This window comes from Prionailurus bengalensis, chromosome B1 (assembly GCF_016509475.1).
Source record: "Prionailurus bengalensis isolate Pbe53 chromosome B1, Fcat_Pben_1.1_paternal_pri, whole genome shotgun sequence".
Taxonomy (NCBI): Eukaryota; Metazoa; Chordata; class Mammalia; order Carnivora; family Felidae; genus Prionailurus; species Prionailurus bengalensis.
The window spans coordinates 100179202-100323380 of record NC_057344.1 but is presented as its reverse complement, the minus strand read 5'-3'; positions in this window follow the sequence as shown (position 1 = coordinate 100323380).

Below are 144179 nucleotides of genomic sequence, written 5' to 3'. Positions count from 1 at the left end.
TACCATCCAAGGTCTGAAGGGACAAGTGCAGAGAGTAATTACTGGAAGCTGGAGGGAGTAGCACAAAAAGAGGGCTGCCTGAAGCTGGCCTTCAGTTATAGGGCAGAGCCAACCTGTGGTGAACCCTCTGGGAAAGAACTAGAAGAACATCATGACTTCCCATCCCTCCCTTCTCTCATCTCTTCTCCCCACCTCTCAGTTGCCTAAGTTTCACTTGAAACCATGGCAAGGTTTGGAACCTTGCCAGGGCAAGGGTGGAATCCACACAGATTTGCCTCTGGGCACAAGGCTAGTGAATAGCAGAGAGCAGATCTCAAAGGGCCAAAAGAAGACATCCAGGGACCCAAATTAGCCTTGGAAGGTATTTTACACCTCCTTCATTAAACCCATAATTCAAGCATTCGAATTTTGCCTTCCTAATTTACCTGAACATTTTTTGTATTTGATTCCTCTCATCATCATCACACTGTTTCTGTTCAGGATTTCCTCCGTTCTTACCTGGGCATGTAATTGTCTGTTTTTCATTTAGCTAGGCTTCTCCAATCCATCTTCCATATTACCATCATAATGCTCATTTCAATACATTATCTAACCATAATACTAAGTTGTTCAAACATGTTAATGTTTTAATTATTGAATTATGAGAGAGACAGAGCCAGCATGGGTGGGGGAGGGGCAGAAAGAGAGATGGAGAAAGAGCAGGCTTTGTGCCCACAGTGCAGAGCCTGAGGCAGGGCTTAAATGGGTAAAACAGTGAGATCATGACCTGAGCAGAAACCAAGAGTCAGATGCTTAACCAACTGAGCCACCCAGGCTCCCCTACACATGTGAATGTTTTATTGAGTCCATATTACCATTAGGTAAAACTTAACATCCTTGTTGAGGTATAAAGATCCCTCCATGATTCTACTCCTACATATCTGATGCTGATGATTCTCAACTCCTACTTTTCCTACCTTTTCCTCATATGTTTTTTTAATTTTGTAAATATTTTTTAATGTTTATTTATTTTTGAGAGAGAGACAGAGCATGAGTGGGTTAGGAGGCAGAGAGAGAGGGGGACACAGAATCTGAAGCAGGCTCCAGGCTCTGAGCTCTCAGCACAGAGCTTCATGCGGGGCTCAAACCCAGGAACCACAAGATCATGACCTGAGCTGAAGACGCTTAGCCCACTGAGCCACCCGGTGTCCCTCATCATATGTTCTAATCAAAGGCAACCATCTTACCTGAATGCTTTCATTCCTATGTCTATTTACATATTCTCCTACCACCTTGACACTCTCTTTCCCTTCTCGTATCCTGTTGAACTCCTACACAATTTGGTTTGTTTTTCTTCCTTCCTCCCTTCCTCTCTTCCTTCCTTCCTCTCTTCCTTCCTTCCTCTCTTTCTTCTCCTTTTTTCATGAAGCTGATAAACTCATTTTCATTGTTTTAAAATGTATTTAATTTATTTGAATAGATAATATATATACAAAATTATATCGTGTGGAAATCCTTTTCATCTTTCATAATTCAGCTCAACAGAATATCCTCTCTAAAGCCTTTGTGCGGCTTTGCTCTATCCTCCCTCTCCACCCACCCAACTCTGGTGGCATAACTCCCTCTCTTAGCATTTCCTGAAGTCTGTATATATATCAAGGTAGGATTCATTTTGATTATCAATGGATGTGTCTTCTGTTCCTAGTAATTCCTTTTATCCATATAGCCTATTTTCTATTAATATAGACAGTGAGAATCCATTGCCTCAAGGGAGAGATGATCCCACAACAAAAAGGAAGAAAAATGTCACTTTCATTTCTGAAGCAAAGCTTTTGATTTATAACATCTTAGGTATTTGAGTTTCCAAAACCTAACCTTTGGAAGATGAAGAGTGCACATTTTATGCTAATAAATCATAGACTTAGAAGAATTGCATGATGATATAAAAGCAAAATTTTCTCATTCTAGGGGAAAAAATATCCCATGAGTTGGGGAGAAATGGGAGAATCAGAATGGAGGTAAAGAGAAGGAGATAGTGGTGGCTTCCTGAGAATGGCCCATAAGCCCCATGTCCTCAGCTTCATCTCATAGAAAATACAACGGAAAGCTTAGATAGCTTCAGAAGGTGGAGCATGAGAGCAGAGAGGACACGTGCCGTATTTCCAGAGTGGAACTCTGCAGTTCGAGTACCAGAGAATTGGTAAACAGAGTGTCTAAGCAGAGGTGCCTGAGACAGATTCCAGAGTTTTCTCATACCCAGTGTGAGGTGAGTGAAAATCAATTGTTTGTTATATGTCTCAGAAGGGCTCACAAGTATCTTAGAGAGCTGGTCTTCCAGATTAGGGTTTAAGTATAACTAAAAAGGAAAACAAAAACAAAAACCAGAGGCTTGCATGGGTAAAAAACTAGAGAACCAATGGGAATATGAACATTTTAGGAGAGACCAGAGCAGTTGGAGGATAACAACCATTAATCAGACTGCCCCCTTTCTAGTCCCCACTGCTTCTTCCTCCACGTATCTGGGAGCTCTGATATCCCTTAGAACATTGAGATAATTCTCAGGATCAGGGGTTAGGGTGAACTATGAAAAGTGACCAAGGAAACTCCGAATTGACCAAGGGAATTAAGAGTTTCCTGAGGCCATTCTAAATTGACTGATTCTGAGATGGAATTTCTGTTATCAAGTAGAATGGGAGTCACAATAGAAATATGTTGAATTACAGAAAAAACAAAATCACATTTCAGGCACATTTGTGTTTGAAGAATAAGATTTTTTTACATGCTGAACTCCTAATATGGCACTTAATGACACTTCATTTCATTTATTTGTTTGCAAGTCTGTCTTCCACACCTAGATACTAAACATTTGAAAGACAGGAACTTGCTTTTATTCCTTTAAGTATTACCAGTGTCTGCACAATACTTGCCCGCGATGGTTCTTCAAGGTGTGCAGAAGTATCACAAGATCTTTGCTTCTTTCATAAGTAAAAGGAGCTATTACAGAGTGGTCAGTATAATGGTTTAAAAATATAATGTTTATATCTACTGGAAGTAGACAGTGAAGCTGGCTTTCTTTATGAGTGGGCTATTAACCTTTGAGAGTTAATTAACAGAAACATAAATCGACTCTACATAAGTGAACAAGAAAAAAGATAATTACAAATTAAGTTAGATCCTTAAAATGTTATCATGAATGACTCAGCAGAAAAGTCTGAAGGATCTTGCTCTCACTTCCATTATTCATATGTCTTCATATTTTTTTAAGTATAAAAGAATAAATGCCAAATAGTAAGAGATAGAAAAGTGCGATTACATATATGCACTTGATTAGAAAATTTCCCTAGAGCAATTCCCTTATCTTTTAAGTGGACTGAGGAGTAAAAGACATGAGTTATAAGGTGCAGGCATTTAATAATGTGTGCGTGTGTGTGCGTGCAAGTGCACATGCGTGGGTGTGTGTGTGGGTATGCATGCATGTGCATGTCCATATACACACAAATAACAAACCTCTTAAACTTTACATTTCAAACTTTTTTAAAATTGACAAGTATGAATTTATAGAACCTGAATTCAACTGGTTATCTAACAACATTCCTTTAATTGTTTACTCTCAATTCTATGAAACTTTGTGGAGAATACAATATCAGTTGAAAACATGCTGCTTGATTTTTTTTTTAATGCTTTTTTATTTTTGAGAGAGAGACAGAGCAAGTGTGCACATGAGCAAGGGAAGGGCAGAGAGGGCGGTAACAGATCCCAAGCAGGCTTTGCATTGACAGCAGAAAACCCAACGTCGGGCTCGAACTCATGAGCCACAAGATCATGGTCTGAGCCAAAGTCGCTTAAGTGACTGAGTCACCCAGGTGTCCCACATACTGCTTGATTTAAAGTAGTTTATCCTGTAACTTTTTTGAAAAAGAAAACATATACTGATAAGATAATAAAAGAATATTGATGGAATATGCCATGAAATAAAGCCACCCCCCCATAGAATAAAGCCTATTCTATGATTTGCAAGTTGAAATCAAACAAAATGCCTTACCATCAGTCATGTCCAATTTAACTTTATAAATTTAATATGATCATAGAAGCTTATTAAGAATAAACAGTAAATCTCTGAAGTGTTTCAAATGTACACAATGAAGAACTTTTTTACGTTAATGAATACATTTATTTTTCATAGCACTTAGAATTCGAATCCTATTCCTACATTACTTTAAAAAAAATTTTTTTTTCTTATTACATTTCTTTATTTTTGAGACACAGAGAGAGACAGAGCACCAGTGGGGGAGGGGCAGGGAGAGAGGGAGACAGAATCCGAAGCAGGCTCCAGGCTCTGAGCTGTTAGCACAGAGCTGGACGCGGGGCTTGAACTCACGGACCATGAGATCATGACCTGAGCCGAAGTCTGACACTTAATGACTGAGCCACCCAGGCACCCCTACATTACTTTTAGTGAAATAATATTTATACAATAAATCATTTTGAATTAAACACATACAGTATTAACAACTTACCTCTAATGGGAAAAATTGTGTTTATACTAAACTCCTCAATGACACTCATAGTAGTAAGTGGATGTATTTTTTGTCATGAACCACCCCTGCTCTCCACCCATAAGACTTCAGCTGATTGGACCAGGAATGAGCAGCTAACCCTAGTAAGAAACTTTATAGATTGGCCAGAAAGCCTAAAAGGTGAATAAGCCTGAAAAGCTCCACAAAACCTGGGATGAATTGGACCAACAGTGCTGTATGTTATGGAGCAGATATTACAATCCACAGAGAAAATCAGGCAAATACAGCAGGAGGTATAAATGAAAGGAGGCAGAGAGACCATGAATTCCAATAAGAATCATGTTAATGCGGAAGAATCAGAATGCGGATATTATCAATAATCATAAAGTAGAGAAAAAAAGAGTTATTAAATCCATTTGTAGTTGGAACAAGGAGAAAAGACTCAAAAAGAAGGAATGGGAAAGAAAGTAGTGGTGTTATGTTCATTGCCTGTCTCTAAAGGGAAAAACCAGCAATTCTTGCTTCTGAGGTCCCTATTCCCGCCATGAATCTGGTTCCAATCCCCACAGATTCTATTCTGGATCTTTCTCCTATATGTCTATGTAAGCTGCGTCTCTCTTACTGAGTCTTATATTAAACGTCCATCATGGGATCTTGTGTAAGTGACTGCTCCTTGCAACCAAAAACACCCAAACAAACATTCAACAATGAGTCCCTATTATGTCCTAGGTGCTTGGGATGCAGACATACCTCTGCACCTACAGAGTTCAGTCACCAGAAGTAGGACAAACATTACATATATATGATTCAGAATATATCTGAAGGACTGAATCTTCATATTTGCAATGAAGATCCTATATTACTGATTTTCATCAGCCTGCAAATCTATAAATCCAGGTCTAACCTCTTTCTTGACTTTTAGTCTTTTGTTTGCAAAAGACTGCTAGGCAACATCATTTGAATGTCTTATAGCATTCCTCCATAGCCTTTCATTATTTTCTCCTAAAATAAGAATTCTTTTGTTTTCCCAATGTTAATGTCACTATGATACATCCAGTAGTATTGATCTAAAACTTCAAGGTCATCATTTATTTCAGTTCTGTTAATCCCAACAATTGGACAAATTCCATGGATTGGTTTTATGTTGTCTTTTTTTCCCCATATCAGTTGATCTTTTTCTAGGTAGGCCCTGATAGCCCTTTAAATGGTTTTCCCACTAAACCAACTTGATAATTAATCTTAGTAAGAATAGCTCTGAGAGGTCATTCATTTCCCTTCTCAGAAACTCTCAGTAGATTCCCATTACTGCTAAGTCAAATCATGATTCCCTGGCTTCTTCTGAGGTAAAATGATAGTTTTCCAACATTATTGCTCATTACTATTGTAAATATAATTCCCGTATCAAACTAGGTAGCCACATGGTGTTTCTATATGGTTTGCCCTCTCTGCCCACTCTCTTCTCTCCTCTTAAAATGCCCTCCCGACATTTTCCATGAAAATCCTTTTCTTTCTTTCAGCCATAATTTAAATGTCATCTTTTTTAAAGAAGTATATTTACTGAGACTTGCCACTACATATAACTGGCTTCCTATCTGAATTCTCATAGTGATATTTTATGATACAAACTAACTCTTTCTGGAATTTACTGCCACTCTGCCACTCTATTATAAGCTCCTGAAGGTCAGGGACCATGCACATCCGTTACTAGTCACTACCGTCCACCCTCACACATTACCCTACCTTGGCATTGTTATTCCCCAACAAGAATGTTGAATAAATAAATGTACTATGACTAATACAGAGAACCACAGAGCTGCTTTTATAAAAAGCAACTTCACTTAATATTCCCACAACATGATATTTTCATTTTAATTCAAATGAACATATCTTCCCATCCCACACAAATCTGTTCCTCCTCCTGGATTCCCTCTTACTGTTTGGTTACATTATATACTTAGTTGCTCAAGTCAAAAACCTAGGAACCACCTCACACTTCTTCCTTTTCTTTATTCTTCATATTAAATTCTATTTTTTCCTAAATATTTTTTATATCTGTCTTGTTTTAAGCATTACTATTTAGTTCAGATTCTCACCTCTCTCTTCTAGTCTTCCTACTTCTAGTCTCAACTTTCTGTCATTCATCTTCTCTCCTATTGCAAAAGTGATATTTTGAATACAAAAAAAACCCTGGTCATCATTGTCCTTTGTTATTTTTTTTTCCCTATTGGCTGCTCTGAAGCTATGTGGGAGCTAAACTCCTTTGTATAGCTCTTCATCCTATGGTATCTAACTAGCAGTCCAAATTATCTCTTGACTTTTTCCCCTGTATACATTTTGTGCATACTAAATTGCTTGATCTCCTGTATGCTTCCATGCTTTTGGAAACATTCTATTTAGAATACTTCCTTCTCACAAACTTCCTTACACAAGAAAAACTCCCCTATTTAACCATTAGCTTTAGGTTTCTTTATGGAAACTTTCTTTTAATTTTTTTTTTTAACATTTATTCATTTTTGAGAGGCAGAGAGAACAGAGAGTGAGCAGGGGAGGGGCAGGGAAAGAGAGGGGGACACAGAATCCAAAGCAGGCTCCAGGCTCTGAGCTGTCAGCACAGCACCCAAGCTGGGCTCGAACTCAGTGACTGCAAGATCATGACCTGAGCTGAAGTTGGACACTCAACCGACTGAGTCACCCAGGCACCCCATTTATGGAAACTTTCTTGATTTCTTCTAGGAACCATTTTACCTAATCCTTCTTCTGTTTCCACAGTTACACCTATTCTATTAAAGCAGTCGCATTGTGTTTGTCTATGTCGCCATTGGATTCTCTGGGGATACAGATTTTTTTTTAATGTGTACTTTTTAAAACCAAGAGGAATGTATTTTACAAAGTCACTCATTAGGCACAGGATAAGTTCTTGTGAAAAAGAATTGAGGAATAAATGAATATGAATTATAGGAAAGGAAACCTCTCAATTTTTAAAATTTTAAATCATATATTCCATTGTCAGTTATTGTCAAATCATCTCTTCAAGTGTAAAAGGGGCATTAAACAGTATCTTTGTTCATTACAAAGAGCCATGAATACAAATTATGACATGAATTAATAATAATATAGCCAGATTTTTTATCTCCATAGTAATAAAAAGTAAAAGTAGTAACCAACACTAAACGTAGAATGCTAGATTATACCTGCATGTATTGTTTCATGAAATTAAAAACACACACATTCGGTACTTTCCAAATGTGATGCTTTAAATAGGTTTATGTCCATTTTCAATGATGAAGGTAATTAAGTTGGCTTTTTCAATAATGATTATCATCATTTTTGTTATCCTGATGTTCTTTTTTTATTTTTTTAAATGTTATTTATTTTTGAGAGAGAGAGAGACAGAGATAGAGCGTGAGCAGGAGAGGAGCAGAGAGGAAGAGAAACAACAGAATCTGAAGCAGGTTCCAGGCTCCAAGTTGTCAGTATAGAGCCTGACGCGGGACTTGAACTCACGAACCTCAAGATCATGACCTGATGCAAAGTTGATCACTTAACTGACTGAGTCACCCAGACACCCCTATCCCAATGTTCTTAAAATTTATATCTGTTAAAGAAAAAGATGAAGGAGTGTGTATCCTTGGAATGATATATAAATTTTTATGCACTTAACAAAAATTATGTTATAGTATTAAGAAGTATTATACTTCAATAAAAAGTGAATATATTTTATGCCACAATAGCTGAATTAGGCAGCATTATATCTGTGGCTCCCACCTTATGCACCAGAAATGCTCTTAAGTAAATTTACAAGATTAATAAACTCTATAAATCTTACTATTATCAAGTCATAAATTTTATTTCTCCATGATAGCTAAATTTATATTCCTTTCACATTCTATTTTGGAGATATAAGTAAGAATTTTAAATATAATTAATACAATTAACTTTTAAGGATATATTGATGTGTGAATTATCGAAATTAAGACAGTTTCTTTGGCCTCCAAATATACCCTAGTGTCAAAATTTTTTGTCAAGGTCACTGGAACAAAAATATAAGAAATCTTATTTTTCTTTTTTTTTTTTTTCAATGTTTTTTTTTTTTTTTTTTTATTTTTGGGACAGAGAGAGACAGAGCATGAACGGGGGAGGGGCAGAGAGAGAGGGAGACACAGAATCGGAAGTAGGCTCCAGGCTCTGAGCCATCAGCCCAGAGCCCAACGCGGGGCTCGAACTCACGGACCGCGAGATCGTGACCTGGCTGAAGTCGGACGCTCAACCGACTGCGCCACCCAGGCGCCCCTAAGAAATCTTATTTTTCATGGAAGAAAGTACCTTGGTTTTAGTCTCTTAAAATAATGGCTCTTAGAGAGAACATTGTAAAATATTCACTTTATCCTAAAATAATTATGTAATAATATGATGCTAAAATGATTCAGATGTGTTAGGTTTTTACAAGTCAAACTCCATCATTTATTAATATAAAAATCTAATTCTTGAGCTTTTCCTGCTAGGAATTGTACTACATTCTTAAAGTACATTATTTTAGTTAACCATTGTAACTCTCTGATGTGCGTACAATTTTCACTATTTTACCAACAAGAAGAGGGAGGCATGGATAAGTTAAGAAACCTTCCCATGATTATGCAAGGTGATAGTGGATCTGAAACCAAATAGTCTGAATCCAGTCTGGGTACTTTATTGCTCAATTATAATCACCTACATATAATTTTATTTTAGATCAACATTGGAAGGTGTTTAAGAGGAGAAGTACATAGCAACCTGGTGGTGATTTCTAGAGGAGATTAAACATTAGATTGGAAGGGCAACTGAACAAAGTTTAAGGCTGATTCTCTCCTAGGGATTTCATGAGGCTATTTCTACCTTTGCTGTTACCATATTCTCTCAGCTGCACAATTGCTCCAACTGCTTACCTGCTCTCCCTGATTTCACTCGGTACGACCTCTGCTCTGTTCTCCACACTACAGTTAGAATGAGCTTTCTAAATCTGTGTGACTTCACAATTTAAAATTCTGAAATCAACAGTAATACTTCAAATGATTATAAATTCCATTTTGGTTAACTCCTACCATTCCAACCTCTCGCTGCACTAGGGTCATTCTTTTTAGTCCCGCTTGCAAGACCCTCATCAGCAGTCATGAAAGGCGGCCAATGAGTCACTCCCAGGGTACCATTCATAGAGGCTAGAAAGGAGCTGTGAGCACCAATTTAGGTGAACACCATAATTCATTCTATTAAGGGATCTTTGCAAAGAATTTTTCCTCTGTATAGATAATTATCTTTTTGTCTCTTGCCCTCCCCTTATATCCCAGTTTACTTGTTATTTTCCATGGTCAGCCTTCCTTGAAACAAGTTTAGGCACTATTTTTACTTGAGATTAACTACAGAAACCAATCAAATCAAGTCTGGGATTCCCTGCTCTAGAAAAGATATGATGGGCAAGTCCTTCTGGTGAAATATTTTAGTGTGGAATTGTAACTTATAAGATTGTGGGGGAAAGGTTCTAAGCAAAAGCCTGATGTTCCTTCACTTGTATGTGAGCCAGCTCCTCTCTGCTAAGAAGGAAGAGGTTTTAAATAATAACCCAAAATACCTTAAAAAGAGATGCCTGCAATGACTATACTTTTATAGGGTGAGTGTGACTAATGAGGTCCTTTGTGGTGCTTTAAAAACATGTTTGAATAAACTAGTTTTGAAAGAAATCATGTTAAAGTCCCTGCTTTAAACAGTCTATCACTGTTTGTGTATATTGTAAAGAGAAATGTATTCATTTGTTTTACAAGGGCATGGTTTATAGAATTTCGTCCTTTGTTTTTCACAATTAATATGATTTGAAGAAAAATAGTTTTGATATGCACAAGGAGGCAATGTTTTTTGTTCTTTTCGGTGAAACTTAAAATTGGATCTCTGATTACTTAGTTTGTATTTACTGCTACATAAAGGATGCATCCTACTACACCTCACCCTGCAGGAAATGGTGGCACACCATAGGTCAGGACTGGCCTGTTCAGGGCAGAGAATTCTTGGGCACATCGCTAAGTTAATTGTTACGGGTAAAGATTTTTTTTAATGAAGGACTATCAATCTTTTCAAAAAATCCCATTTAGCTAATAAAAATGCTGGGGTCAGTAAACTGTGATGACTCAGAAAAAATTAAAATCTAGTAATTCTACTGGACTGAAGACACCAAGGACATCTTGTAAGAACTGTTTCAGTGACCTGTTTCGTATGGTGCTAAGCTTTGTTGTCACAGTTTGGACACAGCCCATGCCAAAAGAATATGCTATTACATATTTGCTTATGAAATGTGTGTTTGTATTGTGTAAGAAGAAAAGATAATTTCTCAGTAAGACTTTAGAAGATGAATCACCCAGATGTAGTTTCTTTTCATAAGCCCACCATGTGGGGGAAATGGCAGAATATGCTTGATGAGCAAGTAGATTTTTCAGCATTCTGTGTATTTATACTTTTAAAGTTCCCTTTAGCTTGGCAGATGCATTTAATGAAATCAGTGGATTAAAAAATAAGACAATGAATGCTGCTCTTCACAGGGAAGGCTCTGGCTAAGAAAATGTATGGAAGTCCCAGTTTGCTTTCAGTTACAATCACATTTGAAACATCTCGTGGCTTAGTCCATGTTACCTCTTCTTGACTCCTTTGGAAAGTCTCTGACTTCTGTTTTCTTTTCTTTCTTTCTTTTTTTTAGGTTTATTTATTATTTTGAGAAAGAGAGAGAGAGACCGAAAGAGCAGGGGAGGGAGAGAAGGGGTGGGAACCCCAAGTAGGCTCCATGGTGTCAACACAGAGCCACATGTGGGGCTCAGTCTCACAAACGGTGAGATCATGACCCGAGCCTGAGATGATATCAAGAGTCTGATGCTTACCCAACTGAGCCACCCAGGCACCCCAGACTTTTGTTTTCCTAATAAGAAGATTAAAAAAAAAATCATTGTTTTCCTTTCATTTGGAAACTCTCTTTTCTATGTAGTCAATAAGGGTTCTTTTGTTTCCTAAGAAAAAAATCAAGTTAAATACGGTCCAAACACTGTAAACACACGAAAATTCAAAAACACATTTCAAGTGATGTCATCCATAAACCCTTAGCACAGCAACTCAGAGATAAAACATGACGTGGTTCCATTTGGACTTAGTGAGTCTCCTTCCTCTTGGCTCAAGCAACTTCCTAGTGTGCTCTGATGTCTACAATCTTATCTTCTTATTCTAGGCCAGACTAGACCAGATGTACTTTTAAGCTAGTGTTGTAAACTATTTGATTTACAATTAATTTCTTTAGGGTCTGGGTGTCAAACGGTAAGAATAACATTGAAACTGCTAAATATGTTGCTGCCAATGTGCTAAAAAGTGAGGGCCATACAATTATCTCCAGGGTTAACATACTATATTTCTCTCTACCCCAGTAAAATGTGTCCATTCATTTGGAGTGTTTTTTTTTGAAACAAAAGATGAAAATGAAAGTTATTTTGAAGTTCTGTGTCAACCTTCATTCAAATACATCAATATTGGCAATCCAATACAAGGACTTTTCATATATCTAGGTTGTTCGGAGAAGCCAGGAAAGATGATGGGGAAAATATTTAGCGGTTGGTGGGAACTATCAAATATTATAATGTGGATTCCCATCCACTTTTCCAGAAGAACAATTGAGTTTATTTTGTGTTATAAAACACAAAAGATCTGTGTTATATAACACAGATATATCTGTGTTATATATCTGTGTTATAAAACATCGGTTTACATCCCAAACTTATCAGTGCTCAATTCCTGGTTTCCAATAGCTTTTTTACTTTTTTAGAAGAGATATGCCATTGAGATATTTTTTTTTTTTTTTTGCTCTCTATTCTGGTTGACTTGAACTCATAGTAGAAACTAAAACCGTGGTTTGTGTTCTCTTATTTTTCTCTAGCTACCATTTCGCTGCATACAATTTCTATGCTATCAGGAAAATGCCTTAATATAAGGATGATCCTGTTGTGTAAAATAATGCTTACATTTGTGTCACCGTATTTTAGAACTTCATTGAAATTACTTTAATTATGCCATGTTAAAGACCTTGTATTCACTTGATTAGAAAAGAGAAACCAAAGTCCTTTGTGCCTCACATCAAGCAAAACTTTAAATAGTATTTAAGCCCTTTCCCCTACATGTGCATGTTCCCCATTATCAACATCCCCCACCACTGTGACTGATTTGTTACAATTGGTAGAATCTCCCCTCGAAACATTATAATCACCTAAAGTCATAGTTTACATTAGAGTTCACTCTTGGTGTGTGGTACATTCTATGGATTTGAAAAACATTTAAGGAGATGCAGCCATCATTATAATAACATATAGAACAGGTTTACTCTCCTAAAACTCCACTGTGACCTGCCTGTTCATCCTCCCCACCCTACCCCAGGGCAGTCACTAATTTTTTTTATTATCTCCATAGTTTTGTCTTTTAAAGAATCAGATAGCCTTGTATATTAGCTTAATATGCCTTTAAGTTTCCTCTGGTCTTTTCATGGCTTGATGGCACACTTCTTTTTAGCATTGAATAATATTCTATTATCTGGATGTGCCACAGTTCATCTATTTACTTACCTAAAGACCTGTAGTTTCTTCCGAGTTTTGGCAATTATGAACACAGTTGCTACAAACATCTGTGTGCAGGTTTTTATGTGGTTATAAGCTTTCAACTAATTCAAATCAATATCTAGGAACATGATTGTTGGGTTATGTGGTAAGAATATGCTTAGTTTTGTAAGAAACCTCGAAATTGTATTCCAAAATGGCTGAACTACTTTGCACTCCTGGAAGCAACCAATAAGTATTCTTGTTTCTCCACATTCTTGTCAGCATTTGATGTCAATATTTCATATTTTGGCCATTCTAATAGGTATAGTGGTGTCTCACTTTAATTTACAATTCCCTGATGGTGTATGACGTGGAGCATCTTTTCACATGTTTATTTGCTATCTGTATATTTTCTTTCTGTCAGATCTTTAGCCCATCTTTTATGTTTTATTTGTGTGTTTGTTTTTTCAGCCAGAAAGAGCACAAGCAGGGGAGGGGCAGAGAGAGAGAGAGGGAGACACGGAATCTGAAGCAGGATCCAGGCTCTGAGCTGTCAGCACAGAGCCCAAAGTGGGCCTCAAAGTCGTGAACCATGAGATCTGACCTGAGCAGAAGCCAGACATTTAATCGACGGAGTCACGCAGGCGCCCCAACATTAGCCCATCTTTAAATTGGGTTGCTAGTTTTTTAACTGTTGAATTTTGTTTATTACTATTTTAGAGAGAGAGCAAGTGAGTAGGGGAGATGGACAAAGGGAGAAAGAGAATCCCAAGCAGGCTCCATGTTCAGTGCAGAGCCCGATGCAGGGCTGGATCCCAGAACCCTGGGATCATGACCTGAGCTGAAATCAAGAGTTGGATGCTCAACCTACTGAGCCACCCAGTCACCGCTTTTATTGTTGACTTTTAAGAGTTCTTTGTATATTTTGTTTAACAGTCTTTCATTAGGTGTGTCCTTTGCAAATATTTTCTCCCAGCATGTGATTTATCTTCTCATTCTCTTGACATTTTCCTTTGCAGAGCCAAGTTTTTAATTAATTCCTTTGAATGAAATAAAGTTTATCATTTGAGAATCATGCCTTGGTGTTGAATCTTAGAAGTCATTGCCATACCCAAAATCATCAAGGTTTTCTCCTATGTTATCTCCTAGGAATTCTATAGTTTTATATTTTACATTTAGGTCTGTGACCCATTTTGAATTAATTTTCATGAAGGGTGTATAATCTGTGTCTAGATCCTTTTTTTTTTTTTTTTTGGCATGTGATGTCCAGTTATTCCAGAATCATTTGTTGAAAAAAAACTATCTTTTCCCCCTTTAATCATTCATCAAAGATCAATTGACTATACTTATGGAGGTCTGTTTCTGGGTTCTCTGTTCTATTCTATTTTTCTTTCCTTCTCTTTTGCTAATATTGCACAGTCGTGATTTCTGTAGTTTTATAGTAAATCTGGGTAATCTCAGTCTTCCAGTTTTGCTCTTCTCTGTCCATATTGTGTTGGCTCTTCTGGGTCTTTTTCTTCCTGACAGAAACTTTAGAATCATTTTGTTGGTATTCATAAAACAACTTGCTGGAATTTTTATTGTGATCACGTTCTTTCTAGTACAATCTTGAATAGAAGTGATGAGGGGTGCCTGGGTGGCGCAGTCGGTTAAGCGTCCGACTTCAGCCAGGTCACGATCTCGCGGTCCGTGAGTTCGAGCCCCGCGTCTGGCTCTGGGCTGATGGCTCAGAGCCTGGAGCCTGTTTCCGATTCTGTGTCTCCCTCTCTCTCTGCCCCTCCCCCGTTCATGCTCTGTCTCTCTCTGTCCCCAAAATAAATAAACGTTGAAAAAAAAAATTAAAAAAAAAAAAAAGAATATTTTGTTCTTGAGGGATATTTGCAATTTTTTAGTCTTGTAATGTGTTTGTCTGGTTTTGGTATTAGGATAATCCAGGTTTTATAAAATTATTTTGAAAATGTTTCCTTCTCTATTTTCTGAAACAATTTGTATAAGATTGACTCACTGGTTTTGGAGTTTTCATTACAGGAGAAGTTCAGATTATTAATTAATTTTTAAGATTAGATATAAAACTGGGACGTCTGGGTGGCTCAGTTGGTTAAGTGTCCAGCACTTGGTTTTGGCTCAGTTCATGATCTCACAGTTTGTGAGTTTGAGCTCTGTATCGGGCTCTGTGTTGACAGCATGAAGCCTGCTTTGGATCCTCTGTCTCCCTCTGTCTCCCTGCCCTTCACCTGCTAGTCTCTCTCCCTCTCTCTCTCTCTCTCAAAATAAATACACTTTAAAAAAAAGATTATATATAAAACTATTCAGATTTTCTATTTTTTCTTGATTCAACTATGATAAAAGCAGTAGGAATACAAAAACTCAACTGTGTTCATCATCCAAAATTTTACTGAAAAAAATAGATGAGGAAAAGACTCTTATTTTCTTAAAGCTACAAATTACACTATAAAAAATATATTGTGGTTAGGTTAAAATAGTCAAAATGTGATAAGGTAAGTTTTCAATTGTACTAAGGTTTTTAAAAAATAAGTTTTAAAAAATATTTACTATGTACTTACTTTCTGAAACTACTTTGTTCTATTAAGGTAAAAGATGATTATTTAACTTATTTCTTGTTTTATACTCAGTATTATATGCAGATCTTTGGTGTAAATATTTTGTTGTTTTAATACACAGTTCCATTAGTTTGAAGTAGAAAATGCTGCTGTTTCACACGTTTTCATGACTATAATCACAAATCTGTAACAAAGACCCTACCTAATGGTATTTTATCATAATTATAGGCAAAAAGTACAAAGGAAAACAAATGCCAGACTTGCAAAATCACATATATATAGATATATATCCATATACACCTCCACAGTAAATATTATGGTTATTGCCAGTTAAAATGTAAAAATATAATGTAAGTATGTTTAAAATTCAGATGACAGTATGAAGTAACAAAAATTATATATCTTTTTAAAGAGTAGTTGCCTTATATTTGCAACACTGGTTCAAGAATTCTGGAATTAAAATACATATTTATTAAATTTTTTTGCTAATGAAAGTCTCTGTGAAAGAATTAATGGCAAATGTTTGCATTTAGAATCACATACTATTATATCTTTCAAATATTTTATTAGGGTTACTATGAAGTATTTTTAAGCCTTTTTACTTTTATACACTATATTTTTTTTAAGTTTTTATTTAAATTCAAGTTAGTTAACATACAGTGGAATGTTAGTTTCAGTTGTGCCTTTCATGCAACACCCAGTGCTCATCACCACAAATGCACTCCTTTATCCTCATCACCTATTTAACCCCTCCCCCTACTCACCTCCACTCTGGTAACCTTCAGTCTGTTCTTTGTAGTTAAGAGTCTGTTTCTTGTTGCCTCTCTCTCTCTCTCTCTCTCTCTTTTTTAGCTTTGCTGGTTTGTTTCTTAAATTCTACATATGAGTGAAATTATATGGTATTTGTCTTTCTCTGACTGACTTATTTCACTTAGCATACTCTCCAGCTCCATCCATGTTGTTGCAAATGGCAAGATTCCATTCCTTTTTTTTATGGCTGAGTGATATTCCATTGTCTATACACCATAATTTTAAAAATTCATTTTAGGGGCACCTGGGTGGCTCAGTCGGTTGAGCATCTGACTCTTGATTTCAGCTCAGGTCATGATCCCAGGGTTGTGGTTTCAAGCCTCATATCAGGCTCTGTGCTGAGCATGGAGACTGCTTAAGATTTTCTCTCTCTCTCCCTCCCTCTTCCCCTCTCCCCAACCTGCGTGCTATCTCTCTTTCTAAAATAAAATAAAATAAAATAAAATAAAATAAAATAAAATAAATAATAAATTAAAAAAATCATTTTAAAAATGAATCAAGTTGGAAACCTCAGGTTAATTAATTTCCTTTAAGAACATCCAGAAAATTAGCAAAGAAATGAGAAACGATTCACCCTAGTGACATATACCACTCCGGAAATTCCGAAACTTTTTATCAGAGTTTTAAAAACACCTTCTAAGCACTATAGTAAACTGCAACATCAGCCACAACTTCAGAACTTAACAAGGAATGATGTATACAAGGTTTGTGCCTTCCAATGAAGTATGGTAATTTTTATCTGTCATCAAAAGTAGAGGAAGATATGGGTATTAGTTGAAGATTTGCCACAAAGTAACTGTGAGTCACTCCTTGGCAGTCACTTCATTTTTCTATGCTTTGATCTGATAAAGTGAGACATTGAACCAAATCATCTTTATGGTCCCTTCTATCATGTTTCTGCCTTTTGGATAGGAACTATGGAGAGCAAACCCATCTGTCCCTGGGGGAACTGGCCGGTGCCACTGCTCAGCCGTCTGTCATTGAAGTGGACGGAAGGGGTTGCCCAGATCTGTGGGTGAGCAGAAAAGCGGATGACTTCCCAACTGATCTGGGAAGACCCTCTATAGGCTTTCATTTTTATAACCCTTTTGTGAAAGTTTTTCTTTCTGCAAAAGACGGTGCTTCACTTTCTTCCTTTCTGACCTTTCCCTTTAGGCTACAATTTGTCAGTGAATGTGATTTCTATCTTTCCTTCTTCGAACTTGGTTTCACTCACAGCACAGTGCTGCCTATCCACTCCCCGGCGCTGCTGGGAAAAGATCACGCAAGATGACCTAGAAGTTTTGGAAAACATATTGGCCTGAAGGATCAAAATGTTTAAAAATATTTATAACCTTTTATCTTATAATCCTGCTTCCAGAAATCTATCTTAAGAAACTAATTCTAAATGTCACTGATGACTCAGACATAAAGATGTTCATCATCAAGTTGTATAATTTATAATTGCAAAAAACTGGAAGCCATCTAAGTGTCCAGAAGAGAGGAATGACTAAATCATAATTTACTGAGATGATGAAATATTATGTTAACAAATGGTATTAAAGAGTTTGAAACAAAAACTTAAGAGACTGCTTATTTGTAAAACAGTGAGTGGACAAAGGAAGATACAAAGTTGATTGTACAGTGTGATTCTATCACTGTAAACAAAAATGAATAGAAAAATATTTGAAAAAGAATACACCAAACTGTTAACAGTGGTATTTCTGATTCTGAGATTCTTTCTTGTTCACATTCATCTATTTTTTTTTTACATGCAAGACAGTATTATGATCAGAATAAAATATGATTCAAATATATTAAAAAATCAAGATCTTATTCATCTCCATCTTCATGGTGAAGTTCCTGCAAAAGCCACTCATGATGATGGTTTGTTGAGCTATACTAATATGCTTTTCAAGTTCCTTGCCAAAGATTTCTTAAGATTCATCAGTTTCCTTCTTCTCAAGACAATGGAGCTAACTAGAGCTTTCCCTATAGTAACTAAAAACAGCCATCAGCTCTTGAAACTTTAATTAATTCTAACAATTTGCAGCTATTACATACAGCTCTTTTAAACATCTATGTATCCAATAAATTCAGAGTAAACTCTAAGAAAAACTGTGATTTGAGTGGTTTGTCTTCTTCAACCCCCTACCTCTTTCTTATGACTCTTACCCAATTTTTACTGGCAACTTCTTTCTCTGTTTATTTCTCTGCCTGTCTAGCTATTGTTGGCTTCTTTCTGAACTAACTGCTCTTCTCTAAGAGTAATTTGTCTTCTAGCTCTTGTGCATTTACACATATGGATAAGGTGCTACCTACTCCATCTTGGTAACACATGTATTTATTGAGGCACTTGCAATATAGTAGAGAAAGTAACAGATTTATAATTTAATATATAATTTGTATAGTTTTAAATGAGGTAACACATATAAAAGCACTACATAAGTTTTTCTATTTATAAGAATTCTGTTTCTAAAAACTAATTATTAAGGGGGGAAAAGCCTCAGTCAAGGGGCGTAGGGGTGGCTCAGTCAGTGAAGTGTCTGACTTCGGCTCAGGTCCTGATCTCATGGTTCTTGGGTTCGAGCCTGCGTCGGGCTCTGTGCTGACAGCTCAGAGCCTGGAGCCTGCTTTGGATTCTGTGTCTCCCTCTCTCTGCCCCTCTTCCACTTGTGCTCTGTCTTTGTCTCTCCGTCTCAAAAACAAATAAGCATTATCTTTTTTTTAAGCCTCAGTAAACACTTTGCTGTCTTATGCCACTGTTCATTTTTGTTTTTGTTTTTGGTTTTTTTTTCATTTTGCTGCTGTGCTGTATAGCAGAGTTCAGCAAATTTTTTTCTGTGAAGAGTCTGGTAATCAATATTTTAGGATTTGCTGCCCATGTGAACTCTGTCACAACTACTTGCCTTGCTGCAGAGTGAAGCTGGCATGGACAAATACTTAAGACAAGTAGTTGTGGCTACGTTCCTGTAAAGCCTTACTTACAAAAGCAGGAGGCAAGTCAGATTTGGTCCATAAGAGAAAGTTTACTAACCTTAGTCTGAAGATAAAGACTAATTAATGTGTCTAATGGCCTGTCCTCATCTGGCTATAACGTACTTCTCCTGGACATGTTCATTAACTCATTTGTTTTGTTGTAGTTCAAGCTGTTCTTTAATTTTCCAAAGTACCCTCCACCTTCTCCCTTTCTGTCCTTTCTGACATCTAGCTATCAAATACTTAAGTTCTAGACAACATATTACATTCTCGGTGGCCATCTCTACTCTCTCCTATGTTTCTTTAAGACTTGATCCATGCCTATTCATGCCTATATCACAATACCTTTTTTTATAGTTATTATCGCTTTATTCTTTCATATGTTTTCCAGCTTTATTGAGGTATAATTGGCAAATAAAATTCTGTATATATACACATATACATAGTATACAATGTGATGATTTGATACACATATACTTTGTGAAATGATTACCACGATGAGATTAACTAACACATCCGTCACCTCAAAAGGTTGCCGTGTGTGTGTGTGTGTGTGTGTGTGTAAGAACAATTAAGATTTACTTTCTTTTAAATTTTAAGTACATAATATTGTGTTATTAACTGTAGTCTCCATGTTATACATTAGATTCCCAGAACATACTCATCTTATAACTTAAGACTTCCATCGACCAGCATCTCCTCAATTATTCTACTCTTGAGCTCCTAGTAACTACCATTTACTCTCTGTTTGTATGATTCCACATATAAAAGATATCGTACAGTATTTGTCTTTCTCCAATTTCTATCACTTAGCATAATAACCTCCAGATTCATCCATGCTTTTGCAAATGGGAAGGTTTTCTTCTTTCTTAAGTCTGGTAAATATATATATATATATATATACATATATATATATAATGAAATATTTACACACACATATATATGTATATGTATATATATATACACATATATACATATATACATATACATATATACATATATATACATATATATGTGCATATAAATACGTGCATATATATATATATATATATACCTTACCCCACTTAGGTTATTTCCATCTCATAGCTACTATGAGTAATGCTGCAATGAACATGGGAATAGAGATATTTCTTAAATATTGTAATATCATTTCCTTTGGATACATAGCCAGAAGCAGGATTGCTGGATCATACAGTATTTCTATTTTTAATTTTTTGAGACACCTTCACACCATTTTCCATAGTGTCTGTACCAATTTACAATCTCACCAATAGTATACAGAAGTGCCCTTTCTTCACATCGTCACCAGCACTTATTATCACTTGCTTTTGATCATAGACATCCTCCTAGATGTGAGGTGATGCCTCATTGTGGTTTGGATTTGCATTTTCCCAATGATTAGTGATGCTGAGGGTGCACTCCCAGGTTGTTCCTGACTCTCAGTCATGTAAGATCACCTCAGTATTCTGAATGGTGTGAGAAAGAAGTAGGTCTCTTTGTCAGTATTCCACACAGCTGAGGAAGCCAGCTGCTCACACATTCTCACTTTCCCCTGTGGAAGGAGTTGTGGACCTAGGGAATCTTTCTTGGCACTGAGTTGTGCTGCCTTGGAGGAAGGTTGACATGATAAAGTAAAACTTTCTTCGCCCTTGGAGCAACCAGTCTCACAGTGTTTTGCTCCAGCAGAGTACTAGAACTTCTTAGCTGGACTCCTGGACTCATAAAAAGCATTCTTTCCTGTCCGTGGACAATCTCAAAATTGGTATTCATGGTGGTATTCATGAATCATTGCAAAATCTCAAACTCTCATGCATCAGTAAAAACTTTTTTGAAAGCTTCTCTTATTTTGAACTGCATGAGCAAAAGATAACACATTGTAGCTAATACAGAGTGGGAAAACTAACTTCTTTGCCCATCAGATATATAGGTCAATATTTCAAATGTTTGGTTCCATAAAAAATCTAGTGTAATAATTTAGAACTATTAAAAAGAGAAGGGACTACTGAACAATTTGATTTTGAATATGAATAGAGTGTTGCTTGATTTATTCTTCACTTAAAAAAGACAAATAATCAATTTATTTATTTTGCATTTTTGTCCAGACTTGTAAGCACTTTAAAGAGGTGAAAAATAATTAATTCTTCCTCATAAAATGATTTTAGGAAGGTAATTCTGGTTGTCTAGTCAAAAAATGGGCATAAGAAATTCCAACGTCTGACTTAATCTGCTGCGGAAAGAGCAAAGTTATTTCTTGATACTCTTGGGATGTTAGATAACATGTCTAACATATCTTTTGGCCAACTGATGAAAGTAACATATATGATTAACTGGACTCTTATGTGCTTGAATCAGAGTTCGAGGGAGTTGAGACTAACCATTGTCAACATAATTAAACGATTTTACAAATGAATATCAAAGAATAATAGTGTTATGCACTATTTTAAATACTTAACATCTATTAACTCATTTAATCCTCAAATAATGCCATTTGAAAGTTAAGGAAAAAGGTGCAGAAAGTGTAAGTAAGTAGCCCAAGATCACACAAGTCCAAGAGGCACAGCCAAGACAGAAACTGGGACATCTGGCTCTGGAGTCTATGCTGTCAACCAGTATACTTTGTTCTTCAAGTAGGGTTACCATCAGTGAGGTAACATGAGGATAGGCCCACTTGCATATGCTGTCTACATTTAGAATATAATCCTAATTAAATATAGTAAATTATTTTATACTTGCTGAAATATTCTCTTCCTGCCCTCATACTTCATTAACAAGTTAATAGAAATTTAACATTCTAGGGGCGCCTGGGTGGCGCAGTTGGTTAAGCGTCCGACTTCAGCCAGGTCACGATCTTGCGGTCCGTGAGTTCAAGCCCCGCGTTGGGCTGTGGGCTGATGGCTCAGAGCCTGGAGCCTGTTTCCGATTCTGTGTCTCCCTCTCTCTCTGCCCCTCCCCCGTTCATGCTCTGTCTCTCTCTCTGTCCCAAAAATAAATAAACATTGAAAAAAAAATTTAAAAAAAAAAGAAATTTAACATTCTATGATATCACTTAGTAGTTTTTAGTAGTTCTGCCTGTTTGTTTGTTTTTTTTAAATGATACTATGGAAGTTGCAAATTCAGTGAAAGTTCTTATTCAAGTTCTAATTCTTTTGGTTTTCAAAACTTTTTGCACAGTGCTTAGAATTTAGTAGATGTTCAACAGAATGCTTGTTGAAAAGATGGATACATTATAAAATGCAAGGCACAATAAGATGTTTGAGAGGACTCAGTAACTAGACTCAAACTTTCCTGCTCACGTTTTGAAGTAATGACAACAAAAGAGAAAAGATTTAGTGTTTGGGAGGTAAAATTTCACCTCTGATATTTCCAGCTGATACTGGAGAATGTAGTTTATATGTGTTAACAGATGTAAGGTTTAAGAGCTGTTAGTCTCTTATACTAATTATCTATTGCTGTGTAAGAATTATCTCAAGATTTAGAAGCTTAAACAAAAATAACTTATTATATCACATTTTCTACAGATGAAAAATTCAGAAGTGGCTTAGCTGGATGGTCCTGGCTATGAGGTTGCCATCAAGATGTTGGCTTGGGCTATGGTTGGAAGCTTGACTGGGGTTAGAGGGTCTGCTTCCAAGACAGCTCCATCATATCACTGACAAGTTGATCCCCGCTGTTGGCAGGAGGTCTTGGGTTTCTTTCCACTGGGTTGTTTGAATGTCTTCATGACATTGGCAGCTGGCTTCCTCAGAGGGAGTAACCCAAGAAAGAGCAAGTGAGAAGCCACACTTTCTTTTACGGCTTTACCTCAGAAGTTATACACTGTTGTTTCTGCATTATATTATTGGTTTTATATGTCAGCCAGACTCACCGTGGGAGGGGACTACACAACGGCAAGAATACTAGGAGGCATTGTTGGTGGCCGTGTTGGATGCTGGCTATCCAGCTTCCTGTCACTATCTCACTAGCAGTTTTAAATTGGGTGAGGACTCCTTTATCAGTTGCTGAACTCATCCCTGGGAGAACATAGTGGAGGAAATACAGGACTTTTATAGTGCTGACTACCAAAAAAAAAAAAAAAAAAAAAGAAGAAGAAGAAGGATGTGCTAAACCATGCGGACCAAGTTTCTTTCTTCAAATTCAACAATCTCATTGGTAGGCCAGATTCACCTGAAGCAGAGAGTGAGAGGTGGCAAGAGGCCAGTAGTGTCATGATAGAAAGAAACATTAAAAGTGGAAAATAGCTAGTAGTCAGGGGGAGGAGTCAAGATGGTGGAGAAGTAGAGGGACTGGAATTTCCCTTGTCCCTCAAACACAGCAGTATTGAGGTCAGAACACTTGGAATACCAGCAATACAGGCTGCAGAATGACAGAAAAATCAACACAGGTGGAAAAAGACAGCTTGGAGGAACAGAGGTACGTGTATGCAAATTGGGAGAGATAAAACAGGCAGTGTAGACACTGCAGGGGTGGTGGGGCTTTCATTTCTCCACCAAAGGAGAAATGAAAGGAAGAGAGAGGCTGTGGAAATGTGGGATCGTATTTTGGACAAAAGAAAAACCTCTGAGGACCACAGACTGGGGAATGGGAAGTACAGAGAGAGGTAGTTTCTACTTTGCAAACAGTCTTAGGGGTTAAAGATCAGAGTTTTCAGGGTTGCACAACTTTCATCTGACCAGAGCTGGCCGTGTGCACGTGCCTGTGGGGGGAGAAGAGCCAGCCGCAGGCTCAGTAGCTATTCTCAGGGAGAACTGGGAGAGAGTCATCTCCTCCCTCAAGTACTGTGGTAGGAGTGTGTATTGCTTCCTGCCCAAGGACAAAAGACCCCGCAGGCACCAGCCAGAGGCCCTTTGTTGACCCAGAACTGGGTCCACATGGTGTTGGATCCATTAAGGCAAGAGTTTTGAATCCCAGACGAGCACCTAGGAGTTGCAGGAGGCTGTGGAACAGAACACAGTGACTGCCCGTGCTGTTCCGTGAGGGTCACCTGAACAGCGTGGGTTGGGACACCGGGTCCAGGAAGGAGAGGTTGGGGTGTTGCCATTTTTCTCCCCATCACCAACAGGGTGGGAGTTCAAAGAACAGGACGGAGGCCCCCAGCGAAGGCAGGACAGGCTTATACGAACCCCACCCTTTCATGTTTGGTAACCGCTTATCTACCAGAATCATATTGACACTGATTGAACCAGACAGTCCCGCCTCCAGACCAGCATAGCCACTGGACCCAAGCACAAACAGAAAACTATCCTCTGGTTTTGTGTGTTAGTTTTTTAATTTTATTATTATTACTGTTATTGTTATTATTATTTTCTCTTTTCTTTCCTTCTCTTCTCTGAGGAAAGAATAGCTGAAATGAAGATAAAATTGTGGAAAATGATGAAGCTGCGAAATGGAGGGAAAGAGAATTACTAGACCATGAAGGGAAAATTAGAAACCTAAGTGATTCAATGAAACAAAATAATATCTGTATCATAGGAGTTCCAGAAAAAGAAGAGAAAGAGGTTTATTTGAACAAATTATAGCTGAGAACTTCATTAATCTGGGGAAGGAACAGACATCCAAGTCCAAGAGGCACAGAAAACTCCCTTCAAAAGCAACAAAAACAAGTCAATATCATGACATATCCTAGTGAAACTGGCAAAATACAAAGATAAAGAGAGAATTTGAAAGCAGCTAGGAACAAATGGTCTGTAACCCACAAAAGTAGACACATGAGGGTCATAGTAGAGCTGTTCACTGACACCTGACAGGGAGCGACAGGAAATATTCAATGTGCTAAATAGGAAAAACATACAGTCAAGAATCCTTTATTCAGCAAGGCTGTCATTCAGAATAAAAAGAGAGATAAATGTTTTCTCAGACAAACAAAAACTAACGGAGTTCATGCCCACTAAACCAGCCCTGCAGGAGATCCTAAGGGGGATGCCATGAATAGAAAGCAGCAGAGACTACAAAGGACCAGAGACATCACCACAGGCATGATATCTACAAATAACACAATGACACTAAATCCCTTTCTTTCAATAATCACTCCGAATGCAAATGGTCTAAATGCTCCAACCAAAAGACATAGGGTATCAGAATGGATAAAAAAACAAGAGCCATCTATTTGCTGTCTACAAGAGACTCATTTTAGACCTGAGGATACCTACAGATTGAAAGTGAAGGGATGGAGAACAATCTATCATGCTACTGGAAGTCAAAAGAAAGCTGGAGTAGCCATACTTATATTGACAAACTAGATTTTAAAACAAAGTCTGTAACAAGAAGTGAAGAAGGGCATTATATTATAATTAAGGGTTCTATCTATAAAGAAGAGCTAACCATTGTAAATGTTTATGCCCCCAATGTGAAAGAACCCAAATATATAAATCAATTAATCACAAACATAAATAAATGTATAGATAACAATACCATGACTGTAGGACCTTAACACTCTACTTAAGCAATGGATGGATTGTCTAGGCAGAAAATCAATAAGGAAACAGTGACTCTGAATGATACATTGGACCAGACAGACCTAACAGATATATTCAGAACTTTGCATCCAAAAGCAGCAGAATATACATTCTTCTTGAGTGCACATAGAACATTCTCCAAAATAAACAACATACTGGGTCACAAAACAGCCCTCAATAGGTATAAAAGGATTGAGATCATACCATGCCTATTTTCAGACCACAATGTTATGAAACTTTAAATCAACCACAAGAAAAAAATTTGGAAAACTTCTGAATATGTGGACATTAAAGAACATCCTACTAAAGAATGAATGGGTCAACCAGGAAATAAAAAAGAAGAAAATTAAAAATACATGGAAGCAAATGAGCATGAAAACACAACAGTCTAAATCCTTTGGGATGCAACAAAGGCAGTCCTAAGAGGAAAATACATTGCAATCCAGGCCTATATCAAGAACCAAGAAAGATCCCAAACACGGAACCTAACCTGACACCTAAAGGAGCTAGAAACACAGCAGCAAAGAAAGCCCAAAGCCAGCAGAAGAGAAATAAAGATTTGAGCATGAACCCTATAGAATCAAAAAAAAAAAAAAAGTAGAACAGATCAATGAAACTAAGCTGGTTTTTTTTTGAGCAAATAAACAAAATTGATAACCTCTTAGTGAGACTTCTCAAAAAGAAAAGAGACAGAACACAAATAGACAAAATCATGAATCAAAGAGGAGAGATCACAACCAACACCACAGAAATACAACAATTATTAAAGAATATTATGAAAACTTATATGCCAACAAACTGGACAATCTGGAAGAAATGGATAAATTCCTAGACACTGACACACTACCAAAACTAAAACAGGAAGAATAGAAAATTTGGACAGGCCCATATCCAGTGAAGAAATTGAATCGGTTATCAAAAATCTCCCAACAAATAAGAGTCCTGGGCCAGATGGCTTCCCAGGGGAATTCTATCAGACATTTAAAGCAAAGTTAATACCTATTTTTCTCAAACTGTTCCAAAAAATGGAAGGAAAGCTTCCAGACTCATTCTATGAAGCCAGCATTACTTTGATTCCCAAACCAGACAAAATGTCACTAAAAAAGAAAATTACAGGCCAATATCACTGAAGAATGAATGCAAAAATTCTCAGCAAGATACTAGCAAATCACACTCAACAGTGTATTAAAAGAATTATTCACCATGATCAAATGGGATTCATCCCTGGGCTGCAGGGCTGGTTCAATACTCACAAATCAATCAACATGATACAGCACACTAACAGGAGAGAGGATAAGATCCTGTCAGTTGATGCAGAAAAAGTATTTGACAAAAATACAGCATCCTTTCTTAATAAAATCCTTCAAGAAAGTCAGGATAGAGGGAACATACCTTAACATCATAAAATCCATATATGAAAGGCCCACACCTAATATCATCTTCAGTGGGGAAAAACTTTCTCCCTGAGATCAGGAACACGACAGGGATTTCCACTCTCACCACTGTTGTTTAACATAGCATTGGAAGTCCTAGCCTCAGCAATCAGACAACAAAATGAAATAAAGGCATCCAAATTTGCAAAGAAGAAATCAAACTTTCACTTTTTGCAGATGGCATGATACTCTAAGTGGAAAACCCATAAGACTCCACCAAAAACTGCTAGAGCTAATACAGGAATTCAGCAAAGTCACAGGACGTAAAATCAACGTACAAAAATCGGTCACATTTCTATACACCAATAATGAAGCAACAAAAAGATATATGAAGGAATCTATCCTATTTAGAATTGCACAGGAACCATAAAATACCTAGGAATAATCCTAACCAGAGGCAAAAGATCTATACACTGAAAACTGTAGAAAGCTTATGAAAGAAATTGAAGAAGACACAAAGAAATAGAAAGACATTCCATGCTTATGGATTGGAAGAACAAATATTGTTAAAATGCTGATTCTACCCAAAGCAATCTACACATTTAATGCAATTCCAAGAAAAATAATACCAGCATTCTTCACAAAGCTAGAACAAACTATCCTAAAATTTCTATGGAACTACAAAAGACCCCGAATCGCCAAAGTAATGTTGAAAAAGAAAACCAAAGCTGGAGGCATCACAATCCCGGACTTTAGCCTGTACTACCAAGGTATAATCATCAAAAGAGTATGGTTTTGGCACAAAAACAGACACATAGATCAATGAAATAGAATAGAGGACCCAGAAATGGACCCTCAAATGTAGGGCCAAGTAATGTTCAACAAAGCAGGAAAGAATATCCAATGGAAAAAAGTCTTTTTAGCAAATGGTGCTGGGGGAGCTGGACATTGTATATATATATATATATATATATATATATATATACATACAATGGAATACTACTCAGCAATGTAAAAATGAAATCTTGTCATTTGCAACAATGTGGATGGAACTGGATGGTATTATGCTGAGTGAAATAAGTCAGTCAGAGAAAGACAGATATCCTATGTTTTCACTCACATGTGGAATTTGAGAAACAACAGAAGATCATAGGGGAAGGGAAGGAAAAATAACTTACAAACGGAGAGGGAGGCAAATCATAGGTCACTCTTAAATACAGAGAACTGAGGGTTGATGGGTATCGGGGGTTCAGAGGGTTGATGGGTATCGGGGGTTCAGGGGGGCAGGGAAAATCATTGATGGGCATTGAGGAGGGCACTTGTTGGGATGAGCACTGGGTGTTGTATGTAAGGGGCGAATCATTGGAATCTACTCCCAAAGCCAAGACAACACTATATATGCTGTATGTTAGCTACCTTGACAATAAATTATTAAAAAAAAAAAAAAAGACCCAGTGGTCAGGTGAGGCCTTCTGCATGCGTCTTCACCTGCAGATGTCTAGGCTCACGACAGTGTGCAAGTGAGGATGCATCCTCAACATGTGAGAAGGATAGTAAAGAAATCAGGGATACTGAGGCACAATGAGAAAGACTGGAGATGGTAGATGAATATGGAGGAGTAGCCCGGGTCAAATCTGACAGTCGAGGGAAGGAGTTTGGATTTTTTTGAGTGAGACAGGCAAACACTGAAAGATTTTGGGTAGGATAATGATGTGGTCAGATTTATGTTTTAAAAGAATCAGTCCGGGGCACCTAGGTGCCTCGTTTGGTTAAGCGTCCAACTCCTAATTTCTGCTCAGTCCCTGAGTTGGGACTCTTTCTGCCTCTAGCTCTCTGCCCCTCCCCCACTTCTTCTCTCTCTTTCTCTCTCTATCTCTCAAAATGAATAAACTTAAAATTGAAAGAAAAAAAGTGGAAAATAAAAGTTCTACCACTAATGCATCATACAAATTTATGAGCAGAAATCCTTTAAGCCAGTGCTTTAATTTATGGAGTTTTGATGAAGATGAGCACAAAAATGCCTAATTTTATAGAAAATGTTTGCAGTTAAAAAGCTTTTAATGTTGGGGCGCCTGGGTGGCGCAGTCGGTTAAGCGTCCGACTTCAGCCAGGTCACGATCTCGCGGTCCGTGAGTTCGAGCCCCGCGTCGGGCTCTGGGCTGATGGCTCAGAGCCTGGAGCCTGTTTCTGATTCTGTGTCTCCCTCTCTCTCTGCCCCTCCCCCGTTCATGCTCTGTCTCTCTCTGTCCCAAAAATAAATAAACGTTGAAAAAAAAATAAAAATAAAATAACAGAGCTAGTTTATTTACAACATTAGTCTACTAATGTCCATGGTAATACCAAAGACAAAATTCATGTCAGTTAAACTTAGTTATTGTTGTCATTATATCTGAATGTCTCTCAATCTTGGAAGTAGACATTCCTGTCAGCATAAATAATGCATGCTGTCTGAGATAAATGTGGGGGAAAGAAGGAGATTTGAATTTATTGGTGGAACTAAATAAAAGTTCACTGTTAAACTTCAAAACACATTAGATTGAAATTTTAGAGTAGAACGGAGAGAAAGTGGCCACTACAATGTTTCATTAAGCCAGTACTGGATATAATCAATGCCACAAATCCCTCTCTTCAGATGAGGCTTAGATCGTTCCTCCATTCTGTGGTGAAACAACTGAGAAAATTAGAGGGTTTATTTTTATTGACATATTAGTTTAATCAGTACAGTTAATTTTCCGTGTTCCTCTTTACAAAAATTATTTTGAGATTTTTAAAACACGACTTTCTGTCCTTCAATTGGAGATGTATTTTATCAGCTACTGTTTCTTAGTCTTCACTTCTTTTTGTTCAGAACATCTTTCACCTGAAAAAGATTTAAGTTGGACATTAATAAGGATGACATTATAAAATAATCCCCCACAGGAATCGCTGTGAATTATTAATTGGCAGTAATTTGCATTATATTGTTTTACAAGGTTTAAATGGGGAAGATTGATGTTTGCATAGAACTGTGCTGGAATATAAGTCCTGAAGGTCCTGAAGAGAATACTTTGCATCAACAGATGGATTTCAAAAATTTTTGTGTCAAGATCAGATCATGACCACATTCATTTGTTCATTCAAGATTCAGCTAGAATGTGTTGTGCCAGGTACTATGCTGAGCTCTGGACATTCGCTGGTGCCCACAGCAAGTACATCCCTCATCTCTACAGTTTTTAACTGAGTTTATACAGCTTATAATTTGGGGAAGAAGCCATCAAATAAGTAAACGAGCTATTAAGTGATGAAATATTGTAGTAGGTGCTTGTTATGGACTGAATGGGTGCCCCCACCCCCTACATGACTATATTGGAGACAGAGCATCTAAGGAGTTGATTAAATGTGGTAATGAGGGTGACAGACAGAACTGGTGACCTTATAAGAAGAGAAAGAGACACCAGAGCTCTTTCTTCACTGTGAGAGGGCACAGTGAGAAGACAGGTATCTGTGAGCCAGGAGGAGAGCCCTCACCCGAACTAGACCATACTGGCACTCTGATTTCAGACTTCCAGCCTCCAAGACTGTGAGAAAATAAATTTCTGTTAAGCCATCCAAACTATGGTATTTTGTTATGGCAGCCTGAGCTAACTAATACAGTACCCTACAAGAAAAGTATAGATTGATTTGAAAGAATGCAACAGGCCTACTTTAGACTGGGTGATCAGGGAAGGCCTTTCCAAAGAGATTTTAAGGCTGGATCTGAAGAATGAGTAATAACCAGCTGTGAGCAGGGTAGACTGAGGTCATGGGGTTAATAAAGATTTTCCTCCATTAGGTTTGACTTTGTATGTGTGGATGTATGGACAGAATAACATGTTTGTTATCTTTGTTTTGAAAGCCTTTCTAGTTCTTACCATGACATCACTACATCATTCCTGTTTTAGAGATGTTGTTATACTGAAGAATCATCTGGGAGTTTAAATAGGCACAAAATCACAACATAAATCTATCAGAAGCGTCCAAAAAATGCATTGTTTCCAATGTATTTTCTAGGCCTAAAATTGGATGGTTTCCCATAGAATTTTCATTTGAATTAATTGTTCAAATGTATTAACTTGGTTACTGAAGTTGTTTTACAAATGTCTTTAACCTGACCTTGGCAAGCAATGTAACTCTATGAGTCCTTTTTATTTTCATTTATACAAAACTTTAAAGACAGTTTCTATGTGTCTGTGTCTTTACTTAAAATAAAACCTTATGATCATTTTATTACTTAAAAAATGTCTTAAATTAGGCTCTGCATCTGATACTTTCAACACAAATAACTTTTAACAAAAAGTAAATCTTGGGGGCACCTGCGCGGCTCAGTCAGTTAAGCATCTGACTCTTGGTTTTGGCTTAGGTCCTGATCTCGCGGTTCATGAGTTTGAGCCCTGCACTGGGCTCTGCACTGACAGCATGGAGCCTGCTTGGGATTCTCTCTCTCTCCCTTTCTCTCTGCCCCTCCCCCACTTGTATTGTCTTTATCTTTCTCAAAGTAAATAAGGAAACTTTAAAAAATAAAAAATAAACCTTGTTTTACCTTGCCCATAGCATTTACACCAGGTATTATTTTTTTCCCAGCTCTTGACGACTCAGTCTTTCCACTGTTTCTCTTTTTATTATTCTGAAATTATTTATAAACTGTTAATTACTTTTCACAGTTTCATATTGTACGGTGGTTACAAATGGGAGTCCTGGAGTAGGACATCCTGAAAGCACATCCAGGTTCCACCATTTCCTAATTTTGGTCTAGATACTTCATTTTCACATTCCTTGACTTTGTCATCTTTACAAAGGCGGAAGAAGGGGTACGTTCAAAGTGGGCAGAAGGGGAACTGGCAGTCTCTGCTTCTCGACACCTACAAATACAGAATGAACACATGTCAGTGATTTCACCTCCATTATGTAGGGTCCCGGACCATGGAAAACACCCAGTGCCAGCGACAATGAGCAGCACACTGAAGGAGCGCACATAGTTGTTTAAATGAAAGGTATATATACCTCAGAGACTAAATATCACCTTGTTCTCAGAATTTGTAATTCCTAGCATGGTAATGGACGTATGATGAGTGTTTCATAAAGGTTTATTGACCTGTTCTTGTTAACTTAACAAAGTAAATGGTATGTGATTGTTTTTTTCTCTTTTTTTGAGTAAACTGCATTGATGGTGGAAAGGTGACTTTTTAGTCTTAATACAAAATAATTGAATAGTGAATAAGCTTTGATGCCATGATTATTAGATTTGGCTCAATTTTCCCTGAGATGAAATTTGAAAAAGTGCTTTTAATTTATGCTACAATATTTTCTTGTTCTGTTATGGTATTTGTGGTTCAAAAGAGTGTGAGTGATCATGGCAATTAGAAAAAGAGTCAGGGAAGTGTGGGATAGAGAAGTTTGCCCAATTTGCTCTGTATAGTCCATGAAAGACATTTGGGAGATTGTTGGAAGAAAACTTCTTAATTGGGGAAGTGAAGAGAGACACATCATATGACCTGAATATTTGTAGAGTGGTATCTGTCTTATTCACAGAGTAAGCTTTTCCTGTTACATGCACAATAGTAACTGCTACTCAAGCTGACTGAAAACTATTAAAGGCCTGTTGTGTTTGAGACCTTTAGCTAGAAACATGTCAGAGCCACTGACGACTCTGTAGCTAGACTGCCAGGGTCAGGATTCCCCCTTTGGCATTGATAAGCTGTGTAGTCTTGGGGAAGTTACTTGCCTTCTCTGGAACTCAATTTCATCACTTATAAATTGAAGATAATACTAGTGCCTGCTTATTAGAGTTTATTGAGGATTCAAGCCCTTTATAAAATACTAAGAATAGTACCCTGCATATAGCTAGCTCTATAAATGGTGTTTGTTCAGTAAATAACAATGAATATTCATATTAAAACACAAGTGTATTACTATAAGTTATAGAGAAGGAAATTGAAGAATCTTTATCAAGTGCTTCAAATCATTGAGTTGAGTTCACGGGAGAATGGTTCCAATCCAAAGCTTCTGATTTTCAAGCCTGTCAGCCATATGTGTGCCTGCTTGTTTCTAATTAAGCCGCTCAAATTTAGAAATTCTCTGCCTCACAGGGCTGGAGTGTAAAAAGAATTATATATAGCTTTACAAAGGATAAATTCAAAGATCTTTGAAAAGAGCTGATCTGTATGTGTAACATAAGGGATACTCCCAAGACTGTGATGTGCTGCCTCACTGTGATCCACATAGAAACGCATGTGACCTTTTCTCTAAGAAGGAGCAAAACGCATTAGGGACAAAAAATGTCCAGCTCATAGGAAAAAGACATAAAATTAGATACGTCATTGAAATAAAAAGCGATAAACTATTTGCCACTTAAAATTCCTTTTGGAATAAGCAAGATATAAATCAATGACAAATGAATTAAATTATTTATTACAAAATATTTCAAAGAATACTTTTCAAATGTATAAATTAATAACGACTTTGCAAAGGTCAGAACAAAGCAAACAAAGAATTCCTTGGGCAATCTTGACGTCTGTGAATTAGTAGTCTGTGCTGCTGTTTAGCCCCTGTATCAAGAAGCTTGGAGAACCAGAGCTGACGTTCAGAGCCTGCTGAGCCAGATGGAGCTGCTGAGGCTGAAACCTCACGCTGAGAGGCTCATCTGATGCAAAAGAACAGCTTCCTAACTGCTTGCCCTGACTCGCGTTTCCCATTGATGATATTGTGAAAAGTATACCTCTAGATCCCAGAGATGTATTAAAATAAGCGAGAAACCTAACAGACCTTGAGGTACTATTATCTATCACCCAAAGAGTGAAATACACAAGCAAACTATTACGATTCTTGACAGAAGACATAAATATGTTACCTTTATGTGAAAAGTAACACGGAATTGGAATTGAAATTAGACTCACATCTATGTCACTTTAACCAGTTCTCAGTTTAATAAATTTGGATAATATTCTCTTTCTCATTCCTGGCCTCACTTTAAAAAAATTATTTGAGTATAGCTGGTACAATGTGACTCTAGTTTCAGGTGTACAAGAGAGTGATTCAACTTCTGTTTATGTTATGCTCTGATCACCGTAAGTGCAGCTACCATCTGTCACCGTACGATGCTCTTATAATATCATTGACTATATTCCCAATGTTGTGTCTTTTATTCCTGTGACACATTCATTCCATAACAGGAAGACTTGCTTCCTTGATATCCTTATTCTTCTAATATGTTTTGGTGCATGTCCTCTACAATTTTATGGGCTGGTAGAGGCTAGCCAGACAAAAAAAAGAAAGAAAGAAAGAAAGAAAGAAAGAAAGAAAGAAAGAACAAAGGTACAAGTCACTTTAAGTGTTGAGAAATTGTTTCAGTAAAGGCATCTGACACATTATTATACTGAAAGCATTCGAAAGCTGAATAATGCCAAGTGCTGGCAGAGCCATGTGGATATGGGAACTCTCAGCCATTCTAGAGAACAGTCTGGCACTATTTGGAAGAATTAAGTATAAACATGTCTTATAACTTAGCAGTTCTACTCCAGGGTCCACATTCCAAAGTTCTTGCATGTTTATGATGGGGCATTGAGGAGCATTGTCCTCGTAGCATTTGAACGTGTGTGAGGTGAGTGTGTATGCGTGACAGTGTGTGTGAAAGTACTTGTGTATGTGTATGTGTGTAGGTATCTGTGTGGGTGTGAATGTACACAAGTGTGGGTACAAGTGTGTGTGTGTGTGTGACCACAAGTTCTATAGGCATCCCAAATGGCCAGCACTGGGAGAGTGGACACACCCCAGACTATATATAACCATTAGCTATAATGGATTACCCAAAGTGGGAGTAAGTAACCTAGATGGATCTTAAATACAGAATATTTAGTGAAAAGTTAAGAAATGAGACTTTAAAATAATATATTTGCATATATTTGAAAGCACATGTGCTCACGCTATACACATTGGGTAAAAATATACAAATAAAAACAATTCCCATTAAACAGGATGAAGAGTTGCCATAATTGCATATGGTAGCAGTAGGGACATGAGTGACTGAGAAGCTAACAGTTAATGAATAAATACCTACAACAAGAGAGGAACTTTGTTTGGACCCATGATGATAATGTGGCATGAAATAAGGTCCAAGAAATAAAAGCATTTGACAGAGGGAAAGTTTTAAGATATGGTCTGCATCACAAAAGCATGACTTCAAAGTGAAGTCCTGGGAAGGTGAAGGGTCAGAGAGGCAGACAGAGCCTGGATGACGCAGGACGTGATCTGTGTTTTCATGTTTGCACAGGATTCTGAGGTTTAGGGGGAGGATTTTCAGCCAGAGAGTAATATGATACTTTTTTGTGCTTTAAACTATCCTCTCTCTAACTGGGGGGAATCCATCTATATTTAAGGCCAGTTCAAATCTCATTTCATCTGCAAAGTCTTTTCTTAGTCCAATTCTAAATGAATTGCATATAACCTTTTCTGTAAACCTCTGTAGCATTTAGTATTTCCCTATGCATTTAGCTTGTTTGTTTGTTTATTTATTTTGAGAGAGAGAGATAGGGAAAGGAGGAGGAGTGAGAGAGGGAGAGAGAGAATCCCAAGCAGGGTCCACACAGAGCACGGAGCTTGACATGGGCTTGGTCTCATGACCCTGAGATCATGACCTGAGCTGAAATCAAGAGTCAGATGCTTAACCGACTAAGCCACGGAGGTGCCCCTAGCTTATTCTTTCTTATAATTACAGGTCCTTTCCTTACCTTTCCTTTTGATTCTTAGTAAAGTAGATCATACATTTATAGATGGCGGAAAATGCCAAATCATCTGGCATTTAGTAGAGATGAAAATAAGTTGAGTCACACGGGATATAGTTTAAAGGTGGGAGAGGAAGTTCTGAAGTAGAATGGCTCAGATTTAGGCAACAAACCACATAGGGAAGTACAGGGGTCTCCCTGGGGCATGTGATCAAAGAAGAAAGCAATTCAGTGAGCGTTAGAGGGGCAGAGAGTAAATATAAAGGGGAATTTTGTTTTCAAGGTGTGACTTTTGATTTCATAAAGAAACTCCTAGTCTTCTGAGAATTATCTTGGGCTCATGAGCACAGTCTCCAACCCCTTGGGTTTTCATTTTATGTTAACAGTTCTGATAATCTGGATTGAAAAATGTAGCTACTACTGAATTAGTCAACTACGATGCTAAGACAACGTCTCCAGTTATCTTTGGACAGATGATACAGCCTTCAAAAATATGGAATGCACATTCCAGGCATACACCGAGTCCCTTAATTATTTAAAATATAAGGTTAATACTCATGACTAGTTAAAAATATTAAAGGAAAAGTTTCATTATTTGTTTGAATTTCATTGATTAGATCACATATTTTGAAAATTCCTAGATCCATAACTTTAAAGCACATTTTTGCTGAAGTCTTTTATAAATAAAATGAATGTTTGGTAAATCGATTTCTTAGTGGAATCTTTTCCTGCCAGCTCAACCACAGAATTCAGAAATAAATATGAATTTCATGTAAAAACTTTCCAAAAGGTTTTGTTAGTGCAGTAGTAAGTCCCAAATGCTTTGGCAACAGGCCCATGAAAATGTTTATTAGTTATCTCCCCATGTCCCAAAGTTCCCACCGTCTCTTCCTGCCCCACCTCTTTCTCCTCTAAACCTTCCTATCAGCTAGGAATTCTCATGGGTTTTCAGTGGCTTTCTACTGAAAATGTTTATAAAAACTTTTGTGTAGTTTAGTGATATGTGCATTTTCGCAAATCTGTGTTTGGTCATGTATCCCTAGCAGTGATATGCGTCTGCACAAGTATTTGAGGGAGTAGCCCCTTTGCACTGTGCGCTATTTCCCAGTACAAAGGCAGCCTTTGCCAGATTTAGTTCCAGCAAAGTGGAGGGCTGCCCAAGCATTTGCTTCATTTGGAATATTCTGGTAGTCAAATATTTACATGGAGCCCCCAATTCCTCTGGCTTGAATCTTTCATATTATTTCCAGTGGACTGTCTATTTACAAAACCATTTAGTTTGGATGGTGGGACCCAGTTTCTGAGAGGAGGCAGTGAAAGCACCATTATTGGTCTCTGTTAAAACAAGATTGGCCAACACGCTGGGAGCTGTACAAACAGAAGAAATCTTGCCCATTCTAAAGTGTTCTTATTTCTTCATAAATTTCTCTTCGCAACACACTACAACACGCTGCTTTTTCAAATCAGCTCTTGGAATGGGTTTCCGAAAGCTTCCTGAAGTTGGGACTGATAAGGGCTACTTGGAACTGTGTTGAGTAATTTTAATAGAAAGACAAAAATTAGCTGTTTAGGCGGCTATGACCATGATGTTAAAATATTTGAACACCTAGTATGAATTCAGAGGATCACATTTTAATTAAGGACCTATTGCTTCAAATGCAATTATCTCACTGACACCGCAAAGCCAATATTCATAGGCATTCTGTAGACGAGGATTTACTATGTGGAAGAAAGAACAACATGTTTTGTGCAATATCTTCTTTCATATTCTGGGTTAATATAATAGACAAGTGCTAAGTACATTATCTGCCAAATGCAAGTATAATTCACACAGATGAACTGCAAATCTCTGATTAGGTTAATGAACTGATTTAGGTAGTGTTGCTGCATGAGAGATTTACAGACTAAAGAAAGTTCTGCTCTGAGGACAGAAGATCATGTCCAACTGCATTAAAGATACTCAATTACGCACACATTTAAAAATAGCAGGGAGCATACCGACGTTTATCTACAAGCATTAAATAATACATTGTCCATATTATGTAGTTCATTCTGATGCCCTGTCCTTTACCCTGACAACAAAGTTTGCTAAGTAAGTAATTTAACGATTGCTGCTTGGTCAGAACAAAGTGCCACTAAGAGATACTGTCTCTGTAATGGAGAGACATTTGTCTGCATAAGAGAAATAATAACGTTGGCCCTATGATTTTATATTTTTCTTTAGAAACGATACTCAAATATACCAATAGATTTAATGAATTTGCAAATTAAAAAAAAACTATGGATATAGATTTTTAAATTAAACTCAGCTTCTTTTTATCTTAAATCATCTTCTAAGTGCAGTCATGTCTTTGATCTAAATTCTTTCAATAATCCTGTAGTACTTTGCGTATGTTTCCACGGCAGCGTATTATCATCTTATATTATAATTTTCTTAACTAAATCTGCTACCAGATTAGAGAGTTGAGCTTTCCGTGGCAGGAAACTATAAACTCACTCTTTACTTTCAATTCAATACAGGATCTGGTACATCGTAGGAATGATACATGTTTCATAAATGTTGAATACATACTGCCTTGCAGAACACAGTTACTTCCTGCTCAAATATGCATATAGTGAGAAAAAAACTTCATTAATTGCTTCGCTGATTTAAATGTGGTGCTCCATCACCCACTAATTTGTGTCAAAGAAAGTAAAATAAATAAAGGAAATACTGATACCAGTTTGACCCGCTCTCTCTTGAACTTTCTAATAAATGTCACTCTCAAAGTTTAGACAAAGCAGGTCCTTGAAGCAGGAGTTATGCAGTCTTTAAGTATTAGACCCAGGAAAACTTACATTTCTTGCAGAACAGTAAACTTGCTTCACCGATGACCTTAGGACGGCACATAAATATTATTCTTGGTTTCTTTGATAGCAGTGGAGTGCACAATTCATGCCTTGCTGTTCTTTAAAGCATTTTAACAGATATTTCCATGGATAATGTTGGCTTTTTCCTTTTCTGCTTTATAAAAAGAATAACTTGGCACTTTTGAAAATTAAGCTTCCTGGGCTATCCCTTAAAGACTTTTTTAGAGGACCAGAAATTTGGATTTTTACAAGCCCCCTAGCTGATTCTTACTTAGGCAAGTTTAATAAATGCCGGACAAATTGATTTAAAACTGTTTCTCTTTTTTAACTTCTTAGGAGGTAATTGGCATCTGTTGATGGGGAAGAGAGTGGAGGAAGAGAGAGAGAGAGAGAGAGAGAAAGAGAGACTAAGAACATACCCATTCTTATGAGGGTGAAGGAAGACATCCCCAAGCACCAGGACAGTTGGTCATCTGCTATCTGCTGTCACTTGGCATAACCTTTCTGGAGGATTTATAAAAACAAATAAGAATCCTTAAAATGGCACATATATTTTGACCCTTCTACTAATTTATTTTAAATCAGTCATTGTGACATTGTGCAAAGATTCAGCTAGAAAGATGTACACTGGTGTGGTTTTTAATAATAAATGAAACATTGGTAATGATGTGAATGTTCGAGTATTTGTTTAAAGGAAATATGGTACAACACTAGACTTCTCTTTCCTGACCTTGAAGTAGGTTACGTTCTCTACACTCCCAGCACTATGTGCTTCCTAGTACGCAGCATGCATATTCCTTTGCTTATATTTGTGTTTTTTTCCATTACACTACAAACCCCAGAGTGACAGAGACTGAGTTATTATAGCTGTAATACTTAGAGTTTGAAAAACAGGTAACTTGACAAAAAATACGTTGAATGATAAAGAGGACCCATATGGTCAGAAACTGTTATAGAAAAAAATATTTATTTTCTCAGAAAGTTAATGATGTGTTCAGTTGTTCAAGAACAATTATAAACCAACACTTCCAGTGTGCTCCTGCCTTAGGTGAAAAGATATGTGCATAAAGATTTGCAAGTTGAATTACCAGAAAGATAACATTGGTTACATTGTAGGCTTGCATTTATTGTTAAATTTTGTGTGTTTTTTTTTCAAATTTTCCTACCTCTAATCATTAAATTGTCTTTAATAAGAACATATCAGCTTTGTAGTAATATAAAAAAACACTATAATATTTTATTTTTTTAGCACCATAACATTTTAATTGATAGATACTTCTGCTTGAAATTGGGTATTTAAAGAAAGACAAAGAAGATTATCATACTAGGTCTCAGTCCTTTAAATGAGGGGAGTTCCGGGGATGTGGCATATGATAGTGGTGAGCAGGTCTGAGGGTAGGAGAGCCGAATGCTATGGACCACATGTGGGAACAATTTTTACAACAAGAGAGCAGAGTAACTCATGGTCTTGACTATGGGAAGCAAGAGGATGTGACTTCAGCTTCCTATTCAGAAGTATGTAGTATGTAAGAGAATAAATAGTGACCATTTGATAAAAGTATTTGGAATTTCTTTTAAAGCTGAGATATCACACAGACACATGCACACTTATATTACCCTGTGTATGTATATGTTGGCACTTTCTATCAACTGTCCTCTTTCTATCAAGGATATGTGATCATAGAAGGACTGAGTGTTAGCTTATGTTCTACCAGAAGCAAAGCCTGAAACAAAGGCTTCCACGCAGTGATGTTTTTGGGAAGTGATACTGGGGAGCAGGATCAAGGGATGGGAAGGGGAAGGAGTGATGTGATGAGTTGGCCACCATTGTAGAAACTAGTGCCCAGTGTCAAAGGACCCTCTATGATGGCCTATGGGACCCATCTCAGAAATAAATATCTGCCCATCAGTTCTTTCTTTCATTGGCAAGGGGTGATCTACATGCACATGAATTTCCTTACTCATACTGGGGTTGTGAGTCCATGAGAGGTGATTCATAACATGCCATGTTCGAGAAACTCAGGACAGAAAGCAAAAGGTATGTGGCACAGTTTTAAGGTTGCGCCTGCAAAGAGATGCCTGGAGTCTGTTGAAGTTTGCATGGGCCTGGTTGCTGCAGCAGGGGCTGGAATGAGGTGGGGCTGTGAGGGTGTAAGGAGGTACATGAGGTATCCAATTTACAGGCACTTAGCAAAACACAAACTGAAATTACAATGTAATTCTAGGTTTCCACTCTCCATCCTGTTGCCTTACAAGACATACCCTTATATTTAGCTGGATTACTTAGACAAATAGTCACATGACATAATTAGGGCGCTTCTTGCACATGCGGTGTTTTTCTTTTTTTATTATTAAAAACAATTTTTTTTTCAACGTTTATTTATTTTTGGGACAGAGAGAGACAGAGCATGAACGGGGGAGGGGCAGAGAGAGAGGGAGACACAGAATCTGAAGCAGGCTCCAGGCTCTGAGCCATCAGCCCAGAGCCCGACGCGGGGCTTGAACTCACGGACCGCGAGATCGTGACCCGGCTGAAGTCGGACGCTTAACCGACGGCGCCACCCAGGCGCCCCACGTGTGGTGTTTTTCAATGCATTACAGAAAGTGCTCTTGTCAGGTGGATGAATGACAAAAAGGTGTCCTGTTCTACAGGCACCTCAGTCCCATCCCAAGAAGTAGTTTTTGTCATGTTCACCAAACGCACCACTTGAACAACATGTCGAATAGTGAAGGATAAGGCAAATAGTGTTAAACTAAACAAATGGTGTGAAAAGTGCAGTGTCTATATTAAATGGATAACGCTTCATTATGAATACATAAACTAAATGGATTCAAATTTGATTGCTTAACTTTTATTAGAATATTGGTAAAATTTTTTCTTAGAATTTTTAAGTTAGGTTGTTTTAAATTAGTTCGTGTGCATCAGTTTTTTTTTTCTTTCACTAGGTGATAATGGATTGATAAAAAAATCTTTCCCTGAATGAAGCAAAAACATGTGATTCTCTCTTGAAGTGTCACATCAGTCAAGCTCCTCCGGTTCAGGCTCAGAGAGTTTTGCAGGGAGAGGTGATGTTTTAACCAATTGACTACAAACAGCCTCTACACTCTTAAAAGGCTTGATGTTTTGTTTGTTTATATCTGTATTCAGAAACATACATCATCAAGCACTCTCATCAACACATATGCCTGTAGATTTTGGTAATTTAATTTTTGATTGTTGAATTCAGTTAGGAAATAATGAATAAACCACTATATTTGGGGCTAAAAGCCTCTTCATTATAATTTTAGAAAAGTATTCTCTTATTAATAGTTGGCACTCTAAGCAAAAATACTCACTGTTCCACTGAATATTTAAATGATGCCTGTTACCAATAACTCTGTGTATACAATGGATCCAAAAATTTTAAATATCCCAGTACTTACTTGCCTTCTTTCTCTTTCTTTTTCATTCTCTCTCTCCCCCTCTTTCAACCTGTGTAAATACACTCTGTGTGTATTTGTATGGTCATCTACAAACATACACTTTGAAAACTGAACTTAATGACTTAACAAAAGATTTAGCTACTATCGACCCTCTAGAAAGTACTACCGCCACCACTACATTAACTTACCAGCTGCTGATGTGATGTGAAACATGAATATTTAGTGGGATACACAGAACAAGTCCTCCAACTTTTTCTTACATGAGAAACAAAAAGCAATCCCAGAGACTACTGAGTTACCTCCTCTGTGTGCGTGTATGCGTTCTTTTCAGGCATTTTTACTAGGTACAATTATCTTAATATTGGAAAGTCATTTTCAATATCTATGTATTAAAATATACCAGGTTTTAAAAAGCAATGTTAAAAATAAGCACAAAGATTATGTAGGTTCTATCATACATGTGAATCAAAGGGATATGACAGTTTGTATTATTAAAATCCATAAAACTTTCACAAACTAAACCATTCAAATACTTGAAAAAACAGAGTCCCTTAATCTTTTACAATATTTACTGTTGTTCACTTAATTCTTTGCAATAAAATATTAATTGGCATATGGTTTTTGAAATTAAGATTTTTTGAGATAATTGCTTGCATATCCCTGCCAGGAATGACAATGTCATGCAATGGAAGGAATGATGGCTTAAAGATTCATAAAAACTGAAATGCAGTCCTCACTCTGCTTCAAGACCACTGTGTGCATTGCCAAGTCACTGAATCTCTCTGAGTCATTTTCCTGATCTGTGAATGTGTCAGACTGATAAATTCCAACACTTCATTCAGCTCTACTCTTCTTCATATTTACTTGGTTCTGATAGGTGCCTAAAGTTGGGAGTAGCTAAAGAATAAGGAAATACGTTTCGTCACTCTATTTTGTTCCCTTTCTCTTGGACTTCATGCCTTGCCCTGACACCAATGATATTATTATATTACTACTACTAGTAGTAATAGTAATTATTATTATAGCAATTGTCAACCGGATGCTCAATTTGTGCCAAGTTCTGAGCTGAGTCCTTTGTTTACATCAACTCATTTACTACCCCAGCACCGTCTGAGTGAGATCCTATTATGCTATTACAAAACTAAGTAAACTGAAGCACAGAGTTCAGCATTCCTCTGAAGCTTACACAATCAGTGTTAGAGCAGAGCTGTGCTTGACATCTGGTTCCCGAGCCCATTCTCTTAACTGTTAACTAGTGGGCACTTTGCCAGCCTGGGGGGCAGGTGGGGCAAGGGCTGCAATGGCCAGAAGAGCCTCTATCCTTCTTAGATTTCAGCCAGAGATCCCTAAGTCTGCCACACCCAACACATGGCTATGTGTAATGGGCAAAGTTTTAAGAGGTCAAAAAAAGTTGAGGAGAGTGCCTTGTAGACAGTTTCTGCTTTCGTTTTTGCTTTCATGACTGTAGACTTGGTTGCCCTTGGGCTCTGGGTTGGCCTTAGAACAATTGTGCAATAATCCTGTACCTAAGTTGGGAAAGACATGAATGGGAGCCGAAACTAAATATTTACAATTTTCCTCTAGGCCGTTTTCTAACTCTAATACTTTTGAAACTCCAGGACATTGACCTACTAATAGATTTTAAAGGAATTTAGTGGCCTGCAACCAGCATTTAAAAAAAATAGAATAGAATTAAAAGTTTCAGAGTTCATTATAAATAGTAAAGATAAATACTTTTTTTTTTTTGAAACGTTTGTTTCAGGAGTGAGTGTGTGTGTGTGTGTGTGTGTGTGTGTCTTTCCTGGATTATAAAATGAAAGATATTTCTCATTGTAGATAACATTCAGAAAGGTTTGGAAACTATCTGTTTATCATAAGGTAAAAAGGTGAAAAGTGTGAAAATTAACCCACTGTGTTTTACAAGATGATCAGGAATGTTCTGTTTATACATCATGAAAGTTTAAATGTGAAACAATTATACCTTCTCCACCTAGATATAAATTCTTCCTTAAATGAAGTCATTTCAGTGATCTTCGCCAAGAGGAAACAAAACATTATTGTTCTCCTACCAAGTGGATCTGTAGGAAGATCTAAAAATGTCAATTTCCTTCTAATCTATTTACCTTTGAAGAGAGTTTATTGTTTGGGTATCTTCCTCTTTTAATTTTTGTTTCGTCAAGTTTTTGCTGTCATTTCTTCCCCCAAATGTACTAACAGAATGCACAACTTCCCCCAAACATCATCAACCATCACATTTCTTGTACAATAGTAATTTTACTAATTATTTATTTTAAAACAAGAAAACAATACACAGAAATAGCGAGAGTATTGGGAGTCCGGGATGATTTGTTTCTGAATATCTATTCCACTTACCAGCTATGTCACCTTGTGTAATTCTCTGAAGATCCCCAAGCCCATTTTCCTCATCCAGGAAAGGAAGTGTGTAACAACAACCCTCCCACGGCTATCTTTACAACCCCCCATCTCTGCACCACTGCACTAGCCCCCTGGTGGCCTCCCGGCTTCCACCCTTGCCCCCTTCCCAGGCTGGCTCCACTCAAGGAACAGAGTGCGCTTTTAGAACCCTTTATCAGGTCGCGCCAATTTCCTATTCAAAACTCCAGTGAGCGTATTCGTGTATGATTTAGTTCGGGTTATGTGTCCCATCATCTCCTGACTTGGTCGCCTTGACTCATTCCGTTCTAGTAATTCTTGGCCCTCTTCACGTTCTTTTTTCATGTTCCGTGACTGCTTTGAGCTCATTCTCACTTTGGGGCCCCTCCACCTCCCCTCTCCGCATGTTCCATTTTCTTCCAGATATTTGCATAGCTCACTCCCTTGTGTCGTTTCTGTAGCTGGTAAAATGCTGCTTCCTTAAAATACATCACTGCTTCCTTCATCCTTTATTCCATACCTGCTTTAATTTCTTCTTAGCACTTACCGCCAACATTATGTCACATAATTGTTTGTTTATTGGTCTGTTGTTTCTCCTATCTCATTACAATATAAATTTCACGAGGGCAGGGATTTTCTCTTATTTACTGCTTTGTGCATAACTGCCAAGCCTTGCCTTTTACATTACAAGTGTTAAATAGTTGTTAAATAAATATTTAAAAAAATTCAGTCCCTTAAAAGATTGATATGTCGAGTAAATAATAATTGATGAAAGTGTCTGTCATGATGCTTGGCATAAAATCAGCATTTAATAAATGACAATTATTTTTGTCGTTAAAGCTAAATTTTATTTTCCCATGTACTGTGTAGGTATCACCAGGATGAAGCGTATGAGATATATTTTTTTCTGTATCAGGATGCTGTGATGATTAATTTTATGTATCAACTTGTCTGGGAATTGGTGCTCAGATATTTGGTCAAACATTGTTTTTAGATGTTTTTGTGAGGGCGTTTTGGATGAGATTTGCATTTAAATGGATAAACTTTGAGTAAAGCAGATTGCCGTCATAATGTGGGTGGATTTCATCTACTCAGTTGAAAGCCTGAAACCAAAAGGATAACATCCACTGAACAAAAGAGAATTCCCCAGCAGGTTGCCTTTGGACTTCAGCTGCAACTTTGGCTCTTCCTAGTCCTACAACAGACTGCCTTTGGACTCAAACTGCGACTCTTCCCTGAGTCTCCAGCCGGCCTGCTTCCCGCATCAGATTCTGGATTCACCAAAAGTACACAAGTACATCTGCCAATTTCTTAAAATAAATCCCCTTCTGTATATACACACATATCCTATTGGTTCTGTTTTTCTGGAGAACCTTGGCTTCCAGCTGCAAGTACACTTCACCGTCTAGTGTCTCCTATGTCTATTATCATCAGAAGTAACACCGTGGGGATTTGTTTTCTCATAATGCAATGTATTGCCTGGCAGCTCAGGGATGGCAGGGCTGTGGATGAGCCTTTCTGCCAGTCTTGATTTTCCCTGCCAGTGACAGTTTGGCAGTGCACTTCCAAACAATTGGGTCTTCACACAACCACATTAAAGGTAGGGAGATGCGAATGGTGCTTTGAACAGTTTTTGCTTTTGTCAAGGAGGAAGATCTTTGTCAGGACCCTCCCCGGTTCCTTCTTTTTATGTCTTATTTCCTTGAATTTATTCACATTTCTATATCTTATCTGCAAGGGAAGCCGGGAAATGCTACGATAGCAAGAAAGAGTGGTGGGAAAAGAGCTGTTGGTAGGCAGCTACAGCACTGGCCATGTGTGATAAGAAAATACATCACAACACGATGAAAAAAGTGTGGGATTGATTCTACATGAGTCAGACTTGGGATATAAGATTTGATTGGTGCATAGCCACAAATTTGATGGTTTACGCAAGAGAGATTTATTGTCTCATAATTTATGTGGATCAGAAGTGTGAGCACAGCTTAGCCAGTCTCCCCTACTTAGGTTTCAGGAGGCTGAAGTCAAAGTGTGGACCAGGGCTGCAAGCTCATCCTCAGTGCAAGGTCTTATTCCGAGCTCCTGAGATTTTGGCAGAACTCGTGTGTGTGTGTGTGTGTGTGTGTGCGCGCGCGTGTGTGTGTGTTTTGTGGTTGTGGTTGTTAAGACTGAAGTTCCCTGTAACATGGCCCCGTCCACACATGGCATTGGCCTCTTGAAGGCTGACAAGAGTGCACCCGTTGCCGTTGCTGCATCTTCCAGGGTCTTACTTCTAGACCCTCTTTAAAGACTTCTCCTGATTGGGTCCGGGGTTATCTCCCTTATAATTAACTTAAAGTCAAGTGATTGGGCCTTTAGTTATGTCTGTCCAATTTTTTCACCTTTGCTATATAACGTAGGAAAATCACAGGAGTGACTTACTGTCACCTTTTCCACATTCCTTTGGTTAAAAACCAGTTATAGAGCCCTCTCTCACTTAAGAAGAAGATGGGATTCTTCTTAAGATGTGGATCCATGGAGGTCATCTCAGAATTATCCCCACTGGACCAGGCTTCACACTTCAGTTCCACTGCTTATATCTGTATAACCTTTACGTAGTTACTTCCCCAAGGTTCATATTTTTCACACATAAAATGGGGTCAATTAACTAAAGGGATTGCTTAAGCATTAACTGCTACAAGTATTCAAATACGTTGGGGGGAGTGAGGGTGGGGCTGACAGTTGCAACCCTCTAATTATGTGGGTGGTTCCCTTGGCACCTAGCCCCCATCCTTAGAGGTTTTCCAAAAGTCACCTCATTAACATAAACACTAGTGTGGTTAAAGGGGGCCTGTTATGAACAACAAAAAGACACTCATTTCACCTTTGTGTTCTGGAGCTATTTCAGGAATTGGAAAGGAAACTAAATATTATAACAAGAGATGCCTTCATGCTTCTTATATAGAAAATTACAAGGGTTATAGATAAGAGTTATGTGCCAGGAATAGTAGAAGACCAAATATATATTTCCGATTATAAATCATGACATAAATGCATAGCTTAGTAGTTGGCATGTGGAATGCAAATGTTACTCTCCTGTCTAACCATCTACAGAGTTGTTAAATAAGATGAAATATGTAGAATGCTCAACTCAGTATCTGGTCTATAGAAACAATACAATAAATGTCAATTTACTCTCCCTTTCATTTTTACATGATGCCATTTTAGAGACATGCTGCTTTTTCTTATGAAAAAGAAAAAATGATTTGTAGTATATTTCTGAGCCAGTTATCTAATTTTTACAAGGTTTATAATCCTAATTGTATCATAAAAAATCAACATTAATCTGTTTGGTCTTCTGATACTATTTAAATTGAAAAGTTTTTTATTGTAAGATTTCTTTAAAAACTACAAAATTGTCTGCATTTTTATAGCAAGGGCTTCATTCTATATGATAATATTTCTGAATGTTTTCAATGCTTAAAAATATTTTGCTAAACAATTTGGAAAGAAAATACTATTATAAATATGAACTATTTCAAATGTTTAGTTACTTTTTAAAAAATGTCACCTACTTGCAAAAAAATTAAAATAGCTCACAGTAAGAATAAACGGTAAAAACATTTTTTGAAAAAAATTGAAAAAGGAAAATCAGAGACTATTTATTTAGAGAAAAAAATGACATAAATGCCTCACAAAAGTTGTTACTGAGAGAGAATACAATTTTTAATTCTGTGTTTCTTAGCAATTAAAGGGACGTGAGGAGCAATGAGTCAGATCATTAATATTCTCTTAATAGTCTTATAAAAAGAAATATATATATATGCATATATATATGTGTATATATATATGTGTGTATATATACATATATATATATATATATACATTTAAACTCTTCTAGGATGGAGAATTAATTATTTTTTCAGGTTAGTATGCCTCTGGCCTGACCTAGTGTCTTGACTTTCAGGCTGTAAATACATGTTTATTGAACTGAACTGACCTGCCACCACAACTATATTTCATTTGACAATTAACAGAGAAAGCTATTGTGTTGGTACTGATATAAAGGACACCAATAAATGTGACAAGTAAGATATTTTGATGTAGATTTGAGAAAATGCAAAAATGTTTTTCATAGAGTAGTTTCTCATGTATAGTATATAGAATTTCACCTTGAGAAAGCCATTTCTTTAAGGAGCTAAGCATGGTCTTCGAAATTTTTACTCAAATACAGTATTTTAATTGAATACTTATTTATAGTTAGAATTGGTTAAAGCATTGAAGATTTAAATGTTTTAGATCTGGCCCTTGCATTCTAGGAATTTACAAGGCAACTAATTTGGGATTGGCTTCTCTGATATGAGAAGCTATGATATGTTGACATTCTCGAGAAGTTTGACTAAGGATGAGGGAATATAGTTTGTATTTGTTATTTTGTTAACCAAACCTAATACATATTTCAACCTGACTAAAAGTGCTTTCAAATTCTGCACAGAAGGGTATGCCTGTAAGTGAATCCAAAATTGCCCACAAAGAAATGAAACTGCTTGAATTCTTGATTTTGATCCCAAGGTCTGTTCCATAGAAAAAAGAGAAGTCGGCCTAGCTAATACAGCAGGTGTTGTCACCTGGCCATTCCAATCATTAAAGATCCTCAATCTGGCTCCCAAAGTGATTTGCTTTTGAATAGCATATAGTAATGATCTTGCCAAACTAAGTTAGTAGGAGCATATACACCCACACTTGACTTCATTGACTGGATTAGTGTTACTGTTGGTACTTGAAATTTGGACACTATACAGCCAAAGTCAGTAATTTTTGTTGCTGTCCCTTTTACAGCAAATAGTCAACAGATTTGACTTCTCCTGAAGGATTATTGGATTCTAATAGTAAGCTATTGTCAACAGCATTGAAAAAATAAGTGGGCATGTGTGGTAGACAAATTCTAAATAGGTTCCTAAGATTATTGGTGTTTCTATACCTTCTCCTAGTTACTCAGTGAACACTAAGCAGGTACTGCTATGAACTGATTTTGTAGATATAATTTAGGTCTCAAATCAGCTGATATTATTCTAGGGAGATCATTCATGTAGGCCTGATCTAATCACATGAGGTCTTTAAAATCAGGAAGTTTTCTCTAGCTGGTTGCATTAGAAAAAGTCAGACACATTTAGCTGGCCTAGAAGATAAAGCAAGCATCCAGATTGCGATGGGCATCTTGCAAGAAACCGGAAGAGGCATCTAGGAGAAGGGAGTGGTCCATGGCCAATAGCTAAAGGAAAAAAATATGGCCTTCATTTCTACAACCACAAAGTAATGTGTGAGGAGATCTAGAACTTCAGATGACAGCCATAGCCCCCACCAACATCTTGATTTTAGCCTGGTGACACCCTGAGCAGAGAATCCATCCACGGTGTTCTAGATTCTGACTTACAGAAACTGTGAGGTAATGAATTTGTGCTGTTTCATGTTGGTAAGTGTGTAGTCATGTGTTACACAGCATGCCTTTTAATACAAACTCATAAAACATGGGTATAATTAATCTAACAAAGAATCAAATTATTAGCTACATTAAGAGGGGATAATAAGTTTCAGCTACTTTACAGTTTTTAGAATTTGTGCCTAAAACGTACAAGGTAGTTTCTTCCAATTTTAGCTCTATGCATTGGACTTTAATCCCTTATGAGGGAATGCACAGAGATAGAAAAGCATGGAACATATTTAAAGTTCACCAAGTGGTCTCCTTAAGTTGTTATGGAGGTATTTGAAAGATAGTGGTTGTAAGCAATAATGGAAATTAAAAAAAAACAGTTTATGACCATGTCAGAGATGAGCAACAATGCAGTTTGTACATTACTCAGTGTGATGTAAGCCACTGAACATTTTTGTGTTGTTGGGGAGGCTGGTTAGAGTGGGCAGGAAGAAGATTGCTCCTCTATCAGTTTTAGACTGAGACTGGGAGTGGACCATGAAGATGTTGTAATAGAACATGTCACATTTTGTGCCATGAGGCTTTATAAAGATAATAGAATGGATATTTGGTTTTGTGGTCTAACCTTGTAGTTTCAAGCCTGGATGTGACCGTGGTGATTGTAGTGCCATTGACAAAAGTATGTAAATCACATTGTAACAAGTTTTAGGGTGAAGATGATAAATTTAGTCTGGATACATAAAATTTGAGATACTGGAAGAGCATCCAAGTGATAGGATGGACAATCAATGGGAAACAGACAAAGATTCCAATGGTAGATGGTTGTTGCAGAAATAGATCTGCTAGAGTTTTCGGGCTATAAGATTATGGCAAGTGCCTTTCCAGGGAAAGAACGTAAAAAGTGGGGGAGATAAAAACACATGAGTGAGAAAATGTTACATCCAGGAGACAGAAAGTCCAGAGGGAAAAAAAAATTGCAAATTCTATAAATCTTATAAAGCAATGTGAGAACAGGTATCATGACTGGGGGACAACAGTTTCTAAGGAAGATAGTGGTAAATTATTCTACCAATCCTAGGGGGTACAGTGTGATGAATAATGATAAAATACATTTGAATCTGGCAACTAGAATGTGGATAGTGAATGAAAAAATTTCAGCACAATAATGAGAGAACAAAATGTGCCTAGAGCTAGAAGGTATTTAGTGCATATAAACTTTCTATAAATGTGAAGTTGAAGGGAAAGAAAGATGTTAACCAGAAGGGTCATTTATTCCTTCATCTATTTTTCTGCCAATAAATCCCATGAATAGTGCTGGGCATAAGTCTGATATAAGAATAGAACCAATTTACATATATGTTATATATTATGCATATATATATTACATATATATTATATTTGTATATGTATATATAAAATGGTTAAATCGCTATTTCTGGTGGGCTTCTTGTCAAGTTGCAATTCAGTGCATCCTCTTCAATATTACACATACATAAACACACACATATATATACATACATATTATGCATATGTTTATGATATTATATGTATGTATATAATTAATAAGCCTACATATGATATTTGATCTAGTAATTTGATTTTTGAAATATTCAATTAAATTATGTTTTAATATTTTTCCTGAAGACTCAGAATACTTGGCAAATTATCAATTCATTAACCCTTGCTGTGATTTCTTCAAAAAATGGTAATTTATTATCATTAGTAATAATTTTACTCTGTGTAGAAATAGGCTTAACCTCATGTCTACCTCTTCTATTTTTATGAAATCAGTAAATGAATACATTTTTTAAAAATCCCTAGCATATTCTATTTCCATTTAAATAGTTAAAATCCTAGATATTTTGTTTTTAATCAAATCAAAGTTATAACCAGCCCAGATTGCACTGCAGAAGCATTTAAATGATTGACAATAATCAGGGTAAACTCTAAATGGTTTAAAGGACAGACACTCATATTCAAGTTCTCTTTAATATATTCACATAAATCAAATAAATTTCCATTTTCCTTAACAGAATAGGAAGCTCTTTCTGATGCTGTGTTTGAAGAAAGACTATTCATAGTGTCAATGAGTGAAGACTGCACTCATTGAGGAGTATCTATAGAGAGAGAACGAGAAACATCCTTCTGCTAAATATAGCACAAAAAACTGTATTCAGGAGACAATTTTTTAGGTTCATAATATAGTACAACAAAAAATGATGGCTGAAAGCTTAAGAATCTCGAGAAAAAAATGGGGCATTGTATATAAAGGTTAATTCCAGGCCAAAATGGTGATTTTTAGAATTCTAAATCTTAATGATTTAACAAATGCCTATGATCAGAAAACCTTACAACTTATTACTGTTCTGAAGTAACTCTGCTGAGACAGACTTCCATTTCTTAGCAATGCAGGGTAGAATCTTGCATTTAATCCCAGAACTCATCAGCCCATTAGTGTCAGGATTCATATCCCCAAGCATGCTTGCGAAACAAGTAGAGCTGTGTACAACGTGCACTATGGCAGGGTCTCAAACTCCTATGGGTATCACATCATTTGTCCTCAGGTTGCTTTATGCTTTATAATAGGTATTTAGACTACTAGTGACACATCCCCTTCCACCCTACTGAGAAACTCTGTAGGCTGTCCCATGTTCTCTTTATTTTCCAAGATGATATCCAGAAATTTATATCAGTGCTATGGTATTCACTGGGAAGGTTGTAATTATGTAAACTTTCAAAAGGAGTCTAGTGGTTTTTCAGTACCAATGTATAAAAATTCCTTTTGAAATCTAAACCTTTAAAATGCCCTCATAGATGAGTACTTGTATTTCTAGTATACAATGAATGTACTTGACTGCAGACATTCATATGTACATATGGACTCAGGAATCCCTTATAATAACTCATAGTCCCTGAGATTTAAAACCTCAAAGATCAAAAATCATCAAACTAATCTAGCCTTCTCATTTTGTCTATAAAAACTGAGGCTTAGAGAGGTTTGGTAACTTATCCAGCTAACTCTTTGGGCTAGAACCTATGTCTTTTTGACTCCTAGCAATGTGCCAACACTGCTGTTAACACTCTACATTCTCTCTTTCATGATGGAGTCAAAAAGTGTAATGTGCTGTCAAGGACCACCAAGAATACACCTGTAGTCAAGGAAGTTTCTATAGCAGGAGAGAAAGAACGTCACAGGGACTGAGGAATGTCATGGTCAGAGGCAGTAGGAAGGCATTTATTATGGATGGGGGTTATGCTGCAGATTCTAAAGTGGGGTAAAAAAAGTTGTGTTTATTCTGTGTTGGGTGCTGCCTGGAAGTAAGGACATCTTTTACCAAAGATAGCTTTGGTAAATTTTATCTAGAAGGGGGGAAGATACCAAAGTGCAGTAACAGTTATCTTTGATAAAGGAGCAGTAATCACTTGTGTTAGTAAGAAGAAGGGTATGTTTAGTTAGTCTTGTGTGGTTACAGATTCTTTCTCTCTATCTTTTTTTTTTTGCCTCTGTCTTATGTCAGACATGTTCCCTGAGTGGCATTATCTCTGTCTTGTTCCATCATAGTTACAGCATACACTGTTTGGTCATTGTTTATGTTGTTTATATCCTGCGATCATGTTTATATTCAGTTGGGAACATCATGGTTTAGCTGTCAGCTTCCAGAGCCGTTTTTCATTTTCTAAGTCATATATGAGACAGACTATGCAGATTCAGAAAGCATATTTGAACCCTCAGATGAAGTTGTAAAAAGGAACATTGTAGTTCAATACAGAACAAATTTGGCACCTGAGAATGAAGTGAATTGTCTCTCAAAACTGCATTTCCAGCTACTGAACTGATCTGCAAATCAAGATCTTTTGGTAAGAGGAAGACTAGCATAAATGTGATCTCCAGCGTCAAGATTTTATGCTTCTGGATAGAACCCTACAAAGTTAGTTGCCATAATCATAAAGATGTAAGGCTCAGTTAGAAGAGACAGACATGGCTGAAAGAATGTTTAACATGTTGTAAGTCAGACATTACCTTTCATTTCACACTTCCCAGGTAAATTATTTTGCCTTCTTTGGGCTTACACTGTAGCTCAGATATTGGCATTAAGTCACATCTGATTTTGTCTCTCACTGTCTTACACTCCACATTTCATGAAAAGGAGATCTTTGTATCAGCAGCACATCTACTGAAGTTAGAAGAATGCACAGAATGTTACCAGGGTCCCTTGCACAAGGAAAAAATGTACTTTCATTAAAAAATTAACTTCCTTGAACATCTCCATCCCTTTCTACTTTCCATGCATTTGCTTAAGGTAGTTTCTTATTTTCTCCCAGCTCTACCTGTTGAATTACCAGCCATCCACCAAGGTCTAACTTAAGAATTCAAATGTAACCCCCTGAATGCAGCCTCCATTGATTCTACCCCCTAGATTGTTATGCATGGCCTAAAATTAAGGCCCAATATCATGTGCTGGCTTAACATCTGGTGACATCGAAAGAGCCTCAAATGGCTTAACTACAAGTTTCCCTCCACACTCTGCTTCTGCAGATAAGGTCCTCTAGCCAAACAACCTTTCTTATCAGTGCTACCAGGCATAATCCCTGCTTATTCCTGAGTAGCTGGTTTCAGTTACCTGCCAGCTCATGGGATTCTTCAAACAAGCCAATCACATCTTCCCATGGGAACCATGGAGCATCTTGCCCTCTTGATACTATAAAGCTTGCCTCCCACAGCTCCTTATTGTTTGCTGTCCCTGAGTACCACTCCTGTATGACCCATTCTGTTGTGCAGTCTCCTCCTCCCCGAGTCTGTGAGTATATGTGACTAATCGATGGCTATCTATCTTATCTGTAGGGGTTATGTGTTTGGCCATCTCCATAACCCTAGGGTGGGAATCCCTCCCTTACCAACAGGGTGAAGAGAAGGCAATTAACACGTGGACATCTCCACTGTTCCTAAAGCAAGAATGGATACTTACCCATTGCTTCTCTTTAACATTTTTTATCACCCAGTACTAACTGTTTATCGTATTGTGGCTTAAATTATAATTATAATTTTACAATTGTGACTCCTTACTGAAATGTGGACTGAGATCTGAGTCTTGATCAGCTTTGTATTTTCTCTAAGGCCCACCATGTCATCTTACAGATAGTAATGATTTTAATTCACATTACAGGAGTACATTTTTGCACCCTTTCTAATTTTAGATCTATTTGTACCTAGTTTTTCATCATGAGAAACATTTTTCTTTGTATGATTGAAAAAGTTTTCACTGTGAAAAAGTAGAAGCACATTAGAAAGAGATCTTTCACTGGATCAGCCCTGAGGCTGGCAATAAAGCCGTGATGGAGAGCTGCCTCAGCAAATGTCATTAGTTCTGTGTCCAGAAATATTGATGCTAAGTTACTTGTCCCTTATTTCCCCTGCCAACCCTACTGGGATGGCACATTTCTTATTAAGTTTCCTTCTTTATTTTAATGCTACTGGATACCATACACCACTGATAAGGCCAAGAGTGTAATTAACAGTCATGTCATTGTTAGAAATGGAACTGTTTTTGTAAGTTTAGGCCATCCCCCAAAATTGTGGTTTGGGTGTTGGTAGTTTTGCTTTGGTGGGAAAGAGTAATTTAGATGCACACATAGCTAGGAGATCAGGCTTTTAAGCAGAGAAATCTTGAGAAGAAATTCAAGCTTTTTGGACATCATGACAAATTTTATAGGACAAAAGGAAAGTAATAATTAATGTAATAATCTAGAATAGAAGGAATTCAGGCCTGTGGTGAGATGAGATTAAAAAATAAAGTTGTCCCTCAAAGTGTCTAGCCAACATTGACTTAGAATTTCCTAGCAACTTCCAGTTTATTCTGCTTTTTTTCCCCGATTACTGGTGTTCATATATTTCCTCACTATACCTGTTGAATTTAAAAATGTTAATGGTGCTATATGGTGTTCTTTAAACATTTCATGCATGTATGCATTGCTTCCTCAATAATAGTGGAAAGTTGAGGACATCACTAATATTTCTTTTCCATCCTTATAATACTTAGAATAATATGAATAGGAACCTCATAAATTCTTACTGTGTTTAGAAAGGTAATATGGATTTGGAGGCGTTTGAAAAATGTGTCTCTTCTACAATAGAGGAAACAGGCTTAGAGACTTTGACCACGGTGTTATATGTGGTGAAATCCAGAATAAACCCAAGCCAGGCTGACTTAATCATGTTCTCCTCAACAGACTAATGGTAGACTTTACTATCTTCATGTTAGACTATTCTTAAGCTAAGTCAGTATTGTCTTTTCTTCCAAAAGATATGATAATGATTTTTATATTGGCAATTTAGGTAGATGAAAGTTTGGGTTACCTTTTATTAAGACAATGAGAGAGTTAGGTCTGAAAAAAATTCATAGGCTATTTTAGTTTATTGTTTAACATAAAAAAAAAGTTATAATCACAGACATATAATAATTACACAGCCAGGCCATGAAATAATTCAGGTTTTAGAAGTTAAAGATTCTCCAAAATAGAGCCTATGAAGAAGTCACAAAGTCTTTTCACTTGTTTGAAGTTCTATAGTTTTCTGCACAGACAACTATTTCTTACAGGTGCACATTGGCTATGTGAGAATGGAGGGAAGAAAGATATATAGAGTTGACCCTTGAACAAAATGGGTTTGAACTGTACAAGTCCACTTATATGCAGACTGTTTTTCAATAAATACAGTATGGTATTACAAGTGTATTTTTTCTATAACATTTTCTTTTCTCTAGCTTACTTTATTATAAGAATGCAGTATATAATACATATAACATACAAAATATATGTTAATTGAATATTTATATTATTGGTAAGGCTTTTGGTCAACAGCAGGCTTTTAGTAGTAAGTTTTAAAGGAGTCAAAAGTTGTACATTAATTTTTGACTACTCAGGGGTTTAGTGCCCCTAATCCCTGCATTGTTGAAGGGTCAACTGTAAATACACACACACACACACACACACACACACACACACACACACATACTTTCTCTCCCTCTCTCTTTATATATACATATTTATAATGTATATATTTATGTATACAATATATGTACATATAGGAATGATGTATATATGTATATACATGTGTGTGTGTTTATATATATATGCACATATATATGTGTGTGTGTGTGTGTGTGTATATATATATATATATATATATGTCACATTTGCTATGTCAAATACAGGATTCAGAGCTTGACATTCCAGAAACATGTTGAATTGAATTACAATGAATTAAATGTGAACTCTGATCAAATGTGAGCTCTAACTAGGGGGTATTGCATATTTCCCAAAAGAATTCTATTATCTACCTATAGTTTTCACCTTCCAAATTATAGCATACATTTTCCAAATATAAACTTATACCCTCTAGCAAACCAGAAGTTTTTTGTTTGTTTGTTTGTTAGAAAACGACATACTGAACACTTTTAAGAGTCCTCACATTTTAGTGATTCCAGTTGACTTCTGAAATAACATATACACCTTCTGGCACAACATTTAATGTATTTGTGCACATTAGCTCACTTATTATAAAATAAGAGCTGGTGTATACCTGCCATGTAAGGCTATTTTCAAATTTGACTCATTTAATTTAACATTTAAAGATTTTAGGAGGAAGGATAGCAGTTTTGTGTATAAATTATTATCATCAGTATTTTCAGGTTTTAATTGGACTTGCAAAAGAAAAAAATCTTTCCTGCCTTGTCTTGCTCTGTAATCTTAAGTATTCTTTAGTTCCAAAAAAGAAGAGACAATAAAAATAGGAAACTGGCATCACTGAGAAGAGAAAAACACTTCTATGCATTCCAGTTTCTCTTACTTCTTCTGCCAGATAAGTCACGTGCCCGTGTGACTCATGTCATTGGAGGCAGGTGTGTGTCCATCCACACGTTTAAAACCACACAGCAAATGGAGAAAATGGAGCATACCAACAAACTACACAGAACCTTGGGGAAAGAAAAATGCCCAGCAAGGAAGCTTACTTCACTCTCTTTGGATGTCCATCCAGTCAGACTTCTCAGCATGTTGAATTAAGTCACAAAATCCCGTTTTTAAGATTGAGACTTGTAAAGAAAGCCAAGTAAACTAAAATCCCCGATGGACATTTTATTCAATGGCCTCTTATAAATGCCTATCATTTTGCACTTTTTAAAAAATATCCACAAAAGCTAGGTTTGGTTCAGTATGATTTTGCTAACTGACCTGGAGTCTATTTCTGACCACTATAATAAGCCAGTTTCAGTAAGGTGTAAAATATGTCACATTATATGTGACATATGAGCTCTTGATATCCTCACATCCTATACTTTGGAACTTTCCTCCTTTCTGAGAGAGATGAATTGTATTATAACTGTTTCAGGACTCTTAAAAAGCGCTTGACTTGCACATAAAGAAACCAAAAGAACCCTGCATTTTTATTTTTTTTCAGAGCTCACCAGCTTTGCTAATAACTGCACCATCCATCTAACTCTTTGAGCACTTAGTGCATTGTTAAGTTTTCATTCTACTTTCCATATGGCACTGTCACTTTGGTGCCATATGAAGGATGCGTCAGATGTTTTGAGTGGGAAGCTTTTCAACAGTTAGAATGAATTATTGACATTTACGTTTCTGTTTATTATTAGTCTTTTAGCATAATTTGGCTTCTACTGCTTTTCTATTTGTATATTAGAACTCTTTATTTACATCTCTTTTCCTTTTTGTTGCTTTTGATGCCCTATGTCAATCAATGGGTTTTTAGAGCAGATCTGCAGCTAATTAGTCAATTAACTAAATATTTTGAATATTATACACATGATTGTAAGATAACTAATGAACAGTCTTAAGGAGAGAAGAGAAATTGAAGACATAATAGGAGAGACCATGATTTTCTTTAAGTGGAAACTATTGTAAGAATGAGTGGATCATCTGTGTAACCTGTGAGCTGTACCCTCCACAAGGCTATTAGGAACGATGAGAAGTTTTAATTTCTGTGGTATGTGTATATGTTCTCTGGTAAAGTCTTAAACTGCTCATTCTAGATGAATGTCTACCTTTCTTTGCTTTGCAGAGCCATAACCACATGCAAACCTTACTGCAATTATGCATTCTTAACTTTTCATGTTACCATGCATTTTGAAATTAGTTTGACAGTAATCTTATTGAAATTATCTATAAATTCGATCTTCTCTTAAAAATGTTGTTTTACTCCTGCTGACATTTGGAAAGATCTTTCACCATCAGTATTTTTGTGCCAACACAGCAGCTTGGCTATTAGTTTGCTGGTCATTACCAGCTTCGTTTCAACAACTGACTTTGGAGACTTTGTCATTATATTGTGCTTTATGTTAGCTGTACGCTCATTTATTGGAACTTAAAAGTGTTGAAATACTAGTTTTCTTATCAATGATGGTAGGAGAAAAAAGATAATAACCAGCAGTAGTCCAATAGACCTGTGATTTGGGTCTGGAGCTAATGAATTCCAATTATTAATAAATTCTAATTTGACACAAAGAGTATGAAAATTTGGTTCATAATTTTATATACTAATTTGGGATGTAAACAAGTAAGTTGCGCTGAAACTGAAACCCCTTAAGGACAGTGCTGAATTTACAAAGTGAGTCTACATAAGTAAACTGAAATAGTTCATGAACTTCAGTGAACCCTGGTTTTAAAGACCCCATGTTTAAGCTCAATTTTGCAAAGGAAATGAAAATAGAATAAAGCCTCAAACTATGCATTGTCATATAATTATTATAAATATGTAAGGTGAAAAAACATCTTTTGTCTGGAAAGCATTTTCTAATTGGCCAGTTTTTATAAAGCATAAGCACTAAACTTTGTGGTGGCATTGGCAATACAAGAGAAAGCTCATCTGTTGTGGCCAGAAGTTTACTAATGTCTTTGCTTTTGGTCTTGACCTCTTTGATAGTGTGTCATTATCCTATACTCAGGGCTGGTTTTACTTACTCAGGCCAAAGGTCTAAATATGAATGTTATGTCTCAGAGTAGAGGAAGCCAGATATCATGGCGTTTATATTCATGTCTCGACTGCCAAAAGAAACCCAGATTTGCTTCCTACCAGAAGCAGTCAATTTCATGGAAGGTGAAAAGGATGAAAAACAATATGAGGGAGAGAAACATGAGATGGCAAGACCTACCCTAAGTAGAAGACCCATGTAAGCCATGCCTAGATTTCCGAGACACAAAGCTGCACGATAATAACATGCCTTGTTTAAAACTGCTAAATTTGTGGTAATTTGTTGCACAACACTAGATAGCTAAACATATTCCTTACATAAAATATGTGATCAGATTACTTCTAAGCAAAAAAAAGCTTATTAATGACATTATTTTCCCCAGGACGAAGACAAAACTCTCAGCAATGCCTTTGGCTTGCTGACCCTTGCCTAGATTTCTATGAATGCTGAACTTCTTTTAGCTTAGTGAATAAAACATCCTCCTTCTGCTCGCCCAATCTCGGCACATATTCTTCTTTATACTTAGAGTATTCTCCTCTGGCTGCTTCTCTTTCCCTAATATCTTCCCTTTTTTTGTTAGTTAAATTCTTATTCATAAATTTAAATTCCAGTTTAAATATGACATTTCTGGCAAGTTTTTTCTGACCTAGGCAGTTGGAGACATCCTCTCTTATTTATTTCTATCCTAATACTTTCCATACATCATTATAATTGCTGGTTTAATTGTCTATTCTTCTCACTAGAGTCAATGAACCATGAGCGGAAAGATCATGTCTATCTTGCTCATAAGTATATCTTCAGCATCTGACCCAGAGTTGAAGCTCATTAGTTGCCTGTTTCATGAATAAATGAATGGCTTACTATAAGATAGAGACTAAATTTGCCAAAATAGAGACTAAATTTGCCAATAATTAGAACCACAAAACACTGTGTTGGCAGGGAGTCACAGGATCTCTTATATTGTGCGTCCTAAGATGACACCTAAGGCTCAGAGCAGTTTCCCATTCTCCACTTTATTTCCGTGAAGTCTCAGCTGGCTTTTATCCTTCCCTATAAAGTTTCTTTGGTGTTCTCCCCACTGAGACAGTCTCCATTTCCATCACAGAGTCAAGTCCATACATCATTTTCTTTTTATTTTATTTTATTTTATTTTATTTTATTTTATTTTATTTTATTTTTTTAACGTTTATTTATTTTTGAGACAGAGAGAGACAGAGCTTGAACAAGGGAGGGGCAGAGAGAGAGGGAGACACAGAATCGGAAGCAGGCTCCAGGCTCTGAGCCATCAGCCCAGAGCCCGATGCGGGGCTCGAACTCACGGACCGCGAGATCGTGACCTGAGCTGAAGTCAGACGCTCAACCGACTGAGCCACCCAGGCGCCCCCATCATTTTCTTTTTAAAAGGCAACTAGCAACAGTAACACAAGTTAGAAAGTGGCAAAATTTAGGTGGTCTAATGTACACAGTTCATGTAGTCATAATCCATGATTAAACTTTACTAATTCCCTTTTAAATTATAATTGGAACTTCTAGAAGTTCTCTTTCTAGTCTCCTGTGCACTTCTAACTTTTGAGTCCATTCCTAGGGACAAGACTCATTAAAATATTCATCATTAAATACTGACTTCGAAGAGAAGGATGACCTGATTCATACTTTCTTCCTCTTTCCAATAGGAAATTAAGATGGATCAATAAGTGTGTTTTTATCTGCATGAGTAATTTGCAGCTCTGAAGATCTCCATTTACCCAGAACAATCCTTTTGAATCATTTTTCTTGAACATTTCCTGGAATTACTGCTAAAAACTATTGTAAATGACCTATCTAATCAGAATTGTTTAGAATGCTTTGAATAAACCATGATTTTGGTTATAATATCTCAATGATATGGTGATGATGGATTAATATTAAAGAATACAGAAATTAATTAGCACAATTAGGGATAGAAATATGAAGTCAAGTTTGTGATTCTTCTTCTAGTAGTTAGAAATTAGAGGGCAATTGAATTAGTAAAGTGGTTAATTCACATTAAGAAACAATAATGACACTCCTCTATATATTGTAGGGGAAAATTAATATTCTTTGTTATTTATGCGGAATGAACGATTTTTCCATTATGTAATTAACTGATGGTATTACAAACTGTTCGGGTCTGGAAAGGACATGTTAAGCCAGTATTAAATAAAAACCTCATTACAAAGAATCCTCTTTCCTACATGTCATCCCTGTAATATTTGAAAAAAAAATCTAAAGTGTCAAGGGTTTCAAACTGCAAAATAAATAAAAATTACGTATCTTGTTTTTATGGCTGTCATTGTTTTATTGATGACATTTTTGAATGCTATTTTTCTTTTTGACACTTATCAACATCTGATAACCTAGCCAGTAAGATATTGTGTTTCCTTCTTTCCTGCTTCGGTAGTTAAATATAGAGATGCATATTTTATCTTGCCTTTAATATGAAGGGCCTTTTGTGCCATGATTTATTTTATATATATAGAAGAGTCTTAACCAGACCACGAGGATTACATTTTTAAATAACAAAGGGATCAGTGTGAGTACCTCTAGTTTTCTACTTTGGAAATAAAACCATGTGAGTCAGACTGCTTAAATCACATGTTAATTTAAAAATATCGTGTCCCAGTAATGGATATCAAATAACTTATTGACTTATTTTCAACATTATTTTCCAGAGTAATCAAACATCCTCAATTATGATTTATAGGAGATATGTTTAATATTAATTACTACTATTATAATCTGTATATAGTACTTGAACGTCCATTACCTAACATCAAAGAAAAAAAAAACTTACAAGAGTAAAATACATTTTAGACTGTTATAATTTTATTTCTAAACAAGACTTCAAATAATATATTATTTTTATATATCTATTGAGCACACATTTTATACCAGATACTGCTACATATTGCAGATTCCAAGTCAAGCACTGATGGAGTTTATAATCTAGAGAAGTAGTAACAGAACTCTGATGCAAGAGTTCATGAGCAGAATAAACTATGAGTAGAATAAACTATGCCTACAGAAGAGAAGGAATGAATCTCGCTATCACAATTTAGGAAGTTGCATCGAATCAGTGCTGTCTGAGCTTTCATTGTGCCTTAAGAAAAGGTAGAGGGGCTTCAATAGATAACTGAAAGCACAGTGATAATTCTAGGTAGTGAGAAAGACTGAGGCAAAGGCATAAATGTGGAAAATGCTATAGACTGATGGGTTTTATTAGCTAGTTGATTGACACACAACTTCTCTGCTGTGTGTTCTGTAGTGACAATTAAATGAGTACTTTATTTTTTTTAATGTTGATTATTTTTGAGAGAGACAGAAACAGAATGCAAGTGTGGGAGGGGCCGAGAGAGAGGGAGACACAGAATCCAAAGCAGGCTCCAGGCTCTGAGCTGTCAGCATGGAACCTGACACGGGGTTCAAACTCATGAGCCGTGAGATCATGACCTGAGCCGAAGTCGGACGCTCACCTGACTGAGCCACCCAGGCGCCCCTAAATGAGTACTTTAAATATAATGAACAAAGTCTTATCCCCAAGCATTAATGGAAAAGCCCACGTTGGGAGCCTGATCTAGGATTCCCTGAGACTTAATTGAAAGAAGTTCATGCTTTCCACATGATAAGATATATTTGTTTCTATCTAAGATGCATACTTAGGCACAGTTACACAAATATTAGTAAAAATGCAATCACGTGTGGACTGATGGGGTTTTTAGAAGTCAATAATTTGGAACTCAAACCCCAATTCTGAATTCACATCCCAAATCTTTAACAGGTTGAGAGTAACACCAAGGCCTAATAACCATAATTTGGTTGTTATTGCCAAATCAAAATGTGTGCCAACTGAACAGCTGTTTTGAAATCTTTTACTTTAGCGATCCCAAAGGGGCCTTTCTCACCCCTTATATAGCTGAGTTAAAGGATACCCTAACTGATATTTATGCTGTTGATTCCCTTGTAAATTTGCATAGTAAATACAAATAAATGCTTACTGTTTTTTGACTTTACCATGGTGAAAAAGCAATCCCCATTCAGTAGAAACCATATTTTGAATTTTGAATTTTGATCATTTCCAGGGCTAGCAATATGTGGTAGGATGCTCTCTTGCACTGCTGGGCAGAAGCAGCAGCTGGAGCTCCTTGTCATCTACGTGACCACCGAGATAAGCAACCCATACACGTACAACCATTCTGTACCCATACAACCATTGTGTTTCTGACTTTCAGTACACTTTCAATAAATTACGTGAGAGGAGCACCTGGGTCGCTCAGTCAGTTAACGTTTGACTCTTGGTTTCCCCTCAGGTCATGATCTCAGAGTTTCGTAAGTTCCAGCCCGACCTGAGCTCTGCACTGTCCGCCCAGACCCTGCTCAGGTTCTCTCTCTCTCTCTCTCTCTCTCTCTCTCTCTCTCTCTCATTCTCTCTCTTCCCCTTCCCCACTCGCACTGTCTCTCTCTCAAAATAAATAAGTAAACTTTAAAAAAATAAAAATACACTACATGAGATATTCAACAGTTTGTTATACAATAGGCTTTGTGATTTTGCTCAACTATAGGCAAATGTCCATGCTCTGAGCCACGTTTAAGGTAGACTGGGTTAAGCTATATGTTTGGTAGGGCAGGTGTATTAAGTACATTTTCAACTTACGCTATTTTCTTTTTTTTTTTTTTTCAACGTTTATTTATTTTTGGGACAGAGAGAGACAGAGCATGAACGGGGGAGGGGCAGATAGAGAGGGCGACACAGAATCGGAAACAGGCTCCAGGCTCTGAGCCATGAGCCCAGAGCCCGACGCGGGGCTCGAACTCAGGGACTGCGAGATCGTGACCTGGCTGAAGTCAGACGCTTAACCGACTGCGCCACCCAGGCGCCCCAACTTACGCTATTTTCAACTTACGATGAGTTTATCATCACATTATAACCTCAATGTGAGTCGAGGAAGATCTGTATCAAGAGGAGGCAGGATTTCAGCAAAGGTCATTAGTTATACTTACTGGGTTGGAAAATACCCAACCATCAAGCAGAAGTATGACACGGTAACAAACGCTCTTTCCTTCTTCCTTCTTTCACATAGCAACTTCCCTGCTCCCTTACAGAAAAAGACTATTAGACTGTCATATAAATTGACTTGTTAAATCTAAATGGAGAAGCAAATGAAGACTTATCTATCAAGTTCTTAGCTGTGGTCTGCCTGTGTGTTTTTAAAACCATTTGGTGTAGAACAGCTATTATATAGTAAATTCTGTACAATCAAGAAATGTTAGTACTAACATAAAGCTTCTATTCAGTTTGTGTTCAACTTATGGAGGCAGATTGTACATACATACCCATCCCAGATGAGATTTTTCAAGTTTTAGAAAAAATGATTTGTTTAGAATTCCATATTTTAACTAAGACTTCACGTCCACTATGACTTTTCACCAAGGTCTATTACAAATTATTTTATGCTATACAACATTAATCTGTCATGCTCTAGTTGTGCAGATAAAAGTGAAGCTTATGCTTCTCAAAGTAGGAAATTAGTAACCTCCATCTGATAATGTTTTCCACTTTTGCCTCATCCAAACTTCTCCAATAAAAATCCATTTTGGCTTTAGGAATTGTGCGTTTTTCAGATATGGAAATAAATTGCTCAATCTGACATGACACAGATCATTAAGCTATATTCAGATTATCTAGTGAACACAGGACTTCAATGGAGTGGAAATTAGATTAATTGGCATTGGGATCCATGAGTCCTTGCTTGTAATAACTAACCTAATTAGCATCAGTAATATTTTATAGTGAGCTAAGAATATGTATGTTTGCAAAATGACATATCCATTTTTTACAGGTTCTTTTCAAGCAAAAACAATATGATTCATAATGTATAAAATCTCTTCAGGAAATAGAATCTTTTGGAAATATTACAATATAATATATGTTATAAACCATAATTCTACCTAAAATTTTTTATTTCAAAGATTGATGTTCAACTTATATTGAATAAATAAATTGAAATCTATCTCATTTTTAGGAATTGCAATACAAAATAAGTTGCTATCCTTTCTCTTTTGCTCATTGTTCCTACTTCGAGAAGCTATTATTTGTGAGATTATAATGACTGAGTCTGTAGTTCTCAGAGTATCCAGGGTAAAATTGGTTAATTTAGTAGACATGATTTTGGTTATGAAACATTGATTTCTATATTGTTAGCTAACATCGTGATGTCCTCTAGGACAAAATTCAAGTCTTATTTGTCTTTGTGACTCAGTGCTAACTAAGCACAAATCCCGACACATGGTAGGCACCAATTTGAATATTCAAAATACGAGAGGCACACATGTTTAGCCTATTTCATAGTATTTCTGAACCCATATAGGCTCAAGACAAAGCTGCCAATTGTCTTACTAATGTGATGTATAATTATGGAATCATTAGTAAGTAATTTAGAAAGAAATCTTTTTAGACATAAGTTCAAGTCTTTGTTTCAGAAATAAGGTTTCTGAACATTATACAGAAATAATGTTTTCTGTTTCTTATGTTACTCCGTTTCAAAGGCTCACTTAGAGAAAATAAATTTTCTTCTACTTCAAGATAGCAGCAGTGAGATTCTCTAAAAGTTAGTTTTAATAAATTATTATACTGGATAAAAGTTTGATATTGGCAATGAAAATCTATGATGAATTATCAGTAGTTTAATGTATATAACTATTTCTAAGACAGTGACATAAATTGGAAGATCTATTTTCCAAGATGAATAATCTTTGTTATAAACATATGGTATTTGGTTGTGAAAAAACAATTCTGAATCCGTGCAACACAGGATTATTTTTCTGTTTTTAATTGATTTAGGAACTTTAAAATCTAATTTCATCCAAAAGAGTATTTTATTTTTATAAATAGCTTGTGCCACATTTCAAATAGCATGTTATTATGATTAGTCAAATTTAATACACATTAACTTAGAATTGTTATTTTTTGAAATGAAATGTCAAGTCATTTCAAAATATAATTTATCTTAGAAAATAAGAAAAAAAGACAAAAGTTGACATATAACTACCTGATAGTTGAATATTCTTTTAGTTCAACACTTTACTCATCCAACCCACGTATTCTTATATCTGACTCGCACAAAAGAAAACAAAGTAGATAAACAACAAAGAAGACAAATTCTTCTTGTGGAATGAATAAGGAGACAAAGATATTTTTGTTTTAAGAGTCACTAAGCTTAAGGCATCTTTGTATTCCCAGAGAATTTCAGTACTGCGCAGGTGACAGGGGTAGGTGGTGTTGGGAACAGAGAGGACCATGCTTCAGTTCCACTGAGTGCTCAACCAGCGTTGGTAGAACGTGCACATAACTATACTAGCAGGCAGTCTTCAAGGGCTTGATGGGGCCACAACCAAAACTGTGAAAATGTGATGGGAAAAAATACAAAGTTGTTTTAGGGAAATTAGAAAAAAGCTTCTTGAAGGAGATAGGACTGAGTTAGAACCTTTTGTAAGGGTAGTCAAATAGAAAGTATGTTAAGCATAGGGAAATGGACGAAAAGTGAAAACCACGATTCCGATTGAAAAAAAAGCCACCCAAGTGCATGTGTGCTCTTTGTGTGGGACAAATAGCAATAAAAAATGTAAATCATTATTTTTCAAAATGTAGCTTCCTTGGTGCTGAAGCAGCACAATTCATTATTTTCCCAATAAAAAGAATTTGCATGAGGTTGGGAGGATGAGAGGAGAGAGTTGAGTACACTATGTTTAAAACCCAATAATTTTCAATAATTGCCACAATTTTCTGCCTGCCTACTGAATGCCAACTGGAATCAGCATTACCTATGAAGCACAATGGTGGATAATGTGGAGTGCCTTAGTCTAATTATGTTTGTTTTAAGCCTTTAGATAAAAATTTTATTCAAGCCAATGTATTTTTACTGTGCAATCTATTAAGCAGAAAAGAGCATAGTTCCTAACAAATTACTCTGTAGGAATATTTTCCAAGTAGAATAAGTATATTATTTGGTCAGGATACTTTGTATGTACTTTTCTTGTCTTCAGAACTCAAGCCTCCCAGATTTTTAAATAGTCTTATTTATTAGTTATATTTATTATATTATTATAGACTACATATTATATAATTATTTATTTACTTTTATATGTAATAAATACATATAATAAATATGTCAAATTATATAATTAGATATAATAGTATATATTTTGTAATTATTATATATTATTATATTTATCAGTTATTTATTTGACATTTCCCAAATTCCTATTACATACAAAGATTCATAAATTGTTTCTAACTCCAATATTACAACTACCTAAAGAATGAATACATTGCATTCATTTATTTACATATAAAAGACATGATTGCTATTCAGTGGTTCCTGGTCTTAAACTTTGATCATACATTGTGTAATAGTTTCACTAACATCAATAAGCCTCAATTTCTAAGCAAGAAGAAATTGTGTTTATCTCACTTGAACAAATGTAAGAATAGTGATCAGCATTCAACATATATTTTTAAAATGGTCTTGTTTAGTGTTTCAACTAATTATATTATATATATATATATATGCACACATATATGTAAATAGGTGTAGGTACATATATACAAACATGTATAAGTAAGTGTATACACATATGTATATAAGTCTATTTTAATATATCTTTTATGTAACGAATATTTATATTCCTTTTAGAAAATCTGGGGGTGCTGGGTAGCTCAGTTGGTTAAGTGTCTGACTTCAGGTCAGGTCATGATCTCATGGTTCATGAGTTTGAGCCCACGTTGGGCTCTGTGCTAACAGCTCAGAGCCTGGAGCCTGCTTTGGATTCTGTCTCTCTCTCTCTCTCTGCTCCTCCCCAATTTGTGTGCACTCTCTCTCTCTTTCTCTCCCAAGAATAAAAAATAAAAATAAAAAAAGAAAGAAAAGAAAAAGAAAATTTGGAAAGTTCAAAAAACATGACAGATAAAATAAAAGTCATATGTAATCTTACCATCCAAAAATAACTAATCTGACCCTTTATTATCCTTGGTAACAAAACTGAAAATCTCAGTATTAGAAATGGTCTTTGATAGCATAACACCAGAAATTAAATCTGCCTCTTCTTTATGCTTAAAGTAATTTAAGAGCAATTTCAGGCTAACTTAGGTTCATATGGACTAGTATTATATAGAATTTTCTTCCAGATAAAAAATGTGACCAATATCCCATAATGCATGGACCAACTAATTTTGACATACATAATGACACTTGTCTCTCAGCAGTATGTAATTTGTTGCAATGAAAACCTTTTTTCTATCTAATTAAGAATATTTATGATTGAGGGGTACCTGGGTGGCTCAGTGGGTTAAGTGTGCAACTCTTGATTTCAGCTCAGGTCATGATCTCATAGTAGTGGGATCGAGCCCGGCATCAAGCTGCATGCTAAACATGGAGCCTGCTTAGGATTCTCTCTCTCCCTCTCTCTTTGCCCCTCCCCCATTTCCTTCTCTCCCCACCCCCAAATAAATAAAAATATTTACCACCAAAATGCATTGGCTTTCAATGTTCCCACTGTGACATATAGTGCTCTTGCATGTTGGTATCTTCTGTGACACATGTCACAAGTAATGTTATTAATAGAAATTAAATTATGTACAGATACTATTTAAGAACAATTTAGGGGCACCTGGGTGGCGCAGTCGGTTAAGCGTCCAACTTCAGCCAGGTCACGATCTTGCTGTCCCGGAGTTCGAGCCCCGTGTCAGGCTCTGGGCTGATGGCCCAGAGCCTGGAGCCTGTTTTCGATTCTGTGTCTCCCTCTCTCTCTGCCCCTCCCCCGTTCATGCTCTGTCTCTCTCTGTCCCAAAAATAAATAAACGTTGAAAAAAAAATTAAAAAAAAAAAGAACAAAACAATGTCACTTTTGCTTTCGTTTAAGTGTTCTTTACTGAGAGTGAAAGAATAAGCAATAGAAACAAAGAATGTAGTGTAATTTACTGCTTGTCCTATTTATGCTACTGCTGTTTTATCAATTACATTGACAATTGCTTACCAATAATGATAACTAATTATTGTAGTGCTCAACAAAATGTTTCGACAGTTCTGTTAAAATCTCAAAATATTCATTGGATTACTTTGTGCTTTTTGTGAATTTATGTCATATAGTAGAAAAAATAGGGATCTGCTACTCATGAATGCTTTTCAAACAGATGGAATCTTGAAGGATTCAGTACTCTACACTGAACTCAAGCACTTAGTTTTACAATGCTCACCACCTCTTTCTAAACTCAGATCAAGCTATTAAGTTGTGTTCTAACAATAATGTGGGTAGGAAATGATTATGGTGCTTTTTAATGTGCTATCTTTTTAAAAGCAGAAATATTATTTGACTTGCTGATCTTTTGTACTTTAGTCTCATTTCCATTATATGGAACTGAAATAACAAGTGTTCCCTTCGTTTTGAGGTAGTGAGACAGAATGTGTCTCATACCACTGTGTGATGAAATCCTCAAAAGCAAAGTTGATTTCATGAGAGCTTAGTCTCTATGTGAATTAAGCTGTGGCACACAGTAAAATATAGTCCTTTCTCCTTGATAAGAAAGGTCAAATAATGGCCAGTTCTGTGTTCATTTTCCCACTACATTAAATTATGTACTTATCTTTTGGGTGCCCCTTAACTTTAGTATCCCTTATTATGTTTAGTGATCTGCTGACCAGTAAAATAATTTCCTTTTCTTGCCTTATTCCCTTGCTTTAAATTACTGAATAAATCAAGAGTTACACAGGTCCATCCAGATTTTCTACAAATAATGTCTATGTGACTTATTTTTCTTTTCCTTTTCTTTTTTTCCTCTTTTCTTGCTTGCTTGCTTGCTTGCTTGCTTTCTCGCTTTCTTGCTTTTTTGCTTGCTTTTCTTTCTTTCTTTCTTTCTTTCTTTCTTTCTCTCTCTTAAAAGCACAAGTTGAGGAAATGTTTCATAAAAAAAAAAAAAAAAACTAAAGTATCTCAAAAAAAACCCACATTATTTCCCAAACCCTAGGGATATATATAATAAGTGTGTTGTAAAGACAGAGTCAGGTGAAGAGGATGGACTTTTATTGAAGGATTCCTATAGCAAATGGGAAATAAAACCATTTTCTTTTTTTTGTGTATATATATATATACATATATATATATGACCTTTTCTATAATATACTTAATACCCTAGATATTATTATTATCCCCTCTGTCTCTGAGACTTAAAATATTGATGTAGAATACAGCATTTGACTTTCTTAGATGTGTCATTTATTTCATACTCATTCTGAATTGATGGTAAGTTCAGATCTATTTGATAAATATTTATTAAATGCCTTTATTTGTGTACAAGGTTTTGTTCAAGGTATTAAGTGTGTCCTAGGAAGATGAAGTTTTGTTCCATTCTATCTAAAAAGTATTTAACTGAATTTTTAAAAAAATTATTGCACTGAGGGGCACATGGGTGGCTCAGTCGATTGAGCATCCAACTTTGGCTCAGGTCATGATCTCACAATTTGTGAGTTCGTGCCCCACATCAGGCTCTGTGCTAACAGAGCTAAGAGCCTGCTTCGGATTCTGTGTCTCCCCCTCTCTCTGCCCCTCCCCCACTCATACTCTCCCTGTCTCTCTCTCTCTCAAAAGTAAACATTAAAAAAAATTATTCCTTTGAACATCCTGAGAATCAAGTCATAACAATGCTTATGACTTATTGACTGCAGTTTATGACTTATAAGTAGTGTAGAAAGAGCTTCAAAAAATTGATAATTCGCTACTTTTTAAAATAGAGGTTTACTCAAACTTAGCAGAAATGAAACTGTCCTTAAGTTCAAATACCATTTTAAGCAATTTGGCAAAGACTTGACACTCCCAAAGAAAGACTAAATATTTCTCCTTGACAGTTAAAGATTTTTAACTGGAATATCCAAGTTTGGAAAAAGATATGGTGCCAAATAGCACAGTTCTGAACACTGAGCAGATGCTCCATAAATACTTGTGGAAAGAGACTGCAAATAATTCCCTCTTACATTTACAAGAATTTTCCCCAATATGGTCCCAACAACTGTGTTTTACCTTTTCTATCATCTGTTTTTACTTGGCTACAACCATAGTTACTACTCAGGCATATATTCAAAATTAGGGGGTCTATTTCTCAATAAAAGCCCAATGTCAGGCTGAGGCATGGATTCTTCACATCCCTCCAATTTGTACATATATAACATAGCCCCAGATGATTTTAAGGTAATTTAATTGTATGATATGTCAAATAAACAGCACATCATAGGGCTATCCTTTTATAAAGGCAAATACATTTAGTATGATTTTATATGGTTAAAAATAGATTTACCAATGTCGTTAGTAAGTGAAGGGAATTTATATTGCAAACAGTTCAATTTATTATTTTAGATACTTTATATTTAAAAAAATTAGTATGAATTATTTTTCAACAAATTCTTTCCTGCTGTTTTTTTCTTCTGAGTTACTTCAGGCTATTTCTTATTTAAAAAAAATTCTTCTCATAAAATGGGAATATTCAAGACCATGAAACAAATTCAAGAGAAAATATTGTGGAGAAAATTTTTTTTTTTAATTTTTTTTTTTCAACGTTTATTTATTTTTGGGACAGAGAGAGACAGAGCATGAACGGGGGAGGGGCAGAGAGAGAGGGAGACACAGAATCGGAAACAGGCTCCAGGCTCCGAGCCATCAGCCCAGAGCCCGACGCGGGGCTCGAACTCACGGACCGCGAGATCATGACCTGGCTGAAGTCGGCGCTTAACCGACTGCGCCACCCAGGCGCCCCTGTGGAGAAAATTTTAAATAAGAACTTTCAAAGTTATTTGCAAATGTCAATGTCATTGGACCATGTGACTAATGTCCTAAAGTGATAACTGAAGGTAGGCTGAATAGGTGTTTCTATGTGTGTTGAACATGGATTAAAAAAAAAAAAAATAGATTCATTCATTTCCAACCTGAAATCTGGAAATAGGATACCCAAAACAGTCCATTTAAATATTAAACTTGGGGCACCTGGGTGGCTCAGTAAGTTAAGGGTCTGGCTCTTGGCTTCAGCTCAGGTCATGATCTCACTGTTTGTGGGACAGAGCCCTGTGTCAGGCTCTGTGCTGACAGCAGGAAGTCTGCTTGGGATTCTCTCTGCCTCTTGCTCTGTCCTTTTCCTGTTTTGCTCTCTCTCTCTCAAAATAAATAAATAAATAAATAAATAAATAAACATTGAAAAATTAAACAACCTAAACAAATTTTTCTTTATAGAAGGGAAGAATAATAGCTGATATTGATTGTACCAATTATGTTAATGATCCTAATGTGCCATTTCCTTTACAAATACTTTTCCTTTCAATTAAAAAAGATGATTTTACCTGTATTTTACTACTGGGGTCTCAGATAGTTGTATGAATACTCATAATTTGTCTGAGTAACCCCAGCCAGTAATTGCTGGAGCCATTAGTGAAACTCAGGTGTTTTTATTTCTAAGATTCTTATTCTTTGAAGTAGCCTCTTGAAACATGAATGAATATATGAGTCATTAACAAGCATATATGTATTAATAGATCATGGGGCTTACGTGCATTATTTTTTTAAAAAGTTGACTTTTTTTTAAAAAGTTACATCTAGGATGTAAGTTTGACACAAAAAAATTTAGTAACAGAAGCTCCCAATTAGAATCTTAAATAGGTTTTAAAGGCTGGCATCCTAGATGTAAAATGCAAAATAATCAGATTTTAATGTTTTGTAATGATCTAATTATATGGCTTTTTTTCTTTTTTTTTTCTTCTTTTTTTCTGCATAGTGAGGAAATGAAGAAACAGTCAGGATAAGAAATGAAGAATCCTAGAATAACCTTGAAACTATGTGTGATGACAATGAGTCAGCAGAGCTGGAAGAAATAGGGCAGCAACAATTACAATTATATTTTGAAATTTTAACCAAAATTCTTACTTGTCCAAAGCCAGGTTTCTCGCTGGTCTGAACTTGTAGGCTTCAGTTAATTTGTCCATTTCTTGTATTTAGTTTCCTTTCCAGCAAAATAATTTTAGAATCACTGAGATCATTTTCACACACATACCATCAGGGAAAATTTGTATATCAGTCTGTTTATTGCAAATGATATAACATATGTAAAGGAAATAAATCTGCTTTGAAATATTCTGAGTGATTTAGCATTCACTTGGTAAAAGTTGATGACAGCTCATATATCATACATATATAATTCAAACTTCTATTTCTGTCAGTCTTAATCAACGATGATTTCTTGTTACTGATTGAGATTGTGTAATCCAAACCTAAAAAAAATTCACATTCAAAGATTCATTTTATGTCTACACAAAATAGAATGTTTTAGATGATCAGCAAAGAAGTATGTTTTGAAATTTGTAGTGCTTGCTAAAATTAGTTATATATTTCTCCAGTTTTAAATTATGGTCCGAATTCATGTTATTTTTCCATTGACTCAGAAAATATTTTTCTTAAAGTCCATGCTATTTTCCCTATGAAGAATTACTTTCTTATTTTTCTCCCTGTTTTGTCAGAATCGCTTTAAACCCCAAGGCTTTCAGGAAATCCTAACCTAACATCATCGATTCCTTTCTTTTTCCCCCTAATTTCTCTTAGAGCTTTGCCTGTACTGTACTACCAAACAATTAGATATTATTTTTAATCATGCCAAATGAAGAAGAACTTTGAAATAACTTCATCCAGTTAGAATAGTTTCTTGAAGAAGAAACTTCAGCACTCAGGTAAGCTATAGGAGGACTTTGTAGTCCAAGATGCTTGTATCGTTAGCCCCTAAGGACAAGGAAACTGTCTTGTACATAATACTTTTTTAGGGTTCTGAGAACATTCTGAGAATGTCGTCTATCCGGGATAGAGTCTTTAACTCAGAAGAAGATAAAAAGGTACATTGAAAATAAAAGCAAATAACTGTAGAAAGGAAATGAGTTACCAGGAAGCAAATAATTCTCCAGAGTTTTTAACTTAGATTATATGAACGCACATAAGATTTTTAAATGTTAGTTCTTTGTTATTCCAACCAAAGGCTATAAGCCATATTGTGGGACTAGGGAATTACATATTTACTTACCTCAGGTGCATTGCCTGGCACCGAGTAAGCATTCAAAAGTATTTGGTGTATTGGAAAAGTTCACAATGCGAAAAGGAAGAGAAGTAAACGCTACCAATGATGTAATAGGACAGTGTTATATTATTAATGCATATGTTGCACTAAAAGTCTCAGTGGCAACAACATGAAGATGTAATTGCATAGCAAGTAAAATAAAAAAAAAAGAATCAGTTGTTCTTATGAAGAGTTAGGGGTTATTGATGGAGACGATTGGGGTGCTGATCTCCCACAGCAAGCCCTAACTTCTGTAGTCGCAGCTCGGTGTGAGCAAAGAGAAAAGGCTAATAAATACTTCCTTCAGAGGCTAGGAATTAGGAAAAGGTTCCCCCATTTCCTGGCATCTGAGCTGCATCCTGAAGCGTCTGCTAGACTTTCCGAAGCGTGCTGAGTAGGGAAAAGCAGCAGGAGCAGCGCCAAAGATGACGTGGAAGTTTGCAAATACACGTCATGTCTGGGGAATGGAAACAGTCTGGAATGATTGGTAGAGCCAGGCAGCAGTCACAGATAAGGCGGGAATTTGGTTTGGAACCCGATTTTCAGGGTCTGGAATGTCTTAATAAAAAGTTCATTACCTTTTGGTAGCGGGGAATCTTGAAGGAGTTTGAAGCAAAGGCTTTCATTGACGCTTTTGCTTCTTTTTGCTACCCAAGTATTTTATTATTCAAGTTTCACTTTCTCCAGGATACGCCTGCAAAATACACAGCCTTTTCCTTATCTGGAAATTTATAGCACTTCTCATTAATAATGCTCTTTAGATATTTAATTAGAAAAAGCTTACATGGATTTTAGAGATGCCTGTTCATTCTTTCTTAGTGAATTTTAAGTTCCTCGAAGTTTGTAATTCTTAAAATGGTCAGTGAATTCATGAGTTTACCAACTGACATTTCTTGGATAAATTATTTAATTTAATTTGGCCAGCTGGGTGGCTCAGTTAAGTGGACAACTCTTGATTTATTTCTGCTCAGCCCATGATCTCAAAGTTCACGAGATCCAGCCCCTGCAAAGAGCCCTGTGATGACAGCACAGAGCCTCCATGAGATTCTTTCTCTGTCTCCCCCCGCCCCCACACACTCGCTCTCTCAAAACAAATGGATTTAGAAAAACATTTTTAGAAAAAAAATATTTAACCAATAAATGAATGAAGGAACTCAGATATTGGCTTCTGCTAGTTTTTTCTCTCTTTTTTTTCAATGTTTATTTATTTATTTTGAGAAAGAGGGCATGAGCAGGGGAGGGGCAGAGAGAGAGAGAGAGAGAATCCCCAGCAGGCTCCACACTGTCAGCGCAGAGCCCAACTCGGGGCTCTATCCCACGAAACGTGAGATCATGAGCCGAGTGGCTATCAAGAGTCAAAATGCTTAACTGACTAAGCCATTCAGGTGCCCTGCAATTTTTTTTTTCTTACAATCTAATATAACCTTATGGATCTGAGTCACCTACCTCAGAAATATGGATGTTAACAAGATCTGCCAGTCCAAGCCTATGCACACAAGGTCAGCTCAACTGTGCCTTCCCCACATTTCTCTGGTGGTAGCAGGAGAGGCAGAGCCATTGCAGTGACTCCCTCCACTCCCTCTGTCTCCTAATACAGTTCTAACAGACACATTTAAGAGCACTCATACACATTCAGCCACCATTCTCCCCACCTAACAGTCAGGTCTTTGTTTCTCTATCATATTAGAAGCTCCTGCTTATAATCTCCCAAGATGTCAGAGGGCTAGAATATTTTTGAGGTCAGATCGGGAAATCAATAACACTCAGTATCCTGGATAAAAAGGAAGATTTCTTGGCCTTCTTTATGGTGGGAATGTACTCATTCTATTTTTTTTTTTAACATTAATGTATTATTCAGAGACAGAGACAGAGCATGAGCATGAGAGAGATAGACACAGAATCTGAAACAGGCTCTAGGCTCTGAGCTGTCAGCACAGAGCCTCACGCAGGGCTTGAACTCACAAACCGCGAGATCATGACCTGAGCCGAAGTCAGAGGCTTAACCGACTGAGCCACACAGGTGCCTCTGTATTCAGATTGTCAAAGTTTTCATGATTGTCACAGTACCCATTATCAGAATGAGTTAGGAATTATATTCCATATTTCGGTTAAGAATTGAGGAGGAGTCTTTGCAGACAGATGTGTTAACCAACGTAAAGTCAGAAATGTTGCGTTTCACAGCTCTGTGTGGATCCGGGATAATCAAGACCTGCCCACTACAGCTGCAGCTTCCTTTACATGGGATTCTTCCTGTAAGGCCAGGCTAAACGCACGGCTATTGGATTCTTCTGCAAACAACAAGAGTTTGGGGCCAATAAGGCATTGTGTTGCAAGGCTTTCTAGGTGCTTAAACTATAATCTTTCTCCTCCCTGCTTTGCCTTACCCTGACTTGTGAGTCATTTTGTTCTTAACAAAGGTCCTTTGATCTCCTGTTTCGTTCTGCTGTCCTCCTTGTCCACATCTATCTTGGTTTTTACCATTCTCAAACACCCTGATTCTAGAAGTTACTCAACTCTGTGAAATGAGTCAGAGGCACACATGCCTATAGGTATTACATCAGTGATGTAAATGAAGAAATGGAACCTGAGTGAGAACAGTGGAAAACTGGAGGGAAATGACTCCCTTTCCCCTCCCCGCCCCCCATCAATAGTTGCCACCGGGGAATAAGGGTCAAATATAGCCAAATAAAAATTCTTTTTATTAAAGAATTTTTTAAACTCTGCAGACTAATTAGAACATCTTTGTGAGCACATTTGACTTGCAGCTTGTCTTTTATCTTTTTTTTTTTAATTTGATAGTCTGAGATTAATCCTTAAATTACATCAATCATAACTGTAGGGATTTATTTGTCAATGGCAACTTTATTTTACCCAATATTCTTACCCTAATTGAGGTAGTTAGGCCACTGGGTTTATTTTTTAAAATTTTTGTTAATGTTTATTTATTATTGAGAGAAAGAGAGAGACAGAGCGTGAGAAGGGGAGGGGCAGAGAGAGAGGAAGACACAGAATCTGAAGCAGGCTCCAGGCTCTGAGCTGTCAGCACAGAGCCTGACACGGGGCTCGAACTCATAAACCGTGAGATCGTGACTTGAGCTGAAGTCGGACACTTAACCAACTGAGCCACCCAGGCACCCCAGCAATTGGGTTTCTATCTCACTGCTCGAAAGCATTTTTACCTCCGTATTAGAATACTACTATGTGTCCAAATCAATGTTTACACTCATTAAATAAAACATAGAGTTTTGATGTTCTAGTAATAGAGCAGTAATGCTCTGCTCTAATAACAGGCATCAGTTACATTTTTAGATGGGTTAAGGCCACTTCCAGGGTCAGAGTGGCAAGCAGTAAAAGACATCCTGTCTGAATCAAGGCTCCAAGCAAAGTCTTCTGTTTCTGATCCACTGAATTTATTGTGTCACTGTTGTTTCTCAGCTACTACCTTCCAGAGTCATTTACTTTGTTAAATCCTAGATATTTGTAATGGCTCTCTGTCCTATAATTCTCATGCTTCTTCTTCTTCTTCTTCTTCTTTTTTTTTATGAAAATACTAGTCACAGGCCTAAGACTCCTAATGATATCAAGTCACTGACCCCAATGTGATGTTTACAGATGGAGTTCTCATATCTGAAAGATAAGATAAACAAGTCAAAGACCTGATGCATGGAAATTGATACATCCTTTGCTTGTGTGCTGTATGAGAGAGTCTTTCATTCAAAAGATAATACATTAGGCTGCACTTTAAAAATTCCTAACCGATATTAAGAAAGCATAAGTACACCTATGATGTGTACTATAAAACTATTTCATGTTTACAGCATCCCGGTAATACTATCTTACTTATTTTAAATATATGACAACTAAGACTTAGAAAAAAATAAATAATTTGACATAGAAGGTTGCTTAGTAGCTGGAATTAGCCAAACTTGGGGTTAAGTGCAGTCTTCCAGATCATCAAGTCTCCCCAAAACTTCTGACATCAACTGCAAGTTTAGCAATTTTCCAAAACCATCGTAATTTTCTATGGTTTGCTAGACAGACTCACAGAAATCGCTGATCAGGGATACTGTATCCTCTTGATATCAAGGTAGGAAAATATGCATGGAATATTGCCAACCCAAGAAGCTCATTTAGGCTTTGGTGTCTTGAGTTTTAATTGAAGCTTCAGGTTTGGTTGAATCTTTGTCCAGGTGGCTGAACTCAATAACCATTCCCCCTGGAGTTCAGGCTGATATTACAGTGGCTCAAAGCCCCAACCATCTAATCACACCTTTTGGTCTATTTGCCATGGCCAGCCCCTGTCCTGAGACATCTCATTAGTATACACTCTCTAGAGGCCCTTGTTAGCATGAACTATCCAGGTGTGGTCCCAGGGGCCCAGCATGAATAACAAAGACACTCCTATCACTCATGAAAATTCCAAGGATTTTAGAGGCTAGCTCCCAGGAACCAGAGACAAAGGTCAGCCAAATTCTTTATTACACACTCTATTAATAAATAGCAGAATCAATATTTAATCCTAGGTTTATCAGGCTCCAAATTTTACAATGTGCATTTTCTTCTCATTTGCCTAGAATATTACCTGACACATAGTAAGTGCCCAATAAATCTTAATTACATAAATGAGCAAATCATACTTTTTTTTTTTTTCTTTCCTTCTGCACAGATAGGGCACAGTCTCATGGCAAGGGTTGATACATCAAAGGACTGAGTAATTTTGTCATTTTGTGAATGAAATAAACTCTCAAGGCATGTGTTAACTATGAAACTCTTCAAATAAGCTTTTTGTCCTCCTGAAAACAGCTTGCTCTTGCTATATAGAATCACCAGAAGGGAGAGAAGCTGGAGGGTATAATGCTCATGACTTAAGTGATTACAGATGAGCCTCAGTATAAATTGGTTTAAGGCTATTCTTCGGTATTAGAATAAAATTTCTTATGAGACTTCATTCTCCTGAGTAATGCTTGAGTGTGATCATATGAGACTTTCTTTCAAATAGGACATAAGCTCTGTCATGTCTTTAAAAACAGAGTCTTTAAGTAAGAAAAGCCAATTAAAAAATACATTATGAAAGGCATACGGATACTCAACCAACTGGGGCTTGTGTGTGAGTGCAATAGAGAAACGTGAGTGAGGAAAAACTGTTAGGCAAGGGAAATCAGGATTTTTTTAAATTACCAAATTCAAATAGATCTTTAAAATATTTATGCTGTTTTATAAATATTTGCCTGGGGATGCCTGGATGACTCAGTAAGTAGAGCACGTGACTCTTGATCTTGGGGTCCTAAGTTTGAGCCCCACGTTGAAGGTACAGATTACTTAAGAAAAAAATAAAGGCTCTGATCTAATTTAATTATGATTAACCTTTATTAAGCCCTTAGTCAAAAGTAGATAATGGGGAAGCACATTTTTTCTTTTACCTTTTCTCGGTTTCATCATTGTCCTTTTCATTTTTCTGAACATTACACCATCAAAATGCAATTAAAAGTAACAATGCCTACCCTGTAATTCATAGTGGATGGCTCATTTTAAAGTAATGGACTGCAGAAAAAGAAAGAAGAAAAACTTTCTGATGTGATATATCCTTGGAAAATTTTCTGACTATATAATCACTAACTTGGGCTGTTAAGGAAACAATTATCTCCTTGGGTATATTCCCAGACTTCTAAAAGTTATAGTTTTAAATTTATTATATTGAAATTATTTTCTTTATGACTTTGCATTTTAGAATACATCTAAATTTAAGACTATCCTACTGCTATTTTGTTCATTTTGCCTGCGACAAAGAATTGAAGTTGGAAATGTTATAGTTACTGAGCCACATCATTTATACATCTCATACAATTGTACATTAACCTAATGATGCTTTCATAGAAACAAAATGTAGTAATAGTATATTATCAAAAGGGCGTGAGCTTATAATGTCAAAATAGTGTCACAGTCACTTAAAATTTTATGTAAAGACAGAATTCAAATGATCACATTCATATTTACAAACACAATAGCTTTTAGGTCCTTAAAAATGCGAAGCGAAAGGACCCCAGTAAGATGAACTCACCTATTATTTTAGCTAAGAAAAAGAATTTATCTTCCTTTAATGTTTAGTTTATAGCTTAGAGTCTGCATTTATAAGCAAATGATGGAGTGTATACCTTTTTATGAAGCTTCTTTCCTTTATTTCCAAGAGCCTCAATCAATGTAGGACTGAATCCTGGGTCCTGACCTTCTGAAATGGACTTGTCACTGGTGTTTTTGAAAACACCTATCTTCTATTCTCCCACTGAAATGGCTAATAACTAGACCTGTATTTAAAAATCTTTAGTACCTTTTCTTATTCTACAAGAAATAAATTTTAGAAATGTCCATGTCTTTCAATGTAGAATTTAACAAATGGTAAGCAGAAAATAGCTAGTTGTAAAATAGTATTTTAACAATACCCCGAGTTCTTCTGAAGTGAGGCATCCTACAGTAGTATTTTAGATAACTTCTACCACAGTCATTAATAGATATTAATTGTATTGTGTTAGGCATTTAAAATAAAATGAAATATCTGTTCCCTTACTAAAAGGAGCTTGCAAAATTTATTCTGCCAAAGTATATCTGTTTTCACTATGAATCCAATTGTGAAAAGGTAAATTATCATTGGAATCAATGTGCAATTGGCATCTGGGGTAGGTAAGAGCATGGACAAGCGTTGGAGTGAGGTGTGTTTTAGCAACTAGGAGTATGTGTAGGTAAGGGAAAAAAAATCTTTTTCCTGTACCAAGCATAGGTTCTCTGCCTGGGACTTTGTAAATTAGACTGTCAAAAGATAGATTAACAAGGGAAAACCATACAGAATTCTATTACAACATACATTGTGCATGCATATGAGAGCATGCAGTGATGAGTAACCCAAATGGGATGTTAGAACTTGGGCTTATATATCATCTTAGGCTAAATAAAGAAAATGGGTTTTTGATCTCTGAGTGGAGGAGGCAAAATATGGGAAAGTAATCAGGAAAAGTATGGTAGACAGGTTTTTTTTTAGCAAAGTTGATTGCACAGGTTCAAGCTGGTGCTGTCACCATTGGTAAGAGTCATTAAGAATATTCCTTTCAGGGTGCCTGGGTACCTCAGACGGTTAAGTGTCCGACTTCAGCTCAGGTCATGATCTCATGGTTCATGGGTTCAAGCCCCACGTCTGGCTCTGTGTGTCAGGTCAGAGCCTGGAGTTGGCTTCGGATTCTGTGTTGCTCTCTCTGCCCCTCCCCTGCTCACATTCACGCGTGCTCTCTCTCTCTCAAAAATAAAATAAGCATTAAAAAAAAATCTTCCTTTCAAGTATCAGAGGAGGGAGACACGTTTACAAATTGAATTTTCTTTGTAAATGTAAATTTCCTTTATAGAAGGAAAATTTATGCCCTATTTTTAAAGCTTTTTCTGTATCTGCTCATTCTTAATGGCCTTTAGTTCAAAATAATCCACATGCCAAAAAGGCATAATTTTGGGGGGACCATATTCTAGTACCCTTTGATATGGAGAACAAAGGCAAAAGAAAAAAAATTAAATTTCCTTACCAATTACCACCTATTGACCAGTACTTAAGACAGACAGAGTAACCTTCCTCAAAGACATTAGCTCCCTCAATGTTAATACTTTGCTGGAGGCAAAAGGCAACTTTAGCTCGATTTTAGCCCGACATCCAGGATGCTGTAAAAATCCCTTTGGAAGCTTCCTTTATCTCTGACCACCCCCCTCTCCAAGATATATGTTAGCAATCATCTTACAAGCATTATGGCCCACTGATATACATCTGAAGGGTCTCATGACTAAGGTTTTACTAGACAGTAGTAAATGACCTTTTCCTAACAACAACTAGCCCTTCAAGGTCCTGGAAACCTTGTTTTCAAATTCTTTAGAGGCTTAAGCTATCTCTAACCCCCTCCCAGGTTGAAGGTATATAATCAGCCACTCCTCACAACCCCAGTGCAGCTCTTTCTGCCCATGGATCCTGTCCCCAGCATTTTAATGAACCCACCCCACCCTTTTTTTTTTGCACTGAAGATATCTCAAGAATTCTTTCTTGACCGTTTGTTCCTGCACCCCAACATATACACATCATCCTTCACATAGAACTGGTAGAATGAATTGCTTACTGGTCTGTAATAAAGGAGCCTAACTGTGGTCCAAACCCTGCTCATCATTAGAGTTCATCTTTTTTTACCTTTATATTCACAAGAGGTAAAGGATTTTTAAACTCAATCTTGTATGTGTGTGTTGTGTCCTTTCACTTTATCTGAATCACTTGAAAGTGAAGGAAGCAGTTTGAATCTGTATAGCTGATGGGATATAGAAAACTTCAGCTGAATATTTAACTGCTAAAATGCCTGATGGCATCGCATAAATGTGTTTGATGAAGAAAAAGATATGGAAAACTTGACAGTGTCAATATTGAATATTGAAAGTTTATTTTATGAAAAACTGTTCAGAATGATATAGGTGCTTAGTGAGTACTGCCCAAAACCATATAAACAAAAACAATAAGTCATACTTAGATAAACATCTCAAAGGTTGCTGTTATTATTGCAGGGTTTTGTTGTTGTTGTTGTAATCTCTACACCAAGTCTGGGGTTCAAACTCACAACCTCAAGATCAAGAGTCACATGTTCCACCCACTGACCTAGCCAGGCACCGTTCTTACTACAGTTTTTAACTGCCATCTTACCAGTAGGAGTAATGAGATTGATAAATATTGCTACTGAAAGAAGGTGTAATTTTTGTGGTATTAAATGCACACTAGATGTTCATCAGACTCCCTTAAGTCTTTCCCTGGTGTTTCTGCTGTAGTGACTTTTTCCCCATTATTTTTCTGTTGCTAAGAATACACATTGTGTAACTAGGGTTTCTTTGTGACCACTGGCTGTCAGTGCCAATTATAATTTAAATTGCCCAGGCAAAAAGAATTTAAATTTGAACCAGCGAATAGCTGTCATCAACACATTACTGAAACAAAGTCATTTGGAGGGCCAAATGAAGTACGTTAACATTCAGACTCAGCAGGCTAAGAATGAAAAGAGCTGAATTAAAAATAACTTGTTTTTTTTAAGTAATCTTAATAAACGTGCTTCTAAATAGGATGATTGGGTTTGGATCAATCAGAGAAAGTTATCTCTGGCATGGAATAAATTCAGGTGGGGAAATAGATTTAAAATTGCAGTAATTCGAGAAATGGGAATAATTCTCTAAAGTTTCAGCAAACAAAACTCAGTTCCTTTATCTATTAAAGCAAACACTATTTTTACCAGTAAAAAGAGTGCTTTGAATCTCTCAGTAAGGACATCTTTCTTTGCATTGTTTGTCCAGTAGGGGTGATGAATTTGCATTAATCATCTCCAATGCTAACCTATTTCCCTCATTTTCAAGAACACTGACTGCAGATAGAATCTGCTAGTGGACAAGGTAGAGTATCAATAGGTTGCAGAATACCAGAATATACCACCCCAAAATATGCCACTTTGGCATAAGCATTATTTGGAGCTAAAGGCCATTCAAAACCACAGATGCAAGGAAAACTCTACCTCTCCACAAATTGCATAAAAATAAGTATAAATTTCCTCCTTTGTAAAGGAAATTTGTATTAATAAAATAAATTTCCATTTGTAAAGCTATCTCTGTACCAGGAAGAGAGCTATTTCTGGAGACAGCTCCCACCACCTGAGAGATTCTGCATAACAAGACAATCCTTATTTACCAAACTTTTCCTCCCCTGCTTCCCCATAACTTGCGCCTCCCACCCAGCAGCCCAAAACCTCTTTTCCTTTGTGTAACTAAAAGGGCATATAAATCTCAATCATCTGGCCTCCTGTATGAGTCTCATTTCTTTTTGAAGTTCCATGCATATGTACATCGTTAAACTTTTTTCTCTTTTGATAATCTTTTTTTTTTTTTTCAGTTGGATTCTCAGACCCCAGACGCTGAAACTAGAAGGGCAGAGGAAAAAAAGGTAAACCTCCCCAACAAGTTCAAAGTAATGCAGGATGCATAAAGAATACAGGAGCAGAATGACTCTAACATGACGATTCATGAAATCATGACCTAAGCCGAAATCAAGAGTCAGAAATTTAATGAGCCACCCAGGCGCCCTTTGTAGGGCTCATCTTAAAACAGCAGAAGCTGTGTCCTAATTTCCCCTATCGAGAAACTTCTATGGACTGTCAAGGTGGTTCTCTCCTCCCCAGCGCCCTGCCTAAATAAATCTAATAGCCTTTGCTTTTTTGGTGGCCTTTTGGAGAGTAAACAGATGACAGCGACATGCAATAATTATAGAAATGGTAGGTGGAGAGCCCTATCTCTAACCTATGAGTGGATAAGTCTTTGTATCTACTCCCATATTCAGCCTCAACCCAAAGCCCAACATTTGTTTTAATTACCCTATTTTTTTTATAGTTCTCCCTCACCTCTAAGAAAGCAATGATCCTGTAAAATCAACTTTTTCTTGGCTCGTGATTCTGTCTTTTCCCAATTCCTGAAGAGGCTTTTCTTTAGTTCCAGCATCTTCAGTTGCTTAATTGGAACTATTTTTAATAGTCAAAAAATGCATTTCAAAAACATAAACCTCTTGTTTAAAACTGCATATAGTAAAATCTAATAGGATGAAATTCAAGTTTTATAGCCTGAAAATTGTAACATCTCTAACTTCTGAAAAATGGACCTGTTCTGTGGTTTTGACATATTGAAATCGCTACCGGGCTAGGTGGGGAATATAGATAAGTAAACCAGTTGAGCGTGATAGAAATTAGTGGAAATTGTGGACAACTGTGGAGTGAAATTTCCATCTGAAAGGGGACAAGTTCTACTCAGTTCCAGCAGATTTTTGCCATGTGGGAATAAGGACCAATTTTGTCAGATACTTTGAGAACTAGGTGACGTTTCTCTGTCTCTGTGTCCCCCCCCCCCTTTTTTAATGTGGGCAACCAGCAAGTATTTGCAAACTACTCTGCTTGCCAAAGAAAATGCTAGGGTAGGATTCAGCCACCAACTGCTCAAAGTTATTTTATTGGCTCTGCCAATCCTGTGTAGGCTAAAGCCTTTCTCATGATGTTTATTTAACTTTAAGTCTTTCTCTTTTCTCTGTACCTATTTGAATATACCATGCTTCCAAATCCTAGGTTAATTCTGACTCCCTCTTTCCTATCTCTCCTGCTTCAATATCACTCTTTTGCTGTGATGATTTAATTTGTGACTTTATCATATACTACTTTTAATTTTCTTGTTAGTTCTGCCAAGATTTTTTATTAGAGATGAAACTTTTGTGGAAAAGATCTTAGAAGATTTGTAGCCCAGCCCCTCAATATGTAAAGACTTGGAAATACTAAGTAAATCCCCCAGCATCATATTGCTAGTTGGTTAAAGATTCCCGAGGCTTATTAAAAATTGCCTTGAATACAAGAGATATTGGGGACACACACACACACACACACACACACATATATATATATATATATATATATAAAGATTTTATTTTTAAGTAATCTCTACACTCAAACTCAATGTGGGACTTGAACTCACAGCCCCAGGATCAAAAGTCTGTATGTTCTACTGACCGAGACAGCCAGGCACCCCATGGTTGCATATATTTTGATTGACTAAAAAATGTCTGCCATTGTAATAATGCCTCTATAGACTTTTTTTTTAAATCTCTTGACATTTAAACACAAAATTCTAGATTCAGCAATGAAATCATGTTTTATAGAGTGTTATCTATAAACTGTAATCTTCTTCTAAAAAAGGAGTTGTTTTTATTTAAAAAAAAAAAAGAAAGAAAAGAAACACCCCAAACAATGGTCTGTGTTTGCATTCCTTGTGAAGCCCAGGAAAATAAGTGCAAATTACTTTTGTTTATAAGATGCAGCTGTGCCTCTAGTTTTAGAGGCTGGTTCAACTGGAGTAGCCATTTTTCCTTCCGAATCGTGAGGTTGCTTACCCATTCAAAATGCTATTTAATTTTTTCCCAGGTGACTAAATTCAGATTTAACATAAGGTAAGATTTTACAATATTTGTTCCAATCTGAAAAATTTAAGGAGACGATGTTATCTTAACCAATACTATCCTACTAAAACATGCATTACGATGGCCGTGGAAATATTGGTCATAATATTCAGGCAGAAAAAAACCAATGGGCCTAAAGAATGATTAGACTAAAGATAGTCACAGCTGTATAGAATTCTCCATCCTGTAAAATCTGACTCTGATTTCTTAACATATCTGGTACATATCACTCAGTTAATGGCACATTATCTCTTTGTTTTCTAGACCGTCTTTTATATAATGTAAATATTTCCTTTATCTCCAATCCCTATTTCCATTTCTCTACAGGCAACCACGACAAAATAAGGATGACTATGAATACCTTTGGCACCTCTCCCATTAACAGATGGGGTCTCTTTCACCTTACCTTGCATCTGAGTCGGCCAGGGACCAATTGTGTGATCCCAATTATGATGGAAGTGGTACTGTGTAAACTCTAGGACTTGCCTTAAGAGTGCTGGCAGCTTCTGTACTGATCTTATGATTTGACTACCTTGTTGGAGAAACCACATAGACATTCCCTTGGAGAATGTAGCAGCTGAGCCAAGCCTCTACTGTCTCTGCCAATGTTTCAGAAATATGAATAGAGAAGCCTTGAACACTGCTGACCCACTCAGCCAGCAGTATAAAACATCAAATACCTACCGTGGACACCAAGTGAATACACATATCACCTATTCAGGCCATGCCTGAATTCCTTACTCACAGAGTCGTGAGCAAAATGAATAATTATTGTTTTTAGACACTAGGTATTAGCATGTTTTCTTACTCAACAAAAGATAACTGGAACAGCACCATTCTATTCTATTTAATGTACATCTTTTTTCCCCCAATGTGTGTGGTTTTATAAAACACATGTTTATTTTATGTGTAGATATTTTGATTTATTTAATGTCACTGTGAGCAATAACATTCGTGAGATGTGAGAAAAGAGATTGTGAACATCTCTTTTCAATTAAGCAAGTTGTTTTTGATATCCATCCATGTCACCATCTATATATCTGTTACTTCCATTTCTTGTATAAACTCATGTGTTCATCCAGACAGTTTATTTATTTTTTTCCTAGTGATGGGTACCCAGGTTGCCTCCAACTCTCAGCTGATAATGCTGTGATAGATATCCGGGCAAATTCTCTTTACCTTCTCGTGTGAGAATTTCCTTGAGTTTACAGGAGCAGGGTGATTCTATCATGGGTTATGCCGATACTTTATTTGCCTGTGTAATGACAGATTCTCTCTAGTAGGCTGTACCTGTTCACCTTCCACTAACAATATATGGGTTTCTTATATCGCCATATTCTCTCCAACAGTTGAAATTATTCACCTTTCTCATTTTTTTATATATCATAGTTCAAAATGAAGTCTATTTTTAATACATGTGTATCTGATTACAATTGGTTTAGAACTGCATTTTTGTGCATGTTGGCCTTTTGTGTTTCCTTGATTGTAAATTACCTTTTCATACTTGATACCACTTTCTTATGTTTGTTGACCTCTTGTTTTTCAGCAGCTGGTTGTATAACTACAGATAAATCTCTTGTCTTAGACATTACCAGTATCTTTATCCATTCTTTCATTGGTCTATTCATTTTTTTCAAGGTGTCTATCCTTGAACAGATATTTTTAGTTTAGTCTCATTAATTAGTTAATTTCTTTTCTGCTCTACTTTTGAAGTTTAAGAATTCTTTCACTGCTGCTAGGTCATAAAGATATTTATCTGCACTCCTTTGACTATATTTTTACTTTTTTCACTTCAATATTTCTTCTGCCTAGAATGAATTCTCATATGTGGTGTTAGATTGGAATCTCATTTTATTTTTCTCTGTATAGGGAGCCCTTCTTTTTATTCCTCTTACCCTCGTCCCTGCAAAAAATCTAGTAAACAATGTGTCCCTCCTACATTGATGTGTGATGTCACTTTTATCTTATAGTAAGTCGTTATATATATAAAAATACATCTTTAAAGTCTGTTCTCCCCACTAATATATTTTTCTGTTCTTTATTCTTTTCTTTAAATGTTAATTTATCTATTACCAGAATGGTTTTTCTTTGTCTAAACTTTAGAATGAGTTTATCTTGGGGCACCTGGGTGGCTCAGTAGGTTAAGCGTCCAACTTTGGCTTAGGCCGTGATTTCATAGTTCATGAGTTCCAGCCACAGAACCCGCTTTGGATCCTCTGTCCCCCTCTCTCAGCCCCTCCCCTGCTTGCATTCTCTCTCTCTCTCTCTCTCTCTCTCTCTCTCTCAAAAACAAATAAAACATTAAAAAAATAAAAACTTACCTTTTTTTTTTAATTTTTTTTTCAACGTTTATTTATTTTTGGGACAGAGAGAGACAGAGCATGAACAGGGGAGGGGCAGAGAGAGAGGGAGACACAGAATCGGAAACAGGCTCCAGGCTCCGAGCCATCAGCCCAGAGCCTGACGCGGGGCTCGAACTCCCGGACCGCGAGATCGTGACTTGGCTGAAGTCGGACGCTTAACCGACTGTGCCACCCAGGCGCCCCAAAACTTACCTTTAAAAAAAGAATGAATTTATCTTGTTCCTTAAAAAATTTAACTAGAATTTCTATTTAAATTATATTGAATTTACATTTTAATTTGGGGTGACTTGACATCTTTGCAATTTTAAGTCAAGAGTATGCAATTCTGTTTATTCGGAGCATCATCTTTCATCTTACATTAAAAAATCTTTCTAGCGGGGTTTTCGTATATTCTTTAAGTTTATGTGTAAATATTAGATATTTACATATAATTTGTATATTACGTTGTTAGTGTGAATCCTGCATGGGTCTCCATGCTGAGCAGAGCCTACTTGGGATTCTCTCCCCCTCTCTCTTTGTGTGTGCATGCTCTCTCTCTTTCTCTCAAAATAAATAAATAAAAAGTTAAACAAATCTTTAAAAAAAAGAGTATATTTTAGATTGTCTTCAGTTTAGGTCCCTATTGTAATAGTATCCCTTCTTTGTGTTTCTTAAGATTTAATACCAAATTGATATCAAGGTAATGATAAATAATCCTTTCCCATAAGAAATTACATAGCATGTCTTCAAACGTATGCTAGCATTTAATAAATGACAGCTGTCTTAAGATTTTATCTTCTTTCCATGACAGTGTATGGATTTCAATTCACATGTACCTTCAGAACATTGCTACTGTTTGTGTACTTCAACAGCAACATTCCAATAGAGAATTTAATTATAGCATTTCTATTTTATTATTATTGACAAAATCAGAAATAAAATAATCGTATATATGTGCTATATATGAGAGTTATTTCATTAGAGCCAATTCTACAGATTGCAAAAAAGTCATCTTTAAATTTGCAATATAGTGTTGTTTATTGTTTCTTGACCTTTCTTTGCTTTACGAATAACTGTGATTCCTCTGCCTTTGCTTAGAAGCAGTCTAAACTGAAACTGGCTTTATTTCAACACTTCGAAATGAATTCCACCAAATGGAATATAAATTGAATTGCTCTCAGGAATAAAATTACTTAGCTGCCATGAATCATAATTTGAGATTTTAAAGAGCAAAACATTCCAATAAGTGTGTGTGTGTGTGTGTGTGTGTGTGTTCCTGCTCATGTACCAGCGGGAAGAATAACACATTATTGGCTTGAAATTCACTTGGAATTCCACTTTTGCTGAAATGGGAGACAGTTTTATCTTTGCCATGACTAGTTTTGACAGTCAGAGGTATTAGTGGTGATGATATTTCACAACATTCGCTTCTCTCATTTCCTGTTTTATTATAACAAATATCATACACTATTGTATTTTATTATATTATTTTCAAGAATTTAATATACAGTAAAACCTTGGATTGCAACTTGTTCTGTGAGTGTTCTGCAAGACGAGCAAACATTTCTAAAAAATTTGAACTTGATAAAAGAGTGATGTCTTGCAATATAAGTAAGTATGTGAGGCCGAATGTCACATGATCACAGCTGAGCCAATCGTTCTCAAAATTCGTTTTGACATACAAGTGCTTTGGATTACAAGCATATTTCTGGAACGGATTATGCTCGGAAACCAAGGTTTTACTGTATTTGAAATATTTTAGGATGCAAATAACTTCAGCATGACCACTTCTTCCTCCTTTTCAGGTATTTAAATAATGCCAATAGTCCTTAGTTTTTGGAGTATCAACTCCATTTAAACACATACTATCCCTGAATTTGTGAAATACAAATTGTACTATCAATGAAATGTTGGTATGTTACATTTAAAGTAGTTATTCTGAGAATGAAGTTCTTGAATATTTATCTTTGTAGCAACTGGAGGCTCCTTTCCATGATGTTATTCTAATTATTTTTCCATCTTCTTTCTTGGAGGAAAATACAAAATATTTAGAAGAGGCTGCCTAACTGGGAGATTGAGCTACTGGCTAAGTTGTGTGAATTCCCCAAACCACCAAATGTCTTTCAAAATATTTTAAACAGAATTAGCTAAATTCTTACATTGCATTTTAAATATGCCCCTCCTTATTATTGCTCAAGTAGTTTTTTGTGCTTTTTTTCTACTTTATTACTTTTCAGGTCATTAATGAATTACCAATACATAATGTATAGCCTACCAAACTGTAATATCCTGTTGTAAAACATTTTTAATTTTTTGTAAATTAAAATAAAATATAAAATATTTTAAATATTAAAATATTTAATGAGCTTGGAAATTTTATATATAGGTGTTTATTCTGTTGTACATGCTTGCTTTTTTTTTTCTTTTTTTTTTTTAATTTTTTTTTCAACGTTTATTTATTTTTGGGACACAGAGAGACAGAGCATGAACGGGGGAGGGGCAGAGAGAGAGGGAGACACAGAATCGGAAACAGGCTCCAGGCTCTGAGCCATCAGCCCAGAGACTGACACGGGGCTCGAACTCACGGACCACGAGATCGTGACCTGGCTGAAGTCGGACGCTTAACCGACTGTGCCACCCAGGCGCCCCCATGCTTGCTTTTTTAACATATACACATGTCATCTCAAAACCAGTAACTATGTGAGATGTGTATATGGTCATGTACAACCAATTTCCCAGACACTTATTTCAAGTTACTTTTGCGTTAAGCAGGATATTTGCAAACATCGATTTTTTTTTATGACATTTACTGTGTACCAGTGCTGCTATAAAGTCAATATTGTCTTTTTTACATTTTCTTATGGTAACTAGGAATCCAACAACTAAGTGAGTATGGCCAAAGCACAATTTCTCTCTCTGGATTATTTCACATAGCCACACTAACAAATATTGCGTTCTAGTCTCAGCTTGATTAGGTGTGAGACAAGACCCTGGACTCCTGTATCTTCCATTTAATTGTGTGTATATTGAGCTGTAAATCCCACCTGAGTACACAAGCTTTACGTGGCTCTGCTTCTCTTTGTTTCTGTATTATATTTCTGTGCTTATTTCTTATACTGTTAAATGAGTGGTCTTCCTGGCCCTCCCCTTCAACATTCTTGCCCTCTACCTTTCACTTAGATGTTATCAATTCTTCTTGAATAATCTTAAAGACAACAAGAAAGAATAACAGAGTGTTGACTGAATTTTGCAATTCCCTTGTAATTCTACATTTACTGAAGTGGAAGGTGGTTTTATTTCTGCCATCATTTTGAAGAATTTTTCCATTTCATCTAAGTTCTCAAATTTATGGCCCAGGTAGCTCATAATATTTGCTTATTATCTTTTTAATATCTGTAGGGTATTAAGTCATATTCTCTTTTTTTTCTTTTCTGATGTCTGTATCTTTGTATTTCCTCTCTTCTTCTTCGAATCTGGATTTATCAGTTTCATGAATCGCTAAAAAAGAATCAGCTTTGATTTCATCTGATTTTCTGTATTGCTTTTCTTTCCTTAGTTTCATTGATTTCTGTTATTATTTTCATTGTTTATTTCCTTTTGCTTCCTTTGCTTTTAATTTACTCTTGTATTTCTTTAAGTTGGAAGTATATGTTGTTGATTTTAGATCTTTCTACTTGTCTAATAAAACCCTCTAATGCTATAATTTTTTTTTCTCTTAAGCATTTCTTTAGCTGCAAACCACGAAGTTTAATCTACTTTAATTTTTATTCACTTCAAAATATTTTCTTATTTCCTTTGTGATTTCTATTTTCACAAATGGGCTGTTCAGAAGTATGAAACTTGATTTCCACATGTTTTGAGCTTTCCCAGATATCTTTCTACTGTTGATTTCTGGTTTAATTTCATTATTTTCCAAGAAAATACTTTGTATGACTTCTACTCTTTAGAGTCTTTGTAGCCTACAATATATCTTTATTTTTAGCTTGGTGATTGTTTCATGTGTTCTTGAGAACACTGTGCATTCTGCCAGTGTTGAGGGAGTTTTCTATAGATGTCAGTAATATGAGTTTGGTTGATAGGTTGTTCAAGTCGTCTGTGTTCTTGCTGATTTCTGACTTCTTGTTCCATCCATTCCTGACAGAGGATTTTTAAGATTTGTATTATAATTGCATGTTTGTCTAGTTGTATATTCAAGTTACATTATTATTATTTTTTTTATCTCTTGCATGTGGAAGCTCTGTTGATAGATCCACACACATCTAGGATTGTTATATCTTCTTTGAATAGTGATGGCTTTATCGTTTTTCCTCCTTTAGATAAAATGATTTGTTAATATTGTCTTTTGCTTAGTGTTTGCTTGGTACAACATTTTTTCATCCTTTTATTTTAACATATGTCTTTATTCTTTTATAATTTTTAAAAATATTTATTTACTATTGAGAAAGAGATAGAATGCAACCAGGGGAGGGGCAGAGAGAGAGAGAGAGAGAGAGAGAGTACAAAGCAGGCTCCAGGCTCTGAGTTGTCAACACAGACTCCCATGCGGGGCCTGAACTCATGGACCACAAGATCATGACCTGAGTGAAGTCAGATGCTTAACTGACTAAGCCACCCAGGCTCCCCTTAACATATCTTTATATTTAACATATATTCTTTATAGACAGCATATAGTGGAGTTTTGCTTTTTCATCAAACCTGATATGTGTGCTTTAATTGGTATATATAGATTATTTATAGTTAATGTTATTATTAATGTAGTGGAAGTTAAAACTATTATCATGCTAGTTACTTTCTATTCGTTCCATCTCTTCTTTGTTTCTTTTATCTATTTTTCTGCCATATTTTAGTTTATTTTAGTAATTTTTAGGATTACACTGAATCTCCACTAATTATTATTTATATCTTTAAAGAATATTTTTAGTAGCTACCCTCAGGCTTACAATGTTTACCTTTAATTAGAGAATACATTCAAATCATGTTATATAGCTTCCTGTGTAGAAGAACCTTAGAATGGTTAACAGACAGTGTCCAACTTACCATGATTTGACCTATAATTTTTTTGACTTGATGGCGGTGGCAAAGTGACACTCATTCAGTAGAAACCATGTGCTTTGAATTTCGAATTTTGATCTTTTCCCAATTAGCAACGGAGCATTGGGTACTCTGCCCTTATCCTGGGTGTCAGTGGCTCCCAGTCAGCCATGTGATCACAAGGGTAAAGAACTGATACACTTAGAACCATTCTGTACCCTTATGGTCATTCTGTTTTCACTTTCACTATGGTATTCAATAAATTATATGAGGTATTTAACACTTTACTAGAAAACAGACCTTGTGTTAGATGATTTTCCCCAACTGTAGGCTAAGGTCCATGTCCTGAGCACATTTAACGTAGGGGAGGCTAAACCGGGATGTTCAGTGGGTTAGTGTATTAAATGCATTTTTAGCTTATGATATTTTCCACTCAGTGATGGTTTTTTTGGGACATAACCGCACTGTAAGCTTATTTTACAGGTTATTGAGGAAGATTTGTATGCCCAATTCCTTTCTCTCATTCTTTACACTATTATCATATATTTTGGTTTGATGTGTGCTATCGATTCTGGGTAGGACTGATAATACTTTGACTCATTTTTGTTTATCTTAGAGCAGCTTTATTTTTTCTTTGTTTCTGAAATATGCTGTATTGTACATAAAACTGCATTGAAAGTTCTTTTTCTGTCAGCACTTTAAAGATACCACTTTATTGTTTTTTGGTTGAATAGGTTCTGATATGAAATCTACTATAATACAATATAGGATGTCTTTTTTTAATGTATGTTTATTTATTTTGAGAGAGAGAATGAGTGAGCTGGGAACGGGGAGAGAGAGAGAGAGAGAGAGAGAGAGAGAGAGAGAGAGAGAGAATCCCAAGCAAGCTCCACATTCAGTGTAGAGCTCAGTGCAGGGCTCAATTCCATGAACTGTAAGATCATGGTCTGAGGTGAAACCAAGAGTTGGTTGCTTAACTGACTGAGCCACCCAGGTGCCCCAGGATGCATCTTTTTTCTCTATTTTTAAGACTTTTTTCTTTCTCTTTGGAGATAATACACACACCTGGATTTCATTTTGTTAGCTTCTTTTCTGTTTTAGTATGTATACTGTTTGTATCCTTTGAGATTCTGGGAGCTGTGGTATAATATCTGTCATTAATTTTTGGAAAATTCACAGCAATTCCTTTTTTGAATATTTTTTCTGTCTTTTTCTTCTTCTAGGATTCCAAATACCATGTATATCAAGTCAGTTAGTATTATCCCACAGTTCTTGGATGCTCACTTCTTCATTCATAAAATTTTACTTATTTTTTTTCTCTTTTCACTCAGAGTGTTTCACTTTAAGTAATTTATTGACCTATTTTCAAGTTTATTGATAAAGTCCTTAGCTATGCCAATCTACTGATATGCCATCAAAGGCATTCCTTATTTTTATTCTGTTTTTTTTCTTGTTCTAGCGTTTTCATTTGATCCTTTCTTGGAGTTTCCATATCTTTGCTGAAATTACCCACTGATCATCCATTTTATTCACTTTTTCTACTAGAGCCTTAACATGTTAACAATAGTTATTTTAAATTAGGTGTCTGATGATTCCAGGATCTATCTATTTGTGACATAAGTGAATCTGTTCCTGATGATTGTTTTGCCTCTCAACAACGTTTTATTTTGTTTTTTGTTTGTTTGGTTGGTTTTTGCATGCTTCTTTGCCCATCTTGTGATTTTTTGATAAAACCAGACATTGTATGCAGGACAGTAGAGATGGAGATAGAAAACTTTTATGCCCAGACGTGGGTAACCCTTTTCTTTTGTGGACATTACTGGAGTATGTAGGTATCCTAATTAATAGTTGAGCTGGGTTTGTTTGTTTTGTTTGTTGGTTTCTATGGTTTCCTCAGTGCACCACACACTACAGATGCCTCCAGCACTACCTTAATTTGACATGGGGCTGGTGTCCTGAGGTATTTCCTTTATGTCTCTTCCACTCACTGCTCTCAGTCTTCCCTTTGCACTGGGCCTGACTCCGAGAGGATTTCTCTCCGTGTTCTTTTGCCTCTCCCAGTATAAATCAGTTACTTGATATTTGGCACTTGCTATGTGGGTGATGGAGAGTTTGTATGTGTGGTGGTGGTAGAGGAGTTGTTTTCCGTTGTTTGGATGAACTTGAGTCTTAGATACTGTACACCCTTGAGTGTTGACCTTCTCAGTGATTCTGCCCCAGGCAGCAAGTCTTGGCCCAACATATACTCCTGCCCCTCCCTTAGGGATTTAGAGTATTTTACTCCTTCCTCCCCCTGTGATTGTTTTCACTAGAGTTCTAAGGGACTGTGTTTTGACTTTCGTCCAGTGGCTGAAGGCCTTTGTTCCACAGCAGAAATAGGCAAAGATGTAGGAAAAGATGCCTTTCCCACAGTGGCTGTTCGCTCCTCTCCTTTGGCCTATGTCACAAGGAGGCTTTCTCAGGACGGGCGCCCTGCCTCCAGCTGTTCCTCTGAGTATTGCAGTAGACCCATGGCTGTGAATGGGTACAAATTCCCCATTAGATTATAGGCTGGCATTGCATCAGATCCTGTTTTTCTGTTGTACCAGAATAAGCAGTTACTAATCTAGACAACAGTCTACATGGGAAGGAAAATAACATACTCAGCAACACTGAACTTCACTTCAAGAAGAGACACTATTTTCACTGTATTGATGTGAATGATCTACCCCAGGGTTATGTTTTACACAGCTTTGCAACTACAGATGTTTTGGCAATAATAATAATGCTAGTAATATGTGTATCGATATAGAGAGTATTAAAGAAAAAATAGATAAACATACAGAGGAGTCAGTGCATTATCCTTGTAACTTTTCTGTAAATTTAAAATTATTTTTAAAATAAAATGTTTCTTATCATCAAATAAAGCTATCAAGGAAATAGTGTAAAGACAAGCCACATATAACAAAAACAAAAAAAGAAAAAGAAAAAAGAAATAGTAGCAGCCTACATAAAAATTCCTATCCTATAATTAAAAAGTTAAACAACAGAAAAAATGGAAAAAGACAAGAAAAAGGTATTCAACAAAAGATAAAATATGAATGAAATCAAACAAAAATATGTACAATCTCAGTATAAGGAGAAACAAAAATATAAAACATAGTTATGATTCTCTACCACCAAACTGACAAAGTTAAAAACTGACAATAAATCGTGTTGCAATATAAGTGATGAATCACCAAGTTCTACACCTGAAACCAATACTGGACTGTATGTTAACTAGCCGGAATTTAAATAAAAACTTGAAAAAAAGTAGTGTTGGAGGGAATATGGAGCAATGGGAATTCTTATACAATGTTTGTGGACGCGTAAGTGTATACTGTAAAACAATTTTTATTTGTCACCCTTATAGTATCTCTACCAAAGTCTACGCATCATATTTCTGGAAGACCAGAAATATAAAAGATCATACAGATACGTCTCCTGTGCTTGGACACTGTGGATGCAAATTCCCACATACTAAATAATGTCATCTATTTTGTGTGTAACTTCTCTTAACATGCCAAAGGAAATTTGCAATCAAATTTCAGATGGCATTTTTCTCAGATTCGCACATGGGAAGCTAATTAAATTCTTTTTTAATTTTTTTTTTTCCAACGTTTATTTATTTTGGGACAGAGAGAGACAGAGCATGAACGGGGGAGGGGCAGAGAGAGAGGGAGACACAGAATCGGAAACAGGCTCCAGGCTCTGAGCCATCAGCCCAGAGCCCGCCGCGGGGCTTGAACTCACGGACCGCCGAGATCATGACCTGGCTGAAGTCGGACGCTTAACCGACTGCGCCACCCAGGCGCCCCGTTAAATTCTTAATCACTTTATACATTTCTGCTTCATCTAACTTTTTTAATAAAACAAATTTTACTGTATTGGCAAAACAATTTTGAATATCAAATGGCAAATAACAAGAAATTTTTTTTTACATTTTAGTCTGTAGTTTACAGTAAAACTTTGGACTAGCTGAATTATAAAGTACTTATTTTTTGTGCAAACAAATGAAGTTTTTGGAAAAAATAAACTCAGTTTTCCATATTAGTGTTTTATAATTTATTTCATTAGAATCCAAATGCAATCTAAAATAAACGTTAGAGCATTCATGGGAATGCAAGATGGCCACTTCTCTACAGATCAGATCATTATTGCTTAGTTGAAATCAATATTCATCAAATGAGGACTTTCTGTAGGATAGTTAGAATTATTTTTACCTACAGAAAAAAATTGAAAATCTATTATGCTTATTATGCTTATACATTTAACAGTGCCTCAAGATAAGATCTTTTTTTTTTTTTTTTCCTAAATCATACACACAATGCTTAGGGAAAGTAACTGAAACTATTTCTAATTATTTTTTAATACCAGAGTGTTGGATTGTGCATTCCTTTGCCTGTTGGGGCAACACAGACTTGGTGTTCTATTTTGTTCCATAAAAGGACTCCCAGACAGACAGTTAGATGAATGTAGAAGCAATCGGGTGTGAGATATAACTCTTATTTTCCCAACACTCCCAATAAATTCTTATTCAATTTAAAAAGAAGGAACAAGATGGAGAAATGTTTCTTTCCTATTTTTATTCTTAGATTTTAAATAAAATCCCCCCTTGGTATAAATGTCAAACTTTTATAATGTACAGGAATAATTCCCTGCTTGACTTAATTCTTTGGTTACTCTACCTGCTTAGGCTAGTAGATTTCCTACATTTATGTTCCATTAAAAAATTTTTTTTTTCCTATTTCTCTGAGACTGGCCAGGTTTTTCTATTCTGTAGTTAAGTATCTATTGGAGGTTGAGTCATCCAGAAACAAATTCTGAAATGGAAGTGATTATACAGCAGAGTTATTAAGGAGTGCTCCTGGAATAACACCTAGGAAAGGAAGGAGAGGAAGCAGGATTGAGCAAAGGAGAAGGGGGACTGTGCTGCAGTCTCAACAAAGGCCTCAGCCTATCTCAAGGAGAGATCTAAAGCTTCAGTGGTCCTTCAGAGTTTCAGTGAGCTGGGGTGAGGGATTTGGGCTTTACATTCCCATGCTGATTGGTCTTTGAATGTGAGCTGCTTGGAAAAGAGGGTTTGCCCTTCCGTGAGGCAGCTCTCTTTAACAAAGCACCTCCAGAAGAAGGCTGGCAGTTGAGGGATCTCTGCATAAAGCCCACCGAGAACATGGAAAATTAAGTTTTTTGTTCTAGAAGAGAGAACTAGGTGACAGTCACAGCATGCACCATAGTCCACTCCTTGCACCACTCAGAATCACACCTTTGTATGAAATTTAGGAATGTTTCTCTTCAGCTTTCTTTGGGCTTTTAATCCTGGGAAATTAGTGAGAAGAACTGTAACTTTTACCACTGCCGTTGGTCTCTGGGCCACACATGATACCGTTTCCCTTCTGTACTATCTTTTTTAGATTTCTTTGATCTTAAACTACTTTCTCTACTGTTCATGGTGGCTTCCTTAGTGATATAAGACAGATCTCATTTCCTGAAAAGTCTGAGCCCTATACAGACTAGCTCAGCCATTACGGTTACATTTTTTTTTTCTGTTTACCATAAAATTTGCACACAGATACCAAAAAGAGACTCAAGTATCTTGGTTGAAACAGCTATTACACTGGTCCCCTTGTGTAACAGAAGCCCTACATGGTGGTAAGGATCAACTATCCTTTCCAAGACTTTAAGTCTTTTTTCTGATTCCTGAATTCTCTCTCTTTTTGAATGTTTTATTTATTTTGGGGGGGGGGAGTGGGCAGAGAGATAGGGAGAGGCAGAATCCCAAGCAGGCTCCAGGTTCTGAGCCATTAGCACAGATCCCAACGTGGGGCTTGAATTCACAGAACGGAAGATCATGACCTGAGCTGAGGTCTGACACTTAACCAACTGAGCTACCCAGGCACCCCAAATCTCTCTCTTTTTTTAAGTTTATTTACTTATTTTGAGAGAGACAGAGATAGCATGGCCAGGGGAGAGGCAGAAAGAGAGGTAGAGAGACTATCCCTAGCAGGCTTTGTGATGTTAGTGCAAAGCCTGACATGGGGCTAGATCTCATGAATTGTTAGATCATGATTTGAGCCAAAATCAAGAGTCAGATGCCTAACTGACTGAGCTACTCAGTCACCCCTGATTCCTGGACTCTCAATGCATGGAGACCAAAGTGACCCAGTTGCAACTGATCTTTATACTCAAATGGAACTCTTTGTGTCTCCTGACTGAAGTGTTTTCCTGTTGGGAACCAGGACTTCTAAACCCTAGTGGTTCAGAGTTGCAGGAATGGAAAGTACCAATTTCCCAATAATGTCACTAGCAGTGATAGCACCTAAGTATTTCCTCTTTCCACCACTTAGATTCTGGATCCAAGTATTCCACCCGTTGGAGACACAGAAGCATATAAAAGTCATTGATTTAGAGTATGCACTGCATCCTGGAAGATAGCACCAAATCCTGTCAGGTTACCTTCTCTAAGCTGGTGCTTCAGCTGTATTTTCTCCACCTCTTTCTGTCATTTTACCAGGCCAGAGACTTCTGGGTGGTATAGTATGCAATAAAACTAGTAAATCCCGTGAACAAACTCACATCTGCACTTCCTTTGCTATGAAGTAGTACCTGTGCTGGTAGATTATATAGTTTTTAAATCCTGGGAAAGAGTTTTTGACTAAGACCCTGTAGTCAGAAACTGCAAACCCACAATGAGAATATGAGTCTTTTTTTGTTGTTAATCAAAACGAATCACTGTTTTTTTTTTCCTGGGTGGCAGGTGTTCAATGCTCCTAATTTACCACCATTCAGTTAACTGGTAACCCCAAAGTTCTGTGCTGTGTTGGAGCTCGTCACTGGGCTCCATCCCTGGAGTGATGCAGTGACTTTCTGCAATACTCTCAGTAGCTGCTTTTGCCCTTTCACCCAGGAAGCTCCTTCAAGTCTACTGCTTCCCTGTGAGTGGGCATCTGATCCTCTTTGCCTTACAGTCACCAACTTGTCCGCTCATTGGTCATCTTTCTTTTGGAATGTGCACTGACAAAGCCCACTTTTTTAATTGTCCTCTCTGATGCTCACTTGTCTCTCTCTCTTCTTGAAGGATGTTTTTCTCTTTATATATAAGGACAGCAGAGGGAATGGGGAATAAGTAACTGATTCACACTAAATATGTAATATTCTGTGACCTAGTCTTTTCTTTCATCTGACCGTAGCTTTTGAGTGAAAAACTAGACGTTGCTTCCCTTCGACTTTGATTCTGCCAAGACAGGGGGGCCTCGTGTCTTTCGATCTGAATGGAGTTCCTTAGGTAAAAAAGATAAGACAGGTGAAAAAAAACATATAGTTTAATATTTCCGAAAGGTATACCTCTATGTCATGTCTATAAAAAATCAAATGCTAATAGTCAAGAGCTCTATTACCTAATTGCCGCTCTCCTGGTGAATTTAGGCTTGCCATTTATTTTTTTATCGACCTGAGTTACTCATATATCAAATAAAGAGGTTGGTGTGGATGATGTCTGAAGTCCTTCCAAACATTAAAATTCTATGCTTCTGTGATGATATATTTAAGGTTACTCAGTCTTCTGAAGGGCCACTTTTTATCGGCACTTTGAAATGAAAACAAAATGCCTTATGTTCTTCCAGTTTTTAATTTCATGATTGCCTGTGGGTTTTTTATGAATACTCTTTTTCTTTGACTGTTAGAGTTACAAATGATTATAATTTTATATGACTTTCCAGGCAATTCCACTGCCCTCAAAATTTTTCATGACCTACTATTTAAGAAAAAAAAAATTAAAACATTATCAATGCACAAGGCTCTGGGAGTTTTTCTTTTTGAAAGAGTCCAGATAAATAAAATTACATGTGGTCAATAATTCCAAAATCAGCTATAAAGAAGTCATGTTTCAAAATAGTACCTTATTCAGTTACTTGTTTTGAAAATTTTGGAGACCAGCCTTGCTTTTGTTGACAGTATTTCTGAGAATGTTGACATTCCAGCAGCAGCACCCATCAATTTGGGGGTAAGTGTTTGGAGTATGGGATAGTGTTAGAGATTGTAACTCACCCTCTACAAGATCTGCTAAACTGGTTTTACCTGATTCTAATTCTTATGAAGTTTTGAAGAGAAAGCCCAAGTGTCAGCCTTGAGCTAAATGCTAGGGTTGAACTATAAAGCCTTCAAAAACGTATAGAATTATAATTAGTGATGATGAGTGAAATTTTAAATGGTTGAAGGCTCACTTTGTATAAGCACGTTAAAACCTGACTTGATTTATGCCACTTCTCTTGAATGTAGCCTGAAAACTTTACAATGTCAAATTTCTGTTGTCATGTATTCTATCGCTGTTTGCTGGCCAGAGTTGGCACAATTTCTATCCAAAAATCCGTTAATGTTTATCCTCTTTTGAGAAAGAGAGAGAGAGAGAGAGAGAGAGAGAGAGAGAGAGAGAATGGGGGAGGGGCAGAGAGGGAGACAGATTCCGAAGCAGGCTCCAGGCTCTGAGCTGTCAGCACAGACCCCTCCGTGGGACTCGAACTTATAAACCACAAGATCATGACCTGAGCCAAAGTTGTACACTTAACCAACTGAGCTACCCAGGCATCCCCAGAATTAGCACAATTTCAACAGGAGATCCACCTAAGTCCAAAAGTTGTCCCTGAGACTACAGTAAGAAAATGTAATGAGACGGTGCGTTGTGTTTGCCAGAGGAAAACAATATAAAAATTTAACAGTTACAACAAAAAGGTTGACACATTTTATTTGGTTTTATTAGTAAAAATAATAAAGACTTGTCAATTGGGCCTTATTGTTTTCCTCACTTGAAAGCCTGGTCAACTGCAATTGAAAGGATAACATGCAGGGTTAATTACTTCTCCATGCCCTGTTCATGTTTGTTTCTCTGTCTAGACCATGTATACCTTCCTCTCTCCCCCATCATCTCTTTCTCTTTTCTCTGCATGACTAACTCCCACTCATCCTTTGAGACTGATCTGGAACTTTGCTTCTGGCAGGTGACAACTTTTTCAAACAGACTTCATAACTTTTTGTGTTGTTGTTGTTTTTTTTCCCCACCGTGTTTTCACAGTATTTTATACCTATTTTGTAATATGTATCACATCATGTTATAATAGATTTTTTTTTTCTTTTTGCTTTTCATCCTCACTAGACTGGAAACTTATCAAAGGTAAAGCCATGTCATTTCCTGCCTTTCCCGTTGTATCTTGAACCTAGCCACCACTTAAAGTGATGACTGAGTGAATAAGTTCTTCAACAGGGAAAGTTTGCAAGTCTGATTAAAGACTAGTTCTGCACATCTGTAGGAAAATGGTTAGGTCTGTTACAATTCTTGGTAACTATAGTACTTCCCTGCATAGCCTTAGGATAGGAAAAGATGAAGGGACAGGAAAGTGATGGATGTTATACTAGATTTCATTCAGTTTAAATATGTTCATGGGTGGGGGGAACAGCCCAAGAGCACAATTCTTGAATTTGGCATAAACTACAACAAAGGAACACAGCATAGAAATAAGTCTATATACTAAGTCTATACAATTCAGTCTGATTCTTTCTTTTAGAAATCACTCTGAAGATCATTTAGTTAATTTATTTTCACACTGTTTTCCTTGGGAGATCTATGAAGATGGTCCAGGAGTTCCCAAATGGACAGAACCTGACCACTGTATGGATACCTATGCTCCCACATACATTTCTAAGAGACAATTCAGCTTTCATTAAGGCATTTGGAATGTTAGCTTAGGCCTACCTGCCACGTGACATTCAACTAAAATTGGCCCAAGCCCACACCAAATCAATAGATGTTGGGTCATTTAAAACCTGTTAGGGGCGCCTGGGTGGCGCAGTCGGTTAAGCGTCCGACTTCAGCCAGGTCACGATCTCGAGGTCCGTGAGTTCGAGCCCCGCATCGGGCTCTGGGCTGATGGCTCAGAGCCTGGAGCCTGTTTCCGATTCTGTGTCTCCCTCTCTCTCTGCCCCTCCCCCGTTCACGCTCTGTCTCTCTCTGTCCCAAAAATAAATAAACATTGAAAAAAAATTTTTTAATAAAAAAAATAAAAAAATAAAACCTGTTAAATATTTTTGAAAATCCCAAGGGCCATCTGCATGTCTTGACTCTTGAATGTGGCTCAGAGAGTATGCTCTCTGTACGTTGTTTCTGACCTCCATGCCATGGTAACATTCACTGATTTTTACATTTTAAACCAACACACAGAACACAAGCATTTATGACTACAGTAGGTCTCTCTCTTCTTTTTTCTTCCCCAGATTATCCTAGGAACATACACCTCTTCTTTCTTCCTTTATGTTTATGCTGTGCTGTAGCCAACATACAATCCTTCTGTAGGGGCAAGGGGATTTCTCAGTAAAACATTTATCTCTGTGAGATAAATTCCAAGGGCACCTGGGTGGCTCAGTCAGTTAAGCATCTGACTCTTGATTTCAGCTCAGGTCATGATCTCACAGTTCACTCGTTCAAGCACCGCATCAGGCTCTGCACAATCAGTGTGGAGCCTGCTTGGGATTGTCTCTCTCCCCCTCTCTTTCTGCCCCTCCTCTGCTGCACTCCCTCTCTCAAAAGAAACAAACAAATAAAAAAAAAAGGAAAAGAAAAATTCCAGTGTCAGGTGTAAAGGTAACGATATTTTCTTTGCTCATTATGTTGGTTGTCAATTGGTGCTTCTATCGGGATTTAAGAGATTTCATTTGAAGAAAGGGTTTCATGGCTTCAAAATTTGAAACCCCTGATTTTAGGAGTTTGGGTTGGAATTTAGGAGTTTGAAATTATGCAGGGCAGAATTTCAGTTGTATGGGATGGGCCAGGTACAGTAAGATATGTCATTCTTTACACAGATTAATTTATGTTGTTGATGTTCTGTGTTCCATAAGAGACTAAATCCATAAAATAAAATTTTATTATAAATGATCATATGACATGGACATTTTATTACACAGGTGCTACCCATATATGGCATTCTAAATAAATTATCAAGGTTCACCCACCTGAGGGCACAAATATTAAAATCCATACCTAAAGTTCTCCAGTTTTAGACATTTGGTGATGCAAACCCTCAGGCATTGGAAGATTTTTTATAACTCAGAAGCAATTGTGTCCATATTCTTTTCTTCAGCTTCCTTGAGGAAGTCTGCTCTCTGCAGACCATTTTGCAGGTGGGTTTCCACTTCCACTAGTATCTTGCATGGGAGTGTTGGTATACCAGGTGCCATCATCTGTCTGCCACTCCCACTTGGCTTAACAGTTGTTTTCTGCTGGCTGAGTTTGGCCCTCAACACTTGTGGGAAATCTATGGTGGGCTGGGAAAACAGAGTGAGTCTTCTCCTGAATCCTGTCACATTTTTTTCACTTGAACCAAGGAACCATGCTAGCACTTAGAAATGCACAGAACTTCATGTGAACACCTTCTTCAGTTATTTGATTTAATCTCTACCCCACTAAGGGTAGTCTCTGCACAGACTGAATGGGAACAGACACCAAGTTATTCACTTAATTCTTCTGCTTTTTCTTCCTTTCCCCGACTAGCCCCGGTGCTGGACACACACACACACACACACACCCCTCTTTTCTTCTTTAGCCTGAAAATAAAATACCTTCTGTACAATAACACGTGGAATAGTCATCATCCCTCTGATCTGGCAAACTGAGTCTAAATTAGTTTAGGCTGGATACAACTGGGGCATCCAGTTTCACTTATGTTTTATAGTATGCTACCATTTGTAAAGTGTTTTTACATAATCAATTCTCTTATTAACCCTAAGAATACCAGTCCTTAACAAACTGAGGGTTGATGGGGGGGAATGGGTGATGGGCATTAAGGAGGGCACTTGTTGGGATGAGCACTGGATGTTGTATGTAAGTGATGAATCATGAGAATCTATTCTTGAAACCCAAACTACACTGTATGTTAGCTAATTTGAGAATTAAAAAAAAAAAAAAAAAGAATACCAGTCAATCTATCACCAATGATAAACATGAAGTATGAAAAGACCAAGAAGATTGCCAAGATATGTGATGATGAATTCTATATGTCAATCTGACTGGACTAAGAGATGTCCATTTAACTGGTAAAACACTTCTGAGTGTATCTGTGAAGGTGTTTCTGGAAGAGATTAGCCTTTGAATCTGGCAACTGAGTAAAGAAGATCACCCTCACCAAGGCATTGAGCATCACTGAATCTGTCGAGGGCCTGAATAGATCAAAAAGGCCAAGAAGGAAAGGCAAATTCTCTCTGCTCGAGCTCAGATACCCACCTTCTCCTGCCCCGGGATGTCAGAGCTCCTGGGATTTGGGCTTTTATACTCTGACCAGGACTTACACCATAAGCACTTGAATTTTAGGCTTTCCGATTCAGCCTGAATTATACCAGTAACTTTTCCTGTTCTCCAGCTTGCAGGTGGCAGACTGTGGGACTTCTTGTTCTCCATAAGCATGTGAGCCCATTTCTATAAGAAATTCCCTTTTCTATATAGCTGTATATATATCCTATTTTTTCTGTTTCTCTGGAGAATCCTAATACGTGGTACATTTGCAACTACAATTCAGGTCTCTTGGCACCCCCACACAGAGCCAATGATGACAGTTGGGTGATATTAACATAGAATGGTCTTTAAGGACTGAGTTTACTTATATGCATTCCTTTTTTTCCTTTTAGCCAAATATTTTTTTGCTCTCCTCTCTCCTCCCCCTCTCCGCTTCTTTCTTTCTTAAGTTCAACCACTTAAAGCACGGTGGGAGGCAAGAGGAAGGGTAGAGGGAAAGAATCATCTCCTGAACTTCAATATTCTTGTATCCCTGAGATGTGCACTGAGAAGGCAGCCTTCTACGACCATTATTTTGAAACATGAAAGTTAGGCTTTAGTAATACATAATGGCTCCTAAGGAGGTGTCCCTAGGGGTGACCCCAACTAGTAGTTTCCTATGGGGCATCCATTATTGACTGACACAACAAATACATGATTTTCATTTGTCACTAATAATACCTACACTATAAACATATAGAAAAAAAGTATAATATAAAGGGCTTAGGAAGAGAAGAGTAATTTTTTCAATGTACACTGCTTAAATAACACAAATAGGCAAGGTAATATAAGAGATAGTCTCATCTCTTTAGAATAAAATAATATAGAAAATTGACGTAGTATAACTCTTATTATTTTTAAAAAATCAAACAGCTCTTTTTTGGGAGCATGTCTATTGAGGATATGATGAGCAAAAAAGACATTGGCCAAGTTCAACTCACAGATTCCCATGTATTATCCTGATGTTTTTAAGTAGGTACTGTTTATGTGACACGAGCTAATTTTTTATTTCTTATTCTGATTTTTTTCACAAAATACTCCCTATTTAAATAAAAATAATATATGCTTGCCTATTATTTAAAAAAATCAAACTATATAGAATAGTAGAGGGAAAAAATCAAAAGGCTTATCTACTTCTGCTCAGTCCACATTTTTCCAAATGGAGGGTTTTAATGAGAGTTCAGAGAATTTTGTAAAGTCATTTTCTTTTTTCATGGTTGATCTGTGAGCAAGGAATCTGGCTCAGGGACCTAGACTTTACCACCTGTCACATCAGAATCCTCTGTTTCTTTCTTTAGCTTTGCTTTTTGAGGTATATGGCTTTCATTTGTTCACATTTCCTTATTTGGTGGCTGTTTGTGAAGGAATTTTTTTAAAGTTTTTTTTTTTTAATTTTTTTTTTAAACGTTTATTTATTTTTGGGACAGAGAGAGACAGAGCATGAACGGGGGAGGGGCAGAGAGAGAGGGAGACACAGAATCGGAAACAGGCTCCAGGCTCTGAGCCATCAGCCCAGAGCCTGACGCGGGGCTCGAACTCACGGACCGCGAGATCATGACCTGGCTGAAGTCGGACGCTTAACCGACTGCGCCACCCAGGCGCCCCTTAAATTTATTTTTTGAGACAGAGAGACAGCGTGAGAGAAGGAGGGGCAGAGAGAGAGAGGTAGTGAAGGATTTTTTATCCCTTTTTCTTCCTCTCTCCATTTAAAAACTATTTGTCCATTTTATTAGGATGAGGGAGGGTGATTTTATGCTGCTGTGTAACTGAGCTAGTAACCCAAAACCCTGCATTTGGTTTATAAAGCTAAACGTGAGGTAGATTGATATTTCCAAAGAATTTTTACCCTGTGTTCTGCTTCTTCGGGATTTGAGACTAATATGGAGTAATTAGGAAAGAAAAAAGTTACATTTTGTTTCAGTCTAACTCCGAGTAGATGGAAAAGCATAGAATTAATCAAACCAATCTTTGAACTCCATTGTCAACTTGCAACATGATTCACTTTCAGAGTTCAACCAGTTCACACGGGATATTCACGAACATTTTGCATGGTACATTGTAGGGCCTGTAGTTAATGTGGCAGGTATCATGATATGAAGAACTTGTTGGCTCAGCTGCTGGGGATCCTGTCACCAGGTGCCTTAAGCTTTCATCCCCTTTAGGAATTGCCTTACCTGCCGAGAAGCACCAAAGTCACACGTCCTTCCTGGATAGCCACGTCCAACGATTTGTACGGAAAAGCAAATGCCTGGCCATTTTGACGGAGCTGAGAACAACTCTGAAGAAACATTCTGGCTTGAGAACTCTTAAGAGGGTCGGTGAAACTTACTGGTCCTGCTGCTCTGCCCATTCCTTATCTTCTCTTCCTTCCTCCACAGGTGTTCATCCAAAGGTACCCCCTAATAAACACCAGGAATACCAAACCCGCTCTCAGGATTTGTATCCAGGGAGCTCATCTGTGGCAGAAGTCATTGTGACTTTTCTCATCAACATCTACTCTATCCCTATTCTACTATGTCACAGCATTTTTTTGTGTGTGTGTGTGTGTGTGAAGTTAGCTTAACACTTAGCACTGGGGTGTTTATCTAAGACAGACAAGGGGTTCCTGTCTAACTTGCCACAAAGGTTCAGATTGATCAGGGCTAGCAAGTTAGTACATAACAATTGCTTGATTGTAGGGAATGACTTGGGGACAGTCCAATCAGCGTGGATTTTAGGATTATAGTACTTATAGGAATAAATGTTGCTCTCTTCTTAGATGTGAACCATATTGCCTTCAATGGCTGCTAGTATCTGTCTTCCAACAGTAGTGGAAACCAATTTGAAGATGATTATAACACACCAAGGACAGACCTGAAGCAGATGTTGAAGAAACGATCCAGGCCTGGATGGAACCATGACTAAATCCTGTCCTGCAGGTGGGTATGGGTACAGGTGATTCATCAGGATTTCAGTCTTTTTCTCCTAAGACACAACTCTTCAGAAATAGCAAATTAAATGGCTCTGAGTACTCTTAGAAGGTGAAGATATTTTTTTCCTTAAAAAATTTTTTTATTAACCTTTATTTACTTTTGAGAGAGAGACAGAGTATGAGTGGCGTAAAGATTTTAGCCTGATGGTAAACCGGTTTACTTATTTATATTTTTAAGTTTTTATTTATTTTGAGAGAGACAGAGACAACATGAGCAGGGGGAGAGGGAGAGAGAGAGGGCGAGAGAGGGAGAGAGGGAGGAAGGGAGAGAGAGAATCCCAAGCAGGCTCCACGCTATCATGAACCATGAGATCATTACCTGTGCTGAAACCAAGAGTCAGATGCTTAACCGACTGAGCCATCCAGGCACCCCCATGAACCGGTTTATGAAACAAACCTGCTAGCATTCAAGATAATTCTTATTGCCCTATTAGTTAGACTTGCATTAAACAACATTAAAAAGATGGAGATAATTACTATCTCAAGCACCTTGTCACACATATTTATACTTGTTGGTCATAATTTTATTGCTTTAGCTTGAATAAACATTACTTTATTGCTTTTAGCTTTTAGCTTGCGAATGCATGGTGATTATATTGGTGAGGTAATGGAAATCTTTTAAAATTCTTCCTCTTTTACTTATTAAAATGAACCAAAGTTTACAAAAAAAAAAAGCTTAACACGCAAAAATAAAGTATGAGTAATTATAGTAATGTCTGTGTAGCTTAGTGACACAAGAACGACACACAATGTGTCATTTTCATTCTCAGCCGACCTTCACTTAAATAGAAATTTATTAATGGGTTTTTACACAGAAGAATGAGGTACACAGATACAGGTCTGGGCCCTTAGTCAACTTGTGAGTACATTTTGCAGTATTATATTTTTAACCTTATTCTGTCTCATTTATTACAAGGAAAAGTATAATACAAATGGAAAATACTGGTTCCTCAGTAATAGTCATCTGACAAATTCAGCTGACAAATGAGTGTATTTCTGGAGATTGAACTGAAAAATATGTATGTAAATGAACAAAGAACAGAAAAGAGACTAAAAGTAGCAAGAATATAAAAATATTCACTTATTTTTGAGTGTGTGCATGTACGTGTGTTATAGATGTACTGATGATATAAAACCAGCAAGGACTATTCTCATTTCAGCACCAGCAACGAACTAAAATCAGAGAGGAACAATAGCCTTTATTCAGTGATGATTCAACAGACTGAAGATAACTTTTCCTCAGCACACTTGGGGATTTATAGAAAGTGGTTTTGATTATTTTCTGAATGAAGTCCCATCTGACATAGTAAGGAAGAATCTAAAATGTCACCAAATATCACCCCTAAAAGCTTAAGAGCACACCAAATATAAACTTTTTGAAATATCCCACCCTTAGTATTTATTTTATTTACACTGGGAAAAAATATCTGCTTATCTACAGAGGAAAAAAAATAACTAAAGTGGTATTACCACTTTATAAATCTTTCATTATGTTACCTTTTTTGAAGGGTGTCTAACAACAGCACTTTTTCAAATAAAAATACACAATATATTGGACAGTAAGTATTCCGATAATATTAATTCATAAAAATCATTAAGAAGCTTAATTTGCCATTCCTGTTAGTTTAAAACTACTCTAGATAATGAAAAGAGACAAGAAGGTGCAACGTGGTCCCTAAAATGGAGACTTTTGTGTGATTATAAAGTTAAATATTAAGATGTTTTTGGTTAATGAATGAGAAAGTAACATAGGATTGAAATAATTAAAGGGAAAATAATCGTTTGATGGCTTAATAGATAAGGTTTCATTTAAATTACATCACTCCATTGCTTGAAATCATTTGATGGCTTCTTACTTCCTATGAGATAAATTTCCATGTCTGTATCTGGGCATTTAAGCTTCTCCCTAATGTACTCCCAGTCTAATCTTCTTAATTTATCTTTTCCCACAGATTCTTCTCTAGAGCCATACTTGCTGGTCCCCCAAATTGCCCAGCATCATCTCATTTCCATGCTTTTTCTTTTCCTGTCTCCTCTCATGGCAAGAAAGTCATCTGCAACCTCCCAGATAGGACACATTCTTCTTTCTCCTCCAAATCCCCATCCCGTGTCTGATAGGGTCAAAGAAACATTATCTTACTAAACATTCCAGAATTCATCCGAGAAAGATAACTGTCTATGCATAGAAACAAACATTGATAAAGTTACTGAAAAAAAGAGGTGAGCTCCTAAAGTGAGGGAAATAAATCCAAGAGCTAACCTACTCTGGTCAAGAATACGCAGGAAAAGGGGAAGAGAAAAGAGAAGGTGTGTGAGCCACGGTGGATGTGCAATACTGTGGATTTGCTCTGGAAGTTATATAATCCAGAATATATGACATCCTATTTTAGTCAATGTTTCTGTGATATCGTAATCTCTAAAATCTTTGGAAGATTCTGCCACACACAGAAGACCTTTTGAATATTTTCCTTGTCTTTTATTTTGAAATAGAAGAAAGAATATAAAGTCCATATTTGTTTAACTGCCAGCAAGAAGATGAATGAAGAGACTCAAGATTCAGGATTAAAAAAAAAATCCAGGAAGAGCAGGGAATAGGAACAAGAAGTGGCTAGAGAAATAGCTTTTCCTTAGGATTTAGCAGAATTCTTAGGGATAATGTGGACTTTCCACAAAGCATATACTGGGAGTGTTGCTCAACTTACCTGTAGGGTGACCAACCACCTCAGGACCTGGCACTGAGGCCTTTCCTGGGATAAAGACAATCAGTGCTACAACTAGAAATTCTCAGGCAAATGGAGATGAGCTGTCCACCCTAATGAGAACAGAACGACACTGACATAAGGTACCTCACACGCAGTGTCTTGAATGGTTAGTGCTCATTCTCTTTGTAAAATACTTAATTAAATAGTGATATAACATTTCTTTTCAGTAAACACACACACACACACATGCATACCTGATCTATAATACAAATCTGCACACCCTCAAATAATGACCTAAAGAGACTTTATACTTAATAATTACATGAATAAATTTTCAGGGAATTTTCTTCATTCTTCTTTTGGAGTTACCTTTAGGTCATTGATTCTCAACTGGCAGTGAATTTTGTCCCCTTCCCCAAAGGAATTCGTCAATGGCGGGAGAAATTTGTGATTGTCAGAACTTATGTTTATATGGGTGGCTCCTGGACTCTAGAGGCCAGGGATGCTATTGAACATCCTACAATGCACAATACACCCTCACCCCACCCGAGGAAATATTTGACCCAAAATATCAATGATGCAGGTTGAGAAATCCTGATTTGGATCCTGAATCATATTTTTTCTATCATAGTATTAGCAAATTATTGGCTTCACATGAGAACTTGATATTTAAAACCATTAAGATCATTTGAGGAGAAAGAGTGGCACTGTTTCACCAAGCACTCTTTCCAGGCTGAGCACAGGGCAGTGATAGGTAAAATAATTTTAAAACATCAAAAGAAGTATCCATAAACAAGATAAGAATCTTTATGGACCAGAAGTGGAATAGAAACACACAGCTGTAGCCTGGGCTTGCTGGGATCTGGCTCCGAAAGCAAACAAGGCAGCCAGAGTTCAATTCTGTGGAGAAACAGGATCCCAAATGCACCATGCCCGGCAGGGGACCAACGCCAGACTCAGCTCCTGATTGCAACATTCCATGAGAAAGATAAAAGCCTTTATGCTGCTCCTGAGCTATAGCTTTTATAAGTTCTGTATTCGTCAGTATAGCCTAGATTATGCTGTTGACAAGCAGCTCCACCATATATCGGACTAAAACAATGAGAGCTTGTTTCTTGCTCAGCTACATGTGCACCATAGGTTGATAAGGTGTCTGTGCTCATTCTAGACCTAGGCCGACAAAGAAGCCACTGTTGCTATATGTGCTGGCATCCAGGTCCAAAGAAGAACTCTAGAAGGTCTTGCATCAGCAACTGTATGCTCTGGCCTGGTAGGAAGACATACCACTTCGGGCCAAAAGTTATTAGCTAACACTCATCACTTGGCCCCAGGAAGTACAATTCTACCATGTTCCTGGAAAGAGGATTAACTGCACTAATGAATGCCACAAGCTCTGTATCTAAAATTCTTAGAAGAAGCATAAAAAGCTGAGAACCGGGTGTGGCAGGCTGCTTGCTTGTTCAATGACTGGCTCTCTGATAACTTCAATTTTAGAATAGGTTAGAAGCTTCAAGTTATGAGTATGAGATCTGAGCATAATGTGAGGGCTCTTGATGAGGAGGACAGGAAGAAACTGACTATATATGTATCATTTAATACAGGTAGGGAAGAGTGAAGGAAGAGAAAGAAAATATCCCCTACTTAAGATCATCTTGCAATCTATAATCTCAAGGCACCCAAGGAAACCCAGTGATATTTCCAATTTTCCACTGCCGGACAAATAGTGGGATTTCACAATCTTGCTGTCTTATAATTAGGGCTGGAATGTGAAAAGAAGTGATGTATTTCAATTCCAAGTTGGAGATTATAAAAGCTGACGTATGATCTCCCATGTTCTTTTCTTTCCATAATGCAAAAAGGTATATTCCAAATAGTATAAGGTCCTATAGCCTATATATGACTGAGAATAATGTAGAGCAGGTCCCCCAGTAGATTTGAAATTGATATGTGGTGTGGGCGCCTGGATGGCTCAGTCGGTTGAGCCTCCGACTCTCGATATTTGCTCAGGTCCCACGGTCCTGATATTTGCTCACGGTCGTGGGATCAAGCCCTGCCTTGGGCCCTCTGAGGGTGTAACCTGCTTGGGATTCTCTCTCTCCCTCTCTCCCTGCCCCTCCCCTGCTCTCTCTCTCAAAATGAGTACATAAACATTAAAAATTTTGATATGTAGCTTAAGTGAGTTATCTGTCTGTATTGTTTTAATCCACTGAAATTTTGGTATTATGAAGAAAATGTACTTTATCATTCAACTGATAGTTATTCAGTTGATACTTATTGAGTGCTTAGGAAATTTTAAACATGGTACATGTTTAGCTAGACTTTCAAAAGAATGGAGGGTATGAATTGGTGAAGATCATGGTGGAAGATGTTCCAGACTCTGTGAATAGCAGAGGTAGAGTGTTAGCCCAGTGTATTGTTTGACATGGTCAAACAGATGAGGGTGTTTGCTTGAGTGTATAGGTAAGATCAGCTCGAAGGAAAATTTCATGAGAGAAGGAATAAGATGTAAATTATAATAAGGAAGGGGGCATCAGTTAATGAAGAATTTTTGGTTCTAGTGTGAAGAATTCAAATCTTGTGCTCTTGAGAATAATTTAGGTTCTTTTAGAGGAGAATGCCACATTGAAGTTGTGCCCACATATTAGTTGTTTTTAATAATGATTAACCTAGTAGTCATATTTGGATGATTTAGAATGTGGAGCAGACTGCAGAACTGTCATAATAAGCTAAGTGTGAAATTGAGAGTATAACTCAGGTATTGATAGTGGGAGTGGTATAACCTTGAGAGTGATTGAAAAAAGGGACTATTAATAGGACTTTTTGATTAGTATACATAAGAAAGTTAGGAGGGGGCAAATTAAACTAAATAAAGCCCCTCCGCCCCCAAAAAAAAGAAAAGAAAAGAAAGTCAGAATCAAAGTCACTCGCCTGGGAGACAAGTAAGGTGTTTCATTTGTAAGAGAAAGTGATGTTAAACTACAGATTTTAGAGTTGGAGAGACATCTCATAGTGACATTGGAATGCAAGTACAATTCCATGGCTCATATGGGAAGTTAGGACCGGAGATACAGATTTATTAACAAACATTTTATTTATTCCATTGACTTAGTTCACATTCACTAGACCAGCAAACAAAAGTTGCAGGGAGTCACTTGTGTGATACTCAGTAAAAGAAAGGGTAAGGCCAAGTTTTTAGTTATGTTGTTCTATTTGCCACTGACAAGCTTTAGAATTTTTAGTGTAAAAAAAAATGGCTACGATTAAGGTAGAGGAGAAAGGGGATTGCCAAAACATAGGGATAATTTGTAATTTAGACTTGCCCTCTTCACCCAGCTTTAAGGAGCTTAACGCTCAGCTACAGAACTGGCTTTTGGCTGATCTGAAGAACAAATAAGAACTTGCTCTGGGAGATAATCTTTTTTATTAGCTCCTTTAAAGGTTTTAAGTTATATGTGCACGTTGTGGAATGTAGTCACTGTAGTTACTGCTTTCGAAAATTGTTGACACTTGTATAATTCAAGACTAGATTCATTATGAGTATCCAGATATACGCTGTGCTTAAGTGAATTTATATTTGCATTCAGAAATGTTAAAAAAAATGAATATTTTCTTCTCGAGCCATGGCATTTATGATCTTTGTTGTATGGCCAGAAGCTCAAATAAAAAAAAAAGTGTTAGCTTTATATAAAATACTTAATGCAAAATAGTATAGTGTTAAAAATGCTTCATGTGAACTTGATAGCATGGATCTCATTAAGAAATAAGCAACTAATTCTTATGCATTTTATTACATGAACAAAGGAACCAGCTACACATGGGCAATAAATTTCAATCAATGCTAATTTTTCTATTATTTTCATAATATTTTTATTATGTGAAAAAGTAGAGCAATTTTCATATCAAGATTTCAGGAATCTTGACAAACGTTGTATTATCATCTAAAGGATAAAATAAATGTTGCCGACAATAGCAGGTAAGCTAAATTATTTAAAGTAATAATGTGCCCATGATTGAATGTATATTAATTCTGCTTTTGGAGGAAAAGCTATTTCTGACTGAATTATTATTATTATTACTGAAGGAGAAATTCTTCCAGACTACAAGTCCCCAAAATAAATAGCTATGTATGATCCAAGTATTTAGGATTCCCAAGTCAGGTATTTTGCTGAGATTTTACACATATTAAATTATACAATAATCTCCAAAATGGTTTTTGTGTATTGATTCAGTCTCCAAATAGTGAAAAATTCTTGATAATTGCTTTTTTTTCCCCCCCGACTTCCTAAGAAATTTATAATTAGCCATCAGGACAATTGAAATGCTGTTAGACCCAGACAGACTAGATTCTGCTGTCTATAATCTTCTAAGAATTATCCTATTTTCACATAGTCTGGGAATCTGTTCGGGGACTTTTAAGCTATTAAGAAATAAGTGCTTAAACCATGTCTGAAAGCAGATGGTTGAAAACCTGATGGCCAATTTCTCATCCTATGTGGGAGAATTCTTTGTGTGTGACATAGGATGAAAAACAGGCCAAATGATCTCAAAACAACATCATTGGAACATTTTAACTCCATGAAACACATATTTCCAAAGGGAGATTCTGAACACCGTGGAATTTATTTTTCCTCCCTTATGGGGCAAAGAAAACATTTTCCTTTTTCTTTTTCTTTAATGTTTTAAAAAACAACTAAAAAAGAGCCACACACATTTTCTTAGTGGTATCATTTTTCTGATAGCTGAGATAATTCTAAATTCTTTTCTGCCGGTCTAGAGGAAGAACATTACTGATTTTATATTTCAGGTATACTTGTGACTTAGGCTTTCACTTTGCTAAGGGAGGAACTTAAAGAATTTACGCCAAGACGAATTATTGTGAGAGTCAAGAATCTGGCTGACTGCTTCATAAGGGTCCCCATTTTGAATTGTAAAAGCAACATGAAACTTTGTCAAAACGTGATAGAAATACCAATCATGTTTTCTATGGCTACCCTAGAAGTCTAAATACTTAGATGCAGAAGCACTCTGGCTACCATTAGCTGCCATGATGATTGGGTGGAAATTGTCAGGACTCCAATCTCACAAGCATAGAAGAGAGAGAGTATCACTTCAAAATCAGAAATTAACCAATTGCATAGCCCGTACATAGCACGGTTTTAAGGAGTTTAAAATGGTTACTGGTGACCACTCTATGAGATAGCTACTCTAATTATCCCCGATTTAGAGAGATGAGCTGCTACTCAGAGCAGTTAAGGAACTGAATTAGGTCATACAGTGAGGACGTGGTCAACTCTGCAGTTCCCACTCTCAGCCAGCGGGGGTGCTGCCTCTCGGGAGCGCGTTGCGGTGTGCCGTGTCACAGCGACGAGGGGTGCCCCTGCTTCCAGCATCACCTTGACTCTTTAAAACCACAAAGCCATAAAACCTTTAAAGGGCTCATACTTTTCTCCTTGGTTTTGTATAGTAAGGAAAACCTGCTACCAAACAATATACAAAGTTTTGGTTTTTGTTTTTAATTTTTGATCAGTGTGCAAACCAGAATGGTTTTCAGTTTTCTTTCTTTTTTTTTTTTTTTAATTTTTTTTCAACGTTTATTTTTTTTTGGGACAGAGAGAGAGAGAGAGAGAGAGAGCATGAATGGGGGAGGGGCAGAGAGAGAGGGAGACACAGAATCGGAAACAGGCTCCAGGCTCTGAGCCATCAGCCCAGAGCCCGACGCGGGGCTTGAACTCACGGACCGCGAGATTGTGACCTGGCTGAAGTCGGATGCTTAACCGACTGCACCACCCAGGCTCCCCTGGTTTTCAGTTTTCATGGTTAACAAAGGTAATAGAATTTGGCGAGGCATCCTGAGAATTCATCATTCTGGAATAGCTATAGACAGAAGTACTATCTGTAAAGAGAAACATTACTTCTAAAGTAAATGTTCAATCTTAAAATTATAGAATTACCTGTGAAAATGAAAAATGAGAAAGAGAGTCTATCATCCTGGTGCTGATCTTGACAGAATTTTATTTGTAACTGTTTATGGGCCAGTGGGTACGATTCCTGGTGAGTTGCCTTGTATAGTACCACACATGTATCAGACTGTGCCCATGCACACACTAGCACACAATTACTTATATAGCTAACATAATACAGTGTTTTCCAATTAACTTTATGGGCAAGTTTTGTGACAGAAATTTCATTCTCGTGAATACATTACATTAAGTATTTTGGTTTCAGGGAGTGCAATCTGAATCCATGTGACTCTTGGATCCTTACCGAAATATAACGTGATTTCCAACTCTGCTATGGTCCTGTATTCCATACACTCAGCAATTATGTTATATAGGAAGCCATAGGCTGAACTGTTAACATCTCTGGATCCAACAACAATGTATTCAAATGGAAGTAAATAAGAACCGGTTATCTCATGAAAATGGCCTCATGTACCAGGTGAATGATATCTAGATAATTCTGTGGTTACAACTCCAGCGAGGTAATGATGCCAAAGCATATACAATATTGTTCATCATTTAAGATTCATCATATTTTGTAAAAAGCAACGTCTCTGTTCTCCTCATTCAGTGCAACTTCTCGAAAGTATGGCTGGAGCAGGAAGAAATGCTTTTAGTTCCCCTTAGAATCGAACCAAGGAAACAGTATGAGGTATATGTACCAACTTCTGAGACTTGTTTCCTGGGAGATCTAAAACATATTTATTTCAGAATATTAAAAATAAACTGTAGGCTAAAAACCATCTACAGATGAAACCAATGTGATTCAAGAACTCTGAGTGTGGAAAATGAAATCACAGTTCTGCAACCAGTGAGTGTAGGTCATCTATGTTGCTTACCAGAGGAAGCAGGTGTGGGAGGTGGTGGTTAGAATAAGGCCATTAGAATGTGCATTGGTGTGGTGCTGTAGGAAAGGAAACTATTTTCTGCTTGTTTCTCTAATTGGAGAAATTATTCTTCTGATGCACAGTTTCTCATCAGAGCATCTTGGAATAACACAGAAGTGGTTACTGAAGAAATGTAGAACCCTAAAATTAGAGAAAGATGAAAAACTTGAGGACCACACAAATAGAGAGAGAATAGTGAGTTCTGTGGTTATAAATATTTAGTGACAGGCATTTTGCAAATAAAATTAGAAGAAGCCACTTCCCACCCATCCTTAAGAATAGAATTAATAAAATCTGCTATTAATATACAGGACTGGAAAACTTGTAAAGCTTAAGAAAATGAAGAATTCTGCCCAGAGATTATTCACCTAGCAACACAAGAGAAAGAGAGAGAGAGAATGAGAGAGAGAGAGAGAGAGAGAGAGAGAGAAGAAGAAGAAGAAGAAGAAAGAAGAGGAGGAGGAGGAAGATGGAGGGGGAGGGGGAGGAAGGGGGGAGGAAGAAGAAAGAAAGAGAAACTGAATCTTACTTGACTAAGGAGAAAATTAGAAACAAGAAGCCCATGGCATATTATCTGAAATGTGTGGTATATAATTTTTCTTATACTAACTGTGTAATAAGATCTATGTAGTTCTCTTTTTACCGTGTGGAGCCTTTTTTAATGTGATGATCAGGGACCAGCCAATGTTTGGATGGTACACTCAGAAGGGACAATTAAAGAGAGTTCTATCAAGAAATTCTTTGTAAAATGTGGTGAGGACCAGAGGAAACCAACACTACTACCAGTTGAATAGTTACCAGACACATTGAGTGGTTTGGGAGAGTGAGTACCCAGGAGGACGTGTGACTCTGGTTAGAGGATATTGGCTGGTGTCTGGCCAAGGGACAACAGGTAGGCGGCCAAAGGAATAAATATCTGACGTGTCTCTCTTCCTCTGATTGCTTACATGTGCCTCCTGTTGCCTAAACCCAACCAGAAGCCAAAGGGAAAGGGAATTTGGCTGATACACATTATAGAAGCTATAATGTCCAGTGCTAGAAGAGGGTAGAGAAGGTGGAGAGTAGGTCTGAAGGAGAATATAGGGCACACTTAGAAAACATTTTGTAGTTATCAAGTCGTAAATTAAGGCGAGGTGGGTGGGAGAAACCCGATAGAGTCGAGTCCGGTTCCTGGAACACTTAAACCTAGTCATCAACAACTTTCATAGAAAAATTGTTTCAACAGGACTTACTTCTTCCTAGCTTTATTTCAACATTCAAGGGGCATTTCCTAGGCTCTGAAAAATCAGAATTCTGCCTTAAGTATTCTGGGAAAAAACCTCCAGTTCTGAGATTTTTTCTCTTTCACATTGATCAGTATACCAACAAATATTAATTAGGTTGTGTAAAAAAAGAAAAGATATGTTTGAGCCAATAAAAGCCCTCATTTAGTCTGTCAGAGATTAAAAAAACAACAACAACAACAAACCGTATCTTTGTATAATATTATAAAACAATCATCTCGGGGGCCCCACATACATCACACATCTATTTTTATGCAGAGTAATTAATCGTTTATTCTGCCCTAAAGAAAATTTACTTGGAAAGTACAATTTGCTCACTGTTCATATCTTTTTTGAAAGATAAAATGTGGCAAAAAGTTCTGTATGAAGAAGAGATACAAGTACCACACTGTCTTGAAAAAATCCTTTCACTTTCGTCAAGACTCTTAACTATCTTCCTGGCATTTTTCAAAAGACACGCAAAACTTCCTGAGAATTTATGTTTTGGTCCTTTACATCAATCTTACTATAGAACTTGACAGAGCATTTTATGAGTAACTTCAAAAAGTGAGAAATTTTAAGTCAAACGTGACCGATCCTTTTCTCCTTTTTTGTTCAAACCCTAGGCTCTCATGTTAATACAAGATGAGTCCCAGCGGATGAGACCATGATGCACTTACCGCTCTCTGATGATTCCTGGCTCTTTGACAGAGAGTTCTTCTCAACTCTAATCAGAGAAACACATAGAACATGTTTCTGTGTTTCGTTGCTTTCTCAGCAGTTTCGCCCACCTCTCTACTCTCTAGGTCAGTTGAAGCAGGCTTGGTGTCTCTTTCCACTCGGCAGCAAGCAGTATTAGAGTCCTGAAAGTTTACAGAAGAAGGGGGAAAAGAGCAATCTTTTCCTGGAATTAATCACGTTTCAGGTGTTCCCACCCTATCCTCTAAAGATATCATTTCTTTGGTCTCCTCATGCACGGGACTATCTGAACAATATTCTCTAGATTTGGGCTGCTTTACTCGAAATGTGTACAGTTACATCAAACTGTGATCTTCTGTTAACTAAACATTTGCTTGGATATCTGAATCGATGCCATATCAGAGTACATGAAAGTAAAATGTGACCACCACTTTGCTTCTTAGTCTAAACTCAGTTTCAAAATATCACTATGGATTATGTATCAATATGTAGCTGCAGGAGAAAATAGTAATCCTAATAGTAAAAGCTGAAACTATTGGAGGTCCTTTTTTTTTTTTTTTTTTTCCTCCAGGATCTGAAAAGAATCACCTGTAATCTGTCTCCTCTTTCTCCACGTAGGGAAGTGAGGATGTTTCCAAGAGATGTGCTACAGATGGGGCCCAGAGCAATGCCTGGCAGTAGGGATTCCAAATCGCACAGGTTCTGCCAACCGCGTGACCTCGGAGGGGCACTCCAGGTGCAGCTATCACTGCTGAATTCTAGCAGTTTGCCCACACAATAGCTTAGAAAACACATGCTCTGGAGAGCAGAGCAAGGGCTACTTGGAAACATAGCATCTTTTACTAAAAAGGCATACATCGATGTCACTAATGATTTTATTTATTTGGACAGGGTGACTAGAAGAGAATACACAAGGATGGGAACAAGCCATATCTATAGGGAAAGCTATCTCCCCTCCAGGTTTAGAAAGATGTGTAATGTGCAGGCAACCTATATGAGATGAGGAGAGAAAATTCATTAGCAAATTAATTCTGAGAATCTTTGTAAAGCGCTTATGACAGCCATTAAAGTCATCACTGTTTTTGTATGACAATATAGCTTTTATCCTTACTCAAGGTGTCTCAATTAATGGATAATATTGGGGGTCAAATCTCTTTTCCCTCTTTTAATCACTCTTCCACTAGTCTCAGTGCCATTCTGTTTACATATTTACAGAGTTAGCAAACACTTTAAAATGTAAATCAAGTTCTTAAGGCTTTAGAAGTGTAAGCAAGTTGAAGACAGTACTGGGGAATTTGAAGGGTAGTTTTGTTCATTTGGAATTTCTCACCTTCATCTGTCTGGCCTGATAAAACCAGTAAAAACATATTGTCTTTTTTCCCTCAAAACCATGACGTCTGATTTTTCTTATAATTGTCATAAAGTGTGTGTTTAAGAGATAAATTGACAAAGGAAATTATTCAATGTATCACAATGGCTACGAGAAATAAGCAAAGGATACAAGTTAAATGCTTAGTAAACTAAGATAAATTTTTGAGAACAGTTGTGTGTAATAATTTAAAATTTTAAGTAGAGAATCTGCAAATATAATTTTTTTTCTAGTGTTATTCCACACATTTAGATTTGGGGAAACTTTTCCTTTTCCTTCCTTCCTTCCTTCCTTCCTTCCTTCCTTCCTTCCTTTTCTCTTTTTCCTTCTCCTTCTTCTTTGGTGTAGCAAATGCTTTAATTTTTAAAATCTTTTATTCAACTCAAATGCTAATTTTAATGAAAATCATTTTTTAAATGTAATTTCGTATCTCAGTTTAGTACATCACTCTGGAAACACATTTTTGACGTAGTGCTTCTTATTCTAGAAGCCTTAAACCTTCCTAAGGAGAATACAGGAGAATGCAACAGCCTCTGTTCTAAATGAGAAATCAGGGAAAACCCACACGAATACTATTACAGTGATAACTATAAAGATTTTATACTGATTGAAGTATTGGCTTTCTCTAAAGGGAATCTTATTTCGTCTGCAGAGCTCACCTTCTCTGGGTGAAACGTGTTGATTTACTTTTGTCTAGAATTTGTTTTAGCTTGCTTGCTTATTCCCCCACCCCCACCCCAACTCCATTCTTAGCACATATTTTGCACTTGATCTTAGCCAAAAGGCCGAGAAGCGATTCTTAGCACATATTTTGGATTACCTAGAAAAGATTTTATTAGGAAAATATCATGATTTAAAAAAAAAACATTTTAATTAAGGTATAACTTGTACACAGTGAAGTGAGCAAATCTTAAGTTGCTTTATAAAGTGTTGCAACTGTGTAACTACCAGCCAGATCCATATACATAACATCGCCATCACCCCAGAAAGCTCCCTTGAGCCTCCTCAGAGTCAACACTCCTAGAAAATAACTACTCTTTGACCTCTGCCATCGGAAAGTTGTTTTTCTGCATTTGAATTTTGTACAAATGGAATCATACATATAGTCTATATTCTGTGTGTGGTATTATTTGCTTTGTATTATGTGATCTTTGAGAGTTTATTCCCTTTGCCAGTTTTTTAAAATGTAACTAAGCTTTAATATACTATTTTAATCTTTTTGAAAGTATCCAGTACAAGTCATAAAACCACTACAAAAAAAACATGTATTTTGCAATGACATTAGATGATCAATGACATTGATGCTGACTTTGTTTTGCAATTTGTTAATATAAAGAAAAGCTGCTTCAGACCTTCACATTTCATCTACTCACCCATGCCCCATGTCCATAAGCATCAACTATACCAAAGTCTGGAGAGATCACTTAAGGCTTCAGTTTGACACAGGTAAAATCATTACACAGGCACAATTAGCTCAATATTATTTTGATCATGAATTTAGATAGTAAAAATTAGAACAGAACTTGGGTGGTTGTGATGGTTAATTTTATGTGTCAACTTAACCACGTATTTGGCCAAACATTCTGGGAATGTCTCTGAGGGTGTTCATGAACTGAGATTAACATTTGAATTGGTAGACTGAGTAAAGCAGATTGATTTTCCTGTGTGGCTAGGCCTCATCTAATCTCTTGAAGGCCTGAATAGGAGAAAAGGGCCAACCCTCCTGTGAGTAAGCGGGATATCTTCCTGCCTGACACCTTGAGCTGGGACATTGATCTTTTCCTGCCCTCAGAAGCATTGGCTTTTCTTAAATCTGAAGCTTGCCAGCTTTTGGACCAGAACCACATCATTGACTCTGTTGGGTCTCCAACTTGCCTGTGGGAGATCTTGTGACTTCTCAGCCACCATAATCCTATAATGAATAATTCCTTATAATGAGTCAATCTCAATCTCTCTATCTCTTCTCTCTGTCACTAGCTAACTAGCTAGCTATTATCTATCATCTAACTACCTATCTAAAACACAGATTCTGTTGCTTCTGTTTGCCTGGAGAACCCCGATTAACAAAAATTTTGATACTGAAAGTGGTTCTAGAGGAAGAGGATTTTAAGGATGATGTTTCTGAATTGGTTCTGGGGTTTCTGGGCTCTTTGATTAAACACAGCAATGACTTTCCTGTAGGAAAGAGAGCACTGGTAGTCAATGGCATGATCTGGCAATAGAGATATAAAAAAAACATTAGAATTGGATACTCCTAACGAAGCACTTATGAGAAGCAAGGATCTAGGTGATTGTGTATATGATATTTTCAAACAGTTTTGGCAAACATGAATATAGTGAGATTGTCTGGTTATTCCTAATGTTGCTACAAAATGAGGAAAGAAAAGGATGAGTTCATGAATTCGAATTCCCAGCTAAGGCATCACATAAATGATCTGAAGGCTTCTGTGTGTGCCTTGAAGGAGATCCTTATCTCCTGTAGCAGCAGGACTGAGATGATTGAATAAAAAAGAAAAATCCAGAAACATCCTGTGACTCAATGAATTACAACATATATTCAGTTCCTAGCTTTGTAGGGTATCTACTGTTTGAGTGAAGGGATTAACTGGAAAGGAATGGTATCTTTAAAGTTGAAATGGAAACATATGGGAAGACCTTGATGAAGCTGGCAACATTGAACCTCTAAATTCTAATGAGTTTTCTTTGCCAGTGAAAGAGGTGCCTCTCAAAGGGGCACATGCACGCCAAAGTTTATAGTAACACTAGCAATAATAGTCAAACTATGGAAAGAGCCCAAATGTCTATTGACTGATGAATGGATAAAGAAGATGTTATACACATATATAATGGAATAGTACTCAGCCATCAAAAAGAATGAAATCTTGCCATTTGCAACAATGTGGATGGAGTTAGAATGTATGCAAAGCAAACTAAATCAGTTAGAGAAAGACAAATACCAGATGATTTCAGTTATGTGTGGAAATTCAGAGACAGATGAACATAGGGGAAGGGAAAAAAAGAGAGAGGGAAGCAAACCATAGAGAACAAACTGAAGGTTGATGGAGGCAGGTGGGTGGGGGAATGGGCTAAATGGGTGATGGGTATTAAGGAGGGCACTTGTTGGGGTGCCTGGGTAGCTCAGTTGATTTAGTGTCCAACTTAGGCTCAGGTCATGATCTCACAGTTCATGAGTTCAAGACCCACGTGGGCTCTGTGCTGACAGCTCAGAGCCTGGAGCCTGCTTCAGATTCTGTGTCTCCCTCTCTCTCTGCCCCTCCATTCATGCTCTATCTCTGTCTCTCAAAAATAAATAAATGTTAAAAAAATAAAGAAAACGGAGGGCAGTTGTTTTGATGAGCTCTGACTGTTCTATGTGTGTGATGAATCACTAAATTCTACTCTTGAAACCTGTATTGCACTGGATGTTAGCTAGAATTTAAATGAAAATTTGGAAAAAAAAAAAAAAGAAAAGGAAGAGGCATCTCTACGACCTTTCTGAAGGTATTAACCCTGCATTGTTTGAAGAAATTGTAATGGTCTCCCTTGAGGCAGTCGCCATGCAAGACAATGCTGGGTTTCTTCAGGACCTACCCTCACCACCCCTCTTTGCTTCTAGATGTTTCTCTAGAGAACCCTGACTAATAGGTTGAAATTATTTGGGAAACTGATTAAAATATTCTCAGCTTTTCTTTAGATTGGCTGATATGTGCTATAAGCTTCAATATCAAAACAATTTCCTGAACAATGTTAACAAAAAAAATTACAAGTTGGACTAGAGAAAAAATTACTTTTCTACAGGAAGGGTGCCCAATTATGACTAGATATAGAGCAAGTTAGGAAGACAGAATGGGTCAGAATTGAAACATATATTGTGTTCTTCCAAGAAGCATCTATTAAGGAGAGTTGAAAATACAGCCATCCATAGTCAGGCTGGAGGCAAGGTGAACTGAAATGCATTTGAACTGAATAAAGAATTACTTTGAAAAAGAAAGGTATTATGTAATGGAAATAATGGATACTGCTTTTTAAAGAAGAAATTTCCACATTTGGAAAATTCTTAGAAAAAAGGTACTAAAATAAACTCAAAAGAGCTATTCAGTAGAGAAGATATTAATTGGATGATATTAATTGGAAGATAGAAATTGGACGATATTAATTGGAAGATAGAAATGGATATTGAATTGGACGATGTCCAATAATTTAATGGATATTATTTTTCTATTAAAAGATTAGTATCCTGGTAATAGTGTGAAAACAAAACAAAACTAACAAAACTACATTTGACAAGTTAGAGGTTAGTGTGAATTAGGAAAAGTCTTAGAGAGTTTTAAAAAGTAGAAAAATTTCAAGGTTTAATCTTAAATCAAGGTAAAATTAAATTACTTAATACATGACACTAATACATGACACTAATCAGGATGGATGTTGGCTATGACTAGGGCAACGTTTCATAGGTTCCCTGCTCTGCTGGGCAATAATCCTTGAGTTATCCAGGGTCATATATGGAAAGTCCTGGAGGAGAAACAGTATTGAAAGGGGACAGGGGAACATGGGGCCTCCAAGCAACCAGAATGAAAGTACTTAAATATTTTAACAAGTGTTTTGGCCTTATCTGTGCAGAGTGGTTGAATGTCAGCTGTACCTTAACTTCACTGTTTGCATAATCCTTGCTGGTATTCTTTTTTAGTCATTAGATAAGGAGGAATCTCTAAAGTTGAAACATTCGTTTGCTTTTGAACACCGAAGTCCTTGAACTGGTTTATTTACTGAGATTGAATAAAACCATCCTCTATTACCAGGTGTGTTCTTTTTAAGTCTTTTCGCCTTTTTTTTTTCCCTACATAGTATAAAGAAAAACTTTAGCTCTACTTTGAAACATTTGTTTCTTTGTTAGACATGTTTTGTAACTAATTTGAATATATTCATTAAGTCATTCATCCATAGATGCATTTGTTCCTGCAACTCTTCATGCGTGCATTTAACAGATTTTGACAAAGCATGAATGTCTCTTGTTTTGCTTTTTTAAAAGAATATTTAGATATTCAATTTAGAATATATTTAGAAAAATATTTAGACTATTTTATGTTTAAAATATTTCTCCAATTATAAAATTAGTATTTTCTCCAAGTGGAAAATATATGGCTAATACAGAAAGGTTTTAAGAAAATAAAAACAAATACTCTGGCTCACACTTGATAATACTACTTGGTGGACTTCGATGTTCTTAGAAACAGATCTGTAATTCAAATTGAGTATAAAGTTTTAACTTAATATTTTGACATAAACATGTCATGTGACATTAAAAACAGTGAAAGCATTTTAATATCTCATAATATTTCACAGTATGAATGTTTTATCATTCCCCTAGCAGTTCCCATAAGGCTGAACATATAAGTGATTATGAACAGAACTATGATGAATGAATATATTTATGCATACATATGCACATGAATTTGAGTATTTACTTAAAAAATATTTTACGGGCATCTGGATGGCTCAGTCGGCTGAACGTCAAGACTTCGGCTTAGATCATGATCACACAGTTCATGGGTTCCAGCCCTGTGTCGGGCTCTGTGCTGACAACTCAGAGCCTGGAACTTGATTTGGAGTCTGTGTCTCCCTCTCTCTCTGCTCCCCCCGCCCCACCTTTCTCTCAAAAATAAATAAACATTAAATAAAGTTTAAAAAAAGAATATTTTAAATTAGATTTAATAATGAAACATGATGACAAATTTAAGAATCTTGACACATATTACAAAATTTATCTCCAGGAAAGTTACATTAATTCCTATCACCACCGGTAGGTGATGACTACACTTAGTTTAACTCAGTCTCTACAGCCATATTGCATATTATTATCAATAAAACTAAAAAATAGCTTTTTTATTTTTTTTGTTATGTGATGACAATTTTTAATCCTAATTGCTTATAAAGAAAGGTGATTTGTGGTGCAATGTTTTATTTCTCTCGTTTTACTATTTTGTTTGCATTCTTATTTTACAAAACAGCTCATTCCCCAGTTCTTTCTAAGTGTTAAATACTGTGATTGGTTTTCAGTTTTCCCCAACAGACCTAAGTCCTTTCTAGGCAAGGCTGTTTTGTAATCTTTCTACTCAAAGATTAGAGGTACTCTATTTGCTTTAAAGTTCATTAATATTTATTTTTGAGAGAGACAGTGTGTGAGTGGGAAAGGGGCAGGGAGAGAGACACAGAATCCAAAGCAGATTCCAAAGCAGAATCCACTGCAGGCTCTGAAGTGTCAGCACAGAGCCCAAGGGGGGGACCTGAACCCATGGAGTGATCACCACCTGAGCCAAAGTTGGACGCTTAACAAACTAAGCCACCCAGGCGCTCCAATATATTTGTGTTAAAGGTTGAATCAATCAATGAATGAATTTGATGGAATAGGTTGCTAATAATTAGATAACAAGGTATTACCTGTCATCTGCTTTTTTGTAGTGTAATATTCCTTCAAATCTTGAAACAGTAAGAGAAAGCTGAGCTACTTCAGCTAGTTCTCCTAGGATATTTTAAGACAAAAAACATGCAGTATTTATTTACTACTGCTCTTGAAGATTTAAGCACAATGTCATTGGGGGGGGGGGAAGATGTACAGAAACTGATTCACAAAGTCTATACAGTATCATAAGAACAATAATTGCATTCCAAAAACTCTGGAGTAGTTTCAAAAATATTATATTGTCAGTGTAGTGTGCATGTTTTTTTTTTTTTATCATATTACTTCAGGATACATTGGTTCAGATTAGAAGGCAACTGACTGCTTTCTTTATGCTTTTGGGAAACAACAGCAACCCAAGCTAAAACAGAACAAAACAAAAAAGAATAGAGATTGTATCATCTTTGATTTCTACCTTGTGTTCTAACTCTTTTTTTCAATCTTGGCAGTTTTCCTCTCCTTTGTCCTGGATATATTTAGATTGTAAATAATACTTTTTGAACTGGAACCTCCTGTGTGGTAATGGATTTTCTGGCTCACTCAGAATTTCTTAAAATTTTGACTGCCACTAAAACATACAGAGCACATTTTGATAGACTCTATTGTGACACATGAAGGGATGTCATTAGCCAATTTGCCTGTAAGTTGCAGTGCTTAGGTACTTGTTATGGGGTTAAAATAATAATTTTTGAAAAACGTTACAATGACACATGTATTGAGCATATGTCAAACATGTATTTCACAAATCAGAGAAGGAAGCAGTGAGACAACAAGGGTGCTTCAAAAGAAGGTACACAAGACTAAAATATACAGTCAGTAAAGGAAAAGGCATCTATCATAGGTTCAGAACTCACTAATGGCCTAAAGGCCACAAAACCATAATCTTTTTTTTTCTTATGGTGTAGTAAACATCTGCATCTCTACTTGTCAACATTTATTTGCAATTTATCACTCTTCTACGAATTCAAATCCAACTTTACAAAATTGGACTCCAAGTAAATAGTAAGTTGTACAAAGTTACATATTCTTAGAGCATCTGATGGGGTTGTTAGGTGGGGCTGTTAGAGACTGTTCTTGTAAGATATTGAAAAATCACACAGAATCTTTTTCATTATTTCCAAGTTTTCAATATTTTTAATAACATAGGAATTAAATGGACACATACACAATATGAAGATGATCTTGTTCTCATCTTTGACATAAAAGGTGTTTGATATTTTATTCAAAGTTTTGAATCTAAGAGAGAAATACAGCCGATAAAAAAAATGTTCAGACTCTATAAAATTATTTCTCTCTCTAATCTGATAAATATTTTCCAATGGCTTATTAGGAGTCATTATCCAAAAGGATAAAATAGAGATGTGATAGAACATTTGAAAAATTTTATTTTGTTTTAAAATCATAAAATATTTTTATATACTATAATATCTTTTATTACATGATGTACTAGAAAAATAACAAAATTATATTACTACATAATATAATAGAAAAATAACAAGACCTAGATATATAGTATAATCTAATTTATAGAATAGAATTGCTAGTATGGTTAAAATTCCTTGTGTATTTCTTTCCAAATAAAGCCAGCTCTCATCTTCAGTTAACTATGAACTTGAATTTTGTGTTTTATAATGCCTTGCTTTTCTTTATAGCATTAATGAAGTGTTAGAATGTATATATATGAGTTATATAAAATAAGAATAATATATAACATAAATAAATATAACATATATACATTTTCCCAATATGACATGCTTTGAACATAGTATAAATGCTATCATACCATAGATATTATTCTGACATGATTCTTTTCATTCAAATTTATCTTTTTTTAATGTTTAATTATTTTTGAGAGAGAGAGAGAGAGAGCATGAGCGAAGGAAGGGCAGAGAGAAAGAGGGAAACACAGAATCTGAAACAAGCTCCAGGCTCTGAACTGAGCACAGAGCCTGACACAGGGCTCGAACTCATGAGCCATTAGATCATGACCTGAGCAGAAGCCGGATGCTTAACTGAGCAAGCCAGTTGCCCCTCAAAGGTATCTTTTTAAGATGAACTGTGTTAAACTGTTTAGCTCATGTTAATTCTTTTTCATTTGGATTTTTGCTAATTTTTAGCTATAACAAACAAAGAAGCCACAGTCATATGCCTATCTTCTTGTACAGTTCTTTGAAAACATACATTCTAGTAGATACATGGGGACCAAGGTTTCATGTATCTTGAATGTTGTTAGATAATTTCCAGTTTTTTTCCAAAGGCTTATACCAACTTACACATCCATCAGCATCGTATAGGGAATCCTCTTGCACCACAGTCTCAACACTAGTTTATTGTCAATTTTTAACCTTGTCAAATTGGTGGGTAGAGAATCAGAACTTCGTTTTAAATATCTGTTTCTCCAAATATGAAGGTTGTATATATATATATTTATGCATTTGCTTTCACTTATGCTTCATCTTTTGTTGAAGAGTTTTTTTTTATAAGTGTTTTTTTTTTTAATGTTTATTTATTTATTTTGAGAGACAGAGACAAAGCATGAGCAGGGGAGGAGCAGAGAGAGAGAGAGACACAGAATCCGAAACAGGGTCCAGGCTCTGAGCTCTCAGCACATAGCCCGACACGGGGCTCGAACTCACAAACCGTGAGGTCATGACCTGAGTGGAAGCCGGACGCTCAACCGACTGAGCCACCCAGGTGCCCCGGCTGAAGATTTTTTTTTACTTTCTTTTTTTTTTTAATATTTATTTTTTTATTTTGAGAGAGACAGAGAACGCCAGTGGAAGAATGACAGAGAGAGGGACACATACAGAATCCGAAGCAGGCTCCAGGCTCTGAGCTGTCAGCACAGAGCCAGACACACGCTCAAACCCGTGAACTGCAAGATCATGACCCGAAGTGAAGTCAGATACGCAACCAACTGAGCCACCCAGGCCCCCCAGTGTTTTTACTTTTTTTGACTTTTTTGGTTATTTCCTCGTTTTTCTATTTTTTTAACTTTTTTCAAAACAAGTTTTTATTTATTAATTTTGAGAGAGAGAGAGAGAGAGAGAGAGAGAGAGAGAGAGAGAGTGGGGGAAGGACAGAGAGAGAGGAAGAGAGGAAATCCCAAGCAGGCTTAGCTCAGTGCAGAGCCTGATGCGGGGCTTGATCCCATGACCAGGAGATCACGACCTGATCCGATATCAAGAGTTGGACACATTGGGGCGCCTGGGTGGCGCAATCGGTTAAGCATCCGACTTCAGCAAGGTCACGATCTCGCGGTCCGTGAGTTCGAGCCTCGCGTCAGGCTCTGGGCTGATGGCTCAGAGCCTGGAGCCTGCTTCCAGTTCTGTGTCTCCCTCTCTCTTTGCCCCCCCCCCCCCCGTTCGTGCTCTGTCTCTGTCTCAAAAATAGATAAACGTTAAAAAAAAAATAAAGAGTTGGACACTTAACTGACTGACCACCCAGGTTTCCTTCTATTTTTTTAAACTTTTTAATTATTTAATGGTAGGAGTTCTAGATGTTGTCTGCTACTATTTTTTGTTGGTGGTGGTTATATGTGTCTTTACACAGAAATAGTGTCTTTATACTATCTCTTCAATAACATCATTCGATGATCAGAAACATTCTATTTTAAAACAATTTCAAACTTACAGAAAAGTTACAAGGATAACACAATACACTCTCCACATTTATCTGATTTTTCCTTAGCACTATCTGTATAAATACACATGTTATTATTCGTATTATTCGTGCTGAAACATTTGCAGTTGCAAAGCTATATAATGTACTATCTCTGGGGAATCATCATTCACATAAGTCACAGTGAAAATGGTGCTTTTCTAAATGTGAAGTTCAGTGTTGCTGAGTATGATAAATTTCCTTCCCATGTAAGGCTCTTGTCTAGATTAGTAACTGCTTATTCTGGTAAACAGAAAAACATGATCTGATGCAATGCCGGCATGTAACCCAATGGGACATCCTGATTCTTACTGAAATGAAATCAGCTAAAAATGAACAGCATGGTTATCATACAGCTAGCATATTTTGCTCCCACGAGCTGAAAATTAAATATTCCAACAGTTTTTGTCTTGGAAGAATTATATCTGAGCTCTGCTACATGAACACCGTAGGGATATTTCATTTCAAGTTTCTACCTCTTTATTCTCCTGCCTACTTTCCACATAAATGTGTTCCTGATAGCCTCTTCTGGTTACTAGGAAACCCCAGGAAGCACATAAAGCTATTTGGGAAATGTGGCTGTTGTTTTATTCTTAGAGGTACCATAGTTCAATGTTAGCATGTTGTCCCCAGAGCTGAATGATGAACTTCTTCAGAGTATAACTGACTAAAGTAGTTTATAACCTCATAAAGATCTATTATTGAAGGTTTGCTTGCATTTTGTCTTTCAATTGATTTTTCCTCTTCCTGTTTGCAATGAAAAATTATCTCATATTCCTTTGATACCAAATTATTATGTATCTGCGGAAGCTTTATCTACACCAAGTAGGATAGAATGAACAACTAGAGAAAATTGGCGTCTGTTTCATTAATTTCTGCTTGCAGCAATGTCTGTGGACACTAATTCTGAAAAGCTATTCTGAGTCTCTTTTGGTCCTCCTATTGTTATGGAGAATTTAAGTCTAAATCTTTAATTTCTTATCAAGGAAAAAAAAAATAAATGACAAAGGTATCTAAATCATGAAAGCAATATTAGAAAGAAAAATGTTTCAAAATTATTGCTTATTTATATAGGTGGTAATCTCTATAGTAATGGTTATCCCTGGTGATAACCATTCATGGTGGAAAGAAATCCTTTTAGAGGAAACCAGAACTTGTTAAGTTGGATCATGGACAGAGAAATTCTGTCTATAGACTGTGTTCTCTAAATTCTGTTTCAAGGAAATGCTAACAGTTCAGGAGAGTTAAGATCTCATTGAAATAGGCCAAAGTTAAAGAGAATAAAGTCTTGAAAGTCACATTATCAATTTGCACATCACTCTTTAATTAGAAGTCAAAGACCTAAATTTTAATAAAATCTGCTCCTCATCTCAGACATCTGCAAATAATTGAAACTTATTCCCCTTGAGACTTACACATTGGTGATAGAAAAACACTACTAGATTACCAAGGAGAAAATATACCAAGCGATTCCAGTCTTGTGCTTACAGTCGAGAGGTCTACAGACAAATAGAAAACATCATCAGTGTCAGGTTTGGAAGGTCTGGCTTTATCATATTCAGGAAACCAGCAATTTCCTTAGACTTCAAAAATAGGTAAAGATCCTTTATGTTGTCTTCTGAAAGGTTATCAGTGCTATTAATTCTTCATTATGTCAGAAAAAGTCAATCAATTGAAATGTAGTTGGTAGTAAGGAGAGAAGGGCTCCAGGGGAAATATAAAATTAATTTCACCCTTTCTCCCCTTGTTGCTATCATAAGTAGATCCTACTGCTTGCTGCCAGAGAAAAGAATGGGCTGTCTGGTAGCTACTTACATATCAGAAAAGCATTAAAACAGAGACCACATCACTCAGCAGTATTGTTAGAGATGGAAGCATAGAAGGGGCAGGTTGAAGAGAGATAACTTTTATGTTTTTTGGTCTGATAGTTTGTTTTTGTAATAAGTGCATATAGAAAATGTACTTCAGGGGCACCTGGGTGGCTCAGTCAGTTGAGTGTCTGACTTTAGCTCAGGTCATGAGCTCACAGTAGTTCCTGAGTCGAGCCCCACATCAGGCTCACTGCTGCCAGCGGAGTACAATTCGAAACCTCTGTTTCCCTCTGTGTGGCCCTCTTCCATTCATGCTTTCTCTCTTAAAAACGAATAAACATTTAAAACAAGAAGAAGAAAATGTTCTTCATTGAAAGCTTTTTTCTTCTTTAAAATGTAATAAACATTTTTAAAAGTTTATTTATTTTGAGAGAGACAGAAACAGCACAAGTAGGGGAGGGGTAGAGAGAGAGGGAGAGGGAGAGTACCAAGCAGGTTCCACACTGCCAGTGCAGAGCCTGATGCAGGTCTTGAACCCACAAATCCATGAAATCATGACCTGGGCTGAAACCAAGAGTCAGTTGTTTAACCCACTGAACCACCCAGGTGCCCCTGCAATAAACATTTTTAATTATAATAAGATTTTCTTTTGGAAAAGCCTGAATTATTATCTTTATAGCTCATTTTTATTAGTATCACATATCTCCTCCAAACAGCAAAAAAAATTCTTCACAAAAATGCCTTCCTTAAGCCCAGTAAATTACAGTAGAAAATCTTTTAATTGTTTAATTAATGAGATTCTAAAGAAACTTATATTGACAAATTTAATATTATTGATAGATTTACTATTATTCATAGAAACATAATTATTGTAATTACAATTTGCATGTGTTCCATGATTTAATGAAGAAAAAGTAAATTAAATATAATGAAAGAATAGAGTTGTAGAAATAATTATGTCATGCTTTAAAGACTCCTAACATGTATCATTTAATTGCTTAAGCCATTGCACAGACAGAAAGATTAGCATCCTGAGTAATAGCTAAATAGATATATATTGCCAGCTGGTGGAATATATAAATCCTTGAATTGTAAAATTTATTACCTGAATACATTGAGTTGGGCAAAGCTGGGTTTTCAAAGCTTTGGTACATGAGGACTGGTTACTAATTAAGTATAATTTTGACTGAATTACTGCATGTAATTTAATGAGACTCATTAGTTTAACATATTTCTTTCTTTCCTTGAACATCCAACAATCTAAGGTGAGTTTTCAGAGAATTCTTAAACTGTTCTTTTTTGACACAGTTTGTTTCTTCTTTTCTTTTCTTTTTTTTTTTTTCTGGGTCTTTTCTTTGGCATTTCAACCTACACCGGTTAACATTTAGACACCATCTTAAACTAAGCAGAAGAATACTAAGAGGGAGAGAAGAGCCCACATTATTGCCCGCTTTATAGCTCCATGATGGAGAAAGAATTCCATATACATTGATCATGTGAGGCATATTATTGCCTAGATTTCCAACCAGTATGTTGAATTTAAAAGTATCAATTGGACTGTAAGTTAAAGAAACTTAAAATTTCAATTGAGAATCTTCAAAGCAGAATCATAATGTGCAAACAAGGGTTACATCATGTGCAAGGGATACTTAGTGATTGTGTTATGAATGTATATTTTTATATTTTTATCAGGCTAGCTAATAATCTCACCTCTCCTAACCTTTTTGCAAACTTGGAAGCCTGTTTAAATTGTATCAATTAAAATTAAATATACATGTGTGTATATTATTCACAGTACTTTATTCACATACTATACGTTGTAGTGTTTAACACTTCAAACTTTGATAATTTCCTCAACTTAGTATGGGGCTTATGTGTATTTATTTACATTCCAGTTGAACATTATTTCTTTTCATCTTTGTGCAAGGCTTTTTAAAAATAAAAATCAAATTCAACAGAGCTTTTTATTTTGAAAATAATTTTAGAACCAGATGTCTGTCTCTGCTGAAGAAGGCTAAAAGTTTCAATGGACAGATTAGCACATCTTTAGAATCCAAACTAGGTGCAAGAACATTCATGATAAATGGTTTGTTTCCTTTTAGTGTTATATACCTGATTATCATGAAAGTGCTATTTTTTATTATCCTCTAAAAATGAGGTTTTGGAAAAAAACAAAAATGAGTTTTTAAATTATCCCAACCACCTTTAGAAGGACATTTTTTGGCAGTGGCGATAACACCTAGAAACATAGAACATGTGTAGGTCATGTCATACTATCTCTGGAGACATGGATCTTTGTCACAGAAAAAAAAAATATTTTGTTAAGTTTAGCTTAGGCTTGAAAATTACGGTATTATGTATTGAGAACCAACAAGATATTTATATATGGATATAAATGTATGTATATCTGTATCTGTATATAAAGATTTTTATTGTAAGGAACTGGCTTGCATGATCAAGGAGGTTGAGAAGCTCCGCAATCTGCCATCTGTAAGCTAGACCCAGGGAGGCCGGAGGTGTGAGTCTGAGTCTGAAGGCCTGAGAACCAGGAGAGCCGGTGGCTCAAGTCACAGCCCAAAGGCAAGAGGAGACCAATGTTCCAGCTCAGCAGTCAGAGAGGGAGAGAGAAACAGAGACAGAGAGAGAACAAAGTGACTGTCGGAACAAGGAAGGGTTTTGGAAATATGTAGTCTTGAAATCAATCATATCTTCCAATTAATATCTTTAACTCTAAGTAGCCAAAAAATTGAAAGCACTTTTTCTTATTTAATGCATCCCTTGAGGGCAGTTTCATTTCCTATGGAATCCATCTTGGGTCTCAAGTTTAGCTTGTACTTTCATGCAATTTCATTTTTTTTAATTTTAATGTTTATTTTAGAGAGAGAGAGAGAGAGAGAGAGAGAGAGAGAGACAGAGTGCAAGTGGGGGAGGTGCAGAGAGAGAGGGAGACACAGAATTTGAGGCAGGCTCCAGGCTGTGAGCTGTCAGCACAGAGCCCTACATGGGGCTCATACCCATGGACCTCAAGATCATGACCTGAGCTGAAGTCGAATGCTTAATCAACTGAGCTACCTAGGGGTGCCCATGGGCACCCATGCAATTCATTTGAATTGTCCATGCAATTTCAGCTTTAATTTTCAGAAACCCCTTGAAAACATGGAATAGAACACAAATGCCAGAAAATCCATGTTTAGTAACAAAAAAAAAAAAGAAAGAAAGAAAAAGAAATTATACATTTCATTCATCTCTAGGGAACACTTTACCTCTCTAAATTTCCTAGACCCAGCTGGAAGGGAAGAGGAAGAGGAAGAGGAAGCCTGGTGTCCCCTGAAAACGCCATGGGAGAGGGTAGTCAGGGCTGAATTCCTCTTCAGTAATGCATGCTTAGTGGGCCCCTTGGTTTCTTCTTGTTTCATTTTCTGTCTACATCTTTATTTTACTACAAGAATCCCTTTGAACTCAATACTGACTGTTCATGAATAAAAGTTCTGGAGCCCTACCTCGATGCAGATTCCCAATTTAGATGAAAAATCTAAGTCACAGGGCATTGTGTCCTGTCTTTTCCTCCCTCTTTTATCTCTAAAACCTAGCACAGCACTTGGCACATAATGGGCACAGTATAAGTATTAATTTAATAAATGAGTAGAGAAGAAGTCTGAGTTGAACACTTTTCCTTTATATAAATATACATTGCAAAATATAAATAGAATATTGTATGAATTTACCCAAAGGTATGCTGACCCCCTCCCTCATCCAATTCTATAAGAAATAACATTTCTGGGGACGAATTAAAATTTCTGTCACTTTTCTATTCTCCGGACCTCATTCAGAAAGAACAGCAGAAACATGACTTTCTTCTTTCACTTTCTATGCCTTTATATACTAAATTTTATTTAACCCATAAAAGGTATCCAGAAAGAACCAAAATGAAGTCCTTTGCATATTATCTAAATTAGCACTCTACAAAAATTTGAGATTGGCTTTAAAATGTATGTTGTCAAGATAAGAAACCTAAAGCTTAGAAAATTTAAGTTCTCCAAATGGCACCTCTTACATGGAACCATGATCAGGACTCAGGAAGGAATGACTGCATAGCACATCATATCTCAGGATGTCATGAGTCTTTGGAAAGTACTCCTTTGGCCAGTGTTCACCAAGCACATAGCCATGAACTCATTTGCTGAAGTATTTTTTCTTTGTTTGTTTGTTTGCCATTGCTGCTTTTCCTGAGAATTTCTTTAGTGGCACATAGTCTAGTCCATTCCACAACTTTGAAGTATGACTACTCTGTCAAATCTTGATAAAAATCTGCTAGTTTGAAATACAGTGTATCTTCCAAATTCTTTCTGAAGTTTAGTATTTTTCCAGAAGTTCTTTTGCTGCTTAAAATTTTCTTCCCGTGTTTCCCTGAGCTTCTTGCTTGTTATTTTGTTCTCAGTAGGCACTTCCTAATTTTGCAATTTCAGTTTGCATACTCTACAATTTGGATGACAGTTTCAGATATCATAACTAATTAATACACTTCCCAGCCCTATATTTTATACAGAAACAAAATAATCATGGATAAAAAAGGAATACTATGTTAACATTTTCCACCAACAGTTTCTCTTATTATGTAAATCATAGTAATGGTTGAGAAGAACAATTGTACTTCATTTTAAAAATAAACTCATGATTGTTCAGCTAAATATTTAAAATGTCATATAAATGTTCCAATTAGCCAAAGTTGAAATATAATCAGGTAGGCCATCTGTTAATAGCCCAACTCTTACAGTGAAATTTAGATAGTCAAGATTAAAGATGAATGGTTATTCTAAAATTATGTTACAAGATTTGCAGTAAGTATCATCGAAGTCCAGATTTCTACCCCTGATATCTCTTATTGGCAGCAGACCCTGATTTCTAGAATTTCTAGGTTATCTTCTTTTAAATATAACTGTTCACCAACCTAGTTTTTGCTTTTCTTTTCTTTCTTTCTTTCTTTCTTTCTTTCTTTCTTTCTTTCTTTCTTTTTCTTGAGACTGAGCATAAGTTGATACGAGGGTTTCAAAAAGATTAAGCTATTATTTCTTTAGGATTGGATTCAACTTTAATTTCTTGTCTTGGCTGTGCCTTTTATATAATGCCCCTAGAAGACCCCATTACATTAATACGGTAAAATATTAAGATACAAAAAGTAAAAAATTAAGGTACAAATCAGAAATATATTGAAATCTGCACACATATTACATGATGTATATGTTAATGTCTCTGAATTTGCATTCTTGGATTGACATTTGATTTCCTTAAAATGTGATCCTTTGAATGGGTCTCTGTGGGTGTTGCCTGATGTGGCTTGAGAAGGATCACTAGGATGATCTGAACTTGCTGTATTGTTTGAGGATATTCAACTCTTCAATAAAGACAAGAAAAACAAACAAGCTGTGGTAGACTTATAAGAAATATGAATTTTACATGGTATAAAAGCCGGTAGCTTATGAGTTAGAGGCAAAATGTATAATAAATGGTAAACATATATAATAAAAATGCTAGTAGCTTGTAAAATAGGAACAGAATTGATGTAAGTATAAAAAATGAGTTAATAACATGTGAAACATGCCACAAATAGAGTCAACAGAGATGATGGCAGAACAAACAGAAGGGTTGATGATAGAAAGAGATAGAAGGAACAATGGGCTGGTCCTGCCGTTTCTGGGCTGAGAGCCATCTCACTCCTAAATCAGCCACCCATTGATGACACTTAATATGTACTTGTTCTGACTCCACATGTGCTCTATCCAAGAAGTATAAAAAAACCCATGGCTGTTCAGCAGGCTGATGACAAGCTACTGTGGTAGCTTCGTATACTTGTCCCGGCATCTCTGATAGCATGTGTGTGTATCACTGACCGGAGGAACTTTCTGTCTGTGGGCCCCTTGCTCTGCTGCTTGTAACCATGCCTGCCATAGGGGAACCTAATGCATCAGAAAGAGAAACAGACCACAGGAGCTCTGTGTAATTCTAGATCAAGGTAGTGTGGACCTGCATGCTAACCTAAGTGTGTTACCTCACCCCACCTCTCTTCTTTTGTCTCTTCCTGTGTGATTAAATTCATTTAGTAAACAGTGTGATCTGAGCATTTATATGGGTTTATAAACATTCCAATTCTTTGGTCTCTGGGGTAAGCTTACCTGGTAGTGTGGAAGCTAGTATTGCTTCAGAGAAATTTCCCACATGATACTGACTTTGCTCACCTATATACTAGGAAAATCTGCAAATCCCGGACAGAGAGCTTCTAGAGTTGGTCGGAAGTCTAACCAAGTAAACCTTCAGGGTCTATGGTTTGATGGTGATTTAACTTCTGATTAAATCCTGTTCAGACATAAATGGGCTAGTAGCCTTTCTTAGATCAGTCTGTATGTCATCTCCAAGAAAGATCCAGGGGAAGATAAACTAAAAATCCAGAGGAGAATAAAGTGTAGTTATGACACTTGCTCTTTATCATTTTGTTCATTATATTATTATTATTAAAAGTAAACATATAAACAATATACTATTGTCAATACTATTTCTTAGTTAAACCTGGGCTTACTTGTTGGAAAATAATTTGAGAATTACCGTTTTAACTATTCTATATCTTGATCATCAAATAATAACAAAAAAATACAATATTTCCCCACAAGTCCTTTTTGTCTCCCAAGAAGCAGAAGAGCCTTGGTAGACAGGTGGTCTACAGTTCCTACTTCTCAGGACACGGGATGGATAGGAACAACCACTGAGTGGTCTTAAGCTACTCTTCTATAGAGGCAAACAAAATGGAAATAAGGTTGATAGAAAATAGACAGTTTCTGAAAGTTGGGTCCAAAAAAAAAAAAAAACAAAAACAAAGTAGACGAGCTGATTTGCCTATTATTTATAAATTCTAACCAAAGTAACATACACATTTTAATAAAGCTTCTGCATAAAGGTAGCTCCTAGCTATAGGTCACATTATTTCTTTGCATCCCTTCGTAGCAGTCCTAGTTTCCATTCTGGAATGAGATTTTTGGCTTCTGTGTGGCTCTTGGTCATGAGAGACATCAAGCAGGACACAGAAGTAATTTTTAATTCAAAATATTCATCTGAGATGAATGTTATTTTTTGATGAAGTGTAAAGAGAGCAGCGATCATAAAGTAGTATTTTTTTTTCATCATAATGGTGGTGATGGTATTTATTTGATTTCAAATGCCTTCAGGCTCCAGGGTGGTGGCTACTGCTCTTCATGAGTGTCTACCATCCCCTATTGACTCAATGCTTCACACAATTTCTGCTTGTCCCCAGAAGACATTTGAGGCTGTCACTCCACAATTCAAGACATAGTTAATGTTCAGTTGGAACCCTGAGAGGTAAAAAATTATTCTGAGGACAAATGTCGCCAAAAAGATGAAATTTGAAATCCATCAGCAAATTGAACTGAAACCATACCCTAAGTTTCCTTTCCTCAGAGGCTTTGAATTATCTTTGTTGTTAAACCGATTTGTATAATGTAATGACAAAGTGTTATAAAATACGTTTTGTTAGTTAACTTACCCACAATCTCTTTTTTCCTACTTTGAGGCATTTTTATAAATATTCCAAAATTTCATATTGAATACCATTTGCTCAAAAATAAATGGACCATCATTATTTATTAGAGAAATCTTTGTCATCTCCAAGAGAAAGATCCAGGAAAAAAAATCTTCAAATTTCACAGTAAGACTTTTGCTTCTTTGGAGATAGATTTGATGTATTTTTCCCTATTTTTTGCACTAAATATAACTAATAACCCTGGAAAATGACATATATATTATACATGCATATATGTATTATCTATAATTTTATGTATTAGATATAGTTAAATAATTCAAATATCATATTGAGAATTCAAATATATAAAAGTATTATATATAATACTTATGTTTATTTTATATACATATAAATATATAAATATAAGTCTATATACTTTAATTCTTATGTTTATTTTACATATTTATATACTATATATACTTATATTTATATGCCTGTAAAATAAACATAAGAAGAATGAAAAGTGGAGTAAAGGTAGCAGACTGGACCAGCTCGGGACCCTGGGACTCAAGGAATAACACGGTGGAGAGTTCCCTGGTTTGATTTTTTTTTTTTTCCATTGTATATTCCAGAAGCCAGTAGCCTCTCCAATAAACCTGCTCTCTTTAGGTAAAAGGCCTCAGTCTTACAAGAGAGAAATGTTAGACAATAGCCACTCCATCCCAGCCAAACACCACATCAGAGGCCTTATCATTATCCACAGCAGAAAGAGTCCAGTGGCAAGCCTAGATTTGCCAGGAGAGCCAGCCCTCTCATCTGCTTCCCTCCAGGTGTCAAAGAAGGCTAAGTGGGAAAGCAGATAATGAAAGCCTCCACCTGCACAATGTCCATGTAGGTTACCTGCAGAACCTGGACTTTCAGCCCCACTCTTAGAAGGAAGGAGGCACCCCTGCCCTTCCCTGCCCGGGTGGTGTCAGAGGAAGCCTAGGGGAGAGTCAGATCTCTAGAGGATCTTCACCACTGCCTAGCAACAGCAGGTCACCTCCCACCCACCATATGTCAGAGGAGGAGGCCAGAGAGGGTGCAGAAAGGAAGCACTCCTCCCCCTCATCCAGGGAAATATCAGGAGAGGCCTATTGAGGATCTGGAACTCTCCTCCCTGCCTAGCAGGAATGAGTGCCTCTCCCTATGGGATGTCAGTGTAGGTCAACATAGGTGGACTTCTACCACTGCCTGGCAGTTAATGAAGCTTCACTTCCCCCTGCTCTACTGGAGCAGTTTAGAGGAAGCCAGAGAAGGATTAAAGAAGACCCAGAATCTAGTAATTCACAAAGTGTCTAGGTTTCAATAGAAAATCACTCATCATACCAAGAACATGAAAAATCTCAACCCGGGCAACTGGGTGGCTCAGTTGGTTCAGTGTGCGACTACACCTCAGCCTCCTGACCTTGTGGTTCGTGAGTTCAAGCCCTGCATGCACTCTGTGCCGTCAGCTCAGAGCCTCACGCCTGCTCTTGATTCTGTTTCTCCCTATCTTTCTGCCCCTCCCCCGCTTAGGCTCTGTCTCTGTCTCTCTCAAAAATAAGTAAGCATTACAAAAAATTAAAAAAAAATCTCAACCTAAATGAACAATGACAATCAATTGAAGCCAACAACAAAATGACAAAGATAGAATTATCTGACAAATATTTTAAAGCAGACACTTCACCAGAGTGTATACACATGGTAAATAAGTACCTGAAAATATGTCCAATATCATTAACATTAGGGAAATGCAATGAAAACCACAGCAGAATATCACTACACACCTATCATAATAGCTAAAATAGAAAATATTGACAATGCCAAATGCTGGTGAGGATACAGAGAAATGGAATCACTCATACCTTGATGGTGGGAATGTAAACTGGTATAGTCTCATTGA